At 37.1% G+C, this 144,179-nt stretch overlaps 3 protein-coding genes and 5 pseudogenes across 3 annotated transcripts; 6 read left to right on the top strand and 2 right to left on the bottom strand.

Annotated features, from left to right (window-relative positions):
- Nucleotides 1-19,010: 19,010 nt before the first annotated feature.
- On the top strand, nt 19,011-19,922 carry LOC139180318 (olfactory receptor 4P4-like; annotated as a pseudogene).
- Nucleotides 19,923-56,063: 36,141 nt separating this feature from the next.
- On the top strand, nt 56,064-56,997 carry LOC139180439 (olfactory receptor 4P4-like). The gene is made up of 2 exons (XM_070782340.1): nt 56,064-56,752; nt 56,835-56,997. The coding sequence occupies exons 1-2, from the start codon at nt 56,064-56,066 to the stop codon at nt 56,995-56,997; spliced, it is 852 nt and encodes a 283-aa protein (XP_070638441.1).
- Nucleotides 56,998-59,629: 2,632 nt separating this feature from the next.
- Nucleotides 59,630-63,266, bottom strand: LOC139180319 (olfactory receptor 4P4-like; annotated as a pseudogene).
- A 7,053-nt stretch (nt 63,267-70,319) lies between these two features.
- On the bottom strand, nt 70,320-71,362 carry LOC139180320 (olfactory receptor 4P4-like; annotated as a pseudogene).
- Nucleotides 71,363-85,267: 13,905 nt separating this feature from the next.
- LOC139180321 (endogenous retrovirus group K member 7 Gag polyprotein-like) lies at nt 85,268-86,839 on the top strand. Its single transcript, XM_070781797.1, is given in 1 exon segment — nt 85,268-86,839. A coding segment is annotated over 1 exon segment (1,572 nt).
- Nucleotides 86,840-89,759: 2,920 nt separating this feature from the next.
- On the top strand, nt 89,760-101,621 carry LOC139180322 (olfactory receptor 5D13-like; annotated as a pseudogene).
- A 6,093-nt stretch (nt 101,622-107,714) lies between these two features.
- LOC109569075 (olfactory receptor 1165-like) lies at nt 107,715-115,726 on the top strand (annotated as a pseudogene).
- A 21,096-nt stretch (nt 115,727-136,822) lies between these two features.
- Nucleotides 136,823-137,764, top strand: LOC139180400 (olfactory receptor 5D18-like). The gene has a single exon (XM_070782139.1). It carries the CDS (start codon nt 136,823-136,825, stop codon nt 137,762-137,764), a length of 942 nt encoding a protein of 313 aa, XP_070638240.1.
- The last annotated feature ends 6,415 nt before the right edge of the window (nt 137,765-144,179 follow it).

The raw sequence follows: 144,179 nt of genomic DNA on the forward strand, positions 1-144,179 counted from the left end.
TCCCCGGGTAGGGAAGATCCCCTTGAGAAAGGAATAGCAACCCACTTCAGTATTCTTGCCTGGAGAATTCCATGGACAGAGGAGCCTGGTGGGCTATAGTCCAAGGGGTGGCAAAAAGTTGGACATGACTGAGCAACTAGCATTTTCTTTCTTTCAATACTTGTGAAATTTTGCAAGGCATGTGGCTACTAGAAACTGATATTCGGTGCTTTTCTGCTTTCTTTATCATTCTTCCCTCAATTTGCTTTGTTTGGATGCTTTCATCCAGCTATGCTGGGCCCCTCTACATTGTCTAAAGTGAATGAAAGTTAAAGTGAAGTCTCTCAGTCGTGTCCGACTCTTTGCAACCTCGTGGACTGTAGCCCACAAGGCTCCTCCATCCATGGGATTCTCCAGACAAGAATACTGGAGCGGGTTGTCATTTCCTTCTCTAGGGGATCTTCCCCACCCAGGGATCGAATCTGGGTCTCCCACATTGCAGACAGATGCTTTAACCTCTGAGCCACCAAAGAAGACCTCTCACATAGGAGGCCAATCATAAAATTTTTATTCCAATGAATAAGTATGAAACAATCTGAAATATACCCCTTGTTTTTATTAAAGATGATTTTTAAATGAAATACTACTTATCAATTCTAAGATGACTTTTTTAACACATATTAATATCTTTAAAATCAAAGGCAGTATAGATTTAATAAAACATTGTATGTAGAATCATGTGATCTTTCATAGTCCAGAATTTCCATTTTGTCTGTTTCTGTGGAACTTTCAAGACCATTTTACTAGAGAATTTATGTTGATGTTGAAGTTTATGTTGATGGTTTTTCTTTGTGTTGCTGCTGCTGAGTCGCTTCAGTCGTGTCCAACTCTGTGCGACCCCATAGATGGCAGCCCATCAGGCTCCCTGTCCCTGGGATTCTCCAGGCAAGAATACTGGAGTGGGTAGTCATTTCCTTCTCCAATTCATGAAAGTGAAAAGTGAAAGTGAAGTCGCTCAGTCGTGCTCAACTCTTCGTGACTGAAATTAAAGAAAATCATCTCTCCATGGAAAAGGAGAAGAGTCTGCAGGAAAGAATTATCTGGGCATTTCCAAACACTATAGATTTTTAAAGATAATTAATCCTAATGAAATCTTTGTCTATAAAAATAGATAAGCTGCCTACTCTGTCCATAGTTCTTTCCCAAGGGATTTATTCCATACTCTTTACTAGTACTACTTCTCCAAATATATGTTCTAGATAAGACTGCCTGTGACACCTAAGTATATGCAGAGAGTAACTTTCAAGGCAGCTGATTATCATGCATTTATTCAACTTACAATCTCTAAACTTACCTTAAATCTTTAAACTCTTCTTCTGCTCTTCTATTTCCTCTGACTAGGATAGCCCTACCCATATGCTTTAGGACCCATAGCTTAAATATAACTTGGACTCCCCAGGTAGTACAGTGGTACAGAATCCACCAGCCAAAGCAAGAGACAAAAGAGATGTGGGTTCCATCCCTGAGTCAGGAAGATACCCTGGAGTAGGAAATGACAACCCACTCCATTATTCTTGCCAGGATATTTCAATGGACAGAGGAGCCTGGTGGGCTACAGTCTATGGGGTTGCAGAGTCAGACACAGATGAGTGACTGAGCTTGAGATCAAGGTGATCTGTACTCCTGAGGTCACGTTTAAAAATTAATATTAACAACTGAGCACAGAGAAAGATTCACTCATTCAGAATGCTGAAAAAACAGTGACTACTATTGCACTTATTAATCAGAATATAAAACATTTCCCATAAAACTTAAGAAACTGAATAATAAATTGTATGTATTGCCAAACTCCTAAATGCTTAAAATAGATAAGTAAATGAGTAGTTACTGGATTCAGACGTTTCCTGCTACATACGGGGAAGGGGACTAGCAAAGGACAAATAAGATATGGTCTAAAGACCAAAAAAAAAAAAAACAAGCAAACAAATAAAAAACCCCAAATATTAACTAGGCTAAACATGACTGTTTATTACAAGTGTATGAAGAGTTAGTCGCTCAGTCATTTCTGACTCTTTGCTACCTCATAGACTGTAGCCTGCAAATTCCTCTGTCCATGGAATTCTCCCAGAAAAGAATACTGGAATGGATTGCCATTCCCTTCTCCAGGGGATCTTCCTGACTCAGGGACTGAACCCGGGTCTCCTGCATTGCAGGCAGATCCTTTACTGTCTGAGCCACCAAACAAGTTTACTTATAATTACCAAATCTTGAATGCAGCTAACATGTCTTTTCATGGGTGAATGTATAAACTATTATACATCAAGACAATGGAATATTATTCAGTGCTAAAAATAAATGACCTACCAAGCTATGAGAAGACATGGAGGGCATCTGAATGCATATTGTGAAGTCAAATAAGCCAATGTGGTAAGACCACATATTCTGTGATTTTACATACATGATGTCCAAGAAAGGGCAAAACAATGGAGCTACACAAAAATTTCTCTTCAATATTTATTTCTCATCAGATCAGATAAGATCAGTCACTCAGTCGTGTCTGACTCTTTCTGACTCCATGAATTGCAGCATGCCAGGCCTCTCTGTCCATCACCAACTCCTGGAGTTCACCGAGACTCACGTCCATCGAGTCTGTGATGCCATCCAGCCATCTCATCCTCTGTCGTCCCCTTCTCCTCTTGCCCCCAATCCCTCCCAGCATCAGAGTCTTTTCCAATGAGTCAACTCTTCACATGAGGTAGCCAAAGTACTGGAGTTTCAGCTTAAGCCTCATTCCTTCCAAAGAAATCCCGGGGCTGATCTCCTTCAGAATGGACTGGTTGGATCTCCTTGCAGTCCAAGGGATTCCCAAGAGTCTTCTCCAAGACCACAGTTCAAAAGCATCAATTCTTCGGTGCTCAGCCTTCTTCACAGTCCAACTCTCACATCCATACATGACCACAGGAAAAACCATAGCCTTGACTAGATGAAACTTTGTCAGCAAAGTAATGTCTCTGCTTTTGAATATGCTATCTAGGTTGGTCATAACTTTCCTTTATAGTTCTGATGAAATGTAGAAAAATAGTTGAGAGCACCTGACAATAGTAGAGGGAAGAAGGATGTTGTCCTTACTAAGGTATGACTTCAGCCTGGAGCCACAGGAGCTCTGAAGTATTCAGAGTACAACAGAACTGGCTCCAACCTAAGATAAGAAGATCAGCTCTTTTTGCTCCATTAAGTCAGCCATTGCTCCCTGATGGGCCCTGGGATGGTGAGCATAATGACACAGATGAGACAGCTTTCATTTTCTCAGATTAGTTTGTCCAGAGCAGGGTGGGGCTGTGAGCTGTTAGAAGCCCAGAGCTACAGCAGCTGGAGCATGGGGACACTGAGTCAGTGAAGGGGCTCTGATGGATGCAGCTTTGTGTGCTATGTTCTGCATGCTCCATGACACCACAAGAGTTCAGTCTTCATCCTGATGGGTGCAGCTTTGTGCACTGCATCCTGCATGTTCCATGGCACCACAAGAGCTCAGTCTTCATCCTTTCACAGTCAACAATCACACTGACCTCATATCCAATGATAGCAAGCAGGCAAGTGCTTTATGGAGTAGAACTGTTTTGTTTTGTTTTTTTTAATAAGTTGAAGATCCTGCCTGACATTAAAGTGCCCTTTTGTTTGAGTCATCACTCATTGTGTTAGGTTAGCATCCTAAGGTGGTGGTATGAGCAATGCCAATAAGTTCTGAAGGCTGCAAGAATTTGAAAACTTGAAACAATCTCTTTTTTATTTACCCTTTGGAGGTTCAGTGACTAATTTCTTTTGTAACCTAGTTAAGTATTGAAATACCAGTATACTACCATTACCATTGTGATATATAAAAATGAGCAGCTATTTATGCAAAATTATTAGAACTTGGTAATAAATTTTATATATAAATATATATTTTTATGAATTTATAAAGTAGTGTCAGGTCTCACGTACATGAATATACAATGCACAAAGAAGAAAACAACCACTGTGATATGAGAGAAACAATGGAGAGTGCCTTGTGCCTTGACTCTAGGTGGCGGGTCATAGGGTGGACAGGATGACCTCATTAGAGACCATGAGGAGAAGGAAGTTTAGCAGACAGATGAATCCACTTTTGGCAGAGACAAGTAATCCTAGAGTGTATCTGTGCAGGCAAAATTAAGCAAGGACTCCGATCACACAAAAACTGATCTATGACATTAGGACCACAGAAGAGTAATCAGAAAAGTAAGAGGTTGCATGAAGAAAACCTCCCATGCACACCACTGTCAGTAGCAGTCCACATGCCCACCAGTCCATGATGGTTGATTAGTACAAGAGCTTACAGATGGCCACATATCAGACATAGGCTATCACACTAAGCAGGATGATCTCAACATCTCTGAGTAAATGTTCTGAAAAGATTTGGGGCATGAATCCTTTGAATAAGATGGTCTTTTTTTTTTTTTTTAATTGATTGAGACTATAATCAATATAGGGGTATTCACAGAGGAATAGCAAACATTAAAAAAAGAGAGAGAGAGAGATAAAGAGAGAGAAATGGGCCAGGGAAAAGTACATGGGGAACTCTTGTAATGATCTGCCAGTGATGGTGACCACCATGAGCACATTTCTGACCACAGAGATGATGTAGATGACCTAACACACAAAGATGGTTTTCTGAATCTTTGGAATCTGTGTGAGTCCTAGGAGAAGAAATGGTGTCATGCTGTTCTTATTCTCCATGTATTTCATGTTATGATTATTTATATTACTTGAAAAATTATTAAGGCAACCTTGAATTTATTAAACTTCCTTATTCTTGCTGTTTTTATTGCTCAGTTGCTAAGTCATGTCCAGATCTTTGCTAGCTCATAGAATTCAGCATGTCAGGCTCCCCTATCCTTCTCTGTCTACCAGAGTTTGTTCTAAGTCATGTCCACTGAGTCGGTGATGCCATTTAGCCATCTCATCCTTTGCTGCCTGCTTTCTTTTCCTTTTACTTTTGATCTTTCCCAGCATCAGGGTCTTTTCCAATGAGTTGGCTCTTTGCATCAGATGGCCAAAGTATTGGATCTTCAGCATTAATCCTTCCAATGAATATTTGGTGTTGATTTAATTTAGAATTGACCAGTTTGATCTTCTTTGCAGTCCTAGGGATTCTCAAGAGTCTTCTCCAGCACCACAATTTGAAGACATCAGTTCTTTGCTGCTTGCCTTGTTTATGGTCCAGCTCTTACATCTGTACATGACTACTGGAAGAACAATAGTTTTAACTATCGGATCGTTGTTGGCAAAATGATGTCTCTGTTTTTTAATATGCTTTTTTTGGTTTGCCAGAGCTTTCCTTTCAAGGAGTAACTGTCTTTTAAATTCATGGCTACAGTCATCATCTGAAGTGATTATGGAGCCCAAGAGAATGAAATCTGTCACTGCTTCAAATTCCCTGCCCCCCTTCTATTTGCCATAAAGTGTTGGAACCAGATGTTATGGTATTAGGTTTTAAAATGTTGATTTTTCAAGTTAGTTATTTTACTCTCCTCTTTCGCCCTCATCAAGAGGCTCTTTAATTTCTCTCCACTTTCTGCCATTAGAGTGCTATCATCTATGTATCTGAGGTTATTGATATTTCTCTTGCCATTTTTGATTCCAGTTTGTGATTCATCCATCCTGGCATTTAAACAAGCAAGGTGACAATATACAACCTTGTCATAATCCTTTACCAATCTTAAACCAAGCTCAAACAATACCATGTTTGTACTTCCAAATTTCAAATAGAATGTGGTATTGCATCTTTGAAAGTGTTTTGACCTTGACCTTTCTCTCAGACATAGCTTTTCCTTCTCCAATTCTGAAAGTTGTTAAAAGCAACTTGTGAGTAAGTATATTTGTTTAAGAGTCAGAAAGATCAAACTAGAATCCTGGTTTTTTCAGTTTAAATTTATTTTACCTAGGATATATTTCTTGGCACTTTAAAGTTTTGCTTTTTCATCTATAAAGAGAAAATAATATTATATACTTAGCAGTTTTTATAATAATTGAATGAGGAAACATATGAACATAACCATCACTGTAATGTAAGTATATATATGTATATATATTTTATCTATTTTTGTGGCTGTGTATACATTTAGAAAGTGAATTAATATTTGATTAGTAAGGCAGAGAAACATTTAACTGTACATTAAGTTCATGTCTAATTTTACTTTTAGTGAGGACAAACAGAGTCATGTCATCCTTAGTGGTTGATCATAGCAAAGTGCTTCACATTCATGCCTGAACTAAACAGTTGTTGATCTATTTATTTAATAATTATATTGATGCACCTACTGTATATTTGAATTTTGTCTTCATTCTTATTATTAGTTGTGATTGATTACTAAAGGAGTTGTCTCACTGTAAAAGCCTGGTTTTGGAATAGGAAAACTGGGCCCTTTCATTTTCTTAACTTCAATGAGCCTAAAATTTATTTCAAAGAATGTTAATGGTATTTATCAAAAAAGATTTGGAAAGTGGAAGTGAAGTCGCTCAGTCGTGTCCGACTGTTTGCGACCCCATGGACTGTAGCCTATCAGGCTCCTCTGTCCATGGGATTTTCCAAGGAAGAGTGCTGGAGTGGATTGCCATTTCCTTCTTCAGGGCATCTTCTGACCCAGGAATCAAACCCGGGTCTCTCGCATTGCAGCAGACCCTTTACTATCTGAGCCACCAGGGAAGCTCTAAAAAGATTTGGGGTAAGGATTAACTGCTCTCTTTGAAAAATATTGGAACAATGATTATATAGAAAGTTAACAATTGTTAATAAGCTTTAGATTTAGATTATAGAAAAGCTTGCTTCAATATTAAATTAACATTTTCCTTAATTTATTCATTTTTAATTGAATAAAAATTACAATATTGTGTTGCTTTCCGCCCTATATCAACATGGGTCAGGCATAGGTATATATATATATCCCCTCCCTCATGAACCTCCCTCCCATCTCCTACCCCATCCCACTCATCTAGGTTGTCACACAGCCCTGGTTTGATCTTAATAAGAGTTGAGAGTATTCAGAAACAATGCCATCTTCAAACTGACCTCTTCTTGAATATGACCTCTTCTTTGAATATGAAAGATATGCCACACTTGGAAAGAGACGATTCAGATAATTCAGTATCAAGGCAGTAGTCAGCAAGCAAGTTTTGTTTTGTTTCTAAAAGTCTGATTATTTTTTGTAGCCCAAAGCCTCAAAATGTTTCTATTCAAAATTTAGAATTTGAGCTTGGAATGGATTCAGTTGAACCACTTAGAGGCATGGTCTTCTTTAGACAGCTCTGGTTCTGTAATCAAGAGGCAAAAGATGTGGTGGAAACACATTTAAATGGATCATTCTACCTATGGTGACTCTTGTTCTGGAGATTCACACACACACACACACACAATTTTCACCTTGCATTACATGAATATTTAAAGAAATTGCTACAAGGCTAAAGGACTTTGTCTTGTAGCTGCAACTTTCTTTCTCAGGGATTAATTATTTTCTTTGATAGAAAAGTTTTGTCTTAAAAACAGGTATTCTGAAGAAACACCTTTGAAAAACTCTTAAATTTGAGTGGGGATTTGTATTAAGGAGTTGTCTCATTAATGTATTCTTACATTGTGTACAATGTAAGATTGTATTTGTAAGATTGTTCATGCCTGAACATGTAAGATTCTATTTGAACATGTGTTTATGTGTTTCTAAGAAAGCTAAATTCATATGAATATTAGATTAGCACAAAACTAATTGCAGTTTTTATTTGCCCTTTGATATTGGAATGAATTCTTAAATAAATACAGTTATGTTTTACATCATTTTAAAACACATTTTTCACTTTAATTTTTTGTTGTTAATGACATTATTTGCTGTTTATTTTATGTTTATTTTAGACTAGGGAAATTATGTTTGACAAAAAGCAAATTAGAGTGATTTTCTTATTTGAGTTTAAAATGGGTCATAAAGCAGCTGAGGCAACTCGCAACATGAACAACACAATTGGCCCAGGAACTGCTAAGGAACAGACAGTGCAGTAGTGGATCAAGAAGGTTCAGAAAGGAGAGAAGGCCCTTGAAGACGAGAAGCACTGTGGCTGGCTATTGGAAGTTGACAATGACCAACTGAGAGGATCATTAAAGCTGATCTCTTACAGCTAACCACACAAAGAAGCTGCCAAATAACTCAGCATCAACCATTCTATCTTCATTGGGCATTTGAACCAAATTGGAAAGGTGAAAAAGCTCTATATGTGGGAGCCTCATGAGCTAACCACAGATCAAAAACAAACCATCATTTTGAAGTGTTGTCATTTATTCTATGAAACAATAAATCATTTCTGTTAGATTGTGATGTGCAAGGAAAAATGGATTTTATGACAACCAGCAACCACCAGCTCAGTGGTTGGACCCACAAGAAGTTCCAAAGTACTTCCTAGAACCAAACTTGCACCAGAAAAAAGGTCATGGCCACTGTTTCTTGGTCTGATGCCAGTCTGATCCATTACAGCTTTCTGAATCCTGGCAAAACCATTGCATCTGAAAGATATGTTCAGCAAATCTATGAGATACACAGAAAATTGCAACTCTCCAGCAGCACTTTTCAACAGAATGGGTCCAGACTTTCTCAAAGACAATCAATGCTTCTAAAGTTGAATAAATTGGGCTATGAAGTTTTGTCCCATCTGCCATATTACCCTGACCTCTTGTCACCCTACTACCACTTCTTCAAGTATCTCAACAACATTTTTCAGGACAAATGCTTCCACAAGACGGAGACAGAAAATGTTTTCCAAGAGTTTCTTGAAGGCTGAAGTACAAATTTTTACTCTAAAGGGTTAGAGACTTATTTCTCATTGGCAAAAATGTGTTGATTTTAATGATTCTTATTTTGATTAATGAAGATATGTTTGAACCTAGTTATCATGATTAGAAATTCACAATCTGAAACCTCAATTACATTTGTACCAACCTAATAACAAGGTGGCATAATTACATTGTGAGGCTTCTCAAAAATCCACCTGCAAATGCAAGAGACATGAGACATGGATTTGATCCCTGGGTCAGAAGATCGCCTGCAGTAGGGAATAACATCCACTCCTGTATTCTTACCTGGAAATTTTCATGGAGAAAAAAGCCTGGCTGAATATAGTCCATGGGGTTGAAAAGAGTCAGACATGACTGAGCCCATACACACACACAATTCCAGTGTGGGAATGAGTGATGTAGTTTTGTTATTCAATTATGTCAGAGAAAGAACTTTGTTTTTCTTTTCAATATCAAATATTTTATGGGAAAACTACTATTGATTGCTTGAGAGTCAGATCAGTAAGGGCATAAAATTAACGGCAGCCATTTTAAAGTATCTGACTCTAAAACTAATCATCAGTGGGTTATAGAAGTAGACAGAAATTCTAGGAAGCTCCCAATTAGTTATCTCTGGGACTCAAAGCTTGGTTTGTATGGAATGCTAGGCAATATTATAAAGGTGGAGAAATATAAAAAACACAGGAAGAGATTTCCAGTTGTTCTAAGGCAATGGCACCCCACTCCAGTTCTCTTGCCTGGAAAATCCCATGGATGGAGGAGCCTGGTAGGCTGCAGTCCATGGGGTCGCTAAGTCGAACATGACTGAGCAACTTCACTTTCACCTTTTGCTTTCATGCATTGGAGAAGGAAATGGCAACCCACTCCAGTGTTCTTGCCTGGAGAATCCCAGGGACGGGGGAGCCTGATGGGCTGCCGTCTATGGGGTCACACAGAGTCAGACACGACTGAAGTTACTTAGCATATATGTGCTTGCCACTTGGTTTAATGAGTTATTTTCCTTTTAGTCTTTTTAGGTGCTATGTGGTGGCAAATTATTGTGATTTTAACATGCATGCTCTGACGATTAATGATGGTGAGGGTATTTTTAAAATTTTTATGTTATTATTGAACATTGTTTATCTTACTTTGTAGAGCTTATGATCAAATTATTCACATAATGCAAAATTAAGGATTATGGGTTTCTTATTACTAATCTCTTCTTTACACAGCTTACATACAACTGTTTTGTAATATTTATGCTTTTTGTGTATATATAGATATATGAATCAATAATTAATTTACATATAATTATATAGAATTATATATAAAATTTCATTTTTGTAAAATTTAAACTTAAAAATATGTACCATTGTGTATACATAAACTTGTATATATACATGAAGAATTTACCCCCATTTCGAAGAGTTGACTCATTGGAAAAGACTCTGATGCTGGGAGGGATTGGGGGCAGGAGGAGAAGGGGACGACAGAGGATGAGATGGCTGGATGGCATCACCGACTCGATGGACGTGAATTTGAGTGAACTCCAGGAGATGGTGATGGACAGGGAGGCCTGGCCTGCTGCAATTCATGGGGTCGCAAAGAATCGGACACGACTGAGTGACTGAACTGAACTGAACTGAATTTTTAATTTTTCCTAAAGTTTTTATTGTGTCATATATATATATATATATAATTGATCTAACTCCAACTCAAAAAAATCTTGTAGGTTTTCTACAAAGTTAGCTATAACATATGTGTCTCTAGGTCTCTGATTCATTTTGAGTTAGTATTTCTGTAGTGTGTGGTAATGTTTAAGGTTCATTTTTTTTTTCTTATGCATGACCAATTGGTTTGCTATTTATAATAAATAGCATAATTTGTTAAAAGTCTATTTCCACATTTGGTACGGGGAGGGAGGAGGGAGGAGGGTTCAGGATGGGGAACACGTGTATACCTGTGGCAGATTCATGTTGATATATTGCAAAACCAATACAATATTGTAAAGTTAAAAAATAAAATAAAAAAGAAGAAAAAAAATAAACCAAAAAAACACACAAATAAACAGGTGAATGTGAAAAAATATATATCATGAGTAATTTGATAGGAATTCACATTAAATCAGTAGATTGCTTTGAGTAAAATGGCCATTTTAACAATATTAATTCTTTCAATCCCAGAGCATGGACTATCTTTCCATTTCTTTCAATCATTTTCAAGGTCTTTTCTTAGTGTGCTATAGTTTTTAGCATATAAGTGTTTCACCTCCATGGTCTGGTGTATTTGTAAGTTTTTTTTTTTTTTTTAATTCAGTTTTAGGAAAAAAAAATTTGTTTTGCTTTTACTTTCATTTTCTGATATATGTGCTGCTAAATCACTTCAGTCGTGTCCAACTCTGTGCGACACCATAGGAGGCAGCCCACCAGGCTCCCCTGTCCCTGGAATTCTCCAGGCAAGAACACTGGAGTGGGTTGCCACTTCCTTCTCCAATGCATGAAAGTAAAAAGTGAAAGTGAAGTCACTCAGTTGTGTCTGACTTTTCACAACCCCATGGATTGTAGCCCACCAGGCTCCTCTGCCCATGGGATTTTCCAGGCAAGAGTACTGGAGTGGGGTGCCATTGCCTTCTCCATATATATATATATATATATATATATATATATATATATATATAGTTAATAATAAAGAAATTCAACCAATATCTGTATTTTAATCTTGTATCCTACTGGTTTTGCTGAATTTATCAGTTCTAATAGTTTTGTGAGTCTTTAGGGTTTTCTATATATTTATTATATTGCTGGCATGTAATAATAATTTTACCTTTTCTTTTCCAATTTGGACATGTTTTATTTCCCTTTCTTATCTGATTTCTTATGACTAGGATATCCCAAACTATGTTGAGTAGAAGTGATGAGAGTGGGCATCTTTATCTTGTTTCAGATTTTAGCAAGAAGATTTTCAGCTTTTCAACATTGAGTGCTATGTTGCCTGTGGGTTGTCATAAATAGCTTTTATTATCTTAAGATATGTTTTCTACATACCAACTTTGAGTTTTTATAATGCATGGATATTTAATTTTATCAATTACCTTTTCATCTACTGAGATAATTGAATACTTTCTATTTTTTTCTTTTTTTGATGTGGTGTGTCACATGAATTGATTTGTGCATGTTGCATCATCTTTGTGATGCTTGTATGACCCTTGCATGACCCTTGGTTTTTCAGTAACAAGTTGTTAAGTCTCCATATTTTTTTTTCTTGTTTCTGTGGTTGATTTTATTGTGGTCATAAAAGATTTTTGAATGTATTCCAGTTCAGTTCAGTTCAGTCGCTCAGTCGTGTCCTACTCTTTGTAATCCCATGAATTGCAGCATGCCAGGCCTCCCTGTCCATCACCAACTGCCGGAGTTCACTCAGACTCACGTCCATCGAGTCGGTGATGCCATCCAGCCATCTCATCCTCTGTCGTCCCCTTCTCCTCCTGCCACCAATCCCTCCCAGCATCAGAGTCTTTTCCAATGAGTCAACTCTTCGCACAAGGTGGCCAAAGTAGTGGAGTTTCAGCTTTAGCATCATTTCTTCCAAAGAAATCCCAGGGCTGATCTCCTTCAGAATGAATTGGTTGGATCTCCTTGCAGTCCAAGGGACTCTCAAGAGTCTTCTCCAATACCACAGTTCAAAAGCATCAATTCTTTGGCACTCAGCTTTCTTCACAGTTCAACTCTCACATCCATACATGACTACTGGAAAAACCATAGCCTTGACTAGACAGACCTTTGTTGGGAAAGTAATGTGCTTTTGAGTATGCTATCTAGGTCGATCATAACTTTCCTTCCAAGGAGTGTCTTTTAATTTCATGGCTGCAATTACCATCTGCAGTGATTTTGGATCCCCCAAAAAGAAAGTCTGACACTGTGTCCACTGTTTCCCCATCTATTTCCCATGAAGTGATGGGACCATATGCCATGATCTTCGTTTTCTGAATGTTGAGCGTTAAGCTTTCTTTCACTCTCCTCTTTCACTTTCATCAAGCAGCTTTTTAGTTCCTCTTCCAGGTTTCTTTAAACTTGTATGTTTCTACATAAATTTCAGAATGGGATTATTGATTTACTCTGATTATTCTGTTTTATTTTATTGGAATCACATTGAAATTAAAAAGCAAAATGGTAAAATAGAATAAGTCTTATAATTCACCTATATGGCATATCTCTTTACTTAATTATGACCTTTATGCATATTGTTGAATTTGGCTTGTTAATATTTTGTTTAGAAATTTTTCATCTGTATTCATAAAAGATGCGAGACAGCAAAAGCGACACAGATGTATAGAACAGTCTTTTGGACTCTGTGGGAGAGGGACGGGGCGGTGGGGGGGGGGATGATTTGAGAGAATGGCATTAAAACATGTATATTATCATATAAGAAATGAACCACCAGTCCAGATTCGATGCAGGATACAGGAAGCTTGGGGCTGGTGCACTGGGATGACCGAGAGGGATGGTATGGGGAGTGAGGTGGTAGGGGGGGTTCAGGATGGGGAACACGTGTACACCTGTGGCAGATGCATGTTGATGTATGGCAAAACCAATACAATATTGTAAAGAAAAAAATAAAAATTTAAAAATGAGAAAAAAAAAGATATTGGGCTATAATATCTTTTTGGTACTGTCTTTGTCTGATTTTGATTTCAGAGTGATGATGGCTTAATACAATGATTTTGGGTGGGTTCCCTCCTCTTCAATCGTTTGGAAGAGTTTGAGAAGGATTAGTGTAAGTTCTTTTTTGTCTGGTAGAGTTTCCCAGTGAAGCCTTCTGGGTCTGGATTTTTTTTTTTTTTTTTTTTTTGCTGGGAGGTTTTTCTTTTCTTACTTTTTTTTTTTTTTTTTTTATTAACAGATTCTGTTTCACTTCTAGTGATTAGTGTGTTCAATTTATTTATTTTTCCTTGATTCTGTTTTTGTGTATCATATGTTTCCAGAAATGTGTTCATTTCTTCTACTTTGTCCAATTTATTGGCATATAATTATTCTTAGTATTCACTTACATACTTTTGTATTACAGTGGTATTGTTTGTTATTTCTCACCTTTCATTTCTTATTTTGTTTATTTGGATCCTGTCTGTTTTCTTCTTCATGAGCTTGGCCAGAGGTTTGTCTACTTTGTTTATTTTTTCAATGAACCTGCTCTTGGTTTTATTACTTTTCTATTATTTTACATCTCTATTTTATTTATTTCTATGTGATCTTTATTCCTTCCTTCTGCATATTCTAGGTTTTGTATGTTCTTCTTTTTCTAATCCTTTCAAGTGGTATATTAGACTGTTTATTTGAGTTATTTATTGTTTTTTGAAGACCTGTATTGCTATGAATGTCCCTTTAAGAATCACTTTTGCTGCATCCCATAGGTTGTATAGTTGTGTTTTCATTGTCATTTATCTCAAGGTATTTTTTAGTTTCCTCTTTGATTTCATCAGTAGCCCGTTGGTTTTTCAGTAACGTGTTTTTTAGTCTCCATAATTTTTTTTCTTCTTGTCTCTGTGGTTGATTTTATTGTGGTCACAAAAGATTTTTGAAAGTATCCCAGGTTTCTTTAAGCTTGTATATTCTAGAATGGGATTATTGATCTATTCTGATTATTCTGTTTTATTTTATTGGAATTACATTGAAATTTAAAAAGCAAAATGGTAGAATATAATGTCTTATAATTCACCTATATGGCATATCTACTTACTTATGTATTGAATTTTTCTAAGAAATACTTTCTGCTTTTGATATACAGGTTAAATGTTCTACAAGTATTATTATATACTCAACTTTATCTCTCAAGTTTCATATTTTTAATTAATGAATTTTAATTCATTAATATAGATGTTGATCCTAATTTCAATTTTTAATTGTTGCTATTATAGAAATGCACTTAATTTTTGTATTAAAATTTTATCTTGTGAACTTGCTAAACTAACTGATTGCATGCATGCTAACTCGCTTCAGTTGTGTCAGACTCCTTGAGACCCCTTGGGCTGTAGCCCACCAGTCTCCTCTCTCCATGGGGATTCCCCAGGCAAGAATATTGGAGTGGATTGCCATGCTTTCCTCTAGAGGATCTTCCTGACCCAGGGATCAAGCCCCTGTCTCTTGTGTTTCTTGCATTGGCAGATGGTTTCTTTACCACTACTAGGTCCACCTTAGATTCTTTACAGAACACTTAGAATTTTCTATCATATAACCATTCTTTCTGTATATGTGTATATTTATTAAAAATTTACTCCTACCTTTTGAAGCTCTATGTCTTATGTTTCTTTATTTTACCTCACTGCAGTGTCTAGAACTTAGGATTTAATTCAGAAATAAGAGTGGACAGTCTTTTATTTGTCTTAACTTACCGAGTATTCATTATTATAAGTGATGGTAGTTGTAAGTCTTATACAGTTGCTATATTAGGTTAGGCAATTTCATTTGCTGAAATGTTTGAAAAATATTATATATATATAAAATTGAATTTTAAAATTATAATTAACTTCATGCATTTATTGAAATAACCTTGTGATTCTCTTTATTGTGCTAATACAGTGAATTGAACTGCTGCATTTTGAGTCTTTTATTCCTGGGATAATTTCCACATGATCATGATAAATTATTATTAAATTCATTGGACCAGAAGTTTTATTTGTCAAGAAGTTTAGCAATTAATTTAATTTCTTTAGCTGATATACAACAATTCTGCTTTTCTGTATCTTCTGTTAGATTTGACAATATTTTTATTACAATTATTTTTAATATTTTCTACCACCCTGTTAAAATCCATAGATTCTGCAATGCTGTACATTATTTCATTCTTGGTTCAAGTGTTTTTTTCTCTATTTTTTTCTCATTCTCTTCTTTATTTCTCTCCCCCTTTTCCTTATTTTGAGATATTACCAGTTTTATTTGATCTTTCAAATACTGTTTCTTATTTAATCAAATTTGTATTTAAGGACTTTTATTGCTTCCCAGTATCAAGCAGCAAGGAGAAGACAGAGTCAAACACCACAATTTAAGGTGATTTTATTAAAAGATTATTTCTAGATATTGACAGTGTGGGGAGAGTACAACAAATATGAAATACCCTGAAGCTAGTAAGAGTTAAATACATTAGGGTACAGTGAGTATCTAGAGTGGAAATGAGCAATTTAAAAAGGAAAAATATATTGTAAAATAAACAAAACCTTAGAAGGATCCTTCATGACCCATAAAAATCGCTTGATAAGAAATAGGAACTAAGGACTACAGTTTACTACACCTGGTCCCTTAGTTTCTACTGACACCCTGCTTGCCAAAGGGATTAAAAGGGACCAAGGAAAGCAAAAAAAAAAAAAAAAAAAAACTAAACTAATAATAATCTAATACTAGATGACACCTGTTGACACAAATTTCTGTTCAAGGCTTTTAAATTTCAAGTGGGAGTAAATAAGCATTGAGAAATAATTTCCAAATTTTGATAGTGATTTTAAGTATACATGTTCTGATTATCTCTTACCACATTTACACAATTAAATAATAAAGATTTCAAATATATTAAATGTGTTTTATATATACCTTGGTAAACATCAGCAAACTCAGTTTTTGAGGAAATTATTTTAGGAGAAGTGAGATATAGAAAAATAAATATCCATAATATTTCATTAGTTTCTATAACATTATAAAGTTATTGAATCATTCCTATGATAACCCTCAAGATATTTAGTTAAAGAAAGAAGCCTCAAACCCGTCTTATATACCCCATTAATATTAGTAGTTTTATTCTTATAATTATAACGTTATACACACTGGCTGCTGTAAAATGCCTATGGGAATTTTTTTTCCCCTAATTTCCTTTGGTGTGCTTTCAATTCAAGTTATATACAGCAATGCCTTCCTCAAAGAGTCTTTTGGATGGACAGTTCCTGAGAGGGTCAGATATATTATCTATCTATTCGCTGTTTCAAAGCCCAGTCTCAGAGAAAAAAAAAAAAAAGAAACAGTCTGAAGCATCACTTGAAATTTCAAATGACTGCAAAGTTTTGCAGAAATCAGTGTTATGATTAGTTGCACAGATGCACATTAAATTTCTATAAAAATAATTGGGATTTAGAAAAATTTTATGTAATTTTTGATTATAGTAATTGAAATTTTATATGCCTTAGTACGTGTTGGTAAAGGTGAAATGGTCAGTAAATGATTTTTTTTTTAAGTTTTATGCTCAGATCATTTAATTAGTTAGTATATAGTATCTCAACATTTGGGCTTCCCTAGCAGCTCAGATGGTAAAGAATTTGCCTGCAATACAGGAGACCTGGTTTTGATTCCTGGATTGGGAAGATCTTCTAGAGAAGGGCATGGCAATGCACTCCAATATTCTTTCTTGGAGAATTCCATGGACAGAGACTGGAGGGCTACAGCCCATGGGCTTTCAAAGAGTCAGACATGACTGAGAAAACTACACTTGCACTTTCTGTTTTCATCTTAACACTTTACTCTAAACACAGAAAATAATGAAAACCATACATGTTAATTTCATGATACGTTTATTTATTACTAATATGATAAACACTTAAAATGTTGATAACAATTTTATCAAATTGCCCTTGATGGGTTTTTATACTGTCCATGTACAATCATGACCTTAATTATAAATCCCCTTTCTTAATATGCTTATTTAAGTGCTTTTTTCTCTTTCAAACTGTAGCTTGATATATCTTTTGAAACTATCCCTCAATGATTTTTTTTTTTTAAGAATTTAAAGTTTGAAGGAGGGATTTTGGGAAGAAACACCTTAACTGAAAAATATGTGAAAAGTTGGACTCAATGTTCTTCCTTCACTCCCAAAATCCTTGGTATCTAAATATGTATTTGGGTGATGGTGGTATGTGTGTGGGCTGGATGCAGGGAAAGAGAGTGTGAGAGAAAACAGGGAGGGACAAAGAAAGGGACAAGGCAGTCTATTTTTTTTTTTTTTTTTTTTTTGGTTTAAAGGAAGACCAGAAGAAGAATAAAGCCTTCACTGAGGGATCTTTTTCCATGAGTCTGTATTTTCCAAAGTTCTGATGAACCACTGTAAGTAGTGCATGACTAATTCAAATATTAAGGGATGCTGAGGCTTGTACTGCTGTTTAAAAAAGATGCTAAACTAAGAGCTGCATTTTCTACAACTCATTACAATTAACAGCATTTGATTAAAACAATGATTTTACTGTGGAAAACATTTGGTTTTGGGTAAAAGTTGATTTTTTCAACATACTCACTCTGTTCTCCTTGGTTTACAACATCCAAAAGGTGGCATTTAGTGTTTAACTAAATAAGTCATTCCTTGTGTTGAGTTCGCCCAATGTCAAAAAAAAAAAAAAAAATTACTAGCTCTAAGGACTATCAACAGAAACCTCTGAAACATACATTTATTGAAATTAAGGTTAAAGTGGATTTTTATGTAACAATAATATTTCTTCCTATATTCAGATGGTTTACATTGTGGTTAACTTCTCTATTTCTGGTCTCTCCATGTTCTGAATCTTTATCACACATGAGTACAAGGAGAGTCACTGAAAATATTTTAAACTAATACAGGTATGCTCTGCTATGACTAAAAGCATTTTTCAAAATTTTCAAAAGTAATATTTAGTTCCATTGAATATTCATCTGAAATTGGGACTTTGTACATGATTTACATGCACATGGAGAAGTCGAGAGATTTTCTTAAATATGTAAATAGCCATTACATAGATGACTAAAGGCTGGGATGGAGAATGACTTTATATTTTTTATAGAGATGGACAAAAGCTGAAATTTCTGTGATCAGTGAATGTTGTTGCATAGTTCCCAAGAACATGAACTCCGGTATCAGGGTCAGGTTCATCTTAGTTTGATTGCAACTTAATCTCTTAATGACTTGGTGCAAATTCTGAAAACTCTTGCTTTTATTTTACAAGTATAAAATGAGTATCAGAATACCACCTCTTGGTTGGGTTGTTATGTTCCAGACATAATTATTATTTTATTAAATATTGTTCAAAATATGCTGCTCTTAATATCAAATAATAGATTGCTTATAGTAAATTTTCTGTGCCCTACATCTTTGCCCAATGTACAATAATCCAAAACTTTAAATATGCAATTAAAGATGTATTATGTTCTTTATTGTTTTAGATGAACTGAATTTCTGTTGTGTCCTCCAAACTCTACACAACTTCATGGAAACCCAAAACAATGTCACAGAATTTGTTTTCATAGGGTTGTGGGGAAATAAGAAAATATAGTTACTGTTCTTCTTCTTGTTCCTGCTCTGTTATCTGGCTGTCTTAATGGGGAATTTCATCGTCTTTCTCACCATCACCTGCAGCCATCTAATGCAACAACCGATGTACTACTTCCTTTGTCACCTCTCCTTCATGGATTTCAGCTACACCTCCACTGTGATCCCCAGGCTAATCACGGACTTAGCTGCAGCACGAAGAAACATTTCCTATAACAATTGTATGACCCAGATCTTCACTGCCCACTTGCTGGCAGGTGTGGAAATATTCATCTTGGTGTTCATGGCTTTTGATCACTATATCGCCATCGTCAAGCCCCTGAACAGACAGAGTTGTGACATGTTGATGGTCCTGGCCTGGGCTGTAGGTTTTTGGCATTCTATTGCTTTACTTCTCATGGTACTCAAGTTACCTTTCTGTGGTCCTAATCAGATAGATCACTACCTATGTGATGTGAAGCCTCTTTTAAAACTGGTGTGCAAAGATATTCATGTTGTGAGTATCTTAGTGATTGCAAATTCAGGAATGGTGGTGGTTGTCATATTTCTTGTTCTAGTAGCTTCTTACATAGTCATATTATATAACCTTAGAATACATTCTTCTGCAGGGCGAAAAAAATCTCTCTCAACATGTAGTTCTCACATAACAGTTGTAGTTTTATTCTTTGTGCCCTGTATCTATACTTACATTCTACCTGCAGGGAGCAAGAACAAGGACAAGGACATCTCTGTGTTTTACGCTGTGATTGCCCCCATGCTGAACCCTCTCATCTACACCCTGAGAAACATGGAGATGAAAATCGCCATGAGGAAGGTATGGGCTAAAGTGGCACATTCAGGTTTAAAGTAAATAGGGTGATACTCATTATGATTTAGAATTCATGTCTCGTCTCTAGGACCTGTGTCCTTTGAGGTATTAGCAGAAAACGTATACCATTTCTTTGAGGAATTGAAATAAATGTCTTCAGGCATTCAGTTCAGTCGCTCAGTCATGTCCAACTCTTTGCAACCCCATGGACTGCAGCACACCAGGCTTCCCTGTCCATCACCAGCTCCCGGAGTTTAGTCAAACTCATGTTCATTGAGTCGATGATGCCATCCAACCATCTCATCCTCTGCCGTCCGCTTCTCCTCCTGCCTTCAATCTTTCCCAGCATGAGGGTCTTTTCCAATGAGTCAGTTATTCTCATCAGGTGGCCAAAGTTTTGGAGTTTCAGATTCATCCTCAATCCTTCCAATGAATATTCAGGACTTGTTTTCTTTAGGATGGACTGGTTGGAGCTCCTTGATGTCCAAGAGACTCTCAAGAGTCTTCTCCAACACCATAGTTTGAAAGCATGAATTTTTGGCACTCAGATTTCTTTATAGTCCATCTCTCATGCCTGACATTAGGTTAGCCAATGAAGCATGCTACTGTGATTCAGACTACAATATGCACTTTAAAGAACCCAGCTAGTTTCGTGTGTGAGCACTGAAGGAATGCAAGAATTGTCCTTCTAAAACTCATCTCTTATTGTATGACCGACCTGCCCAATAATTCCTGAGGAACCTATTTTCCTTGGAATACAATCCAACCTTCTCACTCATGCATTAGAAAATTAGGTATAACTATCTAATTTCATAAGTCATCACATTGAAAGAAATTATGGAGTTACAAAGAGACTAGGTGGTCAAGGAAACCTGGGTGACTTCTCAATTTTTTTGGTTTTATGCCTTTGTCTTGGAAATTTGTTCTAATTATATTGTTTTTGAAAATGAATACCTATGAAATGAGATAATATTATGCTTCATAAAATGAAATATTAATTGGGCCACCATCTGTTAAATTTTGCTTGGGGTATGGCTACAAGAAACTCATACTAGGTGCTTTGCACCAGATTTGGCAATAATAAACTCATAGTAGATTCTTTCTTGTTTCTTCATCTTTTACCCCTCAGTTCCCTCTCATTAGAAGCTTTTATCCAGCTACACTGGGCCCCTCTACATTCTCTAAACTGACCCTAAAATCTGGAAATCTATGACTGTTTTTCTTCTATTTTCTCTGACTAGGATCCCTCCACTCTTATGTTTTAGGGTCCATGTCATAAATATTATTCACATTTCAGATATTATCTTATTCAGGAATATTTTGCAGATCTATAAATAAACCAATAATGGACAGAAATGGTAGGAATCTAACAGAAACAGAAGATACTAAGAAAAGGTGGCAAGAACATACAGAAGAACAGTACAAAAAAGTTCTTCATGACCCAGATAATCATGATGGCGGGATCATTCACCTAGATCCCGACATCCTGGAATGTGAAGTCAAGTGGGCCTTAGGAAGCATCACTATGAACAAAGCTAGTGGAGGTGATGGAATTCCAGTTGAGCTATTCCAAATCCTGAAAGATGATGCTGTGAAAGTGCTGCACTCAATATGCCAGCAAATTTGGAACACTCAGCAATGGCCACAGGACTGGAAAAGGTCAGTTTTCATTCCAATCCCAAAGAAAGGCAATGCCAAAGAATGCTCAAACTACTGCACAATTGCACTCATCTCACACGCTAGTAAAATAATGCTCAAAATTCTCCAAGCAGGCTTCAGCAATACATAAACAGTGAACTTCCAAATGTTCAAGCTGGTTTTAGAACAGTCAGAGGAACAAGAGATCAAATTGCCAACATCTGTTGGATTATCAAAAAAGCAAGAGAGTTCCAGAAAAACATCTATTTCTGCTTTATTGACTATGCCAAAGCCTTTGACTGTGTGGATCACAATAAACTGTGGAAAATTCTGAAGGAGATAGGAATAGCAGACCACCTGACCTGCCTCTTGAGAAACCTGTATACAGGTCAGGAAGCAACAGTCAGAACTGGACATAGAACAACAGACTAGTTCCAAATAGGAAAAGGAGTATGTCAAGGCTGTATATTGTTACCTTGTTTATTTAACTTCTATGCAGAGTACATCATGAGAAATGCTGGGCTAGAGAAAGCAGAAGCTGGAATCAAGATTGCTGGGAGAAATATCAATAATCTCAGATATGCATATGAAACCACCCTTATGGCAGAAAGTGAAGAAGAACTAAAGGGCCTCTTGATGAAAGTGAAAAAGGAGAGGAGAGTGAAAAAGTTGGCTTAAAGCTCAACGTTCAGAAAACTAAGATCATGGCATCTGGTTCCATCACTTCATGGGGAATAGACAAGGAAACAGTGGAAACAGTGTCAGACTTTATTTTTGGGGGCTCCAAAATACTGCAGATGGTGACTGCAGCCATGAAATTAAAAGACACTTACTCCTTGGAAGGAAAGTTATCACCAAGCTAGACAGCATATTAAAAATCAGAGACATCACTTTGTCAACAAAGGCCTGTCTAGTTAAGGCTATGTTTTTTTCCAGTGGTCATGTATGCATGTTAGAGTTGGACTGTGAAGGAAGCTGAGTGCCAAAGAATTGATGCTTTTGAGCTGTGGTGTTGGAGAAGACTCTTGAGAGTCCCTTGGACTGCAAGGAGATCCCACCAGTACATCCTAAAGGATATCAGTCCTGAGTGTTCATTGGAAGGACTGATGTTGAAGCTGAAACTCCAATACTTTGGCCACCTGATGTGAAGAGTTGACTCATTGGAAAAGACTGGGATACTGGGAAAGATTGAGGGCAGGAGAAGCGGACAACAGAGGATGAGATGGTTGGAAGGCATCACTGACTCAATGGACATGGTTTTGGGTGGCCTCTGGGAGTAGGTGATGGACAGAGAGGCCTGGCGTGCTGCAGTCCATGGAGTCACAAAGAGACGGACATGACTGAGTGACTGAATTGAACTGAAATAGACCAGAAGTATTTCCCTTTTGCTTTTCTTTTCCTTTTATTGGTTTTTAGCTGTACTTTTACTGTATATGAAATAATCCAAACCCCATACTACTTTGTGTGTGTGTGTGTATGTGTGTGTGTGTGTGTGTGTGTGTGTGAATTGCATTTTCCCTGTTTGACTGAGGCAAAAATTATATATCTTTCTATTTATTTGTACCCCTGAAGTTTTTCATAATAAACCCAAGGCAAATTAAGCTGTGATTAAACATTTATGAAATTAAATTCAAAGACTCTGTATTTTCCTTTTAATATGAATGTATATATTGTTCTCTTGTATATAAAATTCCCCTTATTTATTAATAATATATCAGAAAGACTAAATATTAGCATAAATCCCATGATATATCAGATATGGAATGCAGAAGAAACTATATTTCCCCCCATTATTTGTTTTTGGCATTTACGTGAAAGATAATTGCCCATAGGTGTCCATAGGTTCATTTCTGTGCTGTCTGTTATGTTCCATTGATCCATATGTCTGTTTTTGTATCAATACCATGCATTTCGTGTACTGTTGCTTTGAATATTGTATGAAGAGTGGAATTGTGATACCTTCAGGGTTTTTTTGCTTTTGTTTTTGTTCAAGTTTGCTTTGTTAATTTGGGGTCTTTTGGTTTCATACGAATTTTAGAATTATTTGTTCCACTTCTGTAAAAATTTCATTGGTATTTTGATAGGAATTGTATTATATTTCTAGATTGTATTGAATAGCATAGACATTTTAACAATATTAATTATTCTAATCCAAGAGCCTGTGATGTGTTTTCTTTTTTTTTTTAATTTTTATTTTATTTTTAAACTTTACAATATTGTATTAGTTTTGCCAAATATAGAAATGAATCCACCACAGGTATACCCGCGTTCCCCATCCTGAACCCTCCTCCCTCCTCCCTCCCCTACCTTCCCTCTGGGTCCTCCCAGTGTACCAGTCCCAAGCATCCAGTACCGTGTATCGAACCTGGACTGGTGACTCGTTTCATACATGATACTATACATGTTTCAATGCTATTCTCCCAAATCTCCCCACCCTCTCCCTCTCCCACAGAGTCCATAAGACTGATCTATACATCAGTGTCTCTTTTGAAGTCTCGTACACAGGATTATTGTTACCATCTTTCTAAATTCCATATATTTGCGTTAGTATACTGTATTGGTGTTTTTCTTTCTGGCTTACTTCACTCTGTATAATAGGTTCCAGTTTCATCCATCTCATTAGAACTGATTCAAATGTATTCTTTTTAATGGCTGAGTAATACTCCATTGTGTATATGTACCACAGCTTTCTTATCCATTCATCTGCTGATGGGCATCTAGGTTGCTTCCATGTCCTGGCTATTATAAACAGTGCTGTGATGAACATTGGGGTACACGTGTCTCTTTCCCTTCTGGTTTCCTCAGTGTGTATGCCCAGCAGTGGGATTGCTGGATCATAAGGCAGTTCTATTTCCAGTTTTTTAAGGAATCTCCACACTGTTCTCCATAGTGGCTGTACTAGTTTGCATTCCCACCAACAGTGTAAGAGAGTTCCCTTTTCTCCACACCCTCTCCAGCATTTATTGCTTGTAGACTTTTGGATCGCAGCCATTCTGACGGGTGTGAAATGGTACCTCATAGTGGTTTTGATTTGCATTTCTCTGATAATGAGTGATGTTGAGCATCTTTTCATGTGTTTGGTAGCCATCTGTATGTCATCTTTGGAGAAATGTCTATTTAGTTCTTTGGCCCATTTTTTTGATTGGGTCATTTATTTTTCTGGAGTTGAGCTGTAGGAGTTGCTTGTATATTTTTGAGATCAGTTGTTTGTCCGTTGCTTCATTTGCTATTATTTTCTCCCATTCTGAGGCTGAAAATCTTAACAGACCCGTCACAAGCACGGAAATTGAAACTGTAATCAAAAATCTTCCAGCAAACAAAAGCCCAGGTCCAGACGGCTTCACAGCTGAATTCTACCAAAAATTTAGAGAAGAGCTAACACCTATCCTGCTCAAACTCTTCCAGAAAATTGCAGAGGAAGGTAAACTTCCAAACTCATTCTATGAGGCCACCATCACCCTAATACCAAAACCTGACAAAGATCCCAGAAAAAAAGAAAACTACAGGCCAATATCACTGATGAACATAGATGCAAAAATCCTTAACAAAATTCTAGCAATCAGAATCCAACAACACATTTAAAAGATTATACACCATGACCAAGTGGGCTTTATCCCAGGGATGCAAGGATTCTTCAATATCCGCAAGTCAATCAATGTTATACACCACTTTAACAAATTGAAAAATAAAAACCATATGATTATCTCAATAGATGCAGAGAAAGCCTTTGACAAAATTCAACATCCATTTATGATAAGAACTCTCCAGAAAGCAGGAATAAAAGGAACATACCTCAACATAATAAAAGCTATATATGACAAACCCACAGCAAACATTATCCTCAATGGTGAAAAATTGAAAGCATTTCCTCTAAAGTCAGGAACAAGACAAGGGTGCCCACTTTCACCATTACTATTCAACATAATTTTGGAAGTTTTGGCCACAGCAATCAGAGCAGAAAAAGAAATAAAAGGAATCCAAATTGGAAAAGAAGAAGTAAAACTCTCACTATTTGCAGATGACATGATCCTCTACATAGAAAACCCTAAAGACTCCACCAGAAAACTACTAGAACTAATCAATGATTATAGTAAAGTTGCAGGATATAAAATCAACACACAAAAATCCCTTGCATTCCTGTACACTAATAATGAGAAAACTGAAAGAGAAATTAAGGAAACAATTCCATTCACCATTGCAACAGAAAGAATAAAATACTTAGGAATATATCTACCTAAAGAAACTAAAGAACTATATATAGAAAACTATAAAACACTGGTGAAAGAAATCAAAGAGGACATTAATAGATGGAGAAATATACCATGTTCATGGATTGGAAGAATCAATATAGTGAAAATGAGTATACTACCCAAAGCAATTTATAGATTCAATGCAATCCCTATCAAGCTACCAACATTATTCTTCACAGAGCTAGAATAAATAATTTCACAATTTGTATGGAAATACAAAAAACCTCGAATAGCCAAAGCTATCTTGAGAAAGAAGAATGGAACTGGAGGAATCAACCTACCTGACTTCAGGCTCTATTACAAAGCCACAGTTATCAAGACAGTATGTACTGGCACAAAGACAGAAATATTGATCAATGGAACAAAATAGAAAGCCCGGAGATAAATCCATGCACCTATGGACACCTTATCTTTGACAAAGGAGGCAAGAATATACAATGGATTAAAGACAATCTCTTTAACAAGTGGTGCTGGGAAAACTGGTCAACCACTTGTAAAAGAATGAAACTAGAACACTTTCTAACACCATACACAAAAATAAACTCAAAATGGATTAAAGATCTAAATGTAAGACCAGAAACTATAAAACTCCTAGAGGAGAACATAGGCAAAACACTCTCTGACATACATCACAGCAGGATCCTCTATGACCCACCTCCCAGAATATTGGAAATAAAGGCAAAAATAAACAAATGGGACCTAATTAAACTTAAAAGCTTCTGCACATCAAAGGAAACTATTAGCAAGGTGAAAAGGCAGCCTTCAGAATGGGAGAAAATAATAGCAAATGAAGCAACGGATGTGTTTTCATTTATTTGCATTTTCTACAATTTCTCCCACCATTTTCTCTTTCTTTTCTTTTTCAGAGTGTAGGCTTTTTACTTTCATTAAGTTTATTACTAGATAGTTTATTCTTTTTGATGTGATTTTAACCAGGAATTAAAAATATATATATTGTCCCTCTCTGTTAATTCATTATTAGTGTATAGACATGCAACAGGTATATACAAATCTTAAATCTGGTAACTTTTGCTAAGTTCATTTTTCTAATATTTTAAAGGTAGAGACTTTGGAGTTTTCTATATAAAGTTATGTCATCTGCAAAGAGTGACTTTTACTTCTTCACTTTAAGTGTGGATTGCTTTTATTTCTTCTTCTAGTCTGATTGTTGTGTGGGACTTCAAACACTATGTTAAATAGAAGTGGTGAGTGTGGGCAGGCTTGTTTCATTTCTGATTTAGCAAAAAGACTCTCCGTTTTCACCATTGAGCATGATGTTTCCTATGGGTTTGTCATAAATGACTTTCATTATGTAATGAGATGTAATGGATCAGTGAATTATAAGCAAATATATTTTAATTATAATTTTATTAAAAACATTGCACTTAGGAGTCAAATCATGTACTGATATTGATTCTGTGGTACTGGAGAAATTGAAATCTAAAATTAAAGTAACATTTGCAATTTCTGATAGAACTTTTATATATACATTCCCTAGAGTCATTGAGAAATGAATTGTGCAACAACAGCAACAAAAAATACAAGTATGTAGGTTATGTTTTAAAGTAGTTTCTGGGTCAACTGTCCTGACTTCCCTTTGGGGGAAAAAATAATAATAGTAATTAGTGTAGACAGAGGAAGAAGCAAAAACTCAGACTAACGTATACTATACCTACTGACCAGATTTTAAAAACATTCTGCATAAAACTTAAGGAACTAAATTGAAATGTGTATAAATATTCACCCACTCCTACTTATCTAAAACTGATAAGTGAATGGAAGTCAAAACCAAAGACCTTACCTTATACACTTAGGAAAAAAGTAAATAAAATCAGCAAAAGACAAATGTGATCTAGAAAAGAACAAGCAAACTGACTGCAAAATACATTTGTTTGCACATGGATGCTTATACCAACTTCATTTATGACTGCCAAACCTTGAAGCATCTAAGATGCCCTTCAGTAAATAAAGTGAAAGAGTTATGTCCCATTCTTTGCAATCCCATGGACTATAGCCTGCCAGGCTCCTCTATCCATGGGATTTTCCAGGCAAGAGTAGTAGAGTGGGTTTCAATTCCCTTCTCCAGGGAATCTTCTGAACACAGGTCTCCCAAATTACAGGCAGATTCTTCATTGGCTGAGGCACCAGGGAAGCCCAAAACTGGCACATTTAGACAATGTAATACACCTCAGTATTAAAAAGAAATGAGCTACCAAGCCATGAGAAGATATGGTGGACACATAAATGAATATTGTTAGGTAAAAGATAAAAAAAAAAAAAAATGAGTCTCTAGAAGTTAAGTGGCTAGTTCAAACAGCTAGTAAATAGGAGAAAAATAATTGAGTGCTTTCTGAGAGTGAATAATAAAACGGATTCTGATTAGTTTGGTAATTACTTTATGTTCTTCTTAACATAACAGTAAAGTAAGTAAAGTAAAGTCGCTCAGTAGTGTCTGACTCTTTGTGACCCCATGGACTGTAGCCTACCAGGCTCCTTTGTCCATGGGATTTTCCAGGCAATAGTCCTGGAGTGGATTGCCATTTCCTTCTTCAGGGGATCTTCCCAACCCAGGGATCAAACCAGGGTCTCCCGCGTTGTAGACAGATGCTTTACCTTCTGAGCCACCAGGGAAGTCCAGATTAACACAATAGAGGTAATGCCATTTATGTCATTATTGTGAGATGGAATTATAAATTTGAAGCATGAAATAATCTCTCAGTAAACTATTGTTATTACTACTTTCTAATACTTAAGATATTATAAAAATTGATTTTCTGAAGTCTTATATACTTGAAAGAAACCATTAACACATGGATTTCAGTATGAAGTAAGAGATTAAATACCTGAAGTACTTTTGGGGCTGAGCGTATATGATCTGTGGAAATGAAGTGGCATAAGAGAAAAACAAAACAAACAGCAGAATAGAAGCTCTGCTAAGACAGGCAATGTCCACAGCTCCAGGTACGTGACCTTGGACAGCAAGGTGGGAGGCTTTTTGTGAAGCTCTGTTTAGAAATGCCTCTGGGAACACGATTTCTTAGAATATTCAAAGGCTAATTAATTCTTACATTGTCATATAAGTCACATTCTGTTCTTCTCAACCAAATTTCCTTTAGGCATAGACACAAAATAAATGACTCTATGACTCCCATGATTGAAAATGTTTGTTTGCTTGTGTGAGAATTGCAGAATACTTGTTTTATTTATTTGTTTTAATCTGAAGATCCATTGGTTCCATCACTGACTCACATTCTACTCCCTGGGCAAATATATACAATTTTCTAAGACTCTGCAAAGTGAGTGTCTCAAGAAGAAACTATTCCTGATTCAACCTAAAAATTCATTGTACAGCCACTTAGATGTAATGATCAATGAATTAATGAAATAACCATTTCACTTTTTAAAAAGAATATTTGAACAAATGTGCATTATACATCATTTAAATCTATTCTCTTTAGTTTAAATTTTGATTACCATAAAATTATTTGGCTAACTTTAGTGTTAGTAGCACATTATTCACAAGTAGAATCCCAGTTGAGTTAGAGTTATAAAATATTCTATCCATAGTGAATTGCATTGAGTCCTATTTTGATTCTCTTATATTTTCCTCTTTCCTCCGTATTCTTATCAAAGAATAGCCCAGTTTATGCTTGTATATCTCCACTGACTAATAATTTCCTAGCTTCAAAATCCTTGCCATCCTGAAATGGGATGGAGTCATTCAATTCAATTAAGGTAATTTTATAGGAAACCATATTCTGATACAACTAGGAGAAAATTTGAACTTATGGCATAAAATTTACTTTAACTATAATAATAACTATTCTTATAATTTAAGCAGCAAAATGAAAAAAGAATGCTGAATTTTTGTGAAATGATACTAAAGAAATAAAAATAATTATTTAACTATATTTTTGTAGTGCAGAGAAAATTGTGACTTAGTGTTAAGAAGTACCCTAAGATAACCAATCTCTTACAGTAATTTCATTTTTATTAACAGACTATCAAAATTAAAACTACTTCATAAATTTGTGCTGTGATATTTCTTTCATCTTTATTGTATTTTTTTAACTTTTATTTTATTTTTAAACTTTACAAAATTGTATTAGTTTTGCCAAATATCAAAATGAATCTGCCACAGGTATACCCGCGTTCCCCATCCTGAACCCTCCTCCCTCCTCCCTCCCCTACCCTCCCTCTGGGTCGTCCCAGTGCACCAGCCCCAAGCATCCAGTACCGTGCATCGAACCTGGACTGGCGACTCGTTTCATACATGATACTATACATGTTTCAATGCTATTCTCCCAAATCTCCCCACCCTCTCCCTTTCCCACAGAGTCCATAAGACTGATCTATACATCGGTGTCTCTTTTGAAGTCTCGTACACAGGGTTATTGTTACCATCTTTCTAAATTCCATATATATGCGTTAGTATACTGTATTGGTGTTTTTCTTTCTGGCTTACTTCACTCTGTATAATAGGTTCCAGTTTTATCCATCTCATTAGAACTGATTCAAACGTATTCTTTTTAATGGCTGAGTAATACTCCATTGTGTATATGTACCACAGATTTCTTAGCCATTCATCTGCTGATGGGCATCTAGGTTGCTTCCTTGTCCTGGCTATTATAAACAGTGCTGCGATGAACATTGGGATACACGTGTCTCTTTCCCTTCTGGTTTCCTCAGTGTGTATGCCCAGCAGTGGGATTGCTGGATCATAAGGCAGTTCTATTTCCAGTTTTTTAAGGAATCTCCACACTGTTCTCCATAGTGGCTGTACTAGTTTGCATTCCCACCAGCAGTGTAAGAGGGTTCCCTTTTCTCCACACCCTCTCCAGCATTTATTGCTTGTAGATTTTGGATCGCAGCCATTCTGACTGGTGTGAAATGGTACCTCATAGTGGTTTTGATTTGCATTTGGTCAACCACTTGTAAAAGAATGAAACTAGAACACTTTCTAACACCATACACAAAAATAAACTCAAAATGGATTAAAGATCTAAATGTAAGACCAGAAACTATAAAACTCCTAGAGGAGAACATAGGTAAAACACTCTCCGGCATACATCACAGCAGGATCCTCTATGACCCACCTCCCAGAATATTGGAAATAAAAGAAAAAATAAACAAATGGGACCTAATTAAACTTAAAAGCTTCTGCACAACAAAGGAAACTATTAGCAAGGTGAAAAGGCAGCCTTCAGAATGGGAGAAAATAATAACAAATGAAGCAATGGACAAACAACTAATCTCAAAAATATACAAGCAACTCCTACAGCTCAACTCCAGAAAAATAAATGACCCAATCAAAAAATGGGCCAAAGAACTTTATTGTATTTTTTAATGAAATGCATATATGGCAATTTCAGAAACTGCTCACTCAAAAAATACAGTAAGGAAAAATAAACTAGCACATCATACCCATGTATGACACTGGGGTATTTCAAATTATTTCTTACCTTATTCATTGTATTATGAGTTTTTGTAGTAGCATATTAAATCTATACATATAGACAATGTGTTTTTAAGAGGTGAGCAATGTTCACAAATCATAGGGAAGTGGAGAAAATTAATTCTATTTACTGACTGAGGTCCATATTAAGAATATATGCTATATAGGGAAAAATATTTAATAAAATTGATGAGAAAAATGTTTGGATAGATTTACAGTGATTGCAAAAGCTGGCTACAGAATCTTCAGCATTTTCTCAGATCTCTCTTTCTTGGGAAATTTGATTTTTTCATGTTTATTTTCCCCCTTTGCCCTTCTCATACATGTCTCAAGATTCCTTAATTTGACATTATATTTTGACTGTGCTATATATATATATATTTTTTCTTTCTTTCTTTGAAATGCTTAATTTATAGGAAATGGTAGGTGGTGGGTAGTGGGAAGTGGATGTTTACTAAATTTGAGTAAAATGATTTTGTCAATTCTTAAAATGAAAGTGAAAGTGTTAGTCATTCAGTTGTGTCTGACTCTTTGCAACCCCATAGACTGTAGCCCACCATGCTCCTCTGCCCATGGAATTCTCCAGACCAGAATACTGAAGTGGGTAGCCATTCCCTTCTCCAGGGGATCTTCTTGACCCAGGGATTGGAACTAGGTCTCCAGTATTCCAGGCAGATTCTTTACCATCTGAGCTACCAAAGAAGCTCTCTTAAAATATCAGACTAATATTAAATAAGCATCCTTAATTACTGAAACGTAAATTCTCTAGTATCTTATAGCTAATTTTCTCTCTTTTGGACTTCCAATCTTATTCTAGTGTGCTCTTAATGACATAAACTAATAGGAAGTCATCTGCTAAAGGAAAAATATTGTGAAATTTTACTCCCAGCATCTCAGAGAACATTTAAAGGTCAATTATTGAGCTGAGGCTAATAAGTACACGAGTACAACATTTAACTCCTTTTCCTACTGTTTATAAACACTCCTCTACGTTAAATTTGGACCTCCTTACAAAAACCAATAGTATCTCTATGCTTTTACCAAACAAGATGCTTCTACAAAGATAGTCTCCCTCTTTCTCTCCCAAAAAGGAAATGCAAATCCTGAACATTCTGGACAATGCTAGTTTCTCTTCTAGTTCAGGTTGAAATCTTTCTTGAATAATCTGTAACACTAAGAATAGATTGTAAAATTAATAATCCAAACTTAAAAAATAAAATAGAAGTATGTAATTAAATGTATGAAAATTATGCAATACTGAATTAGCCCTTATTTCTGTGATTGGGATCAAGAATTTAGACATAGTGAAGATGGCTTATCTTTGCTCTGTGATGTCTGGGGTTGCAGCTTATAAAATTCAAAAGTTCATTAACTGGCAGCTGAAATTGCTTATCACCTTAAATTACATGCCTGAAAGTTGATGCTGGTTGTGAACTAGGACCTCAGCTGAGATGTTGGCCATAAAAATCTGTATCTGTCTTGTATGTGTGGGTTTTCAGTGGACTGGTTTGGTTTCTGTACAGTATGGAACCTGAAAAAAAAATTCTTTCACGCCTTCTATTCTACGGTTTCTAAAGTTAAACATTCAGTGAAACCAAATGTCACTAACTGGAATAGACCTACACATCTAGATATCTTGTGGTCTATACAAACTAGACAATCAAATGCATTGGCCGAGGTTTTCCTTTTAGAAATATTCATGTTTGAGGCTGCAATGCTATAATAGTCCATGTTCAGTCAGTGCCAAATTTTCTTGTAGAACTAAATGCAAACAGATGCAATCATGTTTTGTCCTCTGCCAACTCCCCATAAGATCACAGTTGTGGACTGAGGGAAAATAAATGATTTGGCAAGAGTTTCATGAACATTTTTTTTAATTTTTAATTTTATTTTATTTTTAAACTTTACAATATTGTATTAGTTTTGCCAAACATCGAAATGAATCTGCCACAGGTATACCCGTGTTCCCCATCCTGAACCCTCCTCCCTCCTCCGTCCCCATACCCTCCCTCTGGGTCGTCCCAGTGCACCAGTCCCAAACATCCAGTATCGTGCATTGAATCTGGACTGGCGACTCGTTTCATACATGATACTATACATGTTTCAATGCCATTCTCCCAAATCTCCCCACCCTCTCCCTCTCCCACAAAGTCCATAAGACTGATGTATATATCAGTGTCTCTTTTGCTGTCTCGTACACAGGATTATTGTTACCATCTTTCTAAATTCCATATATATGTGTTAGTATACTGTATTGGTGTTTTTCTTTCTGGCTTACTTCACTCTGTATAATAGGTTCCAGTTTCATCCACCTCATTAGAACTGATTCAAATGTATTCTTTTTAATGGCTGAGTAATACTCCATTGTGTATATGTACCACAGATTTCTTAGCCATTCATCTGCTGATGGGCATCTAGGTTGCTTCCATGTCCTGGCTATTATAAAGAGTGCTGCGATGAACATTGGGGTACACATGTCTCTTTTCCTTCTGGTTTCCTCAGTGTGTATGCCCAGCAGTGGGATTTCTGGATCATAAGGCAGTTCTATTTCCAGTTTTTTAAGGAATCTCCACACTGTTCTCCATAGTGGCTGTACTAGTTTGCATTCCCACCAGCAGTGTAAGAGGGTTCCCTTTTCTCCACACCCTCTCCAACATTTATTGCTTGTAGACTTATGGATCGCAGCCATTCTGACTGGTGTGAAATGGTACCTCATGGTGGTTTTGATTTGCATTTCTCTGATAATGAGTGATGTTGAGCATCTTTTCACGTGTTCGTTAGCCATCTGTATGTCTTCTTTGGAGAAATGTCTATTTAGTTCTTTGGCCTATTTTTTTGATTGGGTCATTTATTTTTCTGGAGTTGAGCTGTAGCAGTTGCTTGTATATTTTTGAGATTAGTTGTTTGTCAGTTGCTTCATTTGCTATTATTTTCTCCCATTCTGAAGGCTGCCTTTTCACCTTGCTAATAGTTTCCTTTGTTGTGCAGAAGCTTTTAAGTTTAATTAGGTCCCATTTGTTTATTTTTGCTTTTATTTCCAATATTCCGGGAGGTGGGTCATAGAGGATCCTGCTGTGATATATGTCGGAGAATGTTTTGCCTATGTTCTCCTCTAGGAGCTTTACAGTTTCTGGTCTTACGTTGAGATCTTTAATCCATTTTGAGTTTATTTTTGTGTATGGTGTTAGAAAGTGTTCTAGTTTCATTCTTTTACAAGTGGTTGACCAGTTTACCCAGCACCACTTGTTAATGAGATTGTCTTTAATCCATTGTATATTCTTGTCTCCTTTGTCAAAGATAAGGTGTCCATAGGTGTACGGATTTATCTCTGGGCTTTCTATTTTGTTCCAATGATCAATATTTCTGTCTTTGTGCCTTGATTCTGTCTTGATAACTGTGGCTTTGTAATAGAGCCTGAAGTCAGGTTGGTTGGTTGTTTCCTCCAGTTCCATTCTTTCTCAAGATAGCTTTGGCTATTCGATGTTTTTTGTATTTCCATACAAATTGTGAAATTATTTGTTCTAGCTCTGTGGAGAATACTGTTGGTAGCTTGATAGGGATTGCATTGAATCTATAAATTGCTTTGGGTAGTATACTCATTTTCACTATATTGATTCTTCCAATCCATGAACATGGTATATTTCTCCATCTATTAGTGTCCTCTTTGATTTCTTTCACCAGTGTTTTATAGTTTTCTATATACAGGTCTTCAGTTTCTTTAGGTAGATATATTCCTAAGTATTTTATTCTTTCTGTTGCAATGGTGAATGGAGTTGTTTCCTTAATTTCTCTTTCTGTTTTCTCATTATTAGTGTATAGGAATGCAAGGGATTTCTGTGTGTTGATTTTATATCCTGCAACTTTATTATAATCATTGATTAGTTCTAGTAATTTTCTGGTGGAGTCTTTAGGGTTTTCTATGTAGAGGATCATGTCATCTGCAAATAGTGAGAGTTTTACTTCTTCTTTTCCAATTTGGATTCCTTTTATTTCTTTTTCTGCTCTGATTGCTGTGGCCAAAACTTCCAAAACTATGTTGAATAGTAATGGTGAAAGTGGGCACCCTTGTCTTGTTCCTGACTTTAGAGGAAATGCTTTCATTTTTTCACCATTGAGGATAATGTTTGCTGTGGGTTTGTCATATATAGCTTTTATTATGTTGAGGTATGTTCCTTCTATTCCTGCTTTCTGGAGAGTTCTTATCATAAATGGATGTTGAATTTTGTCAAAGGCTTTCTCTGCATCTAATTGAGACAATCATATGGTTTGTATTTTTCAATTTGTTAATGTGGTGTATTACATTGATTGATTTGCACATATTGAAGAATCCTTGCATCCCTGGGATAAAGCCCACTTGGTCATGGTGTATGATCTTTTTAATGTGTTGTTGGATTCTGATTGCTAGAATTTTGTTAAGGATTTTTGCATCTATGTTCATCAGTGATATTGGCCTGTAGTTTTCATTTTTCGGGGGATCTTTGTCAGGTTTTGGTATTAGGGTGATGGTGGCCTCATAGAATGAGTTTGGAAGTTTACCTTCCTCTGCAATTTTCTGGAAGAGTTTGAGCAGGATAGGTGTCAGCTCTTCTCTAAATTTTTGGTAGAATTCAGCTGTGAAGCTGTCTGGACCTGGGCTTTTGTTTGCTGGAAGATTTTTGATTACAGTTTCAATTTCCGTGCTTGTGATGGGTCTGTTAAGATTTTCTATTTCTTCCTGGTCGAGTTTTGCAAAGTTGTACTTTTCTAAGAATGTGTCTATTTCTTCCACATTGTCCATTTTATTGGCATATAATTATTGATAGTAGTCTCTTATGATCCTTTGTATTTCTGTGTTGTCTGTTGTGATCTCTCCAGTTTCATTTCTAATTTTATTGATTTGATTTTTCTCCCTTTGTTTCTTGATGAGTCTGGGTAATTGTTTGTCAATTTTATTTACCCTTTCAAAGAAACAGCTTTTGATTTTGTTGATTTTTGCTATGGTCTCTTTTGTTTCTTTTGCATTTATTTCTTTCCTAATTTTTAAGATTTCTTTCCTTCTACTACCCTTGGAGTTCTTCATTTATTCCTTTTCTAGTTGCGTTAGGTGTAGGGTTAGGTTATTTATTTGACTTTTTTCTTGTTTCTTGAGGTATGCCTGTATTGCTATGAACTTTCCCCTTAGGACTGCTTTTAAAGTGTCCCATAGGTTTTGGGTTGTTGTGTTTTCATTTTCATTCATCTCTATGCAAATTTTGATTTCTTTTTTGATTTCTTCTGTGATTTGTTGGTTATTCAACAGCGTGTTGTTCAGCCTCCATATGTTGGAATTTTTAATAGTTTTTCTCCTGTAATTGAGATCTAATCTTACTGCATTGTGGTCAGAAAAGATGCTTGGAATGATTTCTATTTTTTTGAATTTACCAAGGCTAGATTTATGGCCCAGGATGTGATCTATCCTGGAGAAGGTTCCATGTGTGCTTGAGAAAAAGGTGAAATTCATTGTTTTGGGATGAAATGTCCTATAGATATCAATTAGGTCTAACTGGTCTATTGTATCGTTTAAAGTTTGTGTTTCCTTGTCAATTTTCTGTTTAGTTGATCTATCCATAGATGTGAGTGGGGTATTAAAGTCTCCCACTATTATTGTGTTATTCTAATTTCTCCTTTCACACTTGTTAGCATTTGTCTTACAAATTGCAGCACTCCCATGTTGGGTGCATATATATTTATAATTGTTATATCTTCTTCTTGGATTGATCCTTTGATCATTATGTAGTGACCTTCTTTGTCTCTTTTCACAGCCTTTGTTTTAAAGTCTATTTTATCTGATATGAGTATTGCTACTCCTGCTTTCTTTTGGTCCCTATTTGCATGGAAAATCTTTTTCCAGCCCTTCACTTTCGGTCTGTATGTATCCCCTGTTTTGAGGTGGGTCTCTTGTAGACAACATATGTAGGGGTCTTGTTTTTGTATCCATTCAGCCAGTCTTTGTTTTTTGGTTGGGGCATTCAACCCATTTACGTTTAAGGTAATTACTGATAAGTATGATCCCGTTGCCATTTACTTTATTGTTTTGGGTTCGATTTATACACCATTTTTGTGTTTCCTGTCTAGAGAATATCCTTTAGTATTTGTTGGAGAGCTGGTTTGATGGTGCTGAATTCTCTCATCTTTTGCTTGTCTGAAAAGCTTTTGATTTCTCCTTCATATTTGAATGAGATCCTTGCTGGGTACAATAATCTGGGCCGCAGGTTATTTTCTTTCATCACTTTAAGTATGTCTTGCCATTCCCTCCTGGCTTGAAGAGTTTCTATTGAAAGATCAGCTGTTATCCTTATGGGAATTCCCTTGTGTGTTATTTGTTGTTTTTCCCTTGCTGCTTTTAATATTTGTTCTTTGTGTTTCATCTTTGCTAATTTGATTAATATGTGTCTTGGGGTGTTTTGCCTTGGGTTTATCCTGTTTGGGACTCTCTGGGTTTCTTGGACTTGGGTGGTTATTTCCTTCTCCATTTTAGGGAAGTTTTCAACTATTATCTCTTCAAGTATTTTCTCATGGTCTTTCTTTTTGTCTTCTTCTTCTGGAACCCCTATGATTTGAATATTGTAGCGTTTAATATTGTCCTGGAGGTCTCTGAGATTGTCCTCATTTCTTTTAATTCATTTTTCTTTTATCCTCTCTGATTCATTTATTTCTACCATTCTATCTTCTAATTCCCTAATCCTATCTTCTGCCTCTGTTATTCTACTATTTGTTGCCTCCAGAGTGTTTTTAATTTCATTTATTGCATTATTCATTATATATTGACTCTCTTTTATTTCTTCTAGGTCCTTGTTAAACCTTTCTTGCATCTTCTCAACGTTGTCTCCAGGCTATTTATCTGTGATTCCATTTTGATTTCAAGATTTTGGATCAATTTCACTATCATTATTCGGAATTCTTTATCAGGTAGATTCCCTATCTCTTCCTCTTTTGTTTGGTTTGGTGGGCATTTATCCTGTTCCTTTATCTGCTGGGTATTCCTCTGTCTCTTCATCTTGTTTAAATTGCTGAGTTTGGGGTGTCCTTTCTGTATTCTGGCAGTTTGTGGAGTTCTCTTTATTGTGGCGTTTCCTCGCTCTGTGTGAGTTTGTACAGGTGGCTTGTCAAGGTTTCTTGGTTAGGGAAGCTTGTGGCGGTGTTCTGGTGGGTGGAGCTGTGTTTCTTCTCTCCGGAGTGCAGTGAAATGTCTAGTAATGAGTTATGGGATGTCTATGGTTTTGGGGTGACTTTGGGCTGCCTGTATCTTGGAGCTCAGGGCTGTGTTCCCTGTTGCTGGAGAATTTGCTTGGTATGTCTTGCCCTGGAACTTGTTGGCCCTTGTGTGGTACTTGGTTTCAGTGCTGGTATAGAGGCATTTGATGAGCTCCTGTCAATTAATGTTCCTTGGAGTTAGGAGCTCCCTGGAGTCAGGGTTTGGACTTAAGTCTCCTGCTTCCAGTTATCAGTCTTATTTTTACCGTAGTTTCAGAGTTTCTCCTTCTATACAGCACCATTGATAAAACATCTAGGTTAAAGATGAAAACTTTCTCCACAGTGAGTGACACCCAGAGAGGTTCACAGCGTTACGTGGAGAAGAGAAGAGGGAGGAAGGAGACAGAGGTGGCCAGGAGGATAAAGGGGGGGAATGAAAAGGAGAGAGACAGATCCAGCCAGTAATCAGTTCCCTAAGTGTTCTCCACCATCTGGAACACACAGAAATTCACAGAGTTGGGTAGAGTAGAGAGGGGTTAGGGAGGAGACACAGGCGACCTGGTGGAGAAAAAGGAGAGTCCAAAGGGAGAGAGAGCAGTTAAGCCAGTAATCCCGCTCTCTAGTGAAAAATGGGTACTGAAGATTGGGTTCTTAAAGGTACAAAATTGGTAACAAATACATAAAAGAAAAAATTAAAAATCTAGTGTAGAGTTTGGAATTTCAAAAATACGATGTTAAAGAAAAGAAGAGGGGGAGGAGCCAAGATGGCAGAGGAGTAGGACGGGTAGAACACTTTCTCCCCCACGAATTCATCAAAAGAGCATTTAAACGTCGAGTAAATTCCACAAAACAACTTCTGAATGCCGGCAGAGGACATCAGGCACCCAGAAAAGCAACCCAACTCTTTGAAAGGAGGTAGGAAAAAATATAAAAGACAAACAAAGAGACAAAAGAGGGAGGGACGGAGTTCCGTCCCAGGAAGGGAGTCTTAAAAAGAGAGAAGTTTCCAAACACCAGGAAACCTTCTCACTCCCGAATCTGTGCCGAGCTTTGGAAGCACAGAGGGCAACATAACAGGGAGAAAAAATAAACAATTAAAACTCGCAGATTGCGAGCCCTATGGTAACTCCCCCAGTGGAGAAGCAGCGCAGATGCCTGCACACGCCATTAGCAAGCGGGGGCTGGGCAGGGAGGTGCGGCGCGGGATGCATCGCTTAGAGTAAGAATCTGGCCTGAATACCCTGAGCACTATCTGAGCGAAATAATTTGGGCTAGCAAACCAGACTGTGGGATATCTACCACGCGAAAAGCCAGCCCCAACCTAAGACACCGCCAGTCCCACGCACGGAACAAAGGACTGAACATAGATAGTAGGCTGCAGACCTTCCCCCTCCGGTGACAGGCAGCCAGAGCCGGAAGGGGGCAATCGCAGCCCCAGAGAGACATTATCTATAAAACTGTAAGCAGGCTTCTTTGCTAACTAAAACTTCTTGGGGGTCTGGACAGTCAACATCCACCTGAGAAGGTGTGCCAGTTTTACACCCAGATAACCGAGTGGTGGGGAGGCTATAAGTCGCAGCATTGGCGTTCGCCAAACACCTCATCACCTGAGCTGCTCGGACCTGGGAAGAGCACAAAATGCAGGCCCAACTGAGTCTGCGCCTCTGAGGACTACCCGAGTGCCTGAACCTGAGCGGCTTGGACCTGGGAGGTACATGCAGCCCAGGGCCGGCCTCGGATTGTTCTCGGCGGAACAACCTAGAGCCCGAGCAGTGTGGGCAGGGAAGCTACACGCACTGTGAGCGGGGGCAGACCCAGTGTGGCTGAGGCACTGCGAGCGCACGCCAGTGTTATTTGTTTGCAGCATCCCTCCCTCCCTCCCCACAGCGCGACTGAACAAGTGAGCCTAAAAAAAAAAAAAAAAAAGTTTCCCCCACCATCCCCTTTGTGTCAGGGCGGAAGCCAGACACTGAAGAGACCAGCAAACAGAAGAAGTTATAACAGAGGGAAACGCCCTGGAAGCTACGGGCAATAGATTAAAACCCCGTGGTTACTACGGACTACATAGGAAGGGGCCTATAGATCTTGAGAAATATAAGTCAGACCAAGGAACTAGCCAAAAATGAACTGAACCCACAATACAACAAAACCAGAGAAAGTCCTAGATATATTTTTACTATTTTTACGATCATTCTTTCTTTCTTTCTTTCTTTTTTTAATTAAAAAAAATTTTTTTAAGTCCTCTATTGGTCCTTTAATTTTCACTTTTATAACCTATTACTTTGCAAAAAAAAAAAAAGATCCTATTTTTTTCTTCTTCAGCAAACTTCATATATATATATTTTATAATTTTTGACCTTTTTTTTTTCTTCTTTTCTTTAACATTGTATTTTTGAAATTCCAAACTCTACTCTAGATTTTTAATTTTTGCTTTTTGGTATTAGTTATCAATTTTGTACCTGTATTTTCTTTATAATTTTTGCGACCTTGTTTGTTTTTCTTTGTTCGTTTTTTCTCTCTTTCTTTTCCTTCTTCTTTTCTTTAACATCGTATTTTTGATATCCAAACTCTACTCTAGATTTTTAATTTTTGCTTTTATGTATTTGTTACCAATTTTGTACCTTTAAGAACCCAATCTTCAGGACCCATTTTTCACTAGGGAGCGAGATTACTGGCTTGACTGCTCTCTCTCCCTTTGGACTCTCCTTTTTCTCCACCAGGTTGCCTGTGTCTCCTCCCTAACCCCTCTCTACTCTACCCAACTCTGTGAGTTTATGTGTGTTCCAGATGGTGGAGAACACTTAGGGAACTGATTACTGGCTGGATCTGTCTCCCTCCTTTTCATTACCCCCTTTTATCCCTCTGGCCACCTCTGTCTCCTTCCTCCTTCTTCTCTTCTCTGTATAACTCCGTGAACATCTCTTAGTGGTCCAGTTGTGGAGTGCACATAAGGAAGTGACTACTGGCTACCCCACTCTCTCCACTATTGATTCCACCTCATCTCATTTGGGTCACCTCTAACTCCCTCCTCCCTCTTATCTTCTCCATGAAACGCTGTGAACCTCTCTGAGTGACCCTCACAGTAGAGAAACTTTTCATCTTTAACCTAGATGTTTTATCAATGGTGCTGTATAGAAGGAGAAGTTTTGAAACTACTGTAAAAATAAGACCGAAAACTGGAAGCAGGAGGCTTAAGTCCAAACACTGACTCCAGGGAACTCCTGACTCCAAGGAACATTAACTGACAGGAGCTCATCAAACGCCTCCATACTGACACTGAAACCAAGTACCACACAAGGGCCAACAAGTTCCGGGGCAAGACATACCAAGCAAATTCTCCAGCAACAAAGGAGCACAGCTCTGAGCTTCAAGATACAAGCTGCCCAAAGTCACCCCAAAACCATAGACATCTCATAACTCATTGCTGGACATTTCATTGCACTCCAGAGAGAAGAAATACAGCTCCACCCACAAGAACACCGACACAAGCTTCCCTAACCAGGAAACCTTGACAAGTCACCTGTACAAACCCATACACAGCAAGGAAAAGCCACAATAAAGAGAACTCCACAAACTGCCAGAATACAGAAAGGACACCCCAAACTCAGCAATTTAAACAAGATGAAGAGACAGAGGAATACCCAGCAGATAAAGGAACAGGATAAATGCCCACCAAACCAAACAAAAGAGGAAGAGATAGGGAATCTACCTGATAAAGAATTCCGAATAATGATAGTGAAATTGATCCAAAATCTTGAATTTAAAATGGACTCACAGATAAATAGCCTGGAGACAAGGATTGAGAAGATGCAAGAAAGGTTTAACAAGGACCTAGAAGAAATAAAAGAGTCAATATATAATGAATAATGCAATAAATGAAATTAAAAACACTCTGGAGGCAACAAATAGTAGAATAACAGAGGCAGAAGATAGGATTAGGGAATTAGAAGATAGAATGGTAGAAATAAATGAATCAGAGAGGATAAAAGAAAAACAAATTAAAAGAAATGAGGACAATCTCAGAGACCTCCAGGACAATATTAAATGCTACAACATTTGAATCATAGGGGTTCCAGAAGAAGAAGACAAAAAGAAAGACCATGAGAAAATACTTGAAGAGATAATAGTTGAAAACTTCCCTAAAATGGGGAAGGAAATAATCACCCAAATCCAAGAAACCCAGAGAGTCCCAAACAGGATAAACCCAAGGCAAAACACCCCAAGACACATATTAATCAAATTAGCAAAGATGAAACACAAAGAACAAATATTAAAAGCAGCAAGGGAAAAACAACAAATAACACACAAGGGAATTCCCATAAGGATAACAGCTGATCTTTCAATAGAAACTCTTCAAGCCAGGAGGGAATGGCAAGACATACTTAAAATGATGAAAGAAAATAACCTACAGCCCAGATTATTGTACCCAGCAAGGGTTTCATTCAAGTATGAAGGAGAAATCAAAAACTTTTCAGACAAACAAAAGCTGAGAGAATTCAGCACCACCAAACCAGCTCTCCAACAAATACTAAAGGATATTCTCTAGACAGGAAACACAAAAACAGTATAAGTTCGAACCCAAAACAATAAAGTAAATGGCAACGGGATCATACTTATCAGTAATTACCTTAAACGTAAATGGGTTGAATGCCCCAACCAAAAAACAAAGACTGGCTGAATGGATACAAAAACAAGACCCCTACATATGTTGTCTACAAGAGACCAACCTCAAAACAGGGGACACATACAGACCGAAAGTGAAGGGCTGGAAAAAGATTTTCCATGCAAATAGGGACCCAAAGAAAGCAGGAGTAGCAATACTCATATCAGATAAAATAGACTTTAAAACAAAGGCTGTGAAAAGAGACAAAGAAGGTCACTACATAATGATCAAAGGATCAATCCAAGAAGAAGATATAACAGTTATAAATATATATGCACCCAACACTGGAGCGCCGCAGTATGTAAGACAAATGCTAACAAGTATGAAAGGAGAAATTAACAATAACACAATAATAGTGGGAGACTTTAATACCCCACTCACACCTATGGATAGATCAACTAAACAGAAAATTGACAAGGAAACACAAACTTTAAATGACACAATAGACCAGTTAGACCTAATTGATATCTATAGGACATTTCATCCCAAAACAATGAATTTCACCTTTTTCTCAAGCGCACATGGAACCTTCTCCAGGATAGATCACATCCTGGGCCATAAATCTAGCCTTGGTAAATTCAAAAAAATAGAAATCATTCCAAGCATCTTTTCTGACCGCAATGCAGTAAGATTAGATGTCAATTACAGGAGAAAAACGATTAAAAACTCCAACATATGGAGGCTGAACAACACGCTGTTGAATAACCCACAAATCACAGAAGAAATCAAAAAAGAAATCAAAATTTGCATAGAAACGAATGAAAATGAAAACACAACAACCCAAAACCTATGGGACACGGTAAAAGCAGTCCTAAGGGGAAAGTTCATAGCAATACAGGCACACCTCAAGAAACAAGAAAAAAGTCAAATAAATAACCTAACTCTACACCTAAAGCAACTAGAAAAGGAAGAAATGAAGAACCCCAGGGTTAGTAGAAGGAAAGAAATCATAAAAATTAGAGCAGAAATAAATGCAAAAGAAACAAAAGAGACCATAGCAAAAATCATCAAAACCAAAAGCTGGTTCTTTGAAAGGATATATAAAATTGACAAACCATTAGCCAGACTCATCAAGAAACAAAGGGAGAAAAATCAAATCAATAAAATTAGAAATGAAAATGGAGAGATCACAACAGACAACACAGAAATACAAAGGATCATAAGAGACTACTATCAACAATTATATGCCAAAAAATGGACAACGTGGAAGAAATGGACAAATTCTTAGAAAAGTACAACTTTGCAAAACTCAACCAGGAAGAAATAGAAAATCTTAACAGACCCATCACAAGCACGGAAATTGAAACTGTAATCAAAAATCTTCCAGCAAACAAAAGCCCGGGTCCAGATGGCTTCACAGTTGAATTCTACCAAAAATTTAGAGAAGAGCTAACACCTATCCTGCTCAAACTCTTCCAGAAAATTGCAGAGGAAGGTAAACTTCCAAACTCATTCTATGAGGCCACCATCACCCTAATACCAAAACCTGACAAAGATCCCACAAAAAAAGAAAACTACAGGCCAATATCACTGATGAACATAGATGCAAAAATCCTTAACAAAATTCTAGCAATCAGAATCCAACAACACATTAAAAAGATCATACACCATGACCAAGTGGGCTTTATCCCAGGGATGCAAGGATTCTTCAATATCCGCAAGTCAATCAATGTTATACACCACTTTAACAAATTGAAAAATAAAAACCATATGATTATCTCAATAGATGCAGAGAAAGCCTTTGACAAAATTCAACACCCATTTATGATAAAAACTCTCCAGAAAGCAGGAATAAAAGGAACATACCTCAACATAATAAAAGCTATATATGACAAACCCACAGCAACATTATCCTCAATGGTGAAAAAATTGAAATCATTTCCTCTAAAGTCAGGCACAAGACAAGGGTGCCCACTTTCACCATTACTATTCAACATAATTTTGGAAGTTTTGGCCACAGCAATCAGAGCAGAAAAAGAAATAAAAGGAATCCAAATTGGAAAAGAAGAAGTAAAACTCTCACTATTTGCAGATGACATGATCCTCTACATAGAAAACCCTAAAGACTCCACCAGAAAATTACTAGAACTAATCAATGACTATAGTAAAGTGCAGGATATAAAATCAACACACAGAAATCCCTTGCATTCCTATACACTAATAATGAGAAAACAGAAAGAGAAATTAAGGAAACAATTCCATTCACCATTGCAACAGAAAGAATAAAATACTTAGGAATATATCTACCTAAAGAAACTAAAGACCTATATATAGAAAACTACAAAACACTGGTGAAAGAAATCAAAGAGGACACTAATAGATGGAGAAATATACCATGTTCATGGATTGGAAGAATCAATATAGTGAAAATGAGTATACTACCCAAAGCAATTTATAGATTCAATGCAATCCCTATCAAGCTACCAACAGAATTCTTCACAGAGCTAGAACAAATAATTTCACAATTTGTATGGAAATACAAAAAAAACTCGAAGAGTCAAAGCTATCTTGAGAAAGAAGAATGGAACTGGAGGAATCAACCTACCTGACTTCAGGCTTTACTACAAAGCCACAGTCATCAAGACAGTATGGTACTGGCACAAAGACAGAAATATAGATCAATGGAACAAAATAGAAAGCCCAGAGATAAATCCACGCACATATGGACACCTTATCCTCGACAAAGGAGGCAAGAATATACAATGGATTAAAAACAATCTCTTTAACAAGTGGTGCTGGGAAAACTGGTCAACCACTTGTAAAAGAATGAAACTAGAACACTTTCTAACACCATACACAAAAATAAACTCAAAATGGATTAAAGATCTAAACATAAGACCAGAAACTATAAAACTCCTAGAGGAGAACATAGGCAAAACACTCTCTGACATACATCACAGCAGAATCCTCTATGACCCACCTCCCAGAATAGCGGAAATAAAAGCAAAAATAAACAAATGGGACCTAATTAAACTTAAAAGCTTCTGCACATCAAAGGAAACTATCAGCAAGGTGAAAAGACAGCTTTCAGAATGGGAGAAAATAATAGCAAATGAAGCAACTGACAAACAACTAATCTCAAAAATATACAAGCAACTCCTACAGCTCAACTCCAGAAAAATAAATGACCCAATCAAAAAATGGGCCAAAGAACTAAATAGACATTTCTCCAAAGAAGACATACAGATGGCTAACAAACACATGAAAAGATGCTCAACATCACTCATTATCAGAGAAATGCAAATCAAAACCAATATGAGGTACCATTTCACACCAGTCAGAATGGCTGTGATCCAAAAGTCTACAAATAAATGTTGGAGAGGGTGTGGAGAAAAGGGAACCCTCTTACACTGTTGGTGGGAATGCAAACTAGTACAGCCACTATGGAGAACAGTGTGGAGATTCCTTAAAAAACTGGAAATAGAACTGCCTTATGATCCAGCAATCCCACTGCTGGGCATACACACTGAGGAAACCAGAAGAGAAAGAGACACGTGTACCCCAATGTTCATTGCAGCACTGTTTATAATAGCCAGGACATGGAAGCAACATTGATGTCCATCAGCAGATGAATGGCTAAGAAAGCTCTGGTACATATACACAATGGAGTATTACTCAGCCATTAAAAAGAATTCATTTGAATCAGTTCTAATGAAGTGGATGAAACTGGAGCCTATTATACAGAGTGAAGTAAGCCAGAAGAAAAAACACCAATACAGTATACTAACGCATATATATTGAATTTAGAAAGATGGTAACAATAACCCTGTGTACGAGATAGCAAAAGAGACACTGATGTATGGAACAATCTTATGGACTCTGTGGGAGAGGGAGAGGGTGGGAAGATTTGGGAGAATGGCATTGAAACATGTAGAATATCATGTATGAAACGAGAAACCAGTCCAGGTTCAATGCACGATACTGGATGCTTGGGGCTAGTGCACGGGGACGACCCAGAGGGATGGTATGGGGAGGGAGGAGGGAGGAGGGTTCAGGATGGGGAGCACATGTATACCTGTGGCAGATTCATTTTGATATTTGGCAAAACTAATACAATTATGTAATGTTTAAAAATAAAATAAAATTAAAAAAATTAAAAATAAATAAAGAAAAGGAGAAGGAAAAGAAAGAGAGAAAAAACGAACAGACAAAAACAAACAAGGTCGCAAAAATTATAAAGAAAATACAGGTACAAAATTGATAACAAATACCAAAAAGCATAAATTAAAAATCTAGAGTAGAGTTTGGAATTTCAGATATACAATGTTATTTAAAAGAAGAAGAGAAAGAAACAGAGGAAAAGGAAAAGAAAAAAGTGTCACAGAAATTATTAAAAAAAAAAAACTATAGGTACAAAATTGATAACAAATACCAATTTGTATCTTGAATCTCAGGGCTATGTTCCTGTGTTGCTGGAGAATTTGCATGGTATGCTTTCTCTTAGTTTCTCAATGAAACTAAGCCATTCACATGGGCCAAACCAAGATCGGCGGGGAATGGTGGAGAGATCTGACAGAATGTGGTCCACTGGAGAAGGGAATGGCAAACCTCTTCAGTACTGTTGCCTTGAGAACCCCATAAACAGTATGAAAAGGCAAAATGATAGGATACTGAAAGAGGAACTCCCCCGGTCAGTAGGTGCCCAATATGCTACAGGAGATCAGTGGAGAAATAACTCCAGAAAGAATGAAGGGATGGAGCCAAAGCAAAAAGAATACCCAGCTGTGGATGTGACTGGTGAGAGAAGCAAGGTCCAATGCTGTAAATAGCAATATTGCATAGGAAACTGGAATGTGAGGTTCATGAATCAAGGCAAATTGAAAGTGGTCCAACAAGAGATGGCAAGACTGGATGTCGACATTCTAGGACTCAGCGAACTAAAATGGACTGGAAAGGGTGAATTTAACTCAGATGACCATTATATCTACTACTGCGGGCAGGAATCCCTCAGAAGAAATGGAGTAGCCATCATAGTCAACAAAAAAGTCCAAAATGCAGTACTTGGATGCAATCTCAAAAACTACAGAATGATTTCTGCCCATTTCCAAGGCAAACCATTCAATATCAAGGTAATCCAAGTCTATGCCCCAACCAGTAACACTGAAGAAGCTGAAGTTGAACGGTTCTATGAAGACCTACAAGACCTTTTAGAACTAACACCCAAAAAGATGTCCTTTTCATTATAGGGGACTGGAATGCAAAAGTAGGAAGTCAAGAAACACCTGGAGTAATAGTCAAACTTCGCCTTGGAAAAAGCAATGAAGCAGGGCAAAGACTAATAGAGTTTTGCCAAGAAAATGCACTGGTATTAGCAAACACCCTCTTCCAACAACACAAGAGAAGACTCTACACATGGACATCACCAGATGGTCAACACCAAAATCAGATTGATTATATTCTTTGCAGCCAAAGATGTAGAAGCTCTATACAGTCAACAAAAACAAGACCGGGAGCTGACTGTGGCTCAGATCATGAACTCCTTATTGCCAAATTCAAACTTAAGTTGAAGAAAGTAGGGAAAACCACTAGACCATACAGGTATGACCTAAATCAAGTCCCTTATGATTATACAGTGGAGGTGAGAAATAGATTTAAGGGCCTAGATCTGATAGATGGAGTGCCTGATGAACTATGGACTGAGGTTTGTGACATTGTACAGGAGACAGGGATCAAGACCATCCCCATGGGAAAGAAATGCAAAAAAGGGAAATGGGTGTTTGGGGAGGCCTTACAAATAGCTGTGAAAAGAAGAGAAGTGAAAAGCAAAGGAGAAAAGGAAAGATATAAGCATCTGAATGCAGAGTTTCAAAGAATAGCAAGAAGAGATAAGACAGCCTTCCTCAGCGTCCAATGCAAAGAAATAGAGGAAAACAACAGAATGGGAAAGACTAGAGACCTCTTCAAGAAAATTAGAGATACCAAGGGAAAATTTCATGCAAAGATGGGCTCGATAAAGGACAGAAATGGAATGGACCTAACAGAAGCAGAAGATATTAAGAAGAGGTGGCAAGAATACATAGAAGAACTGTACAAAAAAAGATAGCAGATAATCACGATGGTGTGATCACTCACCTAGAGCAAGAAATCCTCGAATGTGACGTCAATTTGGCCTTAGGAACCATCGCTATAAACAAAGCTAGTGGAGGTGATGGAATTCCAGATGAGCTATTTCAAATCCTGAAAGATGATGCTGTGAAAGTGCTGCACTCAGTATGCCAGCAAATTTGGAAAACTCAGCAGTGGCCACAGGACTGGAAAAGGTCAGTGTTCAGTGAAATCCCAAAGAAACGCAATGCCAAAGAATGCTCAAACTACCACACAATTGCAGTCATCTCACATGCTAGTAAAATAATGCTCAAAATTCTCCAAGCCAGGCTTCACCAATACGTGAAACGTGAACTTCGAGATGTTCAAACTGGTTTTAGAAAAGGCAGAGGAACCAGAGACCAAATTGCCAACATCCACTGGATCATCAAAAAAGCAAGAGAGTTCCAGAAAAACATCTATTTCTGCTTTATTGACTCTGCCAAAGCCTTTGACTGTGTGGATCACAATAAACTGTGGAAAATTCTGAAAGAGATGGGAATACCAGACCACCTGACCTGCCTCTTGAGATCTGTATGCAGGTCAGGAAACAACAGTTAGAACTGGACATGGAACAGCAGACTGGTTCCAAATAGGAAAAGGAGTACGTCAAGGCTGTATACTGTCACCCTGCTTATTTAACTTATATGCAGAGTACATCATGAGAAACGCTGGACTGGAAGAAGCACAAGCTGGAATCAAGATTGCCGGGAGAAATCTCAATAACCTCAGATATGCAGATGACAACACCCTTATGGCAGAAAGTGAAGAGGAACTCAAAAGCCTCTTGATGAAAGTGAAAGTGGAGAGTGAAAAAGTTGGCTTAAAGCTCAACATTCAGAAAATGAAGATCATGGCATCTGGTCCCATAGCTTCATGGGAAATAGATGGGGAAACAGTGGAAACAGTGTCAAGCTTTATTTTTGGGGCCTCCAAAATCTCTGCATATGGTGACTACAGCCATGAAATGAAAAGACACTTACTCCTTGGAAGGAAAGTTATGACCAACCTAGATAGCATATTCAAAAGCAGAGACATTATGTTGCCAACAAAGGTCGGTCTAGTCAAGGCTATGGTTTTTCCTGTGGTCATGTATGGATGTGAGAGTTGGACTGTGAAGAAGGCTGAGTGCCGAAGAATTGATGGTTTTGAACTGTGGTGTTGGAAAGGACTCTTGAGAGTCCCTTGGACCACAAGGAGATCCAACCAGTCCATTCTGAAGGAGATCAGCCCTGGGATTTCTTTGGAAGAAATGATGCTAAAGCTAAAACTCCAGTACTTGGCCACCTCATGCTAAGTGTTGACTTATTGGAAAAGACTCTGATGCTGGGAGGGATTGGGGGCAGGAGGAGAAGGTGACGACAGAGGATGAGATGGCTGGATGGCATCACTGACTCAATGGACGTGAGTCTGAATGAACTCCAGGAGTTGGTGATGGACAGGGAGGCCTGGCATGCTGCGATTCATCTGGTCACAAAGAGTTGGATATGACTGAGCTACTGAACTGAACTGAACTGAACTGGTGTCTTTCTCTGGAACTTTTGGCCCTTGTGTGGTGCTTGGTTTGAGTGTAGGTATGGAGGCATTTGATGAGCTCCTATTGATTAATGTTCCCTGGAGTCAGGAGTTCTCTGGTGGTCTCAGGATTTGGACTTAAGCCCCCTTCCTCTGGTTTTCAGTCTTATTCTTACAATAGCCTCAAGACTTCTCCATCTCTGTAACAAGTGGTTCCAAAAGTCTCTCCACTGTTAGGGTCAGGATTTCCAAACTTTTGGGGTCCCAACTTAAAATGATGGGTGAAGTTGCTGAAGTCATGCTCCTTCTCCTTCCCAGCACTCGACACCTTGCCATTCAGGGGGACACACTCTGTGGGTCGGTGGGAGTTTCTCCTCCTCCTCCTCTCTCTTGTCCATTCCCAGTAGCTGGTGGGGTATCCACTGATGGGACTGGAGAAGCAGTGGCAGGAAAGAGGGCAGCAGCTGCAGCAGCCACCTCTGGCCGAGTTGCAGTGCCTCCCGCTTTGCCCGCCAGCCCCCAGACTAGACTTTTAAATGTAGCTGAGATTAACCTCAACAGTAAATGGTTAAAAGTAAAGGAAGAATATTGAGTGGGTAAGTACTAATGAAAAGAAAGATAGTGTTTGTATTAATGTCAGAAGAAAAAATTAACAGAAAAAATTATGTCAATGACATTTCTTTGCACTAGGAAACTATAAAAATTCTATGGAAATAGAAGTTTGTATATTCTATGGAAATAGAGGTTTATAAATATAATGAGATCTCATGGACAGCTACAGCTCACTTGAACCAGAGTCTCTGTTAAATTCAATTTAAGCACACAGTTATTACTTTTTAAAATAGTATATGTTGTATTATAAATTAATTTTCTTCAAATCCTCATTACTTTGACCGCCTCATCTGATGACAATTCAGTTAAGTGTCTACTGCAATAAGCACATATTTTAAACAAATTGAAATTTAAAATTATACAATACAGCAACTAGTAACGTTCGGAGGGTCCTTTAGATTTCAAGCAACACACAAGATGTTTTTCATTCTCTTTTCAAACCGTTTATTCTATAATAAACCAAACTTCAAAACTTGGTTCTGGGGCTTCCCTGACAGTTCAGTAGACTTTGCCTTCCAGTGCAGAAAGTGTGGGTTCAATCCCTGGATTAGGGAGTTAAGATCCCACATGACCAATACCCAAACATAAAACAGAAGCAATATTGTAACAAATTCAATAAAGACTTAAAAAATGGTCCATATCAATAAATAAATAAATAAAAATTTATTTCTGATTATCTGGGCCTTTGGCTTCCTCAAATTTTGTTTCAACATAAAGAACATGATTTACAGTCTCAGTATTGAACAAAATTGGGCTTTCAGTTAGTACTCAAACTCCTCAGAGTATAAGCAATTATTAGCTGCGGCATATTAGCTGGCAAGACTTGGCCAGATCTTTGGGGAACTGTCTCAACCTTAAAAAAGATGACAGGTATCATGTGGGAAACGAGATGCCAGTCCAGGTTCGATGCATGATGCTGGATGCTTGGGACTGGTGCACTGGGACGGCCCAGGGGGATGGTATGGGGAGGGAGGAGGGAGGAGGGTTTGGGATGGGGAACACATGTATACCTGTGGCGGATTCACTTTGATATTTGGCAAAACTAATACAATTATGTAAAGTTTAAAAATAAAATAAAATTGGAGAAAAAAGAAAAAAAAAAAAAAAAAGATGACAGGGAGGTTGGGGGTTATTATCTCCCAGTTCATTTTAGTTCAGTCTCTCAGTCATGTCCGACTCTTTGTGACCCCATGAATCACAGCATGCCAGGCCTCCCTGTCCATCACCAACTCCCAGAGTTCACTCAACTCATGTAATCTCCCAGGTCACCTAATTTAAACACCTTTGGAAATCAAACAGAAGGCTTATATGTACATTCCATTCCAAGAACCACAGAGGAGATACAACATTTGTGTAGGAAAAAAAAAAAAAAACAAAAAACAACTATTCAATATAAATGCTAGAGATGATTTCACTTTATTTTATTTTCAAAAATCAGAAGAGCATTTCCTATTTCTATAAGGACAGCAGGAAAGTCCTAGAACCAGGATTCATGTGAGCTGATTATATGTTAAAATTCATTAATCTTAGCAATGCAGTTAAGATTCTGACTGCATTCAGAACATTGCCACCATTTACTCAGAGATAAAAGAATTTATCTAGTGATATAATCATCTGGTAAAATTTCAATCAAGCTATAGTAAATAATAATATCTTTCAAATACAAAAAAATAAATTTTGCATATATCATTTAAATTAAATTTTATCTATAAAAATCCTGATTCCATATGTTCATTCCCCTTGTCATATGCCTCAGAAGATGCCAAAGTTAAGCAGACTTCTTTTGGTATGAGTTTGAGAAATTCATGAGAAAATGATAGCATTTGTGTCACATAGGGGCTATATAAGAGAAAAGTAAAAAAAAAAAAAAAAAAAAGACGTTATGCTTCAGACAGAAGAGAAAAAAAAAATAAAGAAAAAAAGGGTTACAGTTAAAATAAGTTAAGGGAATGTACTAGTATAGAGATTCATCACTCTTCTGCCTACTTTGCTACTCTGCACAATATGTATATACTGACTAATTGAAATAGCAGAAGGCTATAGTATAGAAAAACTTAATATCAGCAGAGGATCTGGAATGTAAAGGTAGAGCAAATTCAATAAGGAAGAATTAGAACAGGATGAACAGAGAGCAAATAGAATTAGTTTAGCCAATAATTGGTACAGGTGTTAAGAGAAAACTTTGAAGCTGTCAGGAAAAATTTAACTTATTCATGACTTTTTGTCATGTGAGACAACTTGGTTATGAAAGAAATAAGAACAACAACAAAAAAATGTCCCTAGAATCATAATTTGTACCTGACAACCAAATTAGCAACATCCGGATAGTGAAAAAAAATTAAAATGAACCTAAAAACAGTCTTTAATATTTATCAGTATTTATGCAAATTGTTAACTGTTTGGCTTCCATTATTTGCAAGAGAGATAAAAAATGATCATTTATCAGGATTAATGGTTCAATAAATGTGAAATATTTAAAACTGCTTCCAGGAAATATTAGGTATTATTATCGTTACTTATCTTTTATGTCTGTGAAGGACCTGCAATAACAATCAATTTGATATGAGTTGTAATAACTTCATTTTTAGCTGTTAATCTTTCAGCACACTTTTGTTTATTTTTTTATCATGGTGTATGGGATACTCAATCTATACATAATGATATGAAGAGAAACAAAGTGAAAGAGAAAATAATCAGTGCCCATTTCATAGTATGTACCTGCTAATTCTACCTGCACTACCATGAAATATTTATATTTACACTAGAAATGCTCATATTAAAAAGGAAAAATTTGTTGTCATATATAATGAATTTGTGTTAGCAGCAATGTTAGCCCTTGTAGTTTATGATAGGAAATGTTCTCTTTAAATCACTTAGATATGAAAATGAAGATCTTGTATATATAAAATGAGTAACTCAAATATTAACAAAGGAAACTGGAAATAACATGGGAGTTTTGGAAATGTAAGTTATAATTTAAATAACATGAGTATGAAGTCCCTGATATTAAGTTGGAGGCTGTCAAGGAGAAACATTTAAGAGGGAAAAAAGGGAACCAGTTAAGTTTTCTAATTATTTTCCCATTTTGTTACTTTGATACTTTGGACTAAAAATATGCTTATAAATTATAGAAGCATAATGGAAAATTAATTGGAAATGAAAGCATCTACAACCTAAACTAAAGCTATTTAAGGAAGTACTTTTACATATTTTTCTGATTATAGAAATACTAATAATATATGTGATACTTTGAAAAATATTTTTGGGGATATATTATTTGTGAAGAAATCATTGTAACCTAAAAGGTAACAAAGCAGAAAGATTATAATTAGTCTAATTGCAAAATATTCTATTATAGAAATTATTGAAACCTGATCTGTATCAAGGGAGTGTTTGATTCATTTCCTTATTACTGTTATTAGTCTTTTAGGCAACCTTTGTTTCTTAATTTTACATATAATTACTATTACTTTTAATAATTTAAATTAAAAAGAAATGCCACAGCCACTTTTGGTTCACCTGATACAGTATTTTCTTTATTATTCTCCACAATGTTTGTAAATATATCAGTCTATTTCCCAGAATCAAGACTTTTTCTTGTTCAGTCTTAAGTGTGTCCAACTTTTTGTTGCTACATGGACTACCTGTAGCATGCCAGGCTTCCCTGTCCTTCATTGTCTCCTGGAGTTTGCTCAGATTCATGTCCATTGAGTCGATGATGCCATCCAACCATCTCATCCTCTGTCATTACCATTTCCCTCTGCCCTCAATCTTCCCCAGCATCAGGGTCTTTTTCAGAGAGTCAGGTCTTCACATCAGTTGGCCAAAATATTGGAACTTCAGCTTCAGCATCAGTCATTCCAATGAATGTTCAGGATTGATTTCCTTTAGGATTGATTGACTTGTTTGTCATCCTTGCTGTTTGGACTCTCAAGAGTCTTCTCCAACATCACAGTTTGAAAGCCTCCATTCTTCCTCACTCAGCCTTCTCTATGCTCCAACTCTCACATCCATACATGACTACTGGAAAAACTGAAGCTTTGACTATGTGGACCTATGTTGGCAAAGTGATATCTCTTATGCTGTCTAGGTTTGCTATAGCTTTTATTCAGTGAGTCAAATGAGTCACTTGCCCTGTGTGCCAGCAACACATTGATAAATATAATAATAATTTAGTGCAATATTTTTAAAAAAATAATGTTCCACAAGAAAATTACAAATATTTTAAATAAAGACAGGGTTCTATCTTGAAATTGCACAACTTACCTTACTCCCTTCACTTTAAGTCTGGTTGTGTGAATCTCCTAAGCAAACAAGCTGCTTCAGGAAAACAAATGTATCTTTCCTAAGCTCACTTTTCATCCCATACATAAGATGACTGTGCATGTTTGTTTATACTTGAGCAAATGTACTTATTAATACTATTCTCTTTCACTCTAGAAAATAATTGGATCTGGTGTATTATATGGCAAGCTAATCATATGGGGTTTAGAATTAACTATTTAAAAGTATAGTGTTGGAAGCTGATTTACCAAATGAATGTATTTCTCCAACACTCACTCTGATTGACACCATGCTTAGTCAATATTTCTCATGCTAACCTGTTATATATATATATATATATATATATATATATTTATATATATATATATATTTTTTTTTTTTAAGGCAAACTCACTGAGTCTTCACTGCATTAGACCATAAAATATACCAGTAACATCACTGAATTTATTCCCTTGGGACTTTCCCAGAACATGAAAATCAAACATGTGTGCTTCCTAGTATTCTTATTTTGTTACATAGCTATTTGGATGGGAAACTTGCTCATAATGATTTCTATCACATGCAGTCAACTAAATAATCAACCCATGTATTTCTTCCTTAATTACCTTGCTCTATCAGACCTGTGTTATACCTCAACAGTGACACCCAAGTTAGTCACTGACTTGCTGGCAGAAAGTAGCACAATTTCATACATAGACTGCATGGCACAACTTTCTGCCACGCATTTCTTTGGGGGGATTGAAGTCTGTATCCTCACCATGACAGCCTCTGACTGCTTTGTGGCCATCTGCAGGCCCCTGCACTGCACCGTCATCATGAGCAGGCACAGACGCTGTGCCATGGTCAGTGCTTGTTGTGCTGGGGCATTTCTGCACTCCTTTCCCAAGGGTCTCCTCACCATTAACTTACCTTTCTGTGGCTCCGATGAAATAGATCACTATTTCTGTGACGTGTATCCTTTGCTGAAACTGGTCAACAAGGACACCTATGGAGTTGGGATCCTAGTGGTGGCCAATGCAGGCATGATGGGGTTGGTGATCTTTGTGGTAGTGATGCTTTCCTACATTTTGATATTATATACCATCAAGCCTTACCCTACAGAAAGCTGGTACAAAGCTCTTTCCACCTGTAGTTCCCACATCACAGTTGTGGGTTTTTTTTAATTTTTAATTTATTTATTTTTTTTTTACTTTACAATATTGTATTGGTTTTGCCATACATCAACATGCATCCACCATGGGCTTTGCACCTACTTTCTTTATTTACATTAGACCGGCCACAACGTTTCCAGAAGAAAAGGTGTTTGCTCTCTTCTACATCATCATTCCTCCCATGTTCAACCCTCTGATTTACACTCTCAGAAATGCAGAGATGAAGAATGCCTTAAGGAAGGTGTGGTGCTAGAAACTATTTTTGACTGCAAGGCAAATCAAATGAAATCACTTTGCTTTCTCATTACACATCTTATTCAAGTAATATTTGCTTACTTTAGTTTAATAAACAATGGACTTTGCTCTAGAAAAATTAAGCATAAACACTAGCATCAGTTGAAATCCTTTCTTCTATCAATCTATGTTTCTTATTAACATCTTCCCCTAGTAATAAGAGTCATCAATTCCTTGTTGAAGTTACATTTTGCTTTGATTTTTTTTTCTCTTTCCATAAGTCACTAAATGGAGGTTACCATTCTAATCTCCCCATACTTTAATTCCATGGAAAGAATCTCTAAATGTACATAAGCTACAGTCATGTTGATCATCCCAGAGAGAAAGTCCATAGAACCTTGCTGTACTCCCTGCATTCTCATAAAAAAAGGAGTATCAGAAATTTAAAGTCTTATTTTCTACTCAGCTGAGGACTTCCCATATTCATTGCAACTATTTGAAAAGCAAAAATTAGGTAGGAACTGAACACCAAAAATACGATTTATGTGAAAATCACTATATAAAAATTGGAACTTGTTTTTAAAGTGATTTTAATGAAATCATCTTAAAAATGACAAAATTAAAAATTATATAAGCTTTTACCATGACAATATCTTCATATATACTGAAAAATTAGTTTGGAAATAAAAAGGGGAACTATATGATTTATTGCTAAAATTGAGATAATTTGAGTGTAAAAAGAGGAGTTCTGCTAATAATTATGTTGAAATAAAATGGGATTGTATCAAACAAGTAGGATGTCTGCCCACTTTTCAATGTCTGAGAAGTATGGATACTCTATACTTCTGAAAAAGTTATTGGCAGGAACATTGCAGAATCTGCATGTAATCTTAGATGAAGTCAATAGGATTGTAAAAATAAATGTAAATGCTGGTACTGAATCTATTCAATCTAGTGTATGCTTTTGTTTTTCCATTGCCATTGCATTGCCATGTCGTCCTCCAGGGGATCTTCCCCACCCAGGGATCCAACCCAGGCCTCCTGCAACTCCTTCATTGCAGGCACATTCTTTATTAGAGCCATCTGGCAAGCCCAAAGCAAAGGGTACACATTTTCAATTTCCATATAATTTCTATACACTTTGATATCCCTAGATATATATACAAATAAGTATCTCTTTTCAAATAATTGAATTTTATTTTTTTTTACTTAATTCTTTAATAAATAAGATTCATTCGACATCATGAAAATAACTTGAAGGGGAGGAATAATGTATTATATGGCACATGTATAGCGGCTTCCAAGGTGGAGCTAGTGGTAAAGACCCCACCTGCCAATTCAGGAAAGGGAGGAAATGTGGGCTTGCTGCAGTCCATGGGGTTCCAAAGAGTCAGACATGACTGAGCAACTGAACTGAACTGTCATTATGTTCATTATTGTCATACATGTCATTATTGAGGATTAAATCTTTGATCTTCACCTTTATGTTGTCTTCCTCTGATACACCTAAGCACAGCAGCAGAATATACATTCCCATCACTGACTCTGATCTATATTTTGTCAAATATTTTTTTAGGATTATTCTACACTTGAATTTAAATAGTAAGTGAAAGTCTTTTACTTTGAGAAAAATCATCTATTTTGAGGAACTAAGGGATTTATATTTTCTTTTTTGTAGCAAAGTCACTTGTGGTTTATTTATTCTTTGATCATATATACTTAATGTCAAACCCAGTTAAAATAGCAGGAGTTCATGTGTGTGTATATACATACACATATAAAAAACATATATTTTCCCCAGTACTTACAATGTCACGTTGGAAGCAGATCACACAATGACTTGCTTTTCAGAGGGACATGCCATGTAGACTATAAGACTGGACTTTACACTATGTTCTACTTAGATCTATATATTCTTTTCACTTAAGTAAAATAATAGTGGTGTACAGATACACACAAAAAAATCTGTAGATATTTGATTTAAAAAAAAATCTAGAGTTGTAGGACATGAGGCTAGGTATATAGTTCTGAAAGGAGTTTGCAGTATGTGATTGTTCCTAATTTCCTATAACTGTCTTTTTGTTGTTGTTTAGTCACTGAGTCATGTCCAGCTGTTTTGCATCCCCATGGGCTATAGCCAACCAGACTCCTCTCTCCACAGGATTTCCCAAAAAAAAAAAAAAAAAAAAAAAACTGGAGTGGGTAGCAATTTCCTTCTCCAGGGGATCTTCCTAGCCCAAGGATGGAACCTGTGTCTCATGCATTAGCAGGCCGATTCTTTAACTGTCTTTGGCCTTTTAACATATTATTACCTTTTACACCTTGAGGCCGAGTATTTTGAGGGCTATGTCTCCCCCAGGTTTAGCCTTCAATACTAGCAGTATCACTCTTTCTCCAGACTTTTCAATGTGTTTTTACTCTGTAAAATGTTTTCTTTTTTCTTTTTTTTCTTTTAACAGAGGGGATTATTAGTGAAAAGTGAAATCAAGGAAAACACTTTGAGAGGAAAATAAAAAAGGAAACACTGAAGGCAAGCTGTTGTTGAAGGCTTGGCTTTTACACATTCTGACTGTTTTTCCCATTAGCATGAGAGAATTAGCAACAGAAGGAGTGATGAGAAGACAGTTACCGGCATCAAAGACGAATGACCTTCAAGTCATTAACCTTCCTTCCCAGAATCTTTTATTGCACCAAACTCTTCTTATGGAATTTTTCATCTCCATGTTTTTAAGTGTGTAGATAAGCAGGTTGAACATGGGGACAATAATTGTGTAGAAGAGTGCGAACACCTTATCTTCTGGTAGTGTTGAGACAGGTCTAATGTAAACAAAGAAGACAGGTGGGGAAAAGAGGATCATGACTGTGATGTGGAAACTATAGGTGGAAAGTGCTTTATGGCAGCTTTCTGCAGAATATGTGTGCACATTATACAAAATCAAAATGTAGGAGGCCATCAAAACCACAAAGAGCACCAGTCCCATCAAGTCAGAATTGGCAATGACAAAAAAGCCAATTTTGTGTGTATCAGGGCAGGCTAGTTTCATCAAAGGATATGCATCACAGAAATAGTGATATATTTCACTGGGGCCACAGAAAGGTAAAACAATTGCAAGAAGAAAGAGACCAAGAGAATGAAGAAGTCCCCTGTACATGATGTTATGAGAATTGAGTGACGTCTTTGCCTGTTCATGATGATGGCTTAGTGGAGAGGTTTGCAGATGGCCACATAGTGGTCATACGCCATCCCTGTGAGGATGAAGACCTCAGTCCCCCCAAAGAAGTGTGTGGTGAAAAGCTGTGTCATGTAGTTTTTATAAGAAACAACCTTTTTCTCCATCAGTAAGTCAGTCGTGAGTTTGGGTGTCACAGTGGAGGTGTAGAAGAGATCTGAGGGTTAAGAAGATAGTTAAGGAAGAAGTACATAGGATGGGTGATTAGCTGACTGCATGTAATAGAAATCATGATCAAAGTCCCCAACCAAATAGCCAGGTAACAGAGTAAGAAAAATAAAAAGCAGAGAATCTGGAATTTCTTGTCCATACAAAGTCCCAAGAGAATAAATTTAGTAACATTACTTCAATCTTCCCTGATTTGATGATGTTCAAGAAAATTATCTGAAATGACAAAGGTAATGAAATGAATCAATGATGAGAAAATGGAAACCTAATATTTACTTAAAATGGTACCAATGCCTTTTAAAGACATGTTGAGACCCACTCAAATCACTTTCATTTAATGGAACTTTTTTGAATATCTGTACTAATATTCTTCTAAGAGCTAAGAATACAATGGCAAATTAGAGAAAGTTCCAATTTTTATATAATTTAAATTATTTTGTGAGGAAACAAGAAATTACATTTGTCAAGAATGAAAGAAGAGACAATCTTAATAGTGTTAAGTAGGGTGACATATAATGTGCCAATTTAGGATGTAAAATAGAGGTAACTACAGAATTTGCTTGATTAAATGGTTTCAAATGAAATCACAAAATTGGTGTAGGATGTGTGGGTGGGTTTTACAGTGCTTGGCACATAGTCAATGCTAAATAAATATAAACTAAATTTAAAAAGCAAAATTGAAAGCAAACAATGTGCTATAGTTTTGAAGGAATAATAAAAGAAATAAGCAATCACCCATTAGTCAGGTAGTTCATGATAAAACTGAGGAACAAATAATTTCTATAAGTGGACTCATAATCCTTTTTGATTTATAAGAGGAAATAATTCCATCATGTGAAATACTCAATGAAACTTTTATATTTCTTAAACTTTATTTGTAACATCTATAGGTTAATGTATCTACAACTCTGCTTTTTCTATTTGCCTGCATTTCTCTTGCAAGATTATTTCCTCTTTCAAGATAAATTTACTTTCAGAAGCTATTTGACTTACATCTTATAGTTGCCTAAGTTGGAAATATAGAGAAATGGGCTCCTTTAATTCAAAAATAATTTCCCCCAAACACAATACAATAAACAAAATGTAGCACTTCTTCCCTTAATTTCTTAGAGAATTCACCCACACAATCTGCAAGACTATATAAAAGAATGTTTTCAATTCTCTAAAATAGAAACACTTATACCTACATTCAGCTAATCATCTGGTAAATACACTATACGAATAGACAAACTACCTAGTTTTTCCTCTCTCATTCTGTTGTTTAGTTCTTCATTCTCTACGATCCCAGGCTCCCACTCATAAAATAAGAGATAAGATAGTGTCTGAAGATCTCCCAAGATTCCAATACTGTGTGACTTCTGATTCTCCATTAATCTGGGGAAGATATCTGTCTCCCTCTCTCCTGCTTGCCTTTCTCTGCTTGATACATGGAGACTATAAAAAATAAAAAATACAGTATCAGCAAGTGGTTATTTCATTACAGTTCCTGTGCCTCAGTTTACTGTAAAACTGAGGTAAAGATAATATCTCTTTATATGCTATTTTATTAAATAAAAATTACTGAATATGAAATTTCTTAAAGCATATATGGAAAGTACTATACATTGAATAATTTTTGGCCATCCTCTAAGTTACTAAGGGCTTCCCTGGTGGCTCTGATGGTAAAAATCTGCTTGCAATGAGGGAGACTAGGGTTCAGTCCCTGGGTTGGGAAGATCTCCTGGAGAAGGGAATGGCTACCCACTTCAATAAATAAGTTTGCCTGGAGAATTCCATGGACAGAGAAGCCTGGTGGGCTATAGTCCATGGAGTGACAAAGAGTCAGACACAACTGAGGTAATAACACATAGTTACTAAATACAAGATCAAGGCCCCAGAGAAAATGCAAGTATACCAGCTCAGAAATTGCGTATTATACTATTCTTCTCTGAACAATATAAGAAATATTATTAATATTAATATCAGAAATTTGGAGATAGATCTGAGTTCAGCACACAGCTCTGATACTCAAATGCAGGAGTCTTCACCTCCTTTAACACTTTGTCCTTCTTCCTTAAAATAAGCATGCAGTGCTTAATTTACAGGACTATTGTGGAATGTAAATAAGCTTACATATACAGAACTTGATGCTCAAAAACATGCTAGTTTCACCTCCTTCCTCTTGAAACCCCCATAGTGTTATAAATTTAAGCAGTCCTTTAACTATTCAAGTAGGACTAGATTCTAGCAATTAAGGTTATAAATTCTGGACCTACATAGAATGAGATACCAGCTCCAAAATCCTCTTGGAGCATAATCACAGACAAAATATGTAACCTCAACTTCTTCATCTATAAAATGAGCAATACTGTAATTAACTCCGAGATCTGCTATAAAGATGTGATGAGTTCACTCATGTAACAGCTTAGAACACAAAGAGTTGGACATGACTGAGCAATTTTCACTGGGACAGAAAGTGAAAGTGAAAGTGGCTCAGTTGTGTCCCACACTTTGTGACCTCATGGACTATACAGCCCATGGAATTCTCCAGGCCAGAATACTGGAGTGGATAGCCGTTCCCTTCTCCAGGGCATTTTCCCAACCCAGGAATTGAACCCAGGTCTCCTGCATTTCTGGTGCATTCTTTACCAGCCCTGCCACTGGGGAAGCCCTTCGGACAGACACTGGTATATGTTAAGAAAAAACATTTAGTAAACATTCATTGTCATTGACATTATATTTGTCATATCAATGGGTATATTGTATTATTCTTACTATACATTTTGAGCTTACTTAAAATATGTAATATTGTAACATGGGATAAAGATAGATAGATAAGACATAGCATACTTTTCCTGCTGTAAACAATCTGTTCTTTCTTACCTGAAGGCTGTAGTTTACAGAGAAACATTCTATCATTAAGCAAATCTTTCTCTCTGGTCTGGATTGAGCTGACTTCCCCACATTTCTGAAGATAAATGTTCTGCTTATTTCAGTCAGCTAATACTTTTGTTTTCTTTATTTTCAACTAATTAACCCTAACCAAATTAGACAAATGTTTGTATTTCCCTTTGATAATTTTTATTCATTTCAAAAAACACATTATCTAAACATAGGAAAAATAAGTCTACCACTTAAATACTATCCATTCAAGTAGGTTGTTTGAAAATTTCATCATTCATGTTTGCTTCTGCATAATTTTAGAAGCATACTGGTGTTTTGATTTGATTAGATTTTTCTTTGTAATATTCAGTTCCTTCACGGCAGTACTGTCCACTTATCTTTTGGGCCACTCCATTCTTCTTCATATTCAACTTTTTCCCATCATGGAATCCAAAGGACTAACTGTATGATCAAATTTATGAAATATTAAAAAGATAAGTAAATCTGGTAATATTTTTATAGCTGCTGAGAGATATAGCACTGATAACTTTAACAGCTCATGTGCAAATCACAGTTCATGATAGTTGAAGCCAGAACGTTTTCACTAATAGTAAAAGTAGCATTTTAAAGATTCTGGCATTTTTCAAAGTTTTGTTAGAATGCTTAGATCATAAATACAATCAGAATGATTCAAATATTCATTTTAAGGAAAGTCACTAGTATAATTAGGAACTGGATTTAACTTACCAGCTACTTAACTTATCAGACAGATTTCTTATAAGATGAGGCTTCACACCTAAAATAAAGTCAGAATTTTGAAAATTACCATTTCCATGCAGCATTCCATCTCTAACTGCATAACATCTTATAAGAGAGCTTTTGAGTTCCACTGACAGGGATATATTTGGCAAATTGAACTAACTTTGAGATACTTTTAGCAAGCAGTTTTTCCATTTCTAAAAAATAAATGTGTCTCTTTGATATTTTGCCTTTGCCTCTATACAAAATTCGCATATGTATATGTGTGTGTATATATATATATATATATATATATATATATGTACATATGTATGATATATTCTTTTGGATGTTGAATTGGCATTTAAGGAGAATTCTGAAAAATGTTTACTATAGAATAGGTCTCAATATCTCTGAAGATTTAGACATTTCCCATCAGTACACTTTGCCAAAGATGTAAACAATAGCTTCAGTTTCTCAATTTCTACCTAATAAATTAATACACTGAAGTCCTTAATTGCATTTCCCTATTGCATCAACATCCAGGGCACTACAATTAGACATGGGATGTGAAGAATGTAAGGAATGTTGTATATAATGCCCATTTGTCAGGACAGGGCAGAGTCAGTTAGCTGAGGGAGACTGAAGTGAGCTGCCATGGGAAATACTGAGAACCCTATGGCCAGAATTAAAAGTTCAGAGTGTAGACCCAGGGTTTAAGATTGAATTTTCCCTAGGGGGGATAATTTTTTTTTTAGGGCATTACAGTTTCTAAGTGATGCCCAGAAAAGTCTCCTATGCTTTAGAGTGGTTATTGTTTGGTTGGTTGGTTGGTTTTTTGTGGGGTGGAAGCTCACATGACCCCATGGGTTCTCTTGTCAGATGCACAGATAATTTCCCAATTTATCTTTGTATGGCTAACTCTTTACTAAAAAGATGTGCTTTTTCTGGTGTATGTATTTTGTATAAAATTTATTTTTAAAAGAACTATAACAGAAACATAAAATGGTCTCATAAATTCATTCATATAAAATATTTACTATTTCCTACTTCTAAAAGGTCTGATTGGATAAACCTTACTATGGAGAATGCATTTGCTGTTGTTTAGCTGCTAAGTCATGTGCAAATCTTTGGAGTCCCATGGAATGTAGCCCACCAGACTCCTCCATCCATGCGATTTTGCAGGCAAGAATACTGGAGTGGGTTGCATTTCCTTCTCCAAGGGAATTTATTGAGCCAGGGATCAAACTCACATCTCCTGCATTGGCAGATGGGTTCTTTACAACAAAGCCACCAGGGAAGCCCTAGGAAATGCTCTGTGGTGAACAAAACCCTCAATGATGCTGGAGACTAAAGAAGGAGTCAGATAATGAAGTAAATAAACAAGCAAATGTATAATTACAAATAGTATATTTTAAATAAATGAATAGGAAGCTGTGCGTCTTTTCATTTTAATTTATAGAAGTTTTACTCAGTTGTAAATCTTTGACTTTTTAATGTTATACAGATATTTATTATTTAGTTGTTTCTTGAATTTTACTTTATGTAATTCCATAAGACAATTGTATTTTCTCATCCATTTGGTACCTGAAAATGTGGTATTTATGTATGTTCAAAAGCTGAAATCATACAACTGAATTCGTCTTTTAAAAAATTTACTTTGTCTTTATTGTCTATCTAAAGCTTCTAAGATCTTTTCATGTACCACTAAATTTTTTTAAACAGTCAGTGGGTATCTATGAATAGATCTATTTCTATAGTTTCTTTAAAGCTTATCATTTGTCAAATGATGCATTTTAAGACAGAACATATTTGTGTTTTTATACAAATGTTGAATGAACATGTCAAAGATTCTATTGAACTTATAATTAATATTTAATGTAGAAACCACTAAGATGTTACCATTGGTTCAGACAAGAGTTCCCCCACATATTTATAGTCATTAAATGGTGCTAAAATGAATTTATAAGTTGATGCAAAACTAGTCAAATATACAAAGGGCTATCATTAATTGCATTTTTCCTGACACAATTTGAATTTCTATGGCCAGACATTGTTAGCATTGATATTATTTTGTGTGAATCAACTTCTCTATTTTGACTTGCAAAATATTTTAGCCAAAGTTAATGAAAGGTGGATAATAACCTGAATGCAAGAACTGGTAAGGTCACTCACTAAATTACAAAGAATCTCATCATCATTTCTTGATATTTTACATGCTATTAATGATCCAGCTGGAGAGAGAAATATGGCTGATGTTCTTGATAAGCTGAGAAGGGAGGAAATCAAAGTGCAAAAGTGAAGGAATTCCCTACTTAGTGATTGATATTGGCAATGACATGTTTGTTTATTTTATTAAACTGCAGTCTATTTAAAATGTCATGCTGGTTTCAGGTATATAGTCATGTGATTCAATCATATATATGTGTGTTTATATGCATGTATATTTTCCATCTCACTACTTTTCATTATAGGTTATTACAGATATTGAGTATAGTTCCCTGTGCTATATAATAGATCATTGTTTATCTATTTTATATTTTGTAGTCTGATTCTGTTAATCCCAGACTCCTAATTAATCCTTCCCCTCCCCTTTTCCTTTTGGTAACCATACGTTTGTTTTCTGCATCTGTGAGTCTGTTACTGTTTTGTAAATAAGTCCATCTGTGTAATTTTATTTTTTTTTTTAGATTCCACATATAAGTGATTGCATATATTTGGTTTTCTCTGTCTGACTTATTTTACTTAGTAAGATAATTTCTTGGTCCATCTATGTTGCTGCAGTCTCCAATTATTTTAGTAATCCATATTCACAACTTTTATTCCAATAGTAAAAATAAAACAGAAACATTTGTGTTAATTTTTGAAGTTTTATTTTTCAATAATACAAGTCTGGTTGCTTGGAGGATAGGGCTTCTGAAGCAGAGGGAAACTTTGAGGGCTGGTTGGTCTTCTTATCAAAGACCTTGCTTATTTCACACCAGAAGGTGATCTTTCACTTTCCTGCTCTGTTATGTTCTCTGATGTGTATACTGTGCATTCCCTATCCAGGAGTTTTCAGATAGCTGTCAAGAGCTAGGTTTAAAACAACAAGCAAATATGTTAGGATATTTTTTGCAAGAATTTCTAGCACATATTTTAGGTCTGTTTGCTGGGCATTTAAAACTGAGTCATAGAAATACGCTATTTTTCTTTTTGAATTGTGCACCCATTTTGAGAATTCTCAACACTGACAACTCATTTTGTATCTAGCATGGCTCTCTCTACAACTTGAAAACAAATTCTCATGAAAGCAAATCAAACCCAGGTCTCCCACATTGCAGGTGGATTCTTTACTATCTGATCCACCAGGGAAACTAGTCGGAGCATGACATTAATATGAGTCCCATTCTCACACCCTCACCACTCCAAAGGAAAGTTATTATCAGAATGGTTACATTTCTAATGCATAACAGGATACTGGGCTATAAAATGGCTTATACTAACTGAGCACTTACTGTATGACCAGTATTTCGGTCCTGCACATATCTTTATAATACTGTGTGCTGGGCTCTTATTATCACTTGATGGATGGTTTGTTGAGCATATGTCCTAGTCCTCATAGTTAGTAAGCAATTCTGGGTCCGGAACACATGCCCGTAACAAATATATACTATCGGGTGCTAGAATTAGCCAGAGTTGCAGTTCATGTTTACATGGACAGAGTTGGGAAAAACAGTTCCTTTGAACAAAAGAAAAGAGATTGATGTGGGACTTAGGTAAGAGTACTGGTGTTGGACATATGAGAAGCTCCAGATCGCCATTGGCTACAAAATTATCAGAGTAGAAAGCTATATTTTTATTTTTTTGAGGGCCATTTACATTGACATCTTCATTTATTGACACCTTTATTTTGTTAGAATAGTAGCACGGCAATCTGTTTTTCATTTTAACCAAAATGTACCAGCAAGATTGGTTATACCCTCTTTGCATGTCTTCCAGTTAGCTTAAGGAGTTTCAGGTGTACAACAAAGTGATTCAGATATATACACATATTCCAGATTATTTTCCATTATGGTTTGTTACAAGATACCTAATATAGTTCTTTGGGCTATATAGTAGTAAATTCTTGTTGCTTATCTATTTTATACATATTTTTTTTTTTTTGTATCTGTTAATCCCATACCACTAATTTATCCCTTTCCCCTCTCTTTCCCCTTGGGTGACCATAAATTTATTTTTCAATGTCTGTGAGTCTGTTTCTGTTTCATATATAGATTCATTTGTATCACTTTTTAGACATAACATATAAGTGATGTCATATATTTGTCTTTCTCTGTCTGACTTACTTCACTAAATACAGTATTCTCTGGGTCCATCCATGTGGCTGAAAATGGCAATACTTTGTTCCTTTTCTATGGCCAAGTAATATTCCATTCTTTCTTTATATATGTGCCACAACTTCTTAAGGCAATTGTCTGTTGATGGACACTTTGATTGCTTCTTGGCTTTTGTAAATAGTGCTGCTATGAATACTGAGGTGCATGTATCTTTTTTGAATTAGAGGGTTTTTTTGTTTTGTTTTTCCCAGATATATGCCCAGGAGTGGGACTACTAGATCACATGGTATTTCCATTTTTAGTTTTTTAAGGAACCTGCAAACTGTTGTCCGTAGTGACATCACCAATTTACATTTTCACCAACAGTTTAGAAGGGTTCCCTTTTCTCCATACTCTAATGAGTGTTTTTATATTAGTTCTTTAACACTGGAAAATTTCCATGTCTTTGACTTTTCTTTTAATTTAGAAATTTTAAGCAAATACAAAAGTATTGTGAACTCCCATGGGTCTATCGCCCGACTTTAATAATTACCTATAACTTGTCATTCTTGCTTTATTTATCCACCACACACATTTTCCTTTTCTGCAGTGTTTTAAAGCAAATCCCAAATACCATTTGATTTCCTTGTCCATATTTCAGTGTATTCACTGAACCATAACATTCACAAAGAAATCCAAAGGTAGATGGTATAAGACAACCATTAAGAATGTCCATAAAACTGTCCATTTTTATTGGTAAATTTGTTTGGAAGGGTAAAGAGCCAATTTATTTACAGGATAACAAAGTTCTGTTGTGTTTCATATTCTTGTAGCACCTCAGAGATAGGAATTCATGATAAAAGGCATCTATTTTTCTACTAGCATTTATTCTTAGTGTTTCCCAGGTATATCCACTTATCACATGTTCTTACTCTTCTTAAGACCTATGGACAGGAACAAAAAAATAATGCTTCCAATAATAAGTGTGATGGAAGATGGCCATCACACATTGTACTCTGTGGTTTACAACCAGTAGGGCAACTTATTTAGAAGTCTAAAATATCTTCATTTTTGAAACATCAAGCTCATCCAGTGCCAAATGGTTATTTGGTGTTACAGCATTCAAACAAACCAGAGACAATGGGAGGCACCATACCTCAGTAGGTCAGAACCAAAGCATAAGGATGGCAGCTTTTCTGTACAGCATTTCTCAACTCTCTGTGCTTCCTTTTCCACTTGGGGTGAACTGTTTATTAATCAGTCCTGGGGTCCCCAAATGAAAACCTTGTTAGCTTAGATTCTTCTGAGTTTTATGAAGAGAGCCAGAGAGGTCTCAATGATTTCCACTGGAAAACAATGTTTTTCTCTGTGTGAATTCTTTCCTCTTGGAATGCATTTGTTAGCTGGAATCTGGGAGCTGGGCCCTGGCTTGCATCATTACAACTCTTCCTTTGAGGGCAGGGCTACTAGAGAATGACTGATCTTCATAAAAAGTCTGGGGCCAATGGTTGAGGGTTGTGGGTTCAACTTACAATATGTGACAGTGGCAGGTCCCAATATGCCTGTATGGGAAGGGCTTCAAAGACAATCATCTGAGGGTTTGTCTCAAAAGTTTGTCCAAAATTTGGTCATTTAAAATATTCTTTAAATTATGCAAGTAAATGTTGGAATTATCTTCTAAATCATTGCTACCTGGAATTGGCTTTATTGATTAAAGTCACATACAAGAATGGGCTCTATGGGTTCTCAGTGTTGATTTGTATTACATGATACCTTTGATAGTCTACTGCTAAATATCTAAATTGATTATACAGCCAAAAGATCAGAGGGGAAGAGGAGCTATAAATAAGAAAACAAGAAAACTAGAAAAGAGTACAGCAGAGAGTCTGGATAAATCCAGGGAGTTGTAAGATTTTGCTCATATTTGAATCTATATGTTGCTAAAACAAAACAAAAAACATAGGCAAGCATTATACATTTTAAAGTTTTCAGTGTATAAAATTCATATATTCAACAAGTTCAGTGGTGAAAATCAGAGGTATGTTTTAGTTCATTTCTTTTCTTACTGTGATATGGCACCAGAGTTTCTTTATGGAATTCTTCATCTCCATGTTTATCAGTGTGTAGATTAGAGGGTTGAACATGGGAGAAATGATAGTATAAAAAAGAGCAAACACTTTGTCTTCTGGTAAAGTAGTTGCTGGCCTGATGTGCTGCAATTCATGGGGTTGCAAAGAGTCGGACACGACTGAGCGACTGAACTGAACTGAACTGAAAGTAGTTGCTGGTCCAATGTAAATGAAGAATAAAGGAGCGAAAAAGAGGACTACCACAGTGATGTGGGAACTGCAGGTGGAGAGAGCTTTGTGGCAATTCTCTACAGAGTAGGACCTGACAGTGTAAAACATCACAGAGTAGGATATCAACAAGACCACAAAAGTCCAGGCCCATGAGGCCCGAATTGGCGATGACAAGAGACCGATTCTGGTGGTGTCAGTGCAGGCCAGTTTCAACAGAGGATACACATCACAGAAGTAATGAACTATTTCGTTTGGCCCACAGTAGGGTAAAAAGATGGCCAGGAGAAACTGATTGAAGGAATGCAGGAATTCCCCAGCGCAGGAAGCAGCGATCATGGCAACGCACTTCTGTCTGGTCATGATCAGAGTGCAGCGCAGAGGCTTGCAGATGGCCACATAGCGATCATAGACCATCCCGGCAAGGATGAAGACCTCAATCCCCCCAAAGAAGTGCATGGTGAGGACCTGTGTCATGCAGCCATGGTAGAAAATGGTCTTCTTTGCTGCCAGTAAGTCAGCGATCAGCTTGGGGGTGACAGTGGAGGTGTAACAAAGGTCTGTGAGGAAGAGGTGACTCAGGAAGAAATATATGGGCTGCTTCATAAGTTGACTGGAGGCAATAGAACTCATGACAAGTAGGTTTCCGATCAGAATTGCAATGTAACAAAGTAAGAACAGTAAAAAAAAAAAAAAAAAAAAAAAAAAGAGAGAGAGAGAGAATGTCAATTTCCTTTTTTCTGAGAAAGTCCTAAGAGAAAAAATTCTGTGATGTTATTCCTATTTTCCATGACTCAGAGTGGTTTGTAGCCATCTGCAATCAGTTATCAATCTTTATAAATATATCATTCCTTGTCATCAGTTCAGCTCAGTTCAGTCACTCAGTTTGTGTCTGATCCAACTCTTTGCGACCCCATGGACTGCAGCATGGGGCATTTTATAACAGAAAGGTTTCAAAACTTGAAGAAAAATATTTGATTTTTATTTTGAAAAGCTTTCCTTAAGTTCTTTTTGTTTATGAGGAAAATATTAATTTCTCATAAACAACTTTGATACCTGATTTGAAAACTAACACTGTGGAATGCAGTATATTTACATAACCATTCTATTAGCATGTATTATCAACCATAACTGGATATTATGCCCTGGTAGAATTCAAGAAATGGTACTGTAGGGAAAAAAGTCAGTCATCACTTTCCTATTCTCACTATTAGTTATTGAGAAAATAGACACAGAAATGAAACCCTAAGAGAAAATAAGAGATAATATGTGGATAATCTTATATGTGAGAAATTTCTTTCCATCCATTCTAGCTGGAAATGTGATAAATAGAAAAAAAAATCAACACATTTGGAATCATGAGGTATATATACATGGCCAAAATCATCTATATTTATCTTGTGCCTAATTTAAAAGTGTGCTTAATTTACAGATAAAATATTATATTTTATAGTTAAAAGGATAACAAGCAAAGTATCAGTCAGTTCAGTTCAGTCACTCAGTTGTGTCCGACTCTTTGCAACCCCATGAATTGCAGCACTCTAGGCCTCCCTGTCCATTACCAACTCCTAAAGTTCACTCAGACTCACATCCATAGAGTCAGTGATGCCATCCAGCCATCTCAACCTCTGTCGTCGCCTTCTCCTCCTGCCCCCAATCCCTCCCAGCATCAGAGTCTTTTCCAATGAGTCAACTCTTCACGTGAGGTGGCCAAAGTACTGGAGTTTCAGCTTTAGCCTCATTCCTTCCAAAGAAACCCCAGGGCTGATCTCCTTCAGAATGAACTGGTTAACTACCTCTATTTTTTTCAAAATATATCATCTCAAACTTTAAAAATATATGTTTTAGATATTCAGTAAGGCATTTGAGGATACTAATAAGTTTCACTTGAATTTTAGTCTCCCACAGTGTTTTATTCACTAGCATAAATTGTTTTCTTTCTAACTGATGTATGCAGACTGTTCTACTCTTTCTAATAATCAATCATCCTGAAAATGTTTAATTCTTTCTGTTCCTATATCACATGTCTTAGTATCTCAGACTGGCTTTTCTCTCTTTCATTTCTGTTATTTTTTACCTCCTTCACCTCCAAGTCACTGCTATAAAGTAATGTAAGACCAGCTCTAATAATGTGTTTATAACTATTAATCCTTTGAATAAAGCAATATCTTTCTACTGGTAGAAGTTCAAGAAGGATAGACTAGGGAAAACTACTGAGAACTAATTATTCCACTAAATCACACTAAAATTTACTTCAGCTATATAAAACACAGGACTTTAGTATTTAAAATATTGTATTTAATTTACTCCAGACTTCAGAACCATTATATTCACAATTTATTTTCAAACCTGTAATGCTCCTCTCCTTCTTTTTCATTTACAGAGAAATTACCATTCAAACCTGTGTACATAAAATGGGGTTTGGAAGAGTAAAACTGCAAATCTATCTAGTGTATTAGAGTCATCATCAACAGCCACAAAATGACATTTAAATATGTATCATCCTGAATAAAGAAGAGGGGATATTTGTAGTTATCAAATAAGCCATCCCATTCAACTGACAATTGCATTTTAGGCTTTTAAAATTATTCTTAATAATTTAAGCACAAGCTGGAATCAAGATTTCCAGGAGAATTACCAATAACCTCTGATATGCAGATGACACCACCCTTATGGCAGAAAGTGAAGAAGAACTAAAAAGTCTCTTGATGAAAGTGAAAGAGGAGAGTCAAAAAGTTGCCTTAAAGCTCAACATTCAGAAAATGAAGATCATGGCATCTGGTCCCATCACTTCATGGGAAATAGATGAGGAAACAGTGTCAGACTCTTTTTTGGGGCTCCAAAATCACTGCAGATGGTGACTGCAGCCATGAAATCAAAAGATGCTTACTCCTTGGAAGGAAAGTTATGACCAACCTAGATAGCATATTGAAAAGCAGAAACATTACTTTGTCAACAAAGGTCCATCTAGTCAAGGCTATGGTTTTTCCAGTGGTCATGTAAGGATGTGAGAGTTAGACAGTGAAGAAAGCTGAGAGCAGAAGAATTGATGCTTTTGAACTGTGGTGTTGGAGAAGACTCTTGAGAGTCCCTTGAACTGCAAGGAGATCCAACCAGTCCATTCTAGAGGAGATCAGTCTTGGGTGTTCTTTGGAAGGACTGATGCCAAAGCTGAAACTCCAATAGTTTGGCCACTTCCTGCGAAGAATCGACTCACTGGAAAAGATTCTGATGCTGGGAGGGATTGGGGGCAGGAGGAGAAGGGGATGACAGAGGATGAGATGGCTGGATGGCATCACTGACTCTATGGACATGGGTTTGGGTGAACCCCAGGAGTTGGTGATGGACAAGGAGGCCTGGTGTGCTGCAATTCATGGGACCACAAAGTTAGACACTACTGAGCGACTGAACTGAACTGAACTGAACTGAATGCTCTATTTTAACTTATCCCCTAAATTATATTCTTCTGATTTGGTGGGAAACAATGTAAATTCAATATTCAATCACAGATTATTCTTTATATAATTCTTGACTTGCTGCATGAACTGATCAGTTAACTTTCATTTTCTCAACCTTTTTTCCCTTCAGTCAGTTCAGTTCAGTCAGTCAGTCATGTCCGACTCTTTGTGACCCCATGAATCGCAGCACGCCAGGCCTCCCTATCCATCACCAACTCCCGGAATTCACACAGATTCACATCCATTGAGTCAGTAATGCCATCCAGCCATCTCATCCTCTGTTGTCCCCTTCTCCTCCTGCCCCCAATCCCTCCCAGAATCAGAGTCTTTTCCAATGAGTCAACTCTTTGCATGAGGTGGCCAAAGTACTGGAGTTTCAGGTTTAACCTCATTCCTTCCAAAGAAATTCCAGGGCTGATATCCTTCAGAATGGACTGATTGGGTCTCCTTGCAGTCCAAGGGACTCTCAAGAGTTTTCTCCAACACCACAGTTCAAAAGCATCACTTCTTCGGCATTCGGCTTTCTTCACTGTCTAACTCTCACATCTGTACATGACCACTCGAAAAACCATAGCCTTGACTACATGGACCTTTGTTGGCAAAGTAATGTCTCTGCTTTTGAATATGCTATGTAGGTTGGTCATAACTTTTCTTCCAAAGAGTAAGCATCTTTTAATTTCATGGCTGCAATCACAATCTGCAGTGATTTTGGAGCCAGAAAAAGAAAGTCTGACACTGTTTCCACTGTTTTTCCATCTATATCCCATGAAGTGATGGGACCGGATGCCATGATCTTAGTTTTCTGAATGTTGAGCTTTAAGCCAACTTTTTGACTCTTCACTTTCACTTTCATCAAGAGGCTTTTTAGTTCCTCTACTTTCTGCCATAAGGGTGGTGTCATCTGCATATCTGAGGTTATTGATATTTCTCCCGGCAAACTTGATTCTAGCTTGTGCTTCTTCCAGCCCAGCGTTTCTCATGATGTACTCTGCATAGAAGTTAAATAAGCAGGGTGACAGTATACAGCCTTGCTGTTCTCCTTTTCCTATTTGGAACCAGTCTGTTGTTCCATGTCCAGTTCTAACTGTTGCTTCCTGACCTGCAAATAGGTTTCTCAAGAGGCAGGTCCAGTGGCCTGGTATTCCCATCTCTTTCAGAATTGTCCACAGTTTATTGTGATCCACACAGTCAAAGGCTTTGGAATAGTCAATAAAGCAGAAATATATGTTTTTCTGGAACTCTCTTGCTTTTTCAATGATCCAGAGGATGTTGGCAGTTTGATCTCTGGTTCCTCTGCCTTTTCTAAAACCAGCTTGAACATCTGGAAGTTCACTGTTCACTTATTGCTGAAGTCTATGTCTAAAACCCTGCCTCTGTGAGATTCTTTATCAGATAACAGGCCAAATTATATTTGAAAAAGACAATGTAAATGCCATTTTGGTAAGTGTGTTTGCAGACTAAAATGGAAAATCAATGAAATGATTATGAAGTATTGAGAAAGTAAACAGAAGCTTTTAAAATGAAGATTCTTTTTTCTTACCAATACTTGAACATTTCAGGGAAAATTGATAATTATTTTTTGAATTGTTGTCATGTAAATGCACTCAATCTACTCAATTAGAAAGAGATGTGAAAAGGTGAAAGAGATGTGAAAAATACCTATAAAAATTTACTTTTTAAAATATAAAAATTGTATAATCCATGACTCAAAAACTATAACCTATATTCCTAAACAACTTGAAAGCATTTTCCCTATTTTCAATTATTTGTATAGAAATAAAAATATGATTCATATGTCTACAAACATCATTTTGTATTTTCATATTTAAAAAAATAAATATTATATCATCTTAGCAGAAGATATTATATAAAATACTGAAGTATTTGGAAATTTAAACAAAATGTTGTCTCCTTCATCTCATTGTACTATTTTCTAACTTGTTGCCATGAGTATGCCACACCCCTATTTTGTATTTCAGTTTAGACATCAATAAGCAATGGGAGTTAAACTAAATTTTTAAGGATCTCTGCTGGACCTGAACTTTTTGTACATGGTTCTGACATAAATTTTGAGGAGTCTGCAGCTAGATGTTGATGACTATTACTTTCCAAACAAATCAGAATAAATTTACAACTCCCCTCCAGGCCATTGTCTCTCTTATCTCTTATAAGATTAAGTGATCCAATCTCAGAAAGAAGCACAACTCCTCAAGCTCTCCTTTACTTTGGATCCTTTAGAGCCTGCTATTTTTTTATCCAATCCAGGTATATGGAAATCTCTATCATCTATAGTTCAATCTTAAATAGTCTTCTCTGAAATTCCTAATGATTCCGAGAAGTAGTGAAGCTGGACCAGCAGTTCCAAATCAATCTTTGTTCAGTTCTATCACAGTGTATTAAACTCCTGCTACTTCCAGACAGAGCTCACTAACTACAGCCCACCGTGCTATGGTTACTCAAATATTCTGTCTCGTGGTTCTTAGAACTGCCTACTTTGCTTCATATTTTTATCTAATTATTGTCAGATACTGTTGAATGCTTTAGCTTATCTCTGTAAAAAAATCTTATCTTGGTGAGAGTTAGGGCCAGTGCCTCATTTTCTCCCTGATTTGGACATAATGAAAAACAACACCAAACACAATTTATGCCATTCAGATCTATGTTGAATAGTGAATGCTTGAATTTGGAACAGATTATGTAAACTTTCTGAGCCACCTTACTTGTTTAATCTCTGAATAAAGGAAAATAAAACTCAAATTATTAATTAGTTATCAATTACAATGTGCCAGGAGTTGTACTAGGTGGAAAAAAGACTAAAATCACCTAGGAGACTTTACTGAAATTATCATTTAGTAAGTTAGTTACCTAGTTCTTCTATAATAAGATTGTGACTGGATAATTAAATGATGACTTATGAAGGATTTGATGTATTAGATTATACAATGCATTCCTCATTTAATCAATTATAGTGCAGTTTGTCTCATCATGAATTAAATTATTAATTATATTAGTTTTCTCATTATATCCTCACTCTATATTTTGATTATTTTAAGTGTTCAGTATGTATTTGTCAAAGAAATAATTTTATTTCAATATTTGATAGAATGAAATGAAAATTCATTTTAATTATTTCATTGTCAATATAATTGTTTTGTCATGTATTTAAGACACATAGAAACACAGAATCTTATAATCATATTTACTTCAGAATGATATCTTGGAAAGATCAACTTAGAATTGCTCTTCTAATGTTTACTGGTTTTCTGTGTATTAGCAAAAATCATTTGAAGGTCACATAAACCCATCCCTGTAACCTTCCCCCATTTCTCACTCCCTTGGCTTACTATGGAGACTAGACCCTTAAGAGTAGTCTTATACATTAAAACTCAAGTCACTTGCCCTAACACCCTGGGTGTCTCCAGCCTGGGTGATCTCCAAAATATACAGAACTAAATCTGACCATGCTCTATTCACCACTCTTTCATTTATTCTGAATAATTATTCAGATCAACTTAATTAATTTTCTATTTTAATAAAAGCTCTGTCTTGGCTGAAATGTAATAGAACAAGTGGTGTTAATACCAGAATGAGAAACTCAAGCTACAAATATGGCACATTCAGGCAATTAATAGAAAGTAAGAGCAGAGTGATTTAACATACTCTGTACTTCTTGAGTACTTCCTTAACAGATTTTCTGTATCTTTAACTGAAATATAAGTCACCAACTTTCTGCATTACTTGGTTCCCTTTAATATTCCCCAAGTTATGAAAAAACATTTATCACTGTCATTGTTTATTGCTTTATGCAATTGACATAGGAAGGGTAAGTTATCACACATGAGTTGTATAAAAATATGTAACCATGAAAGAGATGCTCTATGTAACCAGGTAGATAGAGCAATAGTTTCAAATATTGGCTGTATGTAAACATGGCTAAAGTTTTCTAACAAACATTAGCCGGAGGGCAAATGATCATTAAATTATATTTAAATAATAAATTTTAAAATAATATTGATCTAGCAATAGTGATTAATTGTGGGTTGATTAAAGAAAAGTTAACTCATGTCCAACTCACCAGATATTTGGCTTAAATCTAAGGTACATGTAATATTTCAGAGTACCATACCTTAAGTTAACCAGTAAATTCTATGACTATGTAATAATATGTCTCATTACACAAATAATTTTGAAGAAATCTGAAAATAGAACTTACCTACTCTTTAAGGTAAGGTGTCCAGCTTTTTTCTTAAGCAAATTCAAAAGGCTTTTCTGAGTTTTATTTTAATATTTCAGAGAATAAAATGATACCATCAGCATTTATTTTAGCAACTATTCTTTATTTCTCTTTAAATAACACTTATATTCTATGCCGAATGTAAAAACAAAGACAAAACATGGTTCCTAACTGATTTCTAAACAACTTTACCAGGGAGATATTTAACTTGCAGACATTTACTGCAATATCTTGGTGAGTTTGGAAATCCCCTTTGGAATAATTTGACCAAAGTGAAGCTGAAATTTTTTTAACATTATTCAAAGACATAAAAATAATTATATTGATCAAGTCATATTTTCCCTATGCACATATGGAAACAAAGTACAAGTCATCTTCTATTTTAATCCAGGGACAATTGTGAGAAAACTCTAATGAGCTGGAAAGAAAGCTCATAATACCCACACCTCAGAAAGAAGAGGTGAAGAAAAAGAAGGAAACTCTGAGTTGCAGGTAAAAGGAAAATATTGATGCTGCCTCAATTCCATTTGTGGAGGGTGCTGGCTGTTTCAGCATGCATCTCCTATAGATTATTAATAATAAAGCCACTTTGAAAAGTTACCATGATCTGTTGTCCTTTCTTCCTCAATGTCCTTTACTGTTGATTTTTCTGTCAACAATTCACACAAACAGCTCCTTTATTTACCTCATACCTGTAATGGAAGACAATACCAAGTCTTTTTGTGATTATTTATGTTTTTCTTATTTCTCAGTAACATTTTGAGACAGTATTTTCTCTTATCTGACAGCATTTTATTCAAGCTCCAGAGACCATATTCCTGAAATGTGTTTACATTAAAAAAAAAAAAAAAAAAAGGCACTTTAACAATTTTAAGTACACAACTCAGTGGCATTAATTATATTTAAAATATTGTGCAACCGTTGTATATTTCCAAAACATTTTCGTCACTCCAAACAGAAACTTTGTACCCATTCAGATCAGATCAGATCAGATCAGTCACTCAGTCATGTCTGACTCTTTCCGACCCCATGAATCACAGCACGCCAGGCCTCCTTGTCCATCACCAGCTCCCGGAGTTCACTCAGACTCACGTCCATCGAGTCGGTGATACCATCCAGCCATCTCATCCTCTGTCGTCCCCTTCTCCTCTTGCCCCTAATCCCTCCCAGCATCAGAGTCTTTTCCAATGAGTCAACTTTTCGCATGAGGTGGCCAAAGTACTGGAGTTTCAGCTTTAGAATCATTTCTTCCAAAGAAATCCCAGGGCTGATATCCTTCAGAATGTACTGGTTGGATCTCCTTGCAGTCCAAGGGACTCTCACAGTCTTCTCCAACACCACAGTTCAAAAGCATCAATTCTTCGGCACTCAGCCTTCTTCACAGTCCAACTCTCACATCCATACATGACCACAGGAAAAACCATAGCCTTGACTAGACGGACCTTTGTTGGCAAAGTAATGTCTCTGCTTTTGAATATGCTATTTAGGTTGGTCATAACTTTCCTTCCAAAGAGTAAGCGTCTTTTAATTTCATGGCTGCAGTCATTAAGAAGCAATAACTCCTCAGCCTCCTTTCCCTCTGCCGCTGATATCCTGTAATATAGTCTGCCTCTGTAAATCTGCTTCTTACATTTTATATAAGTGGAATCACACAATGTTTGTTTCTCCAATCCTTTTTTTAAATTAATTAGTTAATTTTGCTGTATTGAGTCTTAGTTGTAGCACAGGGATCTCTCATTGCACTGCTTCTGCTCTTCATTGCAGTGTGGGGTCTCAGTTGCTCCTCTGCATGTGGGATGTTAGTCCCCAGTCAGGGATTGAACCAGTGTCCCCTGCATTGCAAGGTGGATTGTTAACCACTGGACCACCAAGGAAGTCCCCTATCCTTTTTTTCTACCTAGCAACTTAATCTTCAGTTCAACTCAGTTCAGGCACTCAGTAATGCCCAACTCTTTGCGACCTCATGTACAGCAGCATGCCAGGGTTCCCTGTCCATCAACTCCCTGACCTTGCTCAAACTCATGTCCTTTAAGTTTAAGATGCCATCCCCTTCTCCTCCTGCCCTCAATCTTTCCCAGCATCAGGGTACATTTGATAAGCCAGTTCTTCATATCAGGTGGCCAAACTATTGCAGTTTCAGCATCAGCCTTTCCAATGAATATTCAAGACTGATTTCTTTTAGGATTGACTGGTTGGATCTCCTTGCAGTTCAAGGGACTCTCAAGAATCTTCTCCAACACCACAGTATAAAAGCATCAGTTCTTTGGTGCTCAGTTGTCTTTATAGTCCAACTCTCACATCCCTACATGACAACTGGAAAAAACATAGATTTGACTAGATGGACAATTGTCAGTAAAATAATGTCTCTTATTTTTAGTATGATGTCAAGGTTGGTCATAGCTTTTCTTCCAAGGAGCAGGCATCTTTTAATTTCATGGCTGCAGTCTTTATCTACAGAGATTTGGGAGCCCCCCAAAATAAAAGTGTCTCACTATTTCCATTGTTTCCCCATCTATTTGCCATGAAGTGATGGGACTGGATGCCATGATATTAGTCTTTTTAATGTTGAGTCTCAAGCCAGCTTTTTCACTCACCTCTTTCATTTTAATCAAAAGGCTCTTTAGCTCCTCTTCACTTTCTGCCGTAAGGGTGGTGTCATCTGCACATCTGAGGTTATTGATATTCCTCACAGCAACCTTGATTTCAGCTTGTGCTTCAGCCAGCCAAACATTTCCCATGATGTACTCTGCATATAGATTAAATAAGCAGGGTGACGATATACATTCTTGACATACTCCTTTTCCTATTTGGAACCAGTCTGTTGTTCCATCTCTGATTCTGACTGTTGCTTCTTGACCTGAATACAGATTACTCACGAGGCAGAAAACATGGTCTGGTATTCCCATCTCTTGAAACATTTTCCTCAGTTTTTGTGTGATCTACACAGTCAAAGGCTTTGGCATAGTCAATAAAGCAGAAGCAGATGTTTTTATGGAATTCTCTTGCCTTTTCTATGATCCAACAGATGTTGGGATTTTGAACATCTGGAAGTACATCATATATGTACTGTTGAAGCCTGGTGTCAAGAATTTTTAACATTACTTTGCTAGTGTGTGAGATGAGTGCAATTGTATGGCAGTTTGAACTTTCTTTGGCATTTCCCTTCTTTGGGATTGGAATGAAAACTAACTTTTTCCAATCCTGCTGAGAATTCCAAATTTGCTGGCATATTGAATGCAACACTTTCATAGTATCATCTTTTAGGATTTGAAATAGCTCAACTGGAATTACACCTCCTCCACTAGCTTTGTTCATAGTGATGCTTCCTAAGGCCCACTTGACCTCACATTCCAGGATGTCTGGCTCTAGGTGAGTGATCACACCATCATGATTATCTTTGCCATGAATATATTTTTTATATAGTCTTTCTGTGTATTCTTGCCACATCTTCTTAATCTCTTCTTCTTCTGTTAGGTCCATACCATTTATGTCCTTTATTGAGCCCAATTTTGCATGAAATGTTCCCTTGGTATCTCTAATTTTCTTGAAGAGATCTCTAGTCTTTCTCATTCTATGGTTCTTCTCTATTTCTTTGCATTGATCACTGAGGAAGGCTTTCTTATCACTCATTGTTATTCTTTGGAACTCTCCATTCAAATGGGCATTGATTTCCTTTTCTCCTTCATCTTTTGCTTCTCTTCTTTTTCAGTTACTTGTAAGGCTTCATCAGACAACAATTTCACCTTCTTGCACTTCTTTTTCTTGGGGACAGTCTTGATTTCTGCCTCCTACACAATGTCATGAATCTGCATCCATAGTTCATCAGGCACTCTGTCTATCAGATCTAATCCCTTGAATCTGTTTCCCACTTCCACTGTATAATCATAAGGGATTTGATTTAGGTCATACCTGAGTGGCCTAGTGGTTTTCCCTACTTTCTCCAACTTAAGTCTAAATTTAGCAATAAGGATTTCATGATCTGAGCCATAGTCAGCTCCCAGTCTTGTTTTTGCTGACTATATAAAGCTTTTCCATCTTTGGCTGCAAAGAATATAATCAATCTGTTTTTGATTTTGGACATCTGGCGATATCCATGTGTAGAGTCTTCTCTTCTGTTGTTGGAAGAGGGTGTTTGCTATGACCAGTGTGTTCTCTTGGCCAAATCCTGTTAGTCTTTGCCCTGCTTCATGTTTTACTTCAAGGCCAAATTTGCCTGTTACTCCTAATACCTCTTGACCTCCTACTTTTTGCATTCTAGTCCCCTATGATGAAAAGTACATATTTTTGGGTGTTTGTCCTAGAAGGTGTTATAAGTCTTCATAGAACCATTCAACTTCAGCTTCTTCAGCATTACTGGTTGGGACATAGACTTGGATTACTGTGATATTGAATGGTTTACCTTGGAAACAAACAGAGATCATTCTGTCATTTTTCAGGTTGCACCCAAGTACTGCTTTCTGTACTCTTTTGTTGACTATGAGGGCTACTGCATTTCTTCTAAGGGATTACTGCCCATAGTAGTAGATATGATGATCAACTGAAATAAATTCGCCCATTCTAGTCCATTTTTGTTCACTGATTCCTAAAATGTTGATGTTCACTCTTGCGATCTTCTGTTTGACCACTTCTAACTTGCCTTGATTCATGGACCTAACATTCCAGGTTCCTACACAATATTGTTCTTTACAGCATTGGACTTTACTTCCATCACCAGTCACATCCACAATTGGGTGTTGTTTTTGCTTTGGCTCTGTCTCTTCATTCTTTCTGGAGTTATTTCTCCACTGATCTCCTGTAGCATATCGGACACCTACTGACCTGGGAGTTCATCTTTCAGTGCTATATCTTTTTGCCTTTTCATACTGTTCATGGGGTTCTCAAGGCAAAAGTACTAAAGTGGTTCACCATTTTCTTGAGTCCAACCAATTCTTGTTTGGCATAGTCTCTTTTTCCTATTCATGTTTTATTTTATATTTATTCTGTACTTTTAATATTTTCATATAATTATTTAAGGATATTTAATTCAGTTCAGAGTGTTATCATTTTCTTCTTTCTGTGTGTGTCTTTGAGTGCATGTGATGTTTTTATGGGAACATATTCATTGTTTGGAATGTTTTGACACATTTTATGCTTTTTCCCACCTCCCTTTATAGTAGCAATGTATGGATACAGATTTTTTTTTTTTTTTAATAACTGAGTGGAGTAAGCTTGGGTTTTGTGTGGCTTACAAGAATTCTAGTTTAGTGCTGTTTTCTTCTGTAGTGTAGTGAAATGAAGTATATTTGAATACACATACAGACATACATATATTCACACATACATACACAATATGTATCCCTATATGTATTTTTTGTTTTTCAGTTGTTAAGCCGTGTTTGACTGTTTGAGACCACATGGACTGCAGCATGCCAGGCTTCCCTGTTCTTCACTCTCCCTCAGAATTTGCTCAAAGTCATGTCCGGTGAGTCAGTGATGCTATCCAGCCATCTCATCCTCAGCCACTGTCTTATTCTTTTGCTTTCAATCTTTCGCAGCATCAGGGTCTTTTCCAATACGTCAGTTCTTCACACCATGTGGCCAGGGTACCTGAGTTTCAGCTGCATCATCAGCATATACCTATATATATATATATAGTTATATATATACATATATATATATACAGTTATAACTTCATTATGCATTCTTGTTGTGTAATATATTAATAGTATTTTTTCTGTAGGATTTTAATGTTTATATTAATATCTGGATATATTATTCACCAAATTCTTGTTTATTTACTTATAAAATCAAAATTAAGTGTTAACATTTTTCATTACCCAAACTATGTGATTATGTAAGTAACCAAGAGCCAACACATCTCAAAATCTAAAATTAGAACAACAAAGATAAAAATCAAAGGTGAGTTGATGCTTGAATGTGATCAAGTAAATTATCATCTTTGAACATTTGTTTCCTTATTTCTGAAAGAGAGATGAAATTACTAATTGACCAAAAAAAAAAGCACAAACTAAAAGTTGAGAATTATTATTATTTTTTTATTCTATGGACTTAAACCTAGAAAATAAGGGGCTTCCCTGGTGGCTCAGATAGTAAAGAATTCACTTGTAATGCAGGAGACCTGGGTTCTATCCCTATGTCAGGAAGATCCCTTGGAGGAGGAAATGGCTACCCACTCCAATATTCTTGCCTGGAGAATCCAATGGACAGAGGAGCCTGGTGGGCTACAGCCCATGGGGTCACAAAAGTGTAGGACATGACTGAGAGACTACGCACAACACAAACCTGAAAGACAACGTCTCAGTTAGATCAGAGAAACTGCTCTGAAAAGGGAAAGGAGGAGTCAGAATGTATATGCATTTTGCAACAAAAACCAGGTAGTCAGACTGCGGGGAGCTGCCTGTGAGAACGGGGTCCTTTATCTAAAGGACACAGCTCTGGGAGCTGCCTCAGTCCTTGAGGGTTTGCTTGCAAACATAGCTCTCTGTCCCGCCACCCCAGAGATTAGGCGACTATTTACTGCAGACACCTGGAGTTCTGGACAAACTCCTCCTGCACAGGGAAATAATCTGCTTATCTGGTGTAAGAAATAATAACAGGATGTCATTCCCATGCTCTCAAAATTTCTTGTGAGTTTTTGTAAGATGTATAGGTCAACTAAGAAAAATGCTAACTGTCTTGTCTTTCTCACGCTCCCCTGTATAAATATAAGATGCTGAATAAAGTCGTGGTCAGACTGCGTCCCTTCGTGGAGACATGTCTGATCCTCTCGACCCCATCTTTGTTGTAGAATTCTTTTGCTGTAGTTTTCTTTCTCAGCCGCGCCATGCACGTTCTCAGGACCTGATCGACTTTGCCGGCTGGCACCGGCAGGTGGCGCCCGAACAGGGACTCGAGAATCGGAGTGCGACGACGGCCGCTGCCTGCCAAGATTGAAGTAAGTAAAGAGGAATTCCTAATTAATTAAAGTAAAGGGCAGGGAGTGTTATTGTTGAGAATAATAAATCATGGGACAAGGCAATAGCTGCCAGTTATTTGTACATATGTTGAAAACTATGTTAAAAGGTAGGGGAATTAATGTAAATAAGTTACACCTAGAGAAGTTTTTACTTTTTATAGAAGATGTTTGTCCTTGGTTTCCAGAAGAAGGAACAGTTAGTCTGGAAACTTGGAAGAAAGTAGGAAAACAATTACAGACATATTATTCCTTACATGGTCCCAATCGTGTCCCTGTGGATGCTTTCTCTTTGTGGACTCTCATAAGAGACTGTCTGGATCCTGAACATGAGGGACATAAGACTCAAACAGCCCTCAGGGATTCCACAGAACCCGAAGTTGCAGAGCCTTCCACCCCTCCGCCTGAGTCGCTTTATGCTGTGTCTGAGGGAACAGCTTGTAAGGCTGGAGGGAATGATGATGTGTTAAGCTCTGATGAACAGGAAGAGTTAAATGAACAAGCAGCTCAGTACCATAGAGAGGATATGCCTTGGGAGATGATGGTTAACATGCAACCCCCCTCAGGAAAAGGGGAATTAAAGCATTCAGGGCTTTCCGAAGAACAGCTGGAGAATTTAATTCGGAAGATTGTTATAGCAGTAAAAAAGGATGCACAGGGAGACTCCCACTCCAGCCAGCCTTTGCCTCCAGGATATCCTCCCTCGGTTCTTGCTGGGCTCAACCCACCTCCGCCTTTCATAGAACTGCAAGAGCTTATATCTATCCCTGCTTCTTTGCCCGGTGAAAACATAAAAATTAGAAGTGAGATATTATTATCTCCTCTTCAGCAAGCGATTAAGTGAGCTAATGAAGAAGGAGAATATATTCCCGGGTTTTCAGGAATCTATCCAGTATTTGAAAATGCTCAACAGCAGAGGTATTATGAACCGCTGCCCTTTAAGCAACTAAAAGAGTTAAAAATGGCTTGTGCACAATACGGCCCGACTGCGCCATTTACTCAGGCTATTATAGAGGCTTTAGGAAATCAAAATCTGCCACCTAATGATTGGAAACAGGTTGCTCGGGCTTGTTTATCTGGAAGAGATTATTTACTATGGAAATCTGAGTTTGCTGAGCAGTGTGGGATCACAGCCGATATCAGTCGGTGACAGGGACTGAACACCACTTATGAAATGATGGTGGGAGAGGGGGATTATCGAGACACTAATAATCAACTTAATTATTTGCCCGGAGCCTACCCTCAGATTAGTGCTGCGGCTCTACAAGCATGGAAAAAACTTCCAAATTCTGATAAAAAGACTGAAGATTTATCTAAAATTCTCCAGGGGCCAGATGAACCATATCAGGATTTTGTTGCCCGCCTGCTTGAGGCAATTAGTAAAATGATAGGGGATGAGCAGGCGGGAATGGTGTTGGCTAAACAGCTTGCTTATGAGAATGCCAATTTGGCTTGTCAAGCTGCCCTGAGACCTTACAGAAAAAAAGGAGGCTTATCCGATTATGTACGGATTTGTGCCGATATCGGCCCTTCGTACGTTCAAGGCATAACTTTGGCCGCGGCATTACAGGGAAAGACAGTCAAAGAAGTACTGTATCAGCAACAAAAGCGGGATAAGGGATAAAATTTTGCAATTTGTTCACTATCACCAATTTCTCTTTCCAAAAATCGTTGTTTCTCAGCCCCTTGCCGATGCCCTAACTGTATTTACTGATGGCTCTTCTAATGGAATAGCTAGTCTGATTATACAAGAAAATACTGCCGCCTGGCGTACTAATTATAAGTCTGCTCAAGAAGTAGAACTATTTGCCATTCTTCAGGCTTTATTACAAATCTCTGCTCCATTTAATTTATATTCTGACAGTCAATATATCACAAGAGCCTTAAACACTATTGAGACTGTTCCATTTATTGGTATCCTGAATTCTACTATCCAAACTCTTTTTCGTGATATACAACATTTAATTTGTTCCAGAGTTAATAAATGCTATTTCAGTCATATTCGTGCTCACTCTGGACTTCCTAGACCTTTAGCACGAGGCAATGCTTTGGCTGACGAAGCTACACGTATGATATTTCCTTCATTGCAACAAATGGCAAAAACATCCCACAGCTTGCACCATCAAAACAGCCATAGCTTGAGACTTCAATTTGGCATTACTCGAGAAGCTGCCAGACAGATTGTTCAGCAGTGTCAAACATGTCCTCAATTTTTTAGCATCCCCCATTATGGAGTTAATCCCCGAGGATTGTTGCCAAATGACATATGGCAAATGGATGTTACCCATATTCCTGAATTTGGTAAACAAAAATTTGTTCATGTTACTATTGACACCTTCTCCGGCTTTTTACATGCCTCTCTACAATCTGGAGAAGCTAGCAAACATTGTATAGCTCATTGCATTAAATGTTTTGCTGTTATGGGAATCCCTAAAACCATAAAAACAGACAATGGTCCAGGATACACTGGAAAAAAATTTCAACTATTTTGTACACAATTGTCTATCTCACATAAAACAGGTATCCCTTATAATCCTCAAGGTCAAGGAATCATTGAATGGGCACATCAAACTCTCAAACATAAATTGCAAAAACTAAAGAAGGGGAAATTGTATGTCAGTACCCCCTCCAACTCTCTAAACCATGCTTTATTTGTTCTAAATTTTTTACAATTGGATATATGTGGCCGTTCAGCAGCACAGCGATTTTGGAACTTTGATGCGCAAACAATAAGACCTAAAGTCTTTTGGAAAGACCCATTTGTGGGAAAATGGTATGGACCAGATCCTGTAATAATTTGGGGACGAGGGCATGTTTGTGTTTTCCCACAGGATGCCGAAGCGCCGCGCTGGCTGCCGGAAAGGTTGGTATGCACGGCGGAGATGATCTCTAGTAAGCCAGATGAAGAGACTGACGATTCAAGAGCATGATGAATTACTATCTCGGCAACAACTTCAGGCATTGATGCGAGAGACACAGAATCGTGTTGCTGTGCAGGGCGATCCAATATCACCTTTAAGCTTCCTGATAACCTTATTAATTATCTTAAATCAGATTAATACTGCACATTCTGAAGAATATTCAAGTGCTTACTGGACTTATTTTCCCGACCCTCCCCTTCTCCAACTGGTAAGCTGGGAGGGTCAGTCTATTCCCATATACACTAATGAAACTGTTTTATTTCTTGCACCTTGTTTAATTAAAAAACTGATTGATGATCTATGGATGATAAAGGCTTCCATCTATGAAAATGGTCTGCAGTTAAAGGAACATAAGCGTGCGCCTATATAAAAGGAAAGGGGGAGATGCAGGGAGCTGCCGGTGAGAACGGGGTCCTTTATCCAAAGGACACAGCTCTGGGAGCTTCCTCAGTCCTTGAGGGTTTGCTTGCAAACATAGCTCTCTGTCCCGCCACCCCAGAGATTAGGCGACTATTTACTGCAGACACCTGGAGTTCTGGACAAACTTCTCACGCACAGGGAAATGTTATCTGGTGTAAGAAATAATAACAGGATGCCATTCCCATGCTCTCAAAATTTCTTGTGAGTTTTTGTAAGATGTATAGGTCAACTAAGAAAAATGCTAACTGTCTTGTCTTTCTCACGCTCCCCTGTATAAATATAAGATGCTGAATAAAGTCGTGGTCAGACTGCATCCCTTCGTGGAGACATGTCTGATCCTCTCGACCCCATCTTTGTTGTAGAATTCTTTTGCTGTAGTTTTCTTTCTCAGCCACACGGCGCACATTCTCGGGATCTGATAGACCTTGCCGGCTGGCACCGGCATCAGACCATCAGAAGATTATTGGAAATTAAAGAAAACCAGAAAGCTCATGTCAACAAATTTAGGCTTTTTCTGCACCTGAAGAGGGAACAGTCTGGGCTCCTTGAAACCATCGCTTCGAGCTGCACCTTAACTACTTAGGACCAGGACGCTATTCTTTTCTATCCTGTGTTCCCTCAGGGTGCAGCTCTGTTTTGATCCAGAATTCCTCAGGGCTCACGAGCCTGAGTGGGAGGTGGGGGTGCAGAAGCCATGCTGATGGCTTGGTGGCCTCAGCATCCTCCGTTCGTCGACATGACAGGTCACATTTTTCCTTCACGGAATAGTTTCTGCTGCTTTCTCTAAAGCAATCAATGCCCATTATTTGTGCCTTGTTTTAAATTACTGTGTCACTCTGCCATCTAGTGGATATGCTATTTGCATCACTTGTTGAAAATGAAAGTGAAGTTGCTCAGTCGTGTCGGACTCTTTGCGACCCCATAGACTGTAGCCTATCAGGCTTCTCCCTCCATCGGATTTTCCAGGCAAGGGTACTGGAGTGGGTTGTTCTTTGCTACTAATTTGCAGAGGGATTTTATGCTACATGTAGCTCAGAAGGTAAAGGATCTGTCTAGAATGTGAGAGATTCTGGGTTGGATTCCTGGATCGGGAAGATACCCTGGAGAAGGGAATGGTAACCCACTCCGGTATACTTGTCAGGAGCATTCCAGGCATAGAGGAGCCTAGTGGGCTACAATCCACAGGGTTGCAAAGAGTCAACGATGACAGAGAAATTAGCACTTTATACTCTTCGATCCTTTGAAAAATATTCTTCCAATTACTATGCAGTTTTGCTGAGAATGAGAATACAAATAGACAATGTAGGGTCAAATTGGGAATGTTGGGGGAAAATAAAATCAACATTTCTTTCCCATTATATCAAACTAGTATTTAAACTGGTATATAAACTTGAGGGGGCAAAATAATCTGTTGTGAAATAAATAATACTGGACTGAGATTATCAGATTTTCTTTAATCTTTTCTGAATAGGTGCCAGACTGGAGCCCCAGACCAGATCAAAGAAAGATAAATAAAACTGCCTGTGAGCACACTGAGTAACCCTAGACACTAGGGTGCCCGTGATGGCCTGCACTTCGGGTATCTACACATAAATACATGTAGGAAAAAAAGTGAAAGTGTTAGTTTCTCTATCATGTCTGATTCTTCATGACCCCATGGACTATAGCCCACCAGGTTCCTTCATTCATGGAATTCTCCATGCAAGAATATTGGAGTGAGTAGCCATTCCCTTCTCCAGAGGATCTTCCCAAGCCAGGGATAGAAGCCAGGTCTCCTGCATTGCAGGTCAAATCTTCACCACCTGAGCCTCCAGGGATCTATCTAAAACTATGTGTTTACACGTAATACTGAATTTAAGAGACTATTTTGAATTTGATTTCTTATTTTTTAAAAGTATGCTTTATCTGCATACTCTTACAGGAGTGATCTCAGTTATGTGCTGTGCTCAGTCACTCAGTGGTGTTCGACTCTTTGCAACTCCCCATACTGTAGCCCTCCAGGCTTCCCTGTCCATGGAATTATCCAGGCAAAAATACTGGAGTTAGTTGCCATGCCCTCCTCCAGGGGATCTTCCCAACCCAGGGACTGAACCTGGGTCTCCTACATTGTAGCAGGATTCTTTACCATCTGAGCCACCTGGGAAGCCCCTCCTCAGTTATAGAGAAGGGTCGATAAAGCTTGCATTGAACATGTTAAGGAGGTTAGACTGTACTGTTTAATTACAGTAATAGATATTTTATTGGACAGAGAAGTTAAATCAACCTGCTAGAGATGTATAAAAATACAGATAATTTTGAAACAGTACTTTGAGAACACCAAGCATAAAGTGATCTTAGTGAAAGCTCTAGGTCAAGGTGAGGACCAGTCACACAGTAGGAAAATGTAGAGAAAGCTTGTGAAGTTTTATATCTTGTCTGAATTCTCCCTGAAGAGTCACCCCCTTCCTTTAATATACTTTAAAGCTTGTGTATCTAGAGCTCCTTCTTGTATACTTTTAGTGCAACTGGACAACCTAGAGACTCTGAGTCAGTCACACTATTTTTTTTTTTTTTTTGGACACTTTGGAGAAAAAAAAAATGTTATTGTTGTTCAGAAATTAGTTTCCTGTGGCTTTTAAAGATTAATTCATTTAATGTTAAATTTCTCTCCTGAAGACACATAAAAGACATCAATTTTTTTTTTCATACTTTAGCCTTGAAATATTTGAAGACACTGTAAGAGTCTCCTTTTATTTTCCTTCTGTGTTCCAGATGTCTTCAGGCCCTAGATTGGTTTATCAGACGCTCTAGCTCCCATATTACACCTCACTGTTTATTATTTCACACTGCAGGTGCCTATATAATTATTGCTAGTTTCCAAGAATCATAGACTTGTCTTCACTGAGATGCTGTCAAGAACATAATGTTTGTTTCTGAACTAAAATGAAAATGGGAGTTACTTCTTTCTGTTTACATCAACTACTTTACATCAACTACTAACACAACCACACTGAATGCCATGATTATAATATTGAAACTAAGTTAGTTTCATTCCCATCATCCAGATCGTTTTACAACCACAACCTCTTCATTACTACATACTTGTTCTGTGGGCATGAAACTCTGTTACAACTCTATTCAGCAATCGGTATCAATCTGAATTGCATTTCCACAATTCAGATCCTCTAGTACTCTGATCTTATATCATACTTTTTGTTGTTGTTCAATCTCGCAGTCATGTAAGACTCTTTGTACTCCCATGGACTGCAGCATGCCTTCTGTCCCTCACCATCTCCCAAAGTTTGCCCTGCATTAACTCTACTTCTCATTGAAAATGAACATTCAAATTCCTACCTTGGCTCAGGCAGTCTTAAAATGTCTTTTGTTTTTCTTTCTTATCCTTTCACTTTATCTTAACACTGTAGTTCGACTCAAAGTTCAAAGTCCGTTTGTGATTTTATTGATCAGGAAATATCTTAGTCATTATTCAAGTATCTCTACATGTGAAGAGTACTATTGCTTGACAAAACCTTAATGAAAAATAAATAAGCAAAAAACAAAAATATTATGAACAGTGGCAGTGCAGAAAAGTGCAGTGTTTTTTAAAGCACATTATTGTTTCTCTTACTACATTATAATTTTACTATAATAATCACATTGTTGAACTTCCCAGGTGCTGCTAGTGGTAAACAACCCAACTGCCAATGCAAGAGAGACAGATTTGATCCCTGGGCTGGGAAGATACCCTGGAGGGGAGCATTGCAACCCACTCCAGGATTCTGCCTGGAGAATCCCATGGACAGAGGACCCTTGCAGGCTTCAGTCCATATGCTCTCAAAAAGTCTGACACTACTAAAGTGACTTAACATGCACACACACTATCACATTACCATAAGCCATATTGAGAACAAGCTTAAGTCTCTGCATTGCCACTCAGAAGACATCGGCCTACTGCTCTGGAAATAATTTTAGACTTTGAACAACCAAGAAATGCATTCTATTGCATAGGTTGACAAGATGTGATCTGCAAACCAAATCTGGCCTACTGTCTTTTATAAATAAAATTTTATTGAAACAGAGCCATGCCTATTGATTTATGTATTGCCTGTGGGTGAATCCAGGCTGCAAGATGCAGACATGCATAGCTGAAATTGAGACTATGCAGCCCACAAAGGCTAAAGTATTTACTGTGCAACTTTTTCCAGAAAAAAATTGCTACTCCGTGTTCTATTAAATTAAGTCACTGGAGTTGAGATGTTTATATGTTGAGATATGGCAGCTTCCTAAGTAATAAATATACTATACTTCCCATAAACCTAGACTACAAATTGAAAAATAGAATATCAGCTTTTTTGCAATTTCAATAATAAATGTAATAATAAAAAAGAATTATGCTCATATTTGTAGTAGTAATGTGAGTTGTATTACCTTAAGAAAATCAATGGTTTTTATAGAAAATGAAACACAATACAATGTTAAAGAAAGGATAAAAAACATTATAATATGATTCATATTGTATAAATTTTACATCCAAACACATCAATATGTCCCTCAGATACAGAGAAAGTGCAAGTCGCTCAGTTGTGTCTGACTCTTTGTGACCCCAAGGACTATACAGTCCCTGGAATTCTCCAGGCCAGAATACTGGAGTGGGTGCCTTTCCCTTCTCCAGGGGATCTTCCCAATCCAGGGATTGAACCCAGGTCTCCTGCATTGCAGGAAGATTCTTTACCAGCTGAGTCACCAGGGAAGCCCAAGAATACTGGAGTGGGTAGCCTATCCCTTCTCCAGGGGATCTTCCTGACCCAGGAATCAAACCAGGGTCTCCTGCATTTCAGGAGGATTCTTTACCGACTGAGCTATGAGGGAAGCCAACAGATACAGAGGGAAAACCAGAAATTCAACAAAAATTAAGAATCTTTGTATTGTTACCCAATAGTTGATTTTGATTGTGTATATTTCTGCCTTGTGCAAGTAGTTAAAGACAAAAATATGCTGTCTAGTTCAACATTTTTAAAAGATTAGTGGACCTGAATGCATGATGAAATTGTTCCCCAAACTTTGGGAAAAAATGCACATGCAACCAAAGTATCACAAGGACATTATTTCATCTAATTGCCCCATTTGTGGTCTCAAGGCAAAAGTTAAATAATATTATCTAAGGTTAACCTCCTTAGGGTTTTGGTGGCATATATGTGACAGTTTGATGTCAGGGTTCAGCTTTTTGGTCTCCTTTTCTCTTTGTCATGCCCGAATATATTTTTAATACATTTTAAGAGAAATTAATTGTTCTGAAATATTCATTGCAATATATTCTAGATTCCTGTTACTATTTTTCAGGCTTATTACTATATTTTAAAAAATTGACTTCTCAGCAGAAATTTTCCTTGAATCCATTAAACTTAGAAAAGAAGCTTTATTAAATGAACCAGTCAAATTCTACACTCAGGTGAGTTGATTTTTATTTTACTTTAAAAGGAAAATAATGTGGTCCTAATATGTTCCATTAATCTTTGCAGGAGGCAAACAAGCACATGCGTAAGTCTAACTGCCAGGTTACTTGTTTAGTTGATTAGAAGTGTTTGATTATTTATCTTTCACCACATTTACTTTTGTTAACCAGGCTACATCACGAGGAACTATTTTTTGTTTTTTCTGGATCACAATATTTTCATTCCCTTTATACATACAAACTTTAATAATAAACAAGAATTATAAGTTGTCATTCGTTCTTATATGGATTATTTCCTGGAATAATGCTCTAAGAAACAAATTGAGGCTGAGGCTCATGTTTTATAATTTTATAGTTTGTAAAATTCCTGTTACAGGACTGAGTACATAGTAGGTCTGCAATGGGAAAATTATTCCAGGGTAGTTGCACAGGAAAGAAGATGAATACTGTACATAGCACCTGTGCTCACAGCTGAGCATGGCTGGCACTTCCTGGGTCTAAATGAGCAATTGGAAATGTTGGCCCCAAGGCTGTTGACAAATACAGAGTGTGGGAGATGGGGTAAAAAGCTACAGGTGTGGAGAAGGTGTGTGGGGAAGAAGGAAGAAGTGTGCATCAGAAATCGTATTCATCTTTGGTGAAGGTTTCCCTTTCAACCCTGGGCTATTCAAACTTTGTTACCATAGACATAGGGAATGGATCCTGATTTTTGAAAAAAAAGTGTCTTTGGTTAGAGAATATATGCTCTATATTTGTATGTTAAATTGAAAAAGACTTTCAGGAAGTCATAAATATGAAGGAATTAATCACATGTATCAAATCAAAGGAATCTAAAGGAACAGTTGAAGAAAGAGAGTGGGAGAATATGTGAATGATGCACATGTACAGGAAACCTTTAATCTGCTGTATGTGTTTTTGGAGTATGAAGTCATAAAAACTGAAAATAATGGAGTTTTAATTTCAGCTCCTAATAAGAGGTAAAATTTATAGAGAATTCTATGTGGAATGAACTTATTTTTATACTGAGCATAATTTCAGGTTTTGGTAAGAAGTTAGGAAGTAGCTTTGAAAATAATTAATTTTTCTGTCAGAAAAAGACAGTAGAGGCATTTTGGAGGAACAGAGGCTAACTAAAACATAAGTAAATAAATGCATAATTGCACTTTTTTTCCCCCATAAGTACTCTCATTCTATGCTAATTCAGGGAGTGTAAGTCCCTAGATTTCACTCTGGCTACTTGCTTCATAGGACTCAAGTTGTGCCTCAGTGCCCAGAGTCTACAGAGTGGTGCTAATTTAAAAGGGAAGCATAACTTCTTTTCTTTGAGCCCCTTTTTGGGGCGGGGGGGAGGGCAATAATACTGCAGTGGGTTGCCATTCCCTTCTCCAGGAGATCATCCCAACCCAGGGATTGAACCCAGGTCTCCCGCATTGTAGATGGACACTTACCGTCTGAGCCACTCCACTGTCTTTATTATGGGGTTCCCCAGTGGCTCAGTGGTTAAAGAATCTGCCTGCAATGCAGGAGCCACAGGAGATGCAGGTTCAAGGCCCGGGTCAGGAAGATCCCCTGGAGGAGGGCATGACACCCACTCCAGGGTTCTTGTCTGGAGAATCTCATGGAGAGAGGAAGCTGGCAGGCTACAGTCCATGGGGTCACAAAGATTCAGACATGACTGAGCAAATAACACACTTCACAGTAAACTCATATACAGTCTATAGAGTGAATTCTATTTGACATATGCTGTGGTGCTTCCCAGGTGGCACTAGTGGTAAAGAACCCACCTGCCAATGCAAGAGATATAACAGATACAGCTTCAATCCCTGGGTTGTAAAGATCCCGTGGAGGATTTCAGGGCAACCCATTTCAGTATTCTTGCCTGGAGAATCCCATAGACAGTGGAGCCTAGCAAATTAGCATGCTCACACCTTGATATCAGGTGTACCCAGCCCCTCCTCCCTAAACAGACTCTATTATCACATAAGACACATATCACCTGCCAGAAATTGGGAGAAAAGCCTAACCTTTCTTTGTGAAAGACTACTTTTTTTTTCCTGCTAAGCATTTTGTCTAGTAGTAATTCTATGTTCATCCATATGAGAGGAACCATAAAACTTATTTCTACAATGTCTGTAGCATTTTATATTCCCAGGCACAATATATAACACTTCTGGTTGCCTCACATCCTTGCACATCCTAGCACATCCGTGTTAATCATTGCTATTATATATATTTATTATAGTAAATCCAGTGGGTACTGGACTTCCCTGGTGGTTCAGACAGTAAAGTGTCTGCCTACAATGTGGGAGACCTGGGGTCAATCCTTGGGTTGGAAAGATCTCCTGGAGAAGGAAATGGCAACCCATTCCAGTAGTCTTGCCTGGAAAATCCCATGGACATAGGAGCCTGATGGGCTATAGTCCATGGGGTCGTCGCTAAGAGTTGGACATGACTGAGAAACTTCACCTTCACTTTCAGTGGGTAAAACTTGATATCACATCATGATATTGATTTGCATTTTCCTAATAACTAAATATATTGAGAATGCTTTCACATGCTTGTTGGACATTTGTAAATTTTGTGTTGTATCTGATTTGACTTTTTGTCTTTATTGTGTCTTTTCTGTACTTTTTCTTTTCAGTTTATTGATAATGTTTTTAATATACAAATATTTTAAATTTTGAGGAAGTTCAATTTATCAATTTATTTATTTATTTTTGTTGCTTATGCTTTTGTTTCCCTATCTAAGAATCTACTGACAAATTCAAGGCCGTGAAATTTAAGGCATGTGTTTTTCTTGTAAGAGTTTTATAGTTTATGCTCTTTCATTCAGGTCCTTGTTCAGTTTCTGAGTTAACTGTTGTATATAATATGAGGCAAGTGTCCAATCTCATGATTTTACTTGTGAATGTCCAGTTGTCCTGGCATCATTTATTTGAAGAAGAAAGTATTCTTTTACCAATGAATATTAAGAGAATCATAACCTCAGAAGCACCATGATGATGGTGAAGTACAAGCTGGGAGAAATCAGAGCCCCTACAGAGCACAGCTGCCCAGTCAAAATGTATTTTGAATCTTCCACTAGCGAGAAATAAGCTTGTTATTGTTGTTCAGTCACTAAGTCGTGCCTGAGTCTTTGCCACTCCATGGACTGCAGCATGCCAGATTCCCCTGCCCTTCACTGTCTCCTGGAGTTTGCTCAAACTCATGTCTATTGAGTCAGTGATGTCACCCAACAACCTCATCCTCTGCTTCCTTCTTCTCCATTAGCCTTCAAGCTTTCCCAACATCAGGGTCTTTTCCAATGAGTCAGCTCTTCATGTCAGATGGCCAAAGCACTGGAGCTTGTTTCAGCATCAGTCCTTCCAATGAATACTTAGGGATGACTTCCTTTAGGATGGACTGGTTTGATCTTGCTGCCCAAAGGACTCTCAAGTCTTCCCCAGAACCACAATTTGAAGCATCAGTTTTTCGGCATTCAGCCTTCTTTAGGGTCCAACTCACATCCATGCCTGACTACTAGAAAAACCATGGCTTTGACTATATGCACTTTTGTTGGCAAAGTGATGTCTCTGTTTTTGAATATGCTGTCTAGTTTTGTCATAACTTTCCTCCCAAGGAGCAAGTGTACTTTAATTTCATGGCTGCAGTCACCATGAAGCAATGGTTTTTGAGCCCAAGAAAATAAGATATTTCACTGCTTTCACTTTTTAGCTCCTTCTGCATAAAGTTATTATTATTCTTAACCTGTGTCCTTAAAGCCAAGACAGGTAGTTACCAAAATTAGTGAAAATACCATCCTTTTCATAAACAGATATTTTTAGAAAACATATCATCCAAAATTGTTTTTTAGATTCCATAATAAATATAAACATCTGAGAACACTATATTTGAAAAGCCAATGCAAGCTTTCTATCAATAGAATCAATAGTGTAAAAATAAAATAAAGTTTATAATATAAATAATGTAATGTACAAAATAAACCATACAATGGCAGCTTAGCAGGCATATGTTTAGAAACATAGGAAAAAAAATATATATACCTTCATAAGAAAATTTTAAAAATTAAATATGGATTAATAAAAGACAAATCTATTGCTGTATAATTTTCTCTTGTGGATTTATGTATTTTATATGCATATAAAAATTTTAAAAATGATGTTGTTTATTTTTATAAGATTAAATGAGTAAAGTTGCTAACACAAATGCCCTAAGGCTTTAGGGAAATAATATACAACCAATATACCACCTGGGAAAGAGTTAAAATGTAATTAGTTGAATTGCAGTCATCAAGGCAGTACTTCAGTTAAGTTCTCTAGTTTTCATATTCCTAAGGTCATGATGACAGCCTATGCCCAACCAGTATCACTGAAGAAGCTGAAGTTGATTGGTTCTCTGAAGACCTATAAGACTTAGGTCATAGAACTAATGCCGCCCAGGCATTTGTTCTAAAAGGTCTTATAGGTCTTCAGAGAACCGATCAACTTCAGCTTCTTCAGCGTTAATGGTTGGGGCATAGACTTGGATAACCGTGATATTGAATGGTTTGACTTGGAAACGAACATTTTCAGAACATTTTCATTGACAGAACATCATTCTGTCGTTTTTGAGATTGCATCCAAGTACTGCATTTTGGACTCTTTTGTTGACCATGATGGCTACTCCATTTCTTCTAAGGGATTCCTGCCCACAGTAGTAGATATAATGGTCATCTGAGTTAAATTCACCCATTCCAGTCCATTTTAGTTCACTGATTCCTAGCATGTTGACGTTCACTCTTGCCATCTCTGTTTGACCACTTCCAATTTGCCTTGATTCATGGACCTAACATTCCAGGTTTCTATGCAATATTGCTCTTTACAGCATCGGACCTTGCTTCTATCACCAGTCACATCCACAACTGGGTATTGTTTTTGCTTTGGCTCCATACCTTCATTTTTTCTGGAGTTATTTCTCCACTGATCTCCTGTAGTATATTGGGCACCTACTGACCTGGGGAGTTCCTCTTTCAGTATCCTATCATTTTGCCTTTTCATATTGTTCATGGGATTCTCAAGGCAAGAATACTGAAGTGGTTTGCCATTCCCTTCTCCAGTGGACCACATTATGTCAGACCTCTCCACCATGACCCGTCTGTCATGGGTGGCCCCACACTGCATGGCTTAGTTTCACTGAGTTAGACAAAGCTGTGGTCTATGTGATCAGATTGGCTAGTTTTCTGTGATTATGGTTTCAGTGTGTCTGCCCTCTGTAGAGTATTTTAAATTTAAGGAGTGTGGCTGGAATAATATAGTCATAATCAATCTTTGCAGTGCTGAGACTTTACAAAGTATTGTTACAGAAGATCTGTTGTGGACATGGTCTTTGAAAGGTATCTTTTCTACAAGCTTATCATGTGGGAATCAGAGACAGCTATAGTGTGGTGACAAAACCTAGAGGAAAATAAGGAAACATGCATCTTAAACCAAGTGTTCTAATGAAATTCTACAGTGTTTCTATTGTGTGGCTTCTAGAATAAGGGATTTCTGCATTGTCTTCCCTAATGTCTCCACCAGTTGATAGATGTCCATATTTGTGCCTGATTTTCACAAACATATCAGGTGTTTGAAATCACACAATTATTCATAATTCTGATATATAAAAAGGTAAATATCTGCTCTATCATGTCTTACAGAATTTAAATTCATTATTGAAGTATCTAGTGCCATTCTAGTGATTTAAACTTTATATTAATATTCTTATCTTATTATTGAAAAAATGCCTTCTGAAATCAGTAATAATCAAGAAATATTCTGGTGTCGCATTTGAAATAGGTGTTTTCCAGCCATTTTTCTTTGGAATAAATAAAAACTTAATTCAAAATGGCAGAGTATATATTTGATCCATTCTGAAGTCTATATGTTTTCTCCAGTACTTTCACAGTCCTTATTTTTGTCACCCAAATTCCAAAATCTGCTACAATGGAAAAAAAAAGAGTTTTCTGTTCAATATTTTTTCAACTATTATCACAGAAAGCATAGCACTTATTTTGTTTTGAATCTTCTGATGAATACTACAATTGGCTATGAAGAATACATTTAAATATTTTCAAAATTAATGCAACATAAGTGGAAAAGTTTAGTATGTTTTATAGCATAGCTCCAGAATGGGTTGAGGATTTGGAATAACTAGGAATAAGAAAGGAATTGAAAGGAGATAGGACAACCAAGAAAATATTGTATTAACTGTTTTGCAGAGATGTTACCATTATTCAAATTAGCATATAAGTTAATTGTCTCATAGCTCAGCAGGTGAGGCAGGTAAGAAACTGTGGAAACTAATGACATATTTTTCTCCAATACATGTAATTGGATTGTCATATCAGGTGTTTTCACAAAGCTCAGAATCATGCAAAGACAATGTCTCTTGAAAGCAGCTGATAATAATGAATTTTATTATTTGAAATAAAGCAAGATCTAATCTGTTTTGGTTCTTTGTTTCTGAAGATCATACACAATGAAAATTATTATTGGCTGTATAATTGACATATGAGCATTAGCATTTTAAATAAAGCAGAAGTATAGCATTTACAGAAATACTGTAAACAGAGACCCAGTGAGCTTCTCAACACATTTTCTATTCTCTTACCTATTTCAAAGTTTAGTTTTTACTCTTCTGGATCAACATTGATATTTTGTCCACAGGAACCAAGCAAACCATTGTGCTGAGGTCACTTTCATTCTCTTGGGCTTCTCAAAATATGCTCAGCTCCAGCTGCCCCTGTTCCTAGTCTTCCTGACCATCTACTCAGTCACTGTGCTGGGGAACCTAGGCATGATCCTGATCATCAAGTCCAATTCCAGGCTCCACACACCCATGTACTTCTTTCTCAGCCACTTATCCTTTGTTGATTTCTGTTACTCGACAGTAGTTACACCCAAGCTACTAGAAAACTTGGTTGTGTAAGACAGAACAATATCCTTCACAGGATGCCTCATGCAATTCTTCTTTGCCTGCATATTTGTGATGACAGAGACATTCTTCTTGGCAGTGATGGCATATGACCGATTTGTGGCTATTTGCAACCTTCTTCTCTACACAATTGTCATGTCCCAGAGGTTTAGTTTTGTGTTGGTGATTGCTACATACCCTTGGGGTATAGCCTGTTCCCTAATATTCACATTACTTTTTTTGACTTTTTCCCTTTGTGGGAGTAAGTTCATAAATAACTTTGTCTGTGAGCATGCTGCCATAGTTGCTGTTTCCTGCTCTGACCCCTACATCAGCCAGGAGATCATTTTAGTCTCTGCCACATTCAATGAAGTAAGCAGCCTGATGATTATTCTCACCTCCTATGTTTGCATTTGTATCACTTTCCTGAAGGTTCCTTCAACTGGGGTCACCACAAAGTCTTCTCCACCTTTGCCTCCCACCTGACCGCCATTACTGTCTTACATGGGAGCGTCCTTTTCCTCTACTGTGTTCCTAACTCCAGAAGCTCATGGCTTATGCTCAAGGTGGGCTCTGTGTTTTAAGCAGTGGTCTTCCCCATGCTGAACCCATTGATCTACAGCCTCAGGAAGAAAGATGTGAAGGCAGCTGTCAGGAAGTTAATCAATAACAACTTAATATCTCAATTAATGTACAATGACTAAAATTTAGTGTGCCCTTTCAAAGCATAGTTGTCCAAGTTTTCCAGAATTTATAGTACTCTCAATTTTTTTTTCAGAAAAGAAAACAGTACACACTTTTGAAGTGTGTTAGGCCCTAGTTAATACAACATTCAACAACTTTAGTAAACCTCAGAGAATTACCTATAAAATAACAACAACAACAACAACAACAAAAAATAAAGCCTGGATCATTTTAGTCTCTAGTTGGTTTGTCATATAAAGATTTCTGAGTAAGTGCACTTTACCATTTGTCTGCCAAAGCACAGTCATTGAACAATGGATTTATAGAGTTGTCCTGAAAACGTCTGGAAAATCCCATGGATGGAGGAGCCTGGTAGGCTGCAGCCCATGGAGTCTCGAAGAGTAGGACACAACTGAGCGACTTCATTTTCACTTTTCACTTTCATGCATTGGAAAAGAAATGGCAACCCACTCCAGTGTTCCTGCCTGGAGAATCCCAGGGATGGGGGAGCCTGGTGGGCTGCCATCCACGGGGTCTCACAGAGTCTGACACTTAGCAGCAGCAGCCTGAAAAAGTATAGCTAAAATGTAAAGCTAATTTATAGCTAAATTTATAGAAAATGTATAAGAGAGTTGCATCAACAGAAATATAGTAAACTGAGAATTGTTCAACACTAATATACTAAATTTAAAAGACATATTTATTTATACCCACACAAGAAACATCAGGACATTATAAGTTCAAAGAAGTCATATCTCTATCCCCGCAAAGTTGTGAATATGATGTGGTCAAATTGTACTTGTTAATATAAAATTTATTTGCTTTTTGTATATAAAACATCAAAAATAAAATTAAGAACTGCACACTTCAGAAATACTTTCAGCAAAATCTAAAGTAGTCTTTCATGTCAATCTTAAATTGAGTATAATATTCTGTTGGTATATAATGATACAATAACAGAGAACTTCATTGGTAAGTAACATTATTGATGGACTGAAAGGAAGCCCTGCTAATATCAGCTAGAGCACCTTGGTTAACCTGATTTAATTTTGCAAAACTTACCTGCATTTTACAGAATGAACTATGCTTGATATATGTTACACAACCTTGTATTTAAGATCCTAATCTTTTTAAAATGGTTGACCAGTTTTCCCAGCACCACTTGTTAAAAGAATAAAACTAGAACACTTTCTAGTACCATACACAAAAATAAACTCAAAATGGATTAAAGATCTCAACGTAAGACCAGAAACTATAAAACTCCTAGAGGAGAACATAGGCAAAACACTCTCCGACATACATCACAGCAGGATCCTCTATGACCCACCTCCCAGAATATTGGAAATAAAAGAAAAAATAAACAAATGGGACCTAATTAACCTTAAAAGCTTCTGCACAACAAAGGAAACTATAAGCAAGGTGAAAAGACAGCCTTCAGAATGGGAGAAAATAATAGCAAATGAAGCAACTGACAAACAACTAATCTCAAAAATATACAAGCAACTCGTACAGCTCAACTCCAGAAAAATAAATGACCCAATCAAAAAATGGGCCAAAGAACTAAATAGACATTTCTTCAAAGAAGACATACAGATGGCTAACAAACACATGAAAAGATGCTCAACATCACTCATTATCAGAGAAATGCAAATCAAGACCACTATGAGGTACCATTTCACACCAGTCAGAATGGCTGTGATCCAAAAGTCTACAAATTATAAATGCTGGAGAGGGTGTGGAGAAAAGGGAACCCTCTTACGCTGTTGGTGGGAATGCAAACTAGTACAGCCACTATGGAGAACAGTGTGGAGATTCCTTAAAAAACTGGAAATAGAACTGCCTTATGATCCAGCAATCCCACTGCTGGGCATACACACTGAGGAAACCAGAAGGGAAAGAGACACATGTACCCCAATGTTCACCGCAGCACTGTTTATAATAGCCAGGACATGGAAGCAACCTAGATGTCCATCAGCAGATGAATGGATAAGAAAGCTATAGTACATATACACAATGGAGTATTAATCAGCCATTAAAAAGAATACATTTGAATACATTCTAATGAGGTGGATGAAACTGGAGCCTATTATACAGAGTGAAGTAAGCCAGAAGAAAAAACACCAATACAGTATACTAACGCATATATATGGAATTTAGAAAGATGGTAACAATAACCCTGTGTACGAGACAGCAAAAGAGACACTGATGTATAGAACAGTCTTATGGACTCTATGGGAGAGGGAGAGGGTGGGAAGATTTGGGAGAATGGCATTGAAACATGTAAAATATCATGTATGAAACGAGATGCCAGTCCAGGTTCAATGCACGATACTGGATGCTTGGGGCTAGAGCACTAGGTCGACCCAGAGGGATGGTATGGGAAGGGAGGAGGGAGGAAGGTTCAGGATGGGGAACACATGTATACCTGTGGCAGATTCATTTTGATATTTGGCAAAACCAATACAATTTTGTAAAGTTAAAAAATAAAATAAATTAAAAAAAAGATCCTACAGAGTCCATAAGACTGATCTATACCTCAGTGTCTCTATTGCTGTCTTGTACACAGGGTTATTGTTACCATCTTTCTAAATTCCATATATATGCGTTAGTATACTGTATTGGTGTTTTTCTTTCTGGCTTACTTCACTCTGTATAATAGGTTCCAGTTTCATCCACCTCATTAGAACTGATTCAAATGTATTCTTTTTAATGGATGAGTAATACTCCATTTTGTATATGTACCACAGCTTTCTTATCCATTCATCTGCTGATGGGCATCTAGGTTGCTTCCATGTCCTGGCTATTATAAACAGTGCTGCAATGAACATTGGGAGATTTGGGAGAATGGCATTGAAACATGTATAATATCATGTATGAAACGAGTCGCCAGTCCAGGTTCAATGCACGATACTGGATGCTTGGGGCTGGTGCACTGGGTCGACCCAGAGGGATGGTATGGGGAGGGAGGAGGGAGGAGGGTTCAGGATGGGGAGCACGGGTATACCTGTGGCAGATTCATTTCGATGTTTGGCAAAACTAATACAATATTGTAAAGTTTAAAAATAAAATAAAATTTTAAAAAAAGATCCTAATCTTAGAAAAAAATAGATGATAGATTTTAGGTAAAGTATAATTTTGAAACTTTAACTAGGTTTCTGTCTTTTAAGAGAAACCAGAACAAATTATAAAGGAAAAAAAAAAAAGTCTGGATGGCTGCAGAATCCTGTAGAATAGAATGTTTGTTATTTTGGAAAATTCTTTGAATGGACATTTATTTACACAAATTTAATCCAGAAATTCTCCATAAATTTTGACAGTAAAATTTTACTCTGAATGTAAAGATTTTAAGATTGAAATCTGTTAATATAAATGATTTTATAGTCTGTTCTACAAAGTCCTAATGATGAACTCTTCATTTCCACAAATGAATTATACTCTTTTAACTTTAAATTCTTCTTGGTGGTTTGCATAGGTGCAGCTTTTTTTGCTTTATTTCTAAAAAGTTGGGGCAATATTTTTAATGAAATTATTCACAAGATAAACAAAGAATGTACAGAATAGTCTCCCAATGGAGAACATGCTATAAGTTCAATATAAACCTCATTGTGTTACTTGCTCAGTCTTGTCTGACTCTTTGCAACCCCATGGATATAGCCCACAAGCTCCTCTGTCCAGGGACTTCTCCAGGCAAAAATACTGGAATGGGTAGCCATTCCCTTCTCCAGGGGAACCTGTTCTCCTGCATTGCAGGCAGAATCTTTACTGCCTGAGCTTCTAGTAAAGCCCATAACCCTCATTAGGTAATACTAATTTTCATATCATGTATGTTAATAAATAAGATTTCAGCAAATTTGTTGATGCTGGGTAGCTCTCATATGATACATATACTCCATAGACAGTAGGTTACATTCTTTATTGCACTACTGGTCTTCACTACTATTCATCATCTTAAAAAAATATTTTCCCTGAAAGAGATCAAGAAAAACTTAGATGGGCTAATAGGGAAACAGATTGTGGAGCACTTTTTCAATGCTATTTTCCCTGGATCTTGCTGCCTAGATACATAGTTCATTCAAGTTCAAGGACAGTTTTGTAGATGAAAAATAGTTTTATTATAAGCACAAAGATAATACTTGACAGAAAATAGATAAAAATAACCCTGTGTTTGAAAGAAGAGCCTGAAAGAAGAAACATCTAGGAGTAATTTTCTAGTTACATTTGGTGTTTATTTCCTACTGTTATTATCAAAACTCCAGAAAAGTCTTTATAAATGTTATAGTCTTATCCTCAAGGAAGATTCCACATTAAGAAGATATCATTCTCAAGCTTGCATAAACTTTGCCTCTCTGTAAAATAAGAAGGGAATGTTTTATAGCTTATTGTATGATGGCAGTATCACCAGATAATAAATGTACAGAATAATATATCATAAATAAACATGGGCAACTAGTTCAAATAGCAAATCAGTTCATTGATATATAAAATAATATAATACATCATATCTAAGAGGGATTTAACACACACAAAAATGTGGATTTGGTATGCTGTTGTTTTTCAGTCGCTATGTCCTGTCCAACTCTTTGCTACCCCATGGAATGTAGCACACCAGGCTTCACTGTCCTCCACTATCTTCCAGAGTTTGCTCAAATCCATGTCCATTGACTTGATTTTCAAGATTTGATAGTAAATATAAACATCTGAGAACACTTTATTTACATTTGAAAAGCCAGTGAAAGTTGTTTCCTCTTGATAAAATCAATAGTGTAAATATAATATGAAGTTTACAATATAAATGGTGTAATGTACAAAATAAACGGTATGGCTTACTGTTTAGGCAACTCTATTTTTTAAAACATAAGAAAACATGAAGAGTATACTGTCATAAGAAAATAGAAAAATAATTAAACAAGGTTTAATCAAAGCTATTTCTATAATACTGTCAAATAGATTATTTTTCTCTTGAATATTTTTATATTTTGCATCCATATAAAATCAAGAAACAGATACAATTTTGTTTATGTTTTAAGATTAAACAAGCCAATAATTCAAATACCCAAAGGCTTTAGGGAAATAATATGAATCAAGATACCACATGGGACAGTGTTAACATCTAATTACTTGAATTGCAGTAATCAAGGCAACACTTCAGTTATATTGTCTGTCTCCACATCCCCAAGGTCTTGATGGCATATATTTGTGATGCAGTTTGGTGTCAGGATTTAGTTTGATCTTACCTTTGGTATCTGGGAGTTTTCTCAAAAGTAATATATGTAAAATAGTAGTGATATATGTAAAATATATATGACAATACTAATATATGAAATAGCTGATAAATATACTGGTGGGCTGCACTACCCTTTTCAGCTCTGTTTCTATTAAGTACTAAGCAGCAGCATTCCAGGTGTTTAATTCTTAGCAAGGAGCTCTTTTGTAAATGATTCATTCAAGGGCGTCTGTATTTAGGTGAGTTGACTCATGACTCTTGTTTTATTTTAAAAAGAAAATACAGAGTTACAACAATCTTTGCATGAGACACACATATGTTTAGAACAAAGTACCCACAAATCTATTAATGTTGTTGTATTGTATTCTGATACTTTCTTTCAAGTAATATTCATCCTGGTTTTCTCATTGGGTTTCCACTATATAGCCAGAAATGAAATAAATATTTTGGCAAATAATTTTCGAAGAATAATAAAAAAGTGGACACTATCTTCAGTTTTTCCTGTAATCTTTAAGAAACAAAGTGACGGTAACAATCATATTTATAAATAAAATTATACAGCATTTCATACTTATGAGTTATAAACATGAACATCTATATTTATACAAAGGGGACAAAACAAGGAGTACTGTCTATAATAGTAGGTGGTAAAATAAAACATTAAAAGTGAGAGAATAAAGTGAAGAAATAAAGTATTAATATAAGGAAATGGGCATGTACTATGTTTGATAGACTCACTTTTCTAAACAAGAATGCATTAAGTGATATAAGCATTTTTATAGATCCAAGCAGTTTTGAAAAAGTCAAACTGAATAATAGAAATGTCATGGATTCACTAATATGATTTGTTTGGAATCTTAAAGTCACTGAATGTCAGGTTAAAATAATCATGGAGAATTATTCTCATGATCTTGTACAGAATATATTAAACGAAGGAGTACTGAGAGCTTACAGTATTGTTACAGACGATCTAGTGTGGGAATGGTGTTTGGAAGATATCTTTCCCACAAGGTCAGAATGTGGAGATCAGAGAAAGCTGTAACATGGTAAGGAAACCTACAGGACATACAAAATATAATTATGCATTGTAGACTATGTGTTTAAATGAAATCCTGTAGTGTTTCTATTATGTAGTCTCTAGAAGAAAGGATGTCTACACTGTCTTCCCAAATGTGTGCACCAATTGACAGCTGTCTGTGTTTCTGCCTGTTTTTCACAACATATAAGTTTTTTAAAATCACAGCTGTTATTCATAATTCCAATAAATAAGAAGGCTAAATATCTACTATGCATCACACCTTGTCTTGGATTCATTATTGAAATATCTAGTTCCATTATGGTGATTCAAAGTTTATACTAATATTCTCATCTTATTAATCAGGATATGTCTTGTGATGACAGTAATAATCAAGAAATGTTCTGATGTCCCATTTGAAATAAGTTTTCTCTGACACTTTTCTTTGAAAAAGCTAAAAACTCAAAATGCAGTAATACATGGTTTTATTGCATCTTGAAATTTATATACTTTGTCCAGTAGCTTCATAGTCCTTATTTTTGTCAACAAAATTCCACAATGTGCTCTGATGGAAAAAGAAAAGCTTTTTGTCCAAGATAGTTTCAGCTATTATCATAGCAGGTATAGCAGTTATTTTGTTGCTGAAAGAGGAGAGTGAAAAAGTTGGCTTAAAGCTCAACATTCAGAAAACGAAGATCATGGCATCTGGTCCCATCACTTCATGGGAAATAGATGTGGAAACAGTGTCAGACCTTATTTCTTGGGGCTCCAAAATCACTGCAGATGGTAACTGCAGCCATGAAATTAAAAGACTCTTACTCCTTGGAAGGAAAGTTATGACTAACCAATATAACATATTAAAAAGCAGAGACATTAATTTGCCAACAAAGGTCCATCTAGTCAAGACTATAGTTTTTCCAGTGATCATGTATGGATGTGAGAGTTGGACTGTGAAAAAAGCTGAGCACTGAAGAAGTGATGCTTTTGAATTGTGGTGTTGGAGAAGACTCTTGAGAGTCCCTTGGACTGCAAGGAGATCCAACCAGTCCATCCTAAAGGAGACCAGTCCTGGGTGTTCATTGGAAGGACTGACACTAAAGCTGAAACTCCAATACTTTGACCATCTCATGCAAAGAATTGATTCATTGGAAAAGACCCTGGTGCTGGGAGGGATTGGAGGCAGGAAGAGAAGGTGACGACAGAGGATGAAATGGCTGGATGGCATCACCATCTCCATGCACATGAGTTTTGAGTGAACTCTGGGAGTTGGTGATGGACAGGGAGACCTGGTGTGCTGTGATTCATGGGGTCACCAAGAGTCAGACACGACTAAACTGAACTGAACTGATGGCAGAAACCAACACAGCATCACAAAAATTAAAAAAAAAAAAAAAAAAAGAAACAAAAATAGTGTGCTGTGTGTAGTTTAATAAAGATCTGTTACTAACAGAAAAGTGATTTAGAAAATTTGAAAATGCATCATGTAATGTCTGACATATTCAGTAATGTTTTAAGATAATAATTAAAATATACTGTTTTAAATATAAAATTTGAAGTTATGTAACTTGTAATTTGGTTCTCATTAGATTTTTATCTTAAGTAGAATATAAAACAAAAGAGAAAAGGATTGAATAGCTGCAAAATCTTTTTATCACAGATTATTTTTGCTTGATAAATACTTTTGAATAGGCAGTTCATTTATACAAATGCAATGAAAACTCCTTCCCAAAAATTCTCAGATTGCACTTTCAATCTAAGAGTAAACATTTGAACTACAAAGCTAAATGCATTAATATGTTAGATAATATAGTTTAGTTCACTAATGGTTATATTAAGTAACATTTAAGAACTACTGTTTCTACAGATTGATTTAGATACTACTGATCTTTAAAACTTTTGGATGTAACAAGTATACGTATAAATTTTCTTCCTTGAAAGACTATGACTAAATGATTGCTGAAGATACACGTAGTACTGCTAAGAATTGTACAGTTCAATGTTCACTTCTTTGTGGAGCAATAATTACAAAACCTGATCTGGTCCATGATGTATACATGCCAATATTAACATGTTGACTAAGTAAAGAAGGCATCAGTCAATATACTGACTGATGCTTGGCACATATTTTATTATATTATTATGTTACAAGACATTTTCCTTACATAACTAAAGTCAAAGTGTGGTGGCTCAGTCATGTCCAACTGTTTGTGAGTCCATAGACTGTAGCCCAGGTTTCCCCTGGTGGCCTAGTGGTAAAGAATCTGCCTGCTATGCAGAGGACACAGGAGACCTGGGTTCGATCCCTGAATGGGGAAGATCCCCTGGAGGAGGTCATGGCAATCCACTCCAGTATTCTTGCCTGGAGAACCCCATGGACAAAGAAACCTGGCGGGCTACAGTCCACATGTATGCAGAGTTAGATATAATGAAGTGACTGAGCATGCACGCATGGACTGTAGTCCACGGGGTTCCTCTGTCCATGGGATTCTCCAGGCTAGTGCACTGGAATGGATAGCCATTATTTTCTCCAGGTGATCTTTCCCCATCCAGGGATCAAACCTATGTCTCCTGCATTATAGGTAGATTCTTTATGAAATCTAAAGGGAAGGCCTTACATAAGGGAAATTCAGAATCAAAAAATGTAAAAAGTTTAAAAATATAAAATGATTCAAGTTTATTAAAAGGGAAATTCAGAATCAAAAAATGTAAAAAGTTTAAAAATATAAAATGATTCAAGTTTATTAAAAAAATAGCTTATTGATCTGTGATACCTGTCTCCATTCTTCCATATTCTACTAACATGGCATCCTCCAGTCTTAAAGATGGTACTCTTCCAGCGTGATCATTACTGTGCAATATCTTCTTTTTTATTTTTAATCAATTCTTAAATATTAAAAAATAATAATTCCCTTTCATAACCCTGTAGTGAGGTTTATGTTTTCCCAAAGAAATTCAAGCTAGCAGTGGTAATTTTTTGGAAGACTTTCAAAGATGGGTACTTGGACAATATCTAACCTTAAAAACAGGCCAAGCATCATATGAATAGAAAATTGGAATCCAATAATCAATGATCTGTAGTAATATTATGGTTTATAAATTATCCTTTGTGGATGACTGTAATATATATAGTGTTCACTGAATCAAATGTCTTGAAAATTGGGTGTCTGTCATGAAAGTTCTTCTGACCACAGGAAATGGGAGAAAATGAGGTATGGGTTCTTTTGATTGTCCTTGGGAACTTACAAATTTTGTAGGAAACTACAAAATTTGGGGCAAATTTGGGGCATCAACACTCCGACAAAATTACTTTGAAAGAAGTTGAAATATGTTATGGTAGTCCTAAAAGCCTCTTTTTTTTTAATTAAGCCACAAAGAAAGTTCCCTAAATTTCTCAGTGGGAAAACTGTGTGTCAGAGACTATAATAGTCCTCAACATTATAAAATAATTTTATCACATGATCTGTGGCATTCTGCAATATCGTTGGCATTCCAGTCTATTTTGATATTTCCCCCCATTTTCCTGTTGGTTGGTGTCTGTTAGGATACAGTCTGATTTTGTGTCAGACAAATGAAATAGTTCTTCCTTTCAAAAACGTTTTTCAACAATCTATCTGGTTCCACTAACAATTTATTTTAATATCTCTCTAGCCTAGACTCTTGAACCTCAGCATATCTCCTGATGAATATTTTCCTTAATTTAACTTGTCTTTCTTCTAATTTTTCTTTTTTCTTTCTCACTGTACTTGTTTTAGTTATTTAAAATATAACAAATTCTGAAAATAAAATCATTTAGTCATTTATTATTTAATGAGTATTTGGCACTTACCTCACTCACAAATCTTTAACCTGAATTTGAAATTTCTGTTTTTTAACAAAAAAGATGCCACATCACAAATAAGTAAGACATATATTTTTAAAAATGTGTTTACATAATGCAATCCCAACCTTTCTGTGGGAGCATGCACAATCTGGGCTTCTCTATCTAGAAGCACTGTCAAAGCTTATGAAATTAAAGTCTTCAAGCTTTAACTAAACTACATATTGGAGGATAAAAACACTGTTTCCATGCCTGGTCTGGGAAGATCCCATATGTCACATGGCAACTAAGCCTGTGCACCATGACTACCGAGCCTGTGTTCTGGAGCCATGAGCCAAAAATAAATAAATAAATATTTTTAAAAAGAAACAAATTCGTATCATATACACAGTGCTTGCTTTAACTAAAACTAGCATGAAATTCTGAACACAATTTGGAAGAAAGGAATTTAAAATTACAGAGTAATACTTTATAGAATTAATAAACTTGTTGCACTAATTATCTTTGGTCTACATGGACTTCAGCTGTCTTTCAGTTCAGTTCAGTTCAGTTCAGTTGAGTCTCTCAGTCATGTCCGACTCGACGACTCCATGAATCGCAGCACACCAGGCCTCCCTGTCCATCACCAACTCCTGGAGTTCACCCGGACCAACGTCCATCGAGTCAGTGAAGCCATCCAGCCATCTCATCCTCTGTCGTCCCCTTCTCCTCCTGCCCTAATCTCTCCCAGCATCAGAGTCTTTCCAATGAGTCAACTCTTCGCATGAGGTGGCCAAAGTACTGGAGTTTCAGCTTCAGCATCATTCCCTCCAAAGAAATCTCAGGGCTGATCTCCTTCAGAATGGACTGGTTGGATCTCCTTGCAGTCCAAGGGACTCTCAAGAGTCTTCTCCAACACCACAGTTCAAAAGCATCAGTTCTTCGGCTCTCAGCCTTCTTCACAGTCCAACTCTCACATCCATACATGACCACAGGAAAAAACATGGCCTTGACTAGACGGACCTTTGTTGGCAAAGTAATGTCTCTGCTTTTGAATATGCTATCTAGATTGGCCATAACTTTCCTTCCGAGGAGTAAGCGTCTTTTAATTTCATGGCTGCAGTCACCATCTGTAGTGATTTTGGAGCCCAGAAAAAATAAAGTCTGACACTGTTTCCACTGTTTCCCCATCTATTTCCCATGAAGTGATGGGACCAGATGCCATGATCTTTGTTTTCTGAATGTTGAGCTTTAAGCCACCTTTTTCACTCTCCACTTTCACTTTCATCAAGAGGCTTTTGAGTTCCTCTTCACTTTCTTCCATAAGGGTGGTGTCATCTGCGTATCTGAGGTTATTGATATTTCTCCCGGCAATCTTGATTCCAGCTTGTGTTTCTTCCAGCTATCTTTATCATTTATATTTGACTTGCTTATAAAAAGCATACTAATAAATCTGTAAAATAGCAAAAAAGTAAAAAACTAAAAACCTTATATTTCAAGGGATTCTGTTTGTTTTTTTTTTTTTTTTTTTGGTAAATTAATTAATTTATTTTAACTGGAGGCTAAGTATTCTACAATATAGTAGTGGTTTTTTGCCATACATTCACATGTATCAGCCATGGGTGTACAAGTGATTCCCTTTTAAAATGTTCCTTTGGTTGGATTTACCAGCATATTTGGCAATTCAATCCCTGACAAATCTTAAGTTAAAATATCAGGCCAACTGTATTGATGTGGTTGACAATAAATTCTCAAACAAGTAAGCAGATATTTTCTTTATTTCTTCACCCTCACATATTAAAAATAGCTTACACTTGTAAATGGGAACCTCAATTAGCTGCTGAGTTGTACGTTACCCATTTGGCTAAATTTTCCAAAATTAGCTGCACCAGAATTGTCAATCACTGAATAATTTGTGTAATCTTTGTTTTCCAATGCCCCTGCATATGTGTATATCAAGATTTCCTACACAGGAAACTATGCATGTGTGTGCATGTGTGTGTGTGTGTGTGTGAATGTGTATGTTCAGTTGTGTCTGACTCTTTGCGACCCCATGGATTGTAGCCTGCCAGGCTCTTCTGTCCATGGGATTCTCCAGGCAAGAGTACTGGAGTGGGTTGCCATTTCCTTCTCCATTATTCTGTCTATAGCTCATGACAATAAACTCTGTAAGAATTCTTCAGGGTTTGAGTCCCTAGGGTTAGGTGATTAGATATAAGGCAAATTAAAACACCATCCTGTAGTATAATTTCTAGGTCTGCCTATTACTCAAGATGTGTTCATTCTCATTCTGCAATTTCTTGACTGTTGCAAAAATAACATGATATCTCTTGCTATCTTTATTAACTATATTTTGCAGGAATCATCAACTTTCTGATTAAAGGACTGGAAACATTTAAACAAAATTTCCATTTTGATACAAAATGTATATGCAGCATATTAGTGTTAGCAAGGAATACATCATAAAAATACACCAAGGATATCTGGCATTTGATGAGTTGATTTAACCTAGGATCATCCTTTCACTCTAATCTGAGGGATATGGGATCCAGAAGATTTTTGGCAGAGGAATCTATATGAACTGAAAATAGCAATATACAGGCTAAATTCTACTTTTATTAATCCCAGGACCATTGTGCATGTGCAGTTATATGTTTAACCCCAGTGAAATTTGCTATTATATTTTTCTTTATGTATTAAAATTGTTTAATCTTTCCCAGAGCAATTGTACTGTTATCATATGTCTGCCATAATCCAATCAATGATTTGTTTAGTTATTTTTTTTCTGATTTCCTTCTATGTAGCCTGTGTTCTCATATAATTATATTCTATCTTGAGGATATTTAATGCATCATATTTATTTAGGAATCATTTATATAAAGTACTACTATTGATAAACACTATTCTCTCTTGTTTTCTAGGTAAGGAAACTGAAGTTCTTATGGATAAAGCTAATTTACCATAATCAAATTCACTTAATTTGTCAAGTAAAGACCAATCTGACACTTCAGAACATTCCTGGGTATACACTGATCACATTGCCTTCACTAGCTTAGTTTGGGCTATCTTCAGTTTCTTTCACTCCACCTTCTCATGTTCCACTGATCAATTTTAATTCTTGTTTACTTTTATCTTTTAAATCAAGATCCATGGTACTGAACTAAGGAAATCAGAGCCCTGTGACCATGTTCATCCTCTTGGGCTTCTCAAAACACCTGCGCCTCCAGGCACCCTTTTTCCTGGTGTTCTTGACCATTTACACAGTCACTCTGGTGGGGAACCTTGGCATAACTGTGGTCATAAGGATCAATCCCAAACACCACACACCGGTGTACTTTTTCCTTAGTCATCTATCCTTTTGGGATATTTGTTCTTCCAGTGTATTTACACCCAAACTCCTAGACATCTTGGTTGTGGAAGACAGAGTTATCTCTTTCAAAGGATGCATAGCACAGTTTTCTTTGGCTGTGCATTTGTGATTCCAGAAATGTCCATTCTAGCAGTCATGGCTTATGACCAGTTTGTGGCTGTTTGTAACCCCCTGCTCTACACAGTTGCTGTGTCTCCTAGGCTCTGCAGCCTCCTGGTCTCTGGAACCTACACATGGGGTGGAATGTGTTGACAATAACATGTTCTCTTTTGGAGTTGTCCATCTGCAGTTCTAACATCATATATCACTTTGGCTGTGAGTATTCTGCACTGTCTCTCCTTCCTGTTCTGACACCCATTTCAGTCAACTTACATGTTTCATCATTTCTACACTCAATGAAGTGTGTGCAGCCTCCTGATTATACTCACCTCCTATGTTTTCATAATTCTCACAATCATCAAGATGCCTTCAGCTGGTGAACTCCAAAAAGCCTTCTCCACCTGTGCCTCCCACCTGAGCACTGTCACCATTTTCCATGGGACTGTCCTGTTCCTTTATTGTGTACCCAACTCCAAAAGCTCATGGCTTCTGGTCAAAGTAGCCACTGTGTGTTTTACTGGCATGATTCCTATGCTTAACCCCCTTATCTATAGCCTTAGGAATGTGAAAAAGACAGTCAGGAGTTTGATAACTATGAAGCTGCTTTCTTCTTCAATATAATTCAAAAGTCCAATGGGACTGAAAAACCACTTGAATTAAAGTCAACCTGTGTATAAGCCAAATAAATATGCTTGTGTTCATATTACGCTTAATAATTTTCACATATATTTGTGATGCTAGTTTACCTGTATTTTAAGTAAATATATGATTCTAGGAATCAACAAACTAAAATGGACTGGAATGGGTGAATTTAACTCAGATGACCATTATATCTACTACTGCAGGCAGGAATCCCTTAGAAGAAATGGAGTAGCCATCATGGTCAAAAAGAGTCCAGAATGAAGCACTTGGATGCAGTCTCAAAAATGACAGAATTATCTCTGTTCGTTTCCAAGGCAAAACATTCAATATCACAGTAATCCAAGTCTATGTCCCAACCAGTAACTCTGAAGAAGCTGGAGTTGAACGGTTCTATGAAGACCTACAATACCTTTTAGAACTAACACCTCAGCCTCAAATGTCCTTTTCATTATAGGGGACTGGAATGCAAATGTAGGAAGTCAAGAAACACCTGGCATAACAGGCAAATTTGGCCTTGGAATACAGAATGAAGCAGGGCAAAGGCTAATAGAGTTTTGCCAATAGAATGCACTGCTCATAGCAAATACCCTCTTCCAACAGCACAAGAGAAGACTCTACATATGGACATCACCAGATGGTCAACACTGAAATCAGATTGATTATATTCTTTGCAGCCAAAGATGGAGAACCTCTATACAGTCAGCACAAACAAGACCGGGAGCTGACTAAAATCCTTATTGCCAAATTCAGACTTAAATTGAAGAAAGTAGGGAAAACTGCTAGACTATTCAGGTATGACATAAATCAAATTCCTTATGATTATACAGTGGAAGTGAGAAATAGATTTAAGGGACTAGATCTGACAGATAGAGTGGCTGCTGAACTATGGACAGAGGTTCATGGCATTGTACAGGAGACAGGGATCAAGACCATCCCCATGGAAAAGAAATGCAAAAAAGCAAAATGACTGTTTGGGGAGGCCATACAAATAGGTATGAAAAGAAGTGAAAAGAAAAGGAGAAAGGGAAAGATATAAGCATCTGAATGCAGAGTTCCAAAGAAAAGCAAGAAGAGAAAAGAAAGCCTTCCTCAGTGATCAATGCAAAGAAATAGAGGAAAACAACAGAATGCTAAAGACTAGAGATCTCTTCAAGAAAATTAGAGATACCAAGGGAATATTTCATGCAACACCCGTGGCGGATTTATGTTGATGTATGGCAAAACCAATACAATATTTTAAAGTAATTAGCCTCCAATTAAAATATATACATTCAAAAAAAAAGAAAGAAAGAAAGAAAGAAATGGTATGGACCTAACAGAAGCAGAAGATATTAAGAACAGGTGGCAAGAATACACAGAAGAACTGTACAAAAAAATATTTTCATGACCCAGATAATCACGATGGCGTGATCACTCACCTAGAGCCAGACATCTTGGAATGTGAAGTCAAGTGGGCCTTAGGAAGCATCACTACGAACAAAGCTAGTGGAGGTGATGGAATTCAAGTTAAGCTATTTCAAATCCTGAAAGATGATGCTGTGAAACTGCTGTACTCAATATGCCAGCTAATTTGGAAAACTCAGCAGTGGCCAAAGGACTGGAAAAGGTCAGTTTTCATTCCAATCCCAAAGAAAGACAATGCCAAAGAATGCCCAAACTACCACAAAATTGCACTCATCACACGCTAGTAAAGTAATGCTCAAAATTCTCCAGGCCAGGCTTCAGCAAAACATGAACCATAAACTTCCTGATGCTCAAGCTGGTTTTGGAAAAGGCAGAAGAACCAGAGATCAAATTGCCAATATCTGCTGGATCATGGAAAAAGCAAGAGAGTTCCAGAAAAACATCTATTTCTGCTTTACTGACTATGCCAAAGCCTTTCACTGTGTGGATCACAATAAACTGTGGACAATTCTGAAAGAGATGGGATTACCAGACCACCTGACCTGCCTCTTGAGAAACGTATAGGCAGGTGAGGAAGCAAAAGTTAGAACTGGACATGGAACAATATACTGGTCCCAAATAAGAAAAGGAGTACGTCAAGGTTGTATATTGTCACCCTACTTATTTAACTTATATGCAGAATACATCAGGAGAAATGCTGGGCTGGAAGACGTGCAAGCTGGAATCAGATTGCCATGAGAAATATCAATAACCTCAGATACTCAGATGACACCACCCTTATGGCAGAAAGTGAAGAGGAACTAAAAAGCCTCTTGATGAAAGTTAAAGAGGAGAGTGAAAAAGTTGGCTTAAAGGTCAACATTCAGAAAATGAAGATCATGGCATCTGGTCCCATCACATCATGGCAAATAGATGGGGAAACAGTGGAAACAGTGTCAGACTTTATTTTTGGGGGCTCCAAAATCACTGCAGATAGTGATTGCAGCCATGAAATTAAAATACCTTTACTCCTTGGAAGGAAAGTTATGACCAACCTAGACATCATATTCAAAAGCAGAGACATTACTTTGCCAAAAAAATATCAGTCTAGTCAAGGCTATGGTTTTTCCAGTAGTCATGAATGGATGTGAGAGTTGGACTGTGAAGAAAGCTGAGCGCTGAATGGGGAGGGAGGAGGGAGGAGGGTTCAGGATGGGGAACACAGGTATACCTGTGGTGGATTCATTTCGATATTTGGCAAAACTAATACAATATTGTAAAGTTTAAAAATAAAATAAAATAAAAACTGATGCTTTTTAACTGTGGTGTTGGAGAAGACTCTTGAGAGTCCCTTGGACTGCAAGGGGATCCAACCAGTCCATTCTAAAGGAGATCGGTCCTGGGTGTTTTTTGGAAGGATTGATGCTAAACCTGAAACTCCAGTAATTTGACCACCTCATGCGAAGTGTTGACTTATTGGAAAAGAGTCTGATGCTGGGAGGGACTGGGGGCAGGAGGAAAAGGAGACGACAGAGGATGAAATGGCTGGACGGCATCACCAACTCGATGGACGTGGGTTTGAGTGAACTCCCGGACTTGGTGATGGACAGGGTGGCTTGGCGTGCTGCAAATCATGGGGTGGCAAAGAATCGGACAGGACTGAGCAACTGAACTGAAATGAACTGATGATTATGTTTCAAATAAATTGTATGTTGCATTTTACATTTTTTTTTTGATAGTCAGGATGAGCTACAATTATTTCTCAGTTAATATATAAATAATGCATTATGGAAGTCAGAGTGATGAAAAGAGATATATTGAATATATTGTTAGAGACTTATTCCTTATGCTGCAGTTTATGCTGTGATTTGTAACACTGCTGCAGAGATGATAACTCTTTTTAGTGTCAGCGTAAATTTGCACTCAGGTTCTCATAACTAACTCCTTTGATTCAGATCTATAAAATACAACTTTTAGCTTTTCTCAAAACGTTATTTTACTCCAGGTAAAATGAGGACTTTTGAGTTTTCATTATAGAAGTATTACCTGATTTTAAGTAAGATACTGAAAATAATAGCTAGTCTCTAGGCATCACTCACTTTTTTAATACCAGTATAATACAGTTCAATAAAAGGTGTTTAAGATGATACTGAATACTGAGAAAAAGTTAAATGTTTTTCTAGGGAGATATAACGATTACTCAGTGATAAAGCCCAAGTTAAGAACTGCCTTATTTTCTCTTCTTCTGACATGTAATCATTCTTATCTCAGGTTTGCACTTGTAACCCAAAGGAAAAGATATGTTGTTCATCAATAATGAAGTATGAAAACATTATAATGAGATTAACAGAGATGCTTGTGAATAACTGGGCCTAATCATGAATCTACCTCATTCAGTTTAATAAGTCTTTCTCATATTCCTTTGAAGTACCTGCCTTTACCACATATTCTTTATGATAACTTTGAAATAAATCTCAATATTCAATAAAGCAACTTCTGAAATCTTTTCTTCCCTCTAAGTGGATATTGTTTATCCTTTACCATTTCATTTTCATACAGACTTCAGTATTTATTCTGTTCCTTCTTTTAAGCCCTGAGACACTTAGGGGCTGTAAAATTTATGTCACTTCTCTAGCTCTGCACGTTAAAGCATTCTTGGCTGTAGCCATGCCTTCTCTGCTTCATTCATCGATACTCCTTCATGATGATAAGATCATATTAGCTGGTTTTATTTTACCATTGTTTTAATTTATTTATTTATTTATTTTTTGGCTGTACTGCATAGCATGTGAGATCTTAGCTTCCCAACCAGGGATAAAGCCCATGATCCCTGCAGCAGAAGCAAAGAATCTTAACCCCTGGACCACCAGAGAAATCCCACCATTGTTTTTATTGATGTGACTTTGCCATTCGATTTATTTCTCATTATCATTAAAATGATTGATTCGGTTTCTGAGGGAAAAGAGAAACAACAAACGCATGTTATATATTGAGTTTGACATACTGAGTTAAAAATAATGGGAATTTTATCTATTTATTTACTAATTAGGGGGAAAATGGGCATAGGTAAAATTCTACAGGCATGGCAGATAAGAATATATTGGTCAATGGAACAAAATAGAAAGCCCAGAGATAAATCCACACACATATGGACACCTTATCTTTGACAAAGGAGGCAAAAATATACAATGGATTAAAGACAATCTCTTTAACAAATGGTGCTGGAAAAACTGGTCAAACACTTGTAAAAGAATGAAACTAGAACACTTTCTAACACCATACACAAAAATAAACTCAAAATGGATTAAAGATCTGGGGAACACATGTATACCTGTGGTGGATTCATTTTGATATTTGGCAAAACTAATACAATTATGTAAAGTTTAAAAATAAAATAAAATTTAAAAAAAATATAAAGATCTCAACATAAGACCAGAAACTATAAAACTCCTAGAGGAGAACATAGGCAAAACACTCTCTGACATACATCACAGCAGGATCCTCTATGACCCACCTCCCAGAATATTGGAAATAAAAGAAAAAATAAACAAATGGGACCTAATTAACCTTAAAAGCTTCTGCACAACAAAGGAAACTATTAGCAAGATGAAAAGGCAGCCTTCAGAATTGGAGAAAATAATAGCAAATGAAGCAACTGACAAACAACTAATCTCAAAAATATACAAGCAACTCGTACAGCTCAACTCCAGAAAAATAAATGACCCAATTAAAAAATGGGACAAAGAACTAAATAGACATTTCTCCAAAGAAGACATACAGATGGCTAACAAACACATGAAAAGATGCTCAACATCACTCATTATCAGAGAAATGCAAATCAAAACCACTATGAGGTACCATTTCACACCAGTCAGAATGGCTGCGATCCCAAAGTCTACAAGCAATAAATGCTGGAGAGGGTGTGGAGAAAAGGGAACCCTCTTACACTGTTGGTGGGAATGCAAACTAGTACAGCCACTATGGAGAACAGTGTGGAGATTCCTTAAAAAAACTCGAAATAGAACTGCCTTATGATCCAGCAATCCCACTGCTGGGCATACACACTGAGGAAACCAGAAGGGAAAGAGACACGTGTACCCCAATATTCATCACAGCACTCTTTATAATAGCCAGGACATGGAAGCAACCTAGATGCCCATTAGCAGATGAATGGATAAGAAAGCAGTGGTACATATATACAATGGAGTATTACTCAGCCATTAAAAAGAATATATTTGAATCAGTTCTAATGAGGTGGATGAAACTGGAACCTATTATACAGAGTGAAGTAAGCCAGAAAGAAAAACACCAATACAGTATACTAACACATATATATGGAGTTTAGAATGATGGTAACAATAACCCTGTGTACGAGACAGCAAAAGAGACACTGATGTATAGATCAGTTTTACGGACTCTGTGGGAGAGGGAGAGGGTGGGGAGATTTGGGAGAATGGCATTGAAACATGTAAAATATCATGTATGAAATGAGTCACCAGTCCTGGTTCGATGAACGATACTGGATGCTTGGGGCTAGTGCACTGGGACGACCCAGAGGGAGGGTATGGGGAGGGAGGAGGGAGGAGGGTTCAGGATGGGGAGCACGGGTATACCTGTGGAAGATTCATTTCGACGTTTGGCAAAACTAATACAATATTGTAAAGTTTAAAAATAAAATAAAAATAAAAATAAAAGAATATATTGGGAAGAATCGTTAAATTACAAATCTTATTGAAATAAACACCTTCTCTGAAAAAACATAGCATTCAATCTTGTACAATAAAAATAGAAAATCTAAGTAAAGTCTTATCTGTGTTTGCTTGGTCATGTCTGATTCTTTGTGACCCCATGGACTTTAGCCTGCCAGGCTTCTGTGTCCATGGAATTTTCCTGGCCAGAATACTGGAGTGGGTGGCCATGCCCTTCTCCAAGAGATATCCCTGACCCAGGATTGAACCCCCATTTCCTGTGTCTTCTTTATTGCAGGTGGATTCTTTACCACTGAGTCACTGAGGAAGCCCAAAGTAATGGAATTTGTTTTCAAAAACTTTCTAACAAAGAAATCCTATGCCCTGTTTATTATGTTGGTGAATTTCTCCAAACATTTAAGAAATACTGTCAATACTGCACAAATTTTTCTAGAAAATAGATTGAGAGAATACTTAATAATGCATTATATTCACTGAGTTTTAAAAAATCAATTCAAACAAAGCTATTATAAGAAATAAATTTATAGATAAGTCTTTCTCATGAGGTTCGATAATGAATATTCAAGACAGAATATTGACACACTGGATTTTATTCCAGAAACTGAAAAGTGGTTTAACAGTCATTAATTAATAACCACAAATCAACATATTAAAGCAAAAGGGAAAATATATCATTCTTGCAATTCACAGTTCTAGAAAAATAATTTGGTTAAATACAAAACTCATTCCACTATGCATGGATGATTTTTCTCAACTCACATTTAATAAAATTGTTGTTAGCTACAAGAAACAAGTAATCCTCATATTAACTACTGAAATAACTGTGATTAATTTTAAAATACTTTGGCTGTAATACTATATATATATATATATATATATATATATATATACACATCTCCCCAAGAATGTACAAATCCAAAGGCACACCCCTAGAGTTTTATTTGAAAAGTTCGTACTTCCTAGATGGCTGTGACAAATGTTTCTGTTATCCATGTGTTGAATAGAAATTAACCTCTTCCTGATAAGAGTGTGAGCTTCTCTGGTGGCTAAGTTGGTGAAGAATCCACCTGCAATGTAGGAGACCTGGGTTTGATCCCTGGATCTGGAAGATCCCCTGGAGAAGGGAATGGCAACCCACTCCAGTATTCTTGCCTGGATAATTCCAAGGACAGAGGAGCCTGGCAGGCTACAGCCCATGGGGTCGCAAAAAGACACGACTGAGAGACTAACACACACACATACATGCGTGCATGAATAAGTCTTGCAAATTACATTTAGAATACAATGATGCAATTGATATTTTTATATATACTCATTTATGCAACTCTACTGCATTTTGTTATTATTTTCTCATATTTTTGTTGCAGATTCCATAGAACTTTCTATATACAGAATCTAGCTTGCAAATAAAGACAGTTTTACTTTCTACTTTCCAGTAATTATAATTTTCTTTTCTTTTTCAGCAAAAATCTAAAATAAGATGTTGGAAAAAAGTGGTTGTGGACATTATTTTTTGGTTGTTTTTATACACAGGGTTAGGAGAAAGTCAAGTTATTTTGCTTTATGTAGGATTTTTTTCTGTTTTCTTTTTTTCCATTAAACATAATGATAGCTATAGGTATTTTTGTAGATGATCTTTATCAGATTGAAGGAATTTTCTTATGTATCTTGTTTGCTTCTATACAGATAATTATTTTGGTTTTTCCCCTCCCCTCTCAAGTCATTGTTTATTTTCCTATCATATACTGTGATATCTTATTTTCTGATATTTTGTTTTCTGATATTTTATTCAGTATTTCTGTAATGAAGTACATTAGTTATTTTGATCTTTTTTTCCAACATCTTTGTCTGCTTTTGATGTTGATGGTTGTTGGTTAGTTACTAAGTTATATCTCTTTTACAACTCCATGGATGGTAGCCTGCCAAGCTCTTCTATCCATGGGATTCTCTAGGCAAGAATACTGAAGTGGATTGCCATTTCCTTCTCCAGGGGATGTTCCTGATCCAGGGATAGAACATGTATCCTCTGCCTGGCAGATGGATTCTGTATCTCTGAACCACCAGGGAAACCTATGAAACACCAGAGATGTCCAAAAACTCAGAAAATGATCAGAAATATTGGTGGTGGCTCCTCCTCACTTTTGGAGATGCCCACACCCTTTCTTTCCTGGTGTGCATCTCTGCCTTGCTTAACTAAACAGTTTTTCTGCCTGCTCTCCCATTTGTTATGCTATATTTCTAAAAATAAACTTCGTACCTTCATTTACAATTTTTGCCTCCTTGAGAAATGCATTTTTTACTGGGGACCAATATATACATACATAGATACATATATATGTATGTATGTATATATACTGATGTTTGCCATTAACTCGCATCTCAGCTATCAGTTTTTAAACTATAGAATTATGATTCACACATTCTAAACTAATTAATCATTTTCAGGTTTTGTACATTGTTGATTGAGTTGTCTTTGCCTCTTCAACCAAATCCTGAGCTCCTGAAGGTCAGGAAGCAGGCCAAAGAATTCTATCATTGTACTTGCACTATGCTGGGTTCTAGATATTTGTAGCTGAAAATCAAATCCAGAAATCTTTGGTTTCGATCATAGAGATTCTTAGAATCTCTGTCAGAATCACCTGGGAAATCAGTTGAACTCACGGATATTTGGCAGAGAAACCCAAGACTCTTGGAATATTTTTATGTACATGGATGTTTGGGAATTAGAGAGCTGTCACATACAAATAAACACAACTTTAAGTACATGTTTCACACAAGGTATAGGCGAGATAGTAACAGCATCAAGTTTAAATAACATTTCCAGTCTCATTTGCTCCACTAGTCCCTCCTCCCCCTCCTGTCTGAATCATCCTCCTGGTGCAAAATTCTAATCAAGTCCTTCCTTTAACAAAAACCTCCCCAGCTGTGAGACTATAAAACCCATAATCATAAGCTTATCCTTTAAGAATCTTTATGGCCCAGTTGCAATCAAATGACATAACTTTTTAACTAAGAGCACAAACTCTGGGGCCAGATTGACTGAATTCAAATCCCAATGCTTCCAGTTTGAGTATAAGCTATATTAATGGGATGAAGAAAAAGTGTTGCATATATCTCTTATTGCTCTGTTCATTCAAATATCCATGCAGGTTTTTTAATATAAATTTATTTATTTTAATTGGAGCCTAATTACTTTACAATATTTTATTGGTTTTGCCATACATCAACATGAATCCACCATGGGTGTACACGTCTTCCCATCCTGAACCCCCCTCCCACCTCCCTCCTCATACTATCCCTCTGGGTCATCCCAGTGCACCAGCCCTGAGAACCCTGTCTCATGCATCAAATCTGGACTGGCAATTCATTTGACATATGATATTATACATGTTTCAATGCCATTCTCTCAGAATGCAGGGTGTGTGTGTGTGTGTGTGTGTGTGTGCTATTTGTTACTTAAATGCTTGACAGAGTTTACCATTTAATATTATGGGTCTGGGGTTCTTCTTGTGGGAAGGCTTTTAACTGAAAATTCAATTTCATAAGAAGATAGAAGCTATTCATATTTTGTATTTCATTTTTGATAAGTTTATTTGTATGGTTCAAATGATTTTTCTACATCAAATAAGTAGTTAAATGTTTGGAAGAAAATCATACATAATACTCCCTAATTACTTTTTCTACATTGACAGCGTCTGTAATGAAGTCCCATTTTTTTTCTTGAGTAGCAATTGTGTTATGATCTGTTATTTTTAATCAATTTATCTAACAGATGATTGATTTTATGTATGATTTTAAACATCAGAATTTTAGTTTTGCTCAATCCCTTATTTCTATTTCACTGTCCATTTTCTATTTTATAATCACCATTCTCATCTTTTCCTCCTTCTACTTATTGTGAGATTAAAAACTATGTTTGCTTTTTTATCTTCTTAAGATGGAGTCACAGATCATCAAGTTTCTTCTCTTAAGTGAAACATTCAAGCAAGTAGGTGCTATTTTAAATAGAATGAGGTATTAATAGAGAGAGTCAGAAAATGTTGACCTCATGAGTGACAAGTAGAAGTCTAAACTAGTCCTTAAGATTCCCCACCATCTGGTACACACATATCTTCAACTAGCCATTCAATTACACATTAATCTGGGAGCTCCTGGCATAATTTTAAATTATGACTAGTTTTAAATCAGTTGATCATGAGAAAAGAAGACTATCCTGATTGGTGAGTCTCATATAATCCGATGATTTGTTTAAAATGCTTGAATTCCTCTTTAAAGAGATGTATGAATTATAAGAGGGTGTTGAAAGAGAAATTTGAAGTGTGAGAGTGACTTGAGTGGAGAAAACAAAGCTGATACCTAGGAGTGGATTCTAGGGACTGTTCAGTTTGGTTCAGTCACTCAGTCGTGCCCGACTGTTTGCAACCCCATGAATTTCAGCATGCCAGGCCTCCCTGTCCATCACCAACTCCCAGAGTTCACTCACACTCACGTCCATCGAGTCGATGATGTCATTCAGCCATCTCATCCTCTGTAGTCCCCTTTTCCTGCTACCCCCAGTCCCTCCCAGCATCAGAGTCTTTTCCAGTGAGTCAACACTTCGCATGAGGTGGCCAAAGTACTGGAGTTTTAGCTTCAGCATTATTCCTTCCAAAAAACACCCAGGACTGATCTCCTTTAGAATGCACTGGTTGGATCTCTTTGCAGTCCAAGGGACTCTCAAGAGTCTTCTCCAACACCACAGTTCAAAAGCATCAATTCTTCTGTGCTCAGCTTTCTTCACAGTCCAACTCTCACATCCATACATGACCACAGGAAAAACCATAGCCTTGACTAGACGGACTTTTGTTGGCAAAGTAATGTCTCTGCTTTTGAATATGCTATCTAGATTGGCCATAACTTTCCTTCCAAGCAGTAAGCGTCTTTTAATTTCATGGCTGCAATCACCATCTGCAGTGATTTTGGAGCCCAGAAAAATAAAGTCTGACACTGTTTCCACTGTTTCCCCATCTATTTCCCATGAAGTGATGGGACCAGATGCCATGATCTTCGTTTTCTGAATGCTGACCTTTAAGCCACCTTTTTCACTCTCCTCTTTCACTTTCATCAAGAGGCTTTTTAATTCCTTTTAACTTTCTGCCATAAGGGTGATGTCATCTGCATATCTGAGGTTATTGATATTTCTTCTAGCAATCTTGATTCCAGCTTGCACTTCTTCCAGGCCAGAGTTTCTCATGATGTTTTCTGCATATTAGTTAAATAAGCAGGGTGACAATATACAGCCTTGACGTACTCCTTTTCCTATTTGGAACAAGTCTGTTGTTCCATGTCCAGTTCTAACTGTTATTTCCTGACCTGCATATAGGCTTCTCAAAAGGCAGATCAGGTGGTCTGGTATTCCCATCTCTTTCAGGATTTTCCAGTTTATTTTGATCCACACAGTCAAAGGCTTTGACATAGTCAATAAGTGAATAACCCAAAAACAGATGTCAAGGAAATAAGACCTTATTCCTACAACTTCAAGGAAGTGAATTATTCCAACAACATGAATGAGCTTGGAAGACAACCAATTTCTAGGTAAGAAACTTGATGACACTTTGATTTCAGCCTTGTGATAACTTGAATAGAAGGACTAGGTGTATTGTGCCTAACTTCGGGGATACAAATGAGTGTTTTTCAAGCCATCAAATCTGCAGCAGTTGATTATGATGAAATAGACCATTAATATACCACATAATTCAGCAAACCTATCAATTGCATTATCAAAAAATGTATATTCAATAAGTTTTAATAAAACAGGGAAACATTGGGATACAATGAAAACTGCAAATGCCATAATATCATATATCTATTCAGTGTGATATTGAGTGTGTTTTTTACAAAAATGTAGATGTCCAAATAAGAAAACTTAGAGAAAAGACTGAAATAAACATAACACAGGAACTACACTATGCTTGGTCTATGGGACAGTAATAGTGATTTTCTATTTCTAAATATTGGAATTCACATTTTCCAAGATAAATATAAGTATAAACAGGTTGATTGCTAGTGTTATTTTTCTAAGATGAGAAGATAAACATGCTCAAGCTTCCTATATGATTTAATGATTTAAAATAAATTATATACTAAATGAGGAATATGGGATTTTCTTTAAATTGTCTTGTTTGTAGCTCATGGAAAACAGCTCAATCAAAATTCTCTGGGGTGTGAATCCAGAAAGTCACTGAGGTAAACGTAAATATACAGCATGATCCCTAAGTTTAGTTTAGGTAAGTATGGCTTAACCTTGAGAGTGTTTCTATTTTTTAATGAGAAAAAATTTAATTCTCTTGATGACTTTACTGAAATATACTTCAGAAGAAGTTCAGTTCAGTTCCGTTCAGTTGCTCAGTAGTGTGCGACTCTTTGGGATCCCATGAATTGCAGCATGCCAGGCATCCCTGTCCATTACCAACTCCCAGAGTTCACTCACACTCACATCCATTGAGTCAGTGATACCATCTAGCCATCTCATCCTCTGTCGTCCCCTTCTCCTCCTGCCCCCAATCCGTCCCAGCATCCGGGTCTTTTCCAATGAGTCAACTCCTTGCATGAGGTGGCCAAAGTACTGGAGTTTCAGCTTTAGCATCATTCCTTCCAAAGGAATCCCAGGGCTGATCTCCTTTAGAATGGACTGGTTGGATCTCCTTGCAGTCCAAGGGACTCTCAAGAGTCTTCTCCAACAGCACAGTTCAAAAGTATCGATTCTGTGGTGCTCAGCTTTCTTCACAGTCCAACTCTCACATCCATACATGACCACAGGAAAAACCACAGCCTTGACTAGACGGATCTTTGTTGGCAAAGTAATGTCTCTGCTTTTGAATATGCTATCTACGTTGGTCATAACTTTCCTTCCAAGGAGTAAGCGTCTTTTAATTTCATGGCTACAATCACCATCTGCAGTGATTTTGGAGCCCAGAAAAATAAAGTCTGACACTGTTTCCACTGTTTCCCCATCTATTTCCCATGAAGATATGGGACCAGATGCCATGATCTTCGTTTTCTGAATGTTGACCTTTAAACCACCTTTTTCACTCTCCTCTTTAATTTTCATTAAGAGGTTTTTTAGTTCCTCTTCACTTTCTGCCATAAGGGTGGTGTCATCTGCATATCTGAGGTTATTGATATTTCTCCCGGCAATCTTGATTCCAGCTTGTGCTTCTTCCAGCCCAGCGTTTCTCATGATGTACTCTGCATATAAGTTAAATAAGCAGGGTGACAATATACAGCCTTGACGTACTCCATTTCCTATTTGGAATGAGTCTGTTGTTTCATGTCCAGTTCTAACTGTTGTTTCCTGACCGGCATACAAATTTCTCAGGAGGCAGGTGAGGTGGTCTGGTATTCCCATCTTTTCAGAATTGTCCACAGTTTATTGTGATCCATACAGTAAAAGGCTTTGGCATAGTCAATAAACAGAAATAGATGTTTTTTCTGAAACTCTCTTGCTTTTTCCATGATCCAGCGGATGTTGACAATGTGATGTCTGGTTCCTCTGACTTTTCTAAAACCAGCTTGAACATCAGGAAATTCATGGTTCACGTATTGCTTAAGCCTGGCTTGGAGAATTTTGAGCATTACTTTACTAGCGTGTGAGATGAGTGCAATTGTGTGGTAGTTTGAGCATTCTTTGGCATTGCCTTTCTTTGGGATTGGAATGACGACCGACTTTTCCAGTCCTGTGGCCACTGCTGAGTTTTCTAAATTTGCTGGCATATTGAGTGCAGCACTTTCACAACATCATCTTTCAGGATTTGAAATAGCTCCACTGGAATTCCATCACCTCCACTAGCTTTGTTCGTAGTGATGCTTTCTAAGGGCCACTTGACTTCAGGTTCCAAGATGTCTGGCTCTAGGTGAGTGATCACACTATCATGATTATCTGGGTCTTGAAGCTCTTTTTTTGTACAGTTCTTCTGTGTATCTTGCCACCTCTTCTTTGTATTTTCTGCTTCTGTTATGTCCATACCACTTCTGTCCTTTATGGAGACTATCTTTGCATGAAATGTTCCCTTGGTATCTCTAATTTTCTTGAAGTGATCTCTAGTCTTTCCCATTCTGTTGCTTTCCTCTATTTCTTTGCATTGATCGCTGAGGAAGGCTTTCTTATCTCTACTTGATCTTCTTTGGATCTCTGCATTCAAATGCAGAGTATATCTTTCCTTTTCTCCTTTACTTTTCGCTTCTCTTCTTTTGACAGCTATTTGTAAGGCCTCCTCAAACAGCGATTTTGCTTTTTTGTATTTCTTTTCCATGGGGATGATCTTGATCCCTGTCTCCTGTACAAACCTGTCACAAACCTCCGTCTATAGTTCATCAGGCACTCTATCTATCAGATCTAGTCCCTTTAATCTATTTCGCACTTCCATTGTATAATCATAAGGGATTTGATTTAGGTCATACCTGAATGGCCTAGTGGTTTTCCCTACTTTCTTCAATTTAAGTCTGAATTTGGCAATAAGGGGTCCATGATCTGAGCCACAGTCAGCTCCCCATCTTGTTTTGCTGACTGTATAGAGCTTCTCCATCTTTGGCTGCAAAGATTATAATCAATCTTATTTCGATGTTGACCATCTGGTGATGTCCATGTGAAGAGTCTTCTCTTGTGTTGTTGGAAGAGGGTGTTTGCTATGACCAGCATGTTCTCTTGGCAAAATTCTATTAGCCTTTGCCCTGCTTCATTCCATACTCCAATGCCAAATTTGCCTGTTACTCCAGGTGTTTCTTGACTTCCTACTTTTGCATTCCAGTGTCCTATAATGAAATGGACATTTGTGGGGGAGGGGGGTGTTAGTTCTAAAAGGTCTTGTATGTCTTCATAGAACCGTTTAACTTCAATTTCTTCAGCATTACTGATTGGGGCATAGGCTTGGATTACCATGACATTCAATGGTTTGGCTTGGAAATGAACAGAAATCATTCTGTTGTTTTTGAGATTGCTTCCAAGTACTGCATTTCGGACTCCTTTGTTGACCATGATGGCTACTCCATTTCTTCTAAGGGATTCCTGCCCACAGTAGTAGATACAAATGATCATATGAGTTAAATTCACCCATTCCAGTCCATTTTAGTTTGCTGATTCCTAGAATGTTGACGTTCATTCTTGCCATCTCCTGTTTGACCACTTCCAATTTGCTTTGATTCATGGACCTAACATTCCAGGTTCCTATGCAATATTGCTCTTTATAGCATCAGACCTTGCTTCTATCACCAGTCACATCCACAACTGGGTATTGTTTTTGTTTTGGTTCCATTCTTTCCGGAGTTATTTCTCCACAAATATACCCCAGTAGCATATTTGGCACCTACTGACCCGGGGAGTTCCCCTTTCAGTATCCTATCATTTTTCCTTTTCATACTGTTCATGGGGATCTCAAGGCAAGAATACTGAAATGGTTTGCCATTCCCTTTTCCAGTGGACCACATTCTGTCAGACCTCTCCACCATGACCCATCCATCTTGGGTGATCCCATACTGCATGGCTTAGTTTCATTGAGTTAGACAAGGCTATGGTCTGTGTGATCAGATTGGCTAGTTTTCTGTGATTTTGGTTTCAGGGTGTCTGCCCTCTGATGCCCTCTCACAACACCTACCATCTTACTTGGGTTTCTCTTACCTTGGACGTGGGGTATGTCTTCATGGCTGCTCCAGCAAAGCGCAGCCACTGCTCCTTACCTTGGACAAGGGGTATCACCTCAAGGCCACCCCTTCTGACCTTGAACATGGAGTAGCTCCTCTCAGCCCTCCTGTGCCCGCACAGCCGCCACTCCTTGGACTTGGGGTTGCTCCTCTCGGCCACCTCCCCTGACCTCGGGCATGCGGTTGTTCTCTCTTAGAGGGTGTTTTAAGAAATGTCATGTTACAAACACTCTTTTATGAAAGTATTTAAGGTTTTGAAGTAATAATGTCAAAGAGAACTGATAGCAATTTAATCTGCAAAACCAAATATCTTGTAATAACTATTAGTGTAAGAGGAATATGAGTGTGACCAAATTGGGAAGAATGCTTGATTTCTCCCACCTGGGCACTTCCTCCTCTGTCACATTAACTCCCTCCAGGGAACCTTGGAAAGACCTCAGGGAGATTATCCGGACAGCCACTCAGAAGCTGAGAGTGTCAGTGAGGGATCCTCAGGACTGTTTTTGTTGTTGTTGTTGTTGTTGCTGCTGTTGTTGTTGTTTAGTGGCTCAGTTTTGTGCAACCCTTTTGAGACACCATGGACTGTAGCTCTCCAAGCCCCTTTGTCCATGGGATTCCCCAGGCTACAATACTGAAGTGGGTTGCCATTTCCTCCTCCAGGGGATTTTCCTGGCCCAGAGATTGGACATGTGTCTTCACGTCTCCTGCATTGCAGGCAGATTCTTTACTGCTGAGCCACCAGTGAAGTCCCAGAACTGTTCACGGAAGAACAGACACATGAGACCTACCTCTGAAGTAGACAAGAGAGGAGCACAGTTGCCTCTCCAGAGCAGGTTTCCCTGGTACAAATGACATTTTGAGTTTTAGTCCAGAGCCTCTTTCATCTAGGATACACCAAGTCATGCCTCTAAAGCATAAGCATTTAAAATTACCAAGGGTCAGGAGGGAGAGGAAATGAGCCCGTTCTTATCCTCTGTTGGCATTTTCTATGTATCATATGCCTTCAGTTCAGTTCAGTTCAGTCGCTCAGTCCTGTCTGACTCTGCGACCCCATGAATCGCAGCACGCCAGGCCTCCCTGTCCATCACCAACTCCTGGAGTTCACTCAGACTCATGTCCATCGAGTCAGTGATGCCATCCAGCCATCTCATCCTCTGTTGTCTCCTTCTCCTCCTGCTCCCAATCCCTCCCAGCATCAGAGTCTTTTCCAATGAGTCATTCTTCCCATGAGGTGGCCAAAGTACTGGAGTTTCAGCTTTAGCATCATTCCTTCCAAAGGAATCCCAGGGCTGATCTTCTTCAGAATGGACTGGTTGGATCTCCTTGCAGTTCAAAGGACTCTTAAGAGTCGTCTCCAACACCACAGTTCAAAAGCATCAATTCTTCAGTGCTCAGCCTTCTTCACAGTCCAACTCTCACATCCATACATGACCACAGGAAAAACCATAGCCATGACTAGACGAACCTTTGTTTGCAAAGAAATGTCTCTGCTTTTGAATATGCTATCTAGGTTGGTCATAACTTTCCTTCCAAGGAGTAAGCGTCTTTTAGTTTCATGGCTGCAGTCACCATCTGCAGTGATTTTGGAACCCAGAAAAATAAAGTCTGACACTGTTTCCACTGTTTCCCCATCTATTTCCCATGATTGTGGGACCAGATGCCATGATCTTAGTTTTCTGAATGTTGAGCTTTAAGCCAACTTTTTCACTCTCCACTTTCACTTTCATCAAGAGGCTTTTGAGTTCCTCTTCACTTTCTGCTATAAGGGTGGTGTCATCTGCATATCTGAGGTTATTGATACTTTTCCTGGCAATCTTTATTCCCGGTTGTGTTTCTTCCAGTCCAGCATTTCTCATGATGTACTCTGCATATACATTAAATAAACAGGGTGACAATATACGGCCTTGACGTACTCTTTTTCCTATTTGGAACCAGTCTGTTGTTCCATGTCCAGTTCTAACTGTTGCTTCCAGGGATAAACGATGCCCACACTGCCCCACTGGAGATGCTCACCTTTATCTTTTACTTCAGGTAATGTTGGTCATATTTACTAAACTTGATTGTTAGATTTGAAATGGAGTTGAGTTGATAAAAATTATTTCTACTGTGTTCATTTTCCTTATTTAAATTTTATAGTCCTTGGTTTCTACAATGAATATGTGTTATTTCAATAATTAAATAAACAGAAGTAATTAATGGAATGGATGTGGTGGTGCAATCGAACAGAACAGTTATTTTAAAGGGATCAGTTCATTGTCCAAACTTAATATTTAACTTTGTAAATATCTCTGCTTTAACTCTCAATGAATCATGGTAATCTAAATGGTGGACCTTCATACTTTTTCCATATGTTAGAGTAAAAGTATGGAGGAACAAGGTTATGCCTGGCATATTGTAGTCATTCAATTAATATTTAATAATGATTTCACCTATAATTGCATACTTTTATAATTGTAAAAAAGTATCAGTGTGAGGAAGGGTCTGAGAGAAGTGATTTTAACCTACAAATGTTCATGTGAAATTCCCCAACACTGCTCCAGGTTTTATAGGACACAAGAAAGAATTACATCAGAGAATTTTGATTAATTTTAATTATTTCAAGGCTTTAAGAGAATGAGTCAACAGACAATCTCTAGGGTTTATGCCTCATAGGTTGTCTCTAGATATAAGACTTCCAACCAGGAGAGATCTTACTTTCACCCATCAGCAGGTATCATGGGAAGCTGCTGTGTAACTCAGGAGCTCAGCCTGATGCTCTGTGATGACCTAGGAGGAGGCATGGGAGGGAGGGGTGAGGCTCAAGAGGGAGGGGATATATCTGTATATATCCCTTCCAACCAAAAGTAAATTCAAAAATAAGATTCTAAACAAAAATTAATATTATTTTCTAGGTAGGGTATTAGAAAAAAAGTGTGAGGGAAAATTTACCATGTAGACACAGAGAGTCCTTGAGTAATACTGAGCCATTGTGAAAATTACCAATCTGAACTATAAAGGAAGAGGAAGTGGACTCAGCCTACAGAGCTTTGTGTGAGAACTGGCTCAGCTAAGCCCTTAAAACAACAGAGCTTCCCTGGTGGATCAGTGGTAAAGAATCTGCTGCCAGTGCAAGAGAGGCAAGAGACTCGGGTTTGACCCCTGGGTTAGGAACATCCCCTAGAGTAGGAAATGGTAACCCACTTCAGTATTCTTGCCTGGAAAAAATTCCACTGGCAAAGGAGTCTGGTGAGCTACATACAGTCCATGGGTTCACAAAAGAGTCTGAAGCAATGGAGTGACTGAACACAGAAAAGTGCCTGGAATGGAGGGTTAGAAGAGCTCTGAGAATCTGTGGAAGGTGCATTATCTGGCTTCTACAAACTTTTGAAGGAGTAGTCAAACTGAAATAAAGACAAATATTTAATTTAAAAAATAAGCAGAGATTAAGCAAATGCTATGAAAGAAAAGCAAAAGGCACTATTTTTAATTATGTATGTAAAGTAGCCTTGAAAGCAAAAATTAAACAAAATAGAGAAGAAAGATATAGGAAAGATATTAGCTGTCATATTTCCTAAATGCAAAGAAACTCACCAGCAATTTAAAATAACATTTGGGTCACAAAATCCATTGCATGAAATAAAACATTAGTTTAATTTTATTTTTCAAGTGGCTTAGATAAATCAGCCATATTTAGGATGTCTAGCTTTGTGATAGATTGTCTTTTGAGGTTGTCTTTTTAAAGTTTATACTCAAATTTATGAATATATGAAGATAAAGGGATCTTGAGTATCTCAGTTTTGCCTATGATTTGACATTACTGCCGAGCCATATAAAATCTATTTCTTGAGTTATGGGACTAGAGACAACTTTATCAGAAATGATAGAGAAAAGTCCTGGTATGGTAGGGTCTAAGAGATATTGGTCACCAATTGTGCATGCATGTGTGTTGAGTCACTCAGTTGTGTCCTATTCTTTGCGACTCCATGGACTATATAGCCAACCTGACTCTGTCCATATAACTTTCCAGTCAAGAATACTGGTGTGGGTTGCCATTTCCTCCATCAGAGAATCTTTCCAACCCAGGGACTGAACCTGCATCTCTTGCATCTCCTACATTGGCAGGTGGATTCTTTACCACTATTCCCCTGAGAAGTCATTTGTCACCAGTTAGAGAAATACAATACTTTTCTATTAGCATTTTCTCATGAAATATCATCACACTGCAGAACTACCTTAAATGTTTGGTCTTTCTCTTTTACAGGTAATATAGGGACAGAATAAATGTCTTTATTTATGGACATTTCTATGTTAGAATCTTTAGTAGTGTTAGTTAAATTTTTCCCAACTTCCTTTCTCATCTCACCTGATGCTGCCTTCTAGTATATCTCTCTGATATGTACACTTTCTTTGGACAATTTCCCATAGATTTAAGATCACTACTTTGTCACAAGTTGGAACATGATTATGAATAAATGAAGTATCTTAGTACTAAGATGTTGAACATAGATTCTCTTTTAGACAAATGGAAAATTTGTGGGAGTCTGGATCAAGAGTTCAGTCACATATGTGTAGATTGATCCTCATTTGCATGTTACAGGGAAAGTCAAGGATCTCTGTCTTCTGCTTTGTCATGTTTCTGATAAAGACATAGACTGTGTTATCCTTATTATCTGTTCAGTGTTATTACTCCACAAGAAATGAGGTGGGATTGATAATTAGGGCTCCCTGTATTGAGAACACTCTGAAAAAAAGTAACTAAGGTTTATTTTGACAATAGATTTACTGAGTCAGAAACAAAAGTAAATGATAAGTATCATGTGGAATTAACAGTAAAGGCACAGATGGAAACTTAAAGGGGTCATTCTCAGTGTCACATTGTGAATATGTGATGTAAAGTGTAATTTATTTAGAATTTTCTCACTTCTGCTACTAGTTTTAGGACTGAAATAATCAGTTATGGTACTAGGCTAGGTTACTCTTTTATTAATTTATAATGTTCAAGTGGACCTAAAAGTGCTATAGAAGGATTTCACTGAAAATAACTCCCAAGTCTTTTGATTTCATATTATCTCTAAATATTAAAATTATAATTCAGAACTAAAAGGTTCAATAATGGTACTGTGCTCTTTAAAGAAAAGTTTAAATGGTTATCTTTTGAACATTTTAGACATTTAGCAATAGTGCATAAGAAACACAGAGAGGTTCTAAAAGAGACACTTGGCTTCTTCTTCCAGCTTTGGAAAGGAGGCGTTAACCGAGGGTCTTACATCCTCATTCTCTCTAATAATTTTGTTTCCAGAGCTGATTCAGATTCTGACAAACAGAAACCATGTTTCTATCAGAGAGAAATAAAAGTGGGGCCACGTTCACTGTCCTAGGCTTCTCTGATTACCCAGAGTTGCAAGTTCCCCTCTTCTTGATATTCTTCACCATCTACAGTGTCACTGTGGTAGGGAATCTTGGGATGATTGTAACCATCAAAATTAACCCCAAACTGCACACTCCCATGTACTTTTTCCTCAGCCACCCCTCCTTTGTGGATTTTTGTTATTCCTCCATAATTGCTCGCAAGACCATGGTGAACCTCATGGTAGAAGACAGAACCATTTCATTTGTAGTCTGTGTAATACAAGTCTTTTTCTTTTGTACCTTTGTGGTAACTGAGTCCTTTTTATTAGCTGTGATGGCCTATGACCTCTTTGTGGCCATCTGCAACCCTCTGCTCTACATGGTCGCCATGTCCCCAAGACTCTGTGCTATGTTAGTGGTTGGATCTTTTGCCTGGGGAACAACCTACTCCTTGGCATTCACATTTTCTGTTAGCAAATTACCATTTTGTGGTTTCAACACAATCAATCACTTCTTCTGTGAGTTCTCCTCCCTGCTTTCCGTCTCTTGCTCTGATACTTATCTCAACCAGTTGCTGCTTTTTATTTTTGCCACCTTTAATGAGGTCAGCACACCCTTCATCATTCTCCTGTCTTATGTTTTTATTGTTGTCACCATCTTCAAGATGCATTCAGCCTGTGGTCGCCGCAAAGCCTTCTCCACTTGTGCCTCCTGCCTGACCGCCATCAGCATCCTCACCAGCACCATCGTCTTCCTCTACTGTGTGCCCAACTCCACAACCTCCAGGCACACAGTCAAAGTGGTGTCTGTGTTTTACACGGTGGTCATCCCCATGTTGAATCCCCTGATCTACAGTCTGAGAAATAAGGATGTCAACAAAACAGTCTCCAAGATAGTGGGCTCTAAACTGTTTTCTTATTGAGCATTATAATAATAATAGTTTTTTTCTTGATATGTAAACAAAGTGTAGGTACAAAGGTTGGTTTTTAAAGATAAGTTTAAATTAATGAAGAGTTAATGCTGCAAAATTTATGGTTGCCAGGAGAGGCAAGAAGTCTGGGGGAAAGGGTTAGTTTGGGAGTTTGGGATGAACGTGTACACTCTTGTATTTAAATGGACAGCCAACAAGGATCTGCTGTATAGCACACAGAACTCTGCTCAATGTTATGTGGCAGCCTGGATGGGATGGTAGTTTGTGAAAGAATGGATATATGTATATGTATGCCTGAGTCCCTTCTCCATTCACCTGAAACTATCAGACCCTTGTTTGTTAATAGGCTATGCTGCTGCCACTGCTAAGTCACTTCAGTCATGTCCGACTCTGTGTGACCCCATAGACAGCAGCCCACCAGGCTCCCCCATCCCTAGGATTCTCCAAGCAAGAACACTGGAGTGGGTTGCCATTTCCTTCTCCAATGCATGAAAAGTGAAAGTGAAGTCGTTCAGTCATGTGGGACTCTTAGCGACCCCATAGACTGCAGCCTAGCAGGTTCCTCCATCCATGGGATTTTCCAGACAAGAGTACTGGAGTGGGGTGCCATTGCCTGCTCCAAAGGGGGCTTCTAGGAAATAAATTTTCCTGCCTGTTTTGTTAATATGTTATATCCCAACACACACACACACACACACACACACACACACACACACACACACACACAAAAGTTAAAAAAGAGAGAATTATTTAAAATAGAAAGAACATGCATTTTGGCTCAAAGAAGCTAAACTTAATTCTCTCTTACTTACCAAGAAAAAAATTATCAATCTCACCATTTTCTAAGTTTTTGTCTAAAAATTCAGACAAGATAAATGTATTAAATAGATTAAAATACAATATAGATATGTGGTATACCTTGTGTAACTTAATAAATTGAATTTCATCTCTTTTACACCTAAAATAACTAGGCTTTCAATTAGCACATGCATTTCTCTTACAAAATACAAATAGCAGTTAAAATAAGTCATGGTGTTCATCCTCAAAGGCTGAAAATCTGGTGTTGAGGGTAGGGTAGATAAGAAAGTGACAACTGTGCAAGTTGGAAATGGGTTTGAGAGGAAAAAAAGAAAAGTTCAAGTCCTTCACAAAATAGGTATTATGTTGACCTGGTTTGGATAACTTAAGAGACAGACTTTTAGAAAATGTATTTCAATGTAGGAGTTTTATCCAGGAGACTAAAGCATAGCAAACAAGGAAATCAGAATGTAGTAATGTGTTAATGATAAAACTTTTTTTTTTTTTTAACTGAGTGACTAGTGCATAAGTTACACATATATTTGTCTCCATGTTGGAATAGTTGTGTTGTATTGTGTATATGGGTTACTTGGCACAAAGTTGATAAGACACGGATTATATTCTGAATGTATTTTCAAAAGAGCTCTAGTGTGGCAGCATGAGCAACTATGATAGACTCCACCAGAGGCTTAAAAATGCAGGAGGAGCTCTCAGAACATCTTTCATGCAAAAAGGAAGCATGACAAGTGCCTGCCCAATTGACATTTCATTCTGTTTTTCTACCTATGAAGACATCAAAAGTATTATCAATTTTTTTTTCTTTTACCAAACTTAATGTCTGTATCCTTCTCAAATAAACTTGTATCTTAAAAAAAAAAAAAAGTGCTTCCAGTTTCCCAAAGAGTTGAAAACTAATTGCCTGTGTAACCATATTCAAAATAAAATGCAAACTAGGTAGTCATTAGTTTGCTGTGGTTGTTGTAATTTAGTGGCTAAGTCATGTCCAACTCTTTGTGACCCCATGGACTGTAGCCCACCAGGATCATATGTCCTTAGGATTACCAAAGCAAGAGTACTGGAGTGGGTAGTCATTACATTCTCTAGGAGATCTTCCAGACCCAAGGATCAAAATTGTGTCTCCTGTAATGGATTCATTTTGATATTTGGCAAAACTAATACAATTATGTAAAGTTTAAAAATAAAATAAAATTTAAAAAAATGAAAAAGAAAAAAAAAATTGTGTCTCCTGCATTGGCAGGCAGATTCTTCACTACTGAGCCACCTGGGAAGCCTGGATATTATATTAGTAAGGTCTGTTTAACAAGGTAAATTAGAAATAAGATCTCTCTAACATCAATAGCTCAGGCTTGCTTGAATAGCTTAAACACTTTTCTTCTCTACTCAATGTGTGCGTTAGTTACTCAGTCATGTCCAATTTTTTGCGACCTCATGCTCTGTCCTTGGGATTTTCCAGGCAAGAATAATGGTATGGGTTGCATTTCCTTCTCCATCTCTATTCAATGTTCCTAAATAAATTCCTAAATATTCACTTTTTTAGATGAAAATATTGAGAATATTTGGGACTATTAACAGTAAATGGGATTAGAAATTCTGTCAGAAATTGTGCTGGAATAGTAATGACACACCACCCTTTCATTCAGTTTTTCAAAACTATTTTTCATCAAAGTTTTCCAAGTAATACATTAAACAAAGTTAAATTCTCTTCCAGTTTTGGTGAAGGCTAAATTTTTGGAGATTCTTTCAAAAGGACTTTTTACCTAATGTGGTTTATTGCAAGCAGGAGCCCAATTCTCCACTTATAAAGGCATGTCCAGCTCTTCTTTTATCTTCTCATCAAATGATCAAATCAATTCCTCCATTTTTTTAAAATATAGTCTACTTTTGAGAATAACTTGAGTAATATAAGGTCATTGAAGCGACATATTGTGTCAGTTACAAGAAATGCCCTGTAGCTATGTTATAATCTCTTGGAATTTACACAAACTCTTAGAATAGCTGTCATGTGAACAAGCACAGGCTAGGATATTGGATAATGAGCAATATATAGCTCACGGCCCTATCCCATGAAGTAGCATGGAGCCAACCTCTGGACTGCACTATGAACCCTCTTAGATCACCTAGCCTGGCAAGCTGATAACATACACGCAACAGACCAGCACAGATCAGTCAGCTCTGGATCAGATCAGTAGAGCTGCCTTACTGACTTACGTAATAGTGATCCATGCAATAAGCAGCTGTATTTAACTCATTGGGATTCCCTGGTGGCTCAAACAGTAAAGCGCCTGACCTCAATGCTGGAAACCCAGGTCCAATCCCTGGGTCAGGAAAATCCCCTGGAGAAGGAAATGGCAACCCACTCCAGTATTCTTGCCTTGGAAATCCCATGGACAGAGGAACCTGGTGGGCTACCGTCCGTGGGGTCGCAAAAAGTCAGACACGACTGAGCGACTTGACTTTCACTTTCACTTTAACTCGTATGTTTTGGAGTAGTTTGTTATGCAGTCTTAAAATACAACTGATTGTCTTAATTTCTGATGTTACCACAAATTGTCTTAATTTCTGATGTTACCACAAACACCTTCCCAAGTCTTACTGTAGAGCAGTTAAGCATTTCTGCTTTCCTTCTGCTTGGAGGCAGCTTAATTAAAATGTACAATTAAAAAGTTTAGAAAATTTAACACATTGTTGATGTTAATGAATCTTTTGATGAAATAATTTCCTAAAACAATGATCTTATGTGATATACATACAGTTCATCAAAATCTTAAATCTTGGTACTTATTCAATTTATGGATAAAGACAATAAAGCAAATTTCAATTAAATATTTATATTTAAATCATTTTAAAAAATCTGTTTTGTCTTTAAGACAGATAAACAAAGGTTTCTGTGAGTAGGTTGCATATATAGGTTGCATATATGTTTTGCATATAAAACATCACTACCAGTGATGCTGTCTTTTTAGTCATTCTGCCATGAGACTCTCTCCTTCAAGGGAATGCATTTTGTATCAATCCTAATGACAAAAAAAACATAGATACTAATCAGATACCATCATCCGTCTACTATATATGATTTCAAAACATCACTGTATTGGCTAAAACACATGTCTATTGCAAATCCCTTATTTTCTGAGAAAAGAAAGATACATTAGCTAAAAGGAAATAGGAAGTCATACCATGGGCTTGAAATGTCTTAATTAAAAGAAATTTTAGGCTTCATGGAATACAATGTTTCACAGTGTTGTTATGTTTTAGGTTTTGGAAGTTTTCTATTACTTTTCTAATCGGGGTAATTCCCAAGGTAATCTATGAATGGATAGCAGGAACTTTTGCTTTTGGACAATGAAACACAAGGGATAGTGAAAGTACTGAGTGGAATGGAGAGGCAGAAACACTCCACAATCTCACAAAATAACCAGATGAATCAATTTTAGGGAAACACATGAAGGTTGTTGAGAATATGGAAACCAATTTACTTCCAACTATTTATAGTCATGAAATTCTTAAATAATTGGTATATCAGGGGCATAAACCACATAGTATCATTCATAACCTATTGGTTTAGGACAAAATTATACAGGCAGAGAAAGAGCAGACCTGGGAGATAGCCCTCAGGCAGATCCATAAAATGGGCTCTACACATCCAGATGTTGAGGCTGGATTTAGAAAAGGCAGAGGAACCATAGATCAGACTTTGAACATCTGCTGGATAATAGAAAAATTAATAATTCCAGAAAAGCATCTATTCTGCTTCATTGACTACGCTGAAGCCTTTGACTGTGTGGATCAAAACAAACTGTGGAAAATTCTTGAAGAGATGGAAATACCAGACCATCTTACCTGTCTCCTGAGAAATCTGTTTGCAGGTCAAAACAGTTAGAACAGGACATGGAGCAATGGACTGGTTCCAAATAGGGAAAGGAGTACATCAAGGCTGTATATTGTCATCCTGCGAATTTAACTTATACCCAGAGTACATCATTCAAAATGCTGGGCTGGATGAAGCACAAGCTGGAATCAAGATTGCTGGGAGAAATATCAATAACTTCAGATATGCAGATGACACCACCCTTATGGCAGAAAGTGAATAGGAACTAAACAGGCTGTTGATGAAGGTGAAAGAGGAGAGTGAAAAAGTTGGCTTAAAACTCAACATTCAGAAAACTAAGATCATGGCATCCGGTCCCATCACTTCATGCAAATAGATGGGAAAACGATGGAAACAGTGGCTGACTTTATTTTATTGGGTCTGAAACCACTGCTGATGGTGACTGCAGCCATGAAATTTAAAAAAAAAAAAAAAAGCTTGCTCCTTGGAAGAAAAGTGATGGCCTAAATAGACAGCATATTAAAAAACAGAGACATTACTTTGCTGACAAAGTCTGTCTAGTCATATCTATGGGTTTCCAGTAGCTATGTATGGATGTGAAATTTGGCCCTTAAAGAAGACTGACTGCTAAAGAATTGATGCTTTTGGACTGTGGTGTTGGACAAGACTCTAGAGAGTCCCTTGGACTACAAGGGGATCAAACCAGTCAATCCTAAAGGAAATCAGTCCTGAATTCTCATCGGAAGGACTGATGCTGAAGATCCAATACATTGGGCACCTGATGCGAAGAATTGACTCATTGGAAAAGACCCTGATTCTGGGAAAGATTGAAGGCAGAAGGAAAAGTGGATGACAGAGGATGAAATGGTTGGATGTCATCACCGGCTTGATGGATGCAAGTTTGATCAAGCTCTGGGAGTTGGTGATGGACAGGGAGGCCTGGCATGCTGCAGGCTTTGCAAAGAGTGAGGGTCATGAAGAGTCAGAGATGACTGAGTGACTGAACTTAACTGTACAAACATGGGAGAGTTTCCTCCCCACTCTCTTTATATCTTATGAAAGTCATTAATTGTTTGTGTCCCAAGATGATATTTTTTTTCTTCACATCTTATTGAGATCCCACAGAGACCAATGATTGGTTCTGGAAAATTAAGGGATATGGGCCTTAGGGATACACACACAAAAACAAAAAGCCTGTGACATTTTCCCTCACAGCATCCTCAGAAACAAAGGAAGCAATACCTGTCAAAAGGTTGGTAGACTACATTCTATTTTGGAGAGGAAAGGGATGAATGGTATTTCCTGATGTCTGGAAAGTTGTTTGCTTCTTTTTTTCAGGGAAGTAAATTATTACTAGCCATGTTTAAGAGAAAGAGGAATGGTAAAGAGGGCAGTGGCATTAGAAATAATTTTTACAAGTCTGTATTTGGAGAGTGTTTTAAGAAATGCCAAGTTCGGAGCACTCTATGAAGTGGATGGAATCACCGACTTGATGGGCATGAGTTTGAGTAAACTCCGGGAGTTAGTGATGGACAGGGAGGCGTGGCGTGCTGCGATTCTTGGGGTTGCAAAAAGTCGGACACAACTGAGGGACTGAATTGAACTGAACTGAACTGATGAAGTGTTTTCCCTTTATGCACTGAGAAACAATATGAGAGCAAATGGGGACACTTCAATCTATAGAATTAAATATCTTGTAACAGCTATTAGTGTAACAGGGGAAAGAGTGTGAGCCAATTGGGAAGAATGCTTGATTCC

Source organism: Bos indicus, chromosome 28 (genome assembly GCF_029378745.1).
Source record: "Bos indicus isolate NIAB-ARS_2022 breed Sahiwal x Tharparkar chromosome 28, NIAB-ARS_B.indTharparkar_mat_pri_1.0, whole genome shotgun sequence".
Classification (NCBI taxonomy): domain Eukaryota; kingdom Metazoa; phylum Chordata; class Mammalia; order Artiodactyla; family Bovidae; genus Bos; species Bos indicus.

Bases quoted from the DNA above. Each gene is read 5' to 3' on its own strand.
- LOC139180439 (XM_070782340.1), top strand. From the start codon at position 56,064: ATGAAAATCAAACATGTGTGCTTCCTAGTATTCTTATTTTGTTACATA. The intron at 56,753-56,834 runs TTAATTTTTAAT...ATCCACCATGGG, and splicing joins ATCACAGTTGTGGGTTTTTT to CTTTGCACCTACTTTCTTTA.
- LOC139180400 (XM_070782139.1), top strand. From the start codon at position 136,823: ATGTTTCTATCAGAGAGAAATAAAAGTGGGGCCACGTTCACTGTCCTA.